The sequence below is a fragment of the Colossoma macropomum genome, unplaced genomic scaffold, assembly GCF_904425465.1.
Source record: "Colossoma macropomum unplaced genomic scaffold, Colossoma_macropomum, whole genome shotgun sequence".
Taxonomy (NCBI): Eukaryota; Metazoa; Chordata; class Actinopteri; order Characiformes; family Serrasalmidae; genus Colossoma; species Colossoma macropomum.
In genome coordinates, this window is record NW_023494790.1 from 22,761,943 (window position 1) to 22,874,666 (window position 112,724).

A 112,724-nucleotide genomic window follows, 5' to 3' on the forward strand; every position below is an offset into this window, starting at 1 on the left:
AGTCTTTGTGTTTTTGGTACGGTGCTGGAGAGCCTGGCAAGCTTTTAGGCAGTTAAATGTTCAAACATGTCGAATAGGTTTTGAACATGATTGCAGAAAAACTGTGTTTAAGCTATTCACTAAAAAAAACACAATTAGCCTTAAAAGACTGCTGGGAATTAGAGCTAATTTTACCAGTCTTTGCTCACAGCCTCAACTCTCTGACGTGCAAAAGCACATGCGCGTATGCACACACAAACACACACACAGTCGTTATGGGGGTGGTGTCTGTCATAACTGGCATGCCCAAAGGCATCAGCTCCCAATCCCATTAACCCCCTCTGCTTCAGCCAATCCCAACCAAAGCCTGTTGGTATGGAAACGAAAGAGAGAGATGCACGATCAAACCCTTTTTTCCCTTTTTTCCCAGGTTAGAGGCTGATGACGAGAATGAGCCATGGCCTATATAATTTGGTTCCAAAGTGTCTTTGTTCTGTAATGGCTCTGCTTTGTCTGCAATTTTCCTATTTTCCTATTTTAGTCGTCATTCAAATGGTGTCTGTTAGGCTCAATTGGTGGATGGATTGTCCCAAAGAAATCACACACACACACACATACACACACACACACACACACACCCACACACAAACACACACACACACACAATGCTTGTTTTTATACAATGTCATACATTGTATAAAAATGACATTATATGACATTATATCTTATAAGGACATGGACATATACATACACTCACATATACTCACATAGTACTGAGCAAAAGTCAGGGACAATCCATCATTTACAACCATATTACCAAAAAAGTTGGGACGCTGTGCAAAATGCAAATAAAAACAGAAGGCAATTTATGTGCAAATCATTTAAACCCTATATTTCTTTTTTTTTGAAAAACATATACCCATTTTGCATTTGATACCAGCAACATGTTTCAAAAAAGTTGGGACAGGGGCATGTTTACCACTGTGCTGCATCACCTCTTCCTTTAACTACACTCTATAAGTGTTTGGGAGACCAATTGCTATAATTTTGAAAGTGAAATGTTTTCCCACTGTTGCTTGAGGTAGGATTTCAGCTGCTCAACAGTTGAGGGTCTCCTTTGATGTATTTTTTTGTTTTATAATGTGCCAAATGTTTTCAGTGGATGACAGGTCTAGACTCTTTTATCTCTGAGCCGTGCTTTTGTAGCATGTGCAGAATGTGGTTTGGCATTGTCTTGCTGAAATAAGCAAGGCCTCGTCATCTGGATAGCAGCATTTCTTGCTTTAAAATCCATATATATCATTCAGCATTAATGGTGCCTTCACAGATGTGCCTGTCACCCATGCCTTGTAAACTAATGCCCCCACATACTATCACAGATGCTGGCTTTTGAACTGTGCACTGATAACAAGCTGGATGGTCCCTCTCCTCTTTAGCTCGTCCTCAGGACACTTTTCCACTTCGCCTCAGTCCATCTCAAATAAACTCGGGCCCAGAGAAGGCGGTGGCGTTTTTGGATCCTGTTTATATATGGTTTCATTGTTTGCATGATAGAGTTTTAACTTGCATTTGAAAGTCAAATGAACTGTGTTCACAGACAGTGTTTTCGTAATATTGGTGTTCAGCTTTGTCCCTTACATATAGAGATTTCTCCAGATTCTCTAAATCTTTTAATGATATTATGTACTATAGATGATGAAATTGATTTGATTTGATTGATGAAGTTCTTTGCTATTTTATATATATTTATTCTTGAATTGTTGCACTATTTCTTGCACAGAGTGGTGAACCCCTCCCAATCTGTACGTCTGAAAAGACTCAGTGTCTCTGAGATGCTCTTTTTACACACAATCATGTTACTGACCTGGTGCCAATTAACCTAATTAGTTTTTTTGGCATTACACAACTTCACCAGTCTTTTGTTGCCCCATTCCAACTTTTTTCAAATGTGCTGCTGGCATCAAATTCAAAATGGGTGTCTTTTTCAAAATACAATAAAATTTCTCAGTTTCAACATTTGGTATATTGTCTTTGTACTATTCTCAATTAAATATAGGGTACAAATGATTTGCACATTATTGCATTCTGTTTTTATTTACATTTTGCATGGCATCCCAACTTTTTTGGTAATGGGGTTGTATTTAATTTACAGCCAAATTGACCATGTAGGAGTTATTAATTTATAGCTTCCATTCTTGTTTTCTTGCTTTCAGATGCTATAAGAAATCTGCAGGGATATTTTTTGTTCAGTCTTAGAAGTTGGTTGCATTTTCTGCTTCTCACAATCATTCAGTGATATTGAGATCTGGACTTTGAGGTGGTCAGTCCATTGTTCTGAGAACATCAGAAGCTTCTTTGTTAGATTTGCAAATGTTCTTTTTTGTCCATTTTATTTTCTCAGTAACAGCTTCTTGACCACTACACATCATTTCAGACCCGTAGTGTTGAGTCATCTTCTCACAGTGAAAGGATGGACAGAAACACCTGTGGATTTTTTCAGATCTGGAGAAAGAGTGGAGCTTGATTTTCTCTCAAAGATGAAAGCTTTAAGCTCTGTTTATCTGATGGTGACAGTTTTTGTGGTCTATCACATCTTGCAAAGTTGTTATGAGTCCCATATTCTCTGTATCTTTTAATAATTCCAGTTCCATGAAAATTTTCTAAGCCTAACCCTAAACCTAAACTTGAACCTTTTTTAATGTAATTGTAAGACTGTAAATATTGTGAAAACTGAAAAAGCGTTTCACAAAGTCAGGATAATTAGTGTTTCTAAAAATATGTTAACCTTGTTTTCCACTAGTTTTCCTCAAATAAAATGCACAAAAATAAACACACACAGACTTAAACATACACAATACTGTAAATATATATTCACAAGTGTATGAGAAAGATTGGGCACCCCTGGTCAAATTACACATTTTGTTGACGTGAAAAGAATTTAACACTACCTCTGCATGGAGCAAACTTATATATTATTTATATTAATATTTTAATGCAATTCTATTATGTATTTGATAAAATTAACATATTGTAAAAAAATCAAATACAAAATCTAAACATTTTCTGCTTATGGTCTTCACTGTGTGAGATGCCATTAAGAAATGGAAGTTAAAAGAACTGCTGAATTCAAGACAAGACTGGAAAGACCCAGAAAATTCTCTGATAAGACGGTTCATGGGCTGGTCAAGCATGTGAAGCAAAATCCCGACATCAAGCACCAACAGAAAGATTTGAATGGTACAGGAAGAGTGATGCACCCGCCCACTGTGCAGTGTTGTTGGACAAGCCTCATGGAAGGTAACCTTAACTGTTATCTAAGCACAAATGTCAGTATCTGAAGTACGCAAAACAACATATAGATAAGCCAGAGGACATTTGGAGAAAAAAGGAGACGCATTTCAATAAAACTGCCAACTGTTAAGCATGGGTTGGATCTATTATGCTTTGGGATTGTGTAGAAGCAAACGAAAGGAAATGAGGAAGAAAAGACTATTAAATATCAACCAATACTGAAAGCTATTGCCCCACAGTCAGTGAAGAAACTGAAGATGAAAAGATGCTGGATATTACAAGTACACAATGATCCAAAAAATGCATCAAAATCAACCTTCAACTATTTTAAAAAACATACAATTACTGTTTTGGAATGTCCTTCACCATCCATATGCTCTTAAAAAAGATGGTTCTTCAAGGGCTCTTCAGTGAAGGGTTAAAGGGTTCTTTAAGCATACAAATAAAACATAAAATGGTTCTTAAGATTGATGGAGAATGTGTTGCATATGGTTATATATAGAATCTTTTTCAAAACCTTTTCAGCAACATGTGTAAATTGACCAAGAGGTGCCCAAAACATTGGCATACAACTGTATGTCTCCATTTAGAGACCAAAATGATATATCCCAATATGTTATACACTGCCTAACCAGGTTTTATAAAGTCTTGGAACTTTTCCCTAAGCTTTAGCTTTAGTGTCATTCACGTTATTAGAAACCACAGATGTTTTTACAGCATGAATGCAGTGCAATAAATGTGCTGCTTTAGAAGAGTGTAGGCTAATGTTTGTGGCTTCTTTTGCAATCAGCGTGCTGCGCGATGTGTGAAGTGTTATGTGTGAAGTTTGTATTGCAGCTTCCGTTATCCTCATCTATCCCCAGAGCCTGGAAGCAGAAGAGAAGCAGATCGTTTATCGCTTGCAGCCGCGGGCGCTCTGAATGCTGTTGTGAGATAGTGTTTGAAGTGGGGCGTGGAGTCGAAGACACAGGCGGCCTCATCTAAGGCTGTTCCGCTCTAATTGAAGATCTCTCCGCCGGCATCATCAGCACTAATGTCATTAACTAATCACGTTGTCCAAAATGAAGATGGAGTGCACAGAGCTTAAGAATGAAAACATAAGAAAATATAGAGCCTCAGCCTCAGCAGCCCTATAGAGTTTTGGAATTCATTACTTTATGCAGGCTAATTAGTCTGCTTATTGAAAAGTTTTTCTTAATTGCTTAAACACGATTGTGGAAAGTTTATCCTTTTTTCAACATTCATGCAGAAGCTTAACGGTAGCACAGTGTGTAAGCATTCTAATTGCTTACATATGAAACTCATTTGTCAGGGGAATCTAATGCAAATCTTTCTGCACTGTTGCCTGCAGCTGATGTGTACTTGCACTCAAGTAAATAGTTCTAACAACAAAATGCATCCTCAGCTAAAGCTTAGGGAAAGGTTTCAGGGATTTATAAATATGGTACAGGAGTCTGCAGCAAATTGGGTGAGGCTGTTTTGGAAAACAAGTGAAGACTTTTTATGTTTACAATATCCTGTGTGTGTATCTGATGATAAAAGATTATATAAAATGACTCTGGAGAACGACCAGCCTTGAAACTCACCCTATTTAACAATATATCCCCTACTCACCACCTGATGGGATTTTTTTGGGTACAGTTGTAGGCATTGTGGTGAAGTAGCCCATGATTTAATAATATCATATGACATATTGTTTTAATAACAATATTCAGCACTTGTCTGTTTTAACCATGAGTGCGTTTACATGCAATAATCGGATTTCTGCAGTTATCTGATTATTCAAACGGTCATGTAAACAGCATACTCTGATTTCTTAGTTCGGAGTAAGGTCTAGAAATTTGAAAAAAAGGCTGGATTGTAGATCAGTAATCAGATTTCTCAGTGCATGTAAACTCTTACTCTGATTTCTTTCGGATTTCTCAGTCTGCACATGTGCGAAACAGACTGTGTTACCGGAAATAAGCAAGCAGTGTTACCACAGAATGGCAACAGAACACTTTTGGAGTGACACTGAAACCGACTACATGCTTGACAAAATGAAGGATTTAACTATTCTTCATCTTCTAGATGATGTATGTTCATATTTTCAGGTAAAGTGGTGCGATGCTTAAGTTTGAGTTTTACGTTACGTTTACGTCACGTCTTCCTCTGTGAGTTCATTGACTGGTTGCAAAGCAGAAATCCAATTATTACCTGACTCATGTAGACCAGGAGTTTCACATTATCTGATCACTCAAGTGCATGTAAACACATTGATCAGATTTAATGTGTTTTTATTTTATTTCTATTCTACATTGTTTAAATTCTTAACATGAATTATATTTGCATTTTCTCATTTGTAAAGCACTTGGAATGACTGCAGTGTCTGAAAGGTGCTATATAAATAAACTGGCCTTGCCCATATGTGATAAAGATGCATGTGGGTTTCAGTGATTGAGAAGAACTGTCAGATGGAAGGGGCTTTTTTGGCTTGAATATGGATATCAATAATATATGTGATTTACATGTGCATTTTTATTTTATACACTGTTTAAAACATAAAGATAGAGAATGACGTCGTAGAATGTATCAATGCAATGCAGCTCCATTTGTCAAAGGTCAGAGCATTAAAAGGGTCTTTTTCCTGAACAAAAATGCCTGAAAGGAGAACTTTTTTTTTTTACTTATGTTTCATTAGCTACGCTGGAAAAGAAAAGCAATTCTGTCCACTGGAAATGAGTCTGTTTTCTAACAGGCTGTCACAATTTGCAACCCTGTAGCCTGAGCTTTGGTGTCCATTTATTCATGCCCAAATAATTTAATAATTGCTGTTGGTAAGTAAATGATTGTTATCTATTAATCAACTCTGCAAAAGAAAAATAGCCAACATCAGTGCTAATTGGTGCAGTCTATGTAGGCTATGTGAGGGTGTAATGAGAGTGTGCTACTACTGTAGTGTTAAAAAAAAGGTGATACATTTCACCTTGAATATTAGGTGCCAGATTCTGAATACATCCAAATAATCCTGCCAAAGTCCCTTCATTTTCTGACACAAGTATGGACTAGTCATTAATCTACTGCCTAAATATAAGAAACAGCTCCTATTTAAGCATAATCCATCTAACCTAAGAAATCTGATTCATAGTCCATCTAACCTATGAAGTCTGATTCTGGGTGGCTGAATAGGCTCTTATTTATGCTTTTCCAGCAAGAATTACACCTGACTCTCCATACTCATCTCTGCTGCTGTCACTGTGCTTGCAACTGAGGATGGGCAGCAATATAAATTCATGATGTCAGGGAGCTTAAACAACAGAGCATCAGAGGGAAGGGCATCAGAGGGGGGTTGTTGCAGTAGATAAAAAAGATACATTACTGATTTGGATCATGTGTCTACTGTGTGACTGTGTAATATACTCACAACAGCTGGCCGTACAAGTTGTGAAAGTCCACAAATTACTGTGCTGTCTCATATAGTGATGAATAAGGCTGTCACAGTCAAGCACACATCGCCATCTAGTGGTCGATTAGAGTAGTTACTTTTCACTGCCCTCATCAAGGTTATCTAGATTTAAGTAAAGAGAAGCAGCTCAGTTTTCGCACAGCCAACCAACACAACCGATTCAGCCCAGAAGAACGGAATCTTTACTCAAAGACTCAATTCAGTTCGGATAACGAAAAAGGTAACGGACGTTTACAACAGTTCATACTGTTACGGCGTACATGTAGACCTAGTACATTTGGTCGTGTTGGTCACAAATTTCATACTGTATACAAAAACATAAAATCACACCTCTGCTCTGGTCTTTGTTGTTGAGCTACTTTAAGCTCCGGATGTCCCGCCCCTTAAACATGACGCAATATGATCGACGTGGCATTCAACCCGTATGAAGTCTGTTTCGCACTTGATTGACAGGCGTGTTGGCGAATGGAAGCGCGAGAAAAAATAGCCATGGCGACAGTGCCCTGTCTGCTGATTTGCAACCCGCCGAAACGGCGTCGGGGAAGAAGGAGAGCTTCGATCGGTTCGCCATGGACTGGTCTAGGATCAGTACGGTTTAAATACGACTCTAACCATAGAGCGGTAAGTAAGAATACTGTCAGCAACTCGCATCGGATTCAAGGTTAGCTTTATAAATCGTGAGCAGCCGACTCAGAGGAGGTTTGGACGTGTTGGTGGTGCGAAAACGAGCCATATCACATTTCAAACATGACGGTTGCCCGCCGAGGCTTTGGCCTGGCCCGGCTACTGTTCACGAAAACAAGTGGATTATCCTTCCTCTTAAAGTCTGCCCTTACACATGGGCTTCGCCGAGGAGGGTTGTTGTACTAGCAAAAATGTCTCGCCACGCTTTACCTTTCATTCAAGTGGCAATAACATCCGTAGCCTACCCTTTTCCCTCATATGGAACTGACTAGAAGAAGAAGCACCTGGGTTTTAGCACAAAGTCCACTAAGCTAGCTTAGCTCTGTTGTTAGCCTACGACAAAGTTCACTTCCACGCGGTGGCGGTGCGTGATGTGAAGAGGGCGCATGAACTGCTTTCTCAGGGTATTAAGCTCACTTACTGGCTTTTTACTTCATTTATAAGGCAATAATTTATACCTTAACTGCCATGGCACGAAGTCACTACTTAATTATAAGTTACATAACTTTAAGGAAAGGTGAAATAATGAAGGTAAACTAATGTAAGGCGCTGTACTTGTTGCAGTTAATGTTTTGTTTCATATTTCTACAGTTACTGGCTCAGTACTTCTGTGAGGAAGCTGCGACTGTTTTGAAAGTACTGCAAACGCTAACTCAGAAAAGTGAATGATTTACACGAAGAAAGAAGAAAGGATTAAAACTATATAAGTAAAAGTTATTAATCTCAGAAAAGACTGTGGAGATGGATCCGTCTTCTGGGATGCACATGTCCACTGTACCCCCAAACAATGAAGTGGTCCATGTGGCTGTTGGGAATCCCATTATCGCCATGTATCAAACTCCACCTCAGCCCCCAAACATTGCGCAGATCATTACACAGCATGTCATACCGCAAGATGTCTCCTGTCAAGCTGTACCGCATACGGTTCCATCGCAAGTTCAGATATCATCGCAAGCCCAGGCTCTACTGCATGGCCACGGCCCAGCCCGTCAGCCTCAAAGCCATGGTCTGCCTCAGAGTCTTGGGCAGTCTCAAAGCCATGGGCAAACACAAAGCCATGGTCAGTCACAGAGCCATGTGCAGCCCCAAACCCATGTGCAGTCACAAAGCCATGGGCCGTCTCAAGGCCACGGGCAACTACAAAGCCATGGTCCTTCACAAGTCGACATTCCAACGCAAGGCCACTCGGAGAGCCAGAGTGTACCAGCCTCTCAGGATGGCGCCAGATCATCATTGCAAGTTCCCTTTGCAGAGGTTGCCTCCCTTCTGGATCCTAACATGAAGAGCTCAAAGGCCCGGAAGTACCAAATCCATTATGAGGAAGTTAAACGGAGGCTTGAGCCACCTGAAAAGATGTCTCTCAGGTCTCTTGCTGCCTACACTAGAGTGAGTCGAGGCCCAGCCAGTAAAAAAACCCTCCTGGAATCACTGAATGTTTTTGGCCTGTCACCAAGCACCAACACAGCGGTATCCAGCTCTTTCTCCAAACTCACTGAGGGTAAGGTTCAGCCCTACACATCCATGAGATAATCTGAAAAAGCTTTTAGAGAAATGTACTGATTCAGGTTGTTAATTTTGATAGTCACCAATATCTTTCAAACTTCTTGCCTTGTTGGCTTTGCCTGGAGTGTATTTTTTCTTTTTTTTTTTTCAGGTGACACAGCAGCACTGTGTAAAGATATGAAGGACTTTGCCTTACAGTATGTGGATTATGAAAACATGGCAAAACAGTTACTGCCTGAGACAAACCAGGTGCAACACTGGTCAAAAATAATTGAAACAAGGTAATGTTATATGCTAGAAAGTGTGAAATGTACTTTGCAGTCTTCTTTATTATGCAGTTTATATATATATATATATATATATAAAAATTTATTTATTTATTTTCTCCCCCCAGGAACTATCTGGAAGAGATGCGGAAAGTTTTCAAAGACCCAGCAAACAGTCACTTGTTTTCCAATGTCACACATGGCCTCGGCAATGGCATGATGGACGTAGCACTTGACATTATTGATGATGTCATTGATCGGCAGATCCGCATCCTGTCCGGGAACACAGATCCCAAACCCGAGCCGCCAATGAGGAGGATCCGGAAGCGCACCCGTAAACCTAAGGCCACCACAGAGGATGGCAAACCCAAAGAGAAGGGCAAAAGAGGCAGGAAGAAAGGCAAGCAGATGCGATTAGATCCTGCTGTTCCACAGGTTCCGCAGTCCACAGACATAGAGAGCAGTGTCCTGACCCTGGTGTCTGTGGGATACGAGACCATATCGAGTGGCCTCGGTGCCACCAACGCAGGCCTGGCATAATCTGAGCCTGAGGGACGCTGAGAGTGCAGTTTCTTTTAAAGCACGTTTTAGTTTTGTATTGTTAGATTTATCATTTCCTTTAAATGTTGACTCTAAAACGATGTTTTGTTTTTGAACCATGTCAGCTGTAGAAAAAAATAATCAGTCTTTTAACAATTCAGTTGGCAGAGAGAGTGTTTTTTTTTTTTCCAACAAGGACAGTTCAGTTAAAAAAATCTTGTCATATCTTACGTTTGTTTCATTTTTGCTTTTGTTTTAAGTGAAGATCAAATGTATACATTACTGTGGCAAAGTCTTAGGCAGCCAGGAAATTTATTTAGAATGATTTAACTTGACAGTCTGTGTGTTTATCCAGTAACAGACTAAATGCCATTACAATAAGTACAAACATAAGTAAATCGTAGCAAGATTATTTATGATTTTCTTAAAAAAGAAGTTATTAATATCTTAGTTCGAAGAAAGCAAGTTTGGTTCCTGATTTCTCAGTGCAATCCAGACATTGCATTGATTTGTTATGTTTCATCAGCAGCTCACCTGCTTTAATTATTATTATTATTATTATTATTATTATTATTGTAATAAATATTTACTGCTCAAACGAATAACTTTACAAATAATTTTCTCTGATGCCTAAGACTTTTGCACACTACTGTTCATGCAGCATATATAAGGTAGAAATACATCAGAACAAATGTTTTTAAGCAGCACAGATCAGTGAAGGTGAATCATGAAACCAATGCATATTGTTACTTTCGATTCTGGTTTGTAATAGCAGAGCAATGTAAGTTGAATAATGCCATATCTTTTACGTAGGATGACAAATTTTTCCAATGAAGTTATATAATATTTATATATTTTCTCGTTTGATTGTATACGTGTGGTGTACTGAGTAACTAGTGAATGGTTGTAGGCTGTATTTGAAAGTACTTCAGATTGCTCATTTGTGTGTATTAAAAATGTACATTTTTTACTGATTTGTTTTACTGTCCTCTCTCATTTGTTATGTTAATATCATTATGTATTCGTTTTAATTGTCTATTATCAGTTTAATTCATCATAGTGAATTGAATTACTGATTTGCTGCTCTATACATTTTTTTAAGCATTTTTTACACAAGGCATCAAATTTCTCCCAAAATAGCTTTACTGCTAATGGCTTATCTTCCAGTGAATCCACAGTTTTACCAATTTACATGTAACAAGCATATTTTTTATAATAAATAAATAAAATAATACACTTTAGTGATACTGCACATTTTATACATTGCAAAAAACATGAATGTAAATTGATGTTTTTTTTTTTGTATTTCACTTCTGTATATTAATTATACTGTTTAATTTATATATTTTAATTACTTTTAGTCTTGTCCCTAGAGCCTTTGTTGTGTATTGCATGACACAGTGTTACCCAGAGGCTACCTATCATGCAAGGAGCTTTAGGGAGATTTAGGATTTGGAGTGCATTAGTGTAGATCTGAGAGGGAGGGAGGGGTCAGGGATTGAAGGAAACAGATGGAGGAACACAGCTAAAACAGAGAGGAAAACAAGAAAAGCAAAGAGAGACACTCTTTCATAGTTGTTCTCAGGGCAAGCTTGTTACTGGGAGAATTGGTAATCATGTCAGGAAGAACGGAGATCAAGATAACTGGAAAAGTAGCATAAAGTGTAGAGAGGCAGAATGTGGCCTGGAGAGCGGGAGAGTCTGGGTGTTCTGTGAAATGCAGATCACACCCCACGTTGAGATTCATACTCTACCTCACACACACACATGGACAGGAGGACAGCCAGTCGCCACCTGCCCAGCCCAGCAAAGGGTGAGTAGCAATATATGAAAAGCACCTAAATGAGCTCTGAGCTCATTCATCTGAAGAGTTGAAAAACTGCTGTAACGTATTTGGTAACTACTGTGAAACTAAAATGTTAGTTATGTATTTATGAGAATGAGGAATTGAACTGTGGGCCCACATATGGACCTTGGACGTTTAAAAGGGTTAGACATAATCTCTCAACAAGACTTCAGCAGCTTCATATTTATTCATCTTTATTTGTTGTATTTTGAAATTCATATAACCAGTATATCAGACCAGATTATAATCAGTTATATTCAGTAGTTCTAAGGCTGTCTGTTTTTTAATAAACAAAAAAATCTGCATAATCAGATTATTAAGATGTAAACTAAGTCATTCTAGTGGTTTGATGTGAAATGCTGTTTTATACTCTATTCTCCATTTAATCAAGTCAGAATTGTTCATAGTGGTGGTGATAGGAACCACACATCTGAAGCATTAAGTACATGTAAGGCAGAGAGATATGTGCAGGGTATAAGTATGGCAAAATATTACTTAAAGAAAGCTTATAATTATGGTTTTACCACTATTTTACCATTATTAACATAATATATAAACCTCAGCAGACACGTAAAGATTCACTGGTTGTTTTGGATAGTGCATAAAACAGCTATATTTGCATTGTTGACATCACAAACCCTGGTTCCTATCACCACTATTGTAAAAAAGGATATGTTTCTTTACCGAATTATGCAGAAATCAGTAGAATTCCCAATGAATGTCAAAGGCCTTAACCCCTTAAAATCCCAGGCTTATTACATACCAAGGCTTAATACACAGTAACTACAGGGAGTTCAATACAAACTAGCTGAGCTATTCTTACGATAGAAGTGTGTAACAGAACTTTGGCCTGGCCATGTAAGGGGTTAAGTTTTATTACAGACTTCTATAACCTAAGAAAAGCTCCATTAGTTTGCATTGAAGTCCCTGTAGTTGATGAGTAATAAGCCTTAGTATGTAACAAGCCTGGAATGTTAAGGGGTTAACGAGTCCCATGCTACATTGCTTTCTGATCCATACATAAATGCATGTCTTTACATGTCAGTTAGCAGTACTGTTGAGTCGGTGTTGGTTTCTCTTTTCAGACTCATTTGGTGCTGCTTTAGATGCCATCAGTGTGACCACAGAGCTTGTAGAGGAGGAACTGAAACCTCACCTGGACACGCTGCTGACTGTTGCCGTGGAGAGGAGTGAGCAACATAGACACAAATAACCTCTTTCGTGCGTTATTAACCACTATATTAAATGGGAAATGAGCTTATTTATGGACTGTAATGTAAAGCTACTATTCATAGTTTCTCTGCACAAAAATGACACGTCATTAACTATACTGGGTGCGCAGTGGCTACAGAAAAGGTTAAGGTGAATGCCTGACCTTTGTGGATTTGAAAATCCACAGCGACATGCTAATCCGCATTTGTGTCTGTTCAAGCCATTCACTGACAGGGCTGATTAGCCAGTCTTCCTTCAAACTCTTACTCTACTCTCAAGCACCCAGGCAGCCAGCTGTGAGGGACCGTGTGTAAACATAACCAAAATTATGACTTTGTTCAGTTTAAGTAAGATAAGACTAGTTCGACTGGTTTGAGATTGTCATCACTGTCATTTCAAAACTGTGTATTTCCATAATGCTAACAGGTGAATGGAGAAATGTTATTAATTGTCAGTTCAATGTGTTTTTATTTCAAGCCATTTTGGGCCGTCAGACTTTATCAAAAGAAACGTGTGCATTACTGCAGAAACTGTAATGTGAAGTAAAGTCATGTGTATATAACTTGATAATCCCTGAAGATTTTCTGTGTGTGTGTGTATGTGTGTGGTGTGTTTGCGTGCTTCTCCATCAGAACGAGGCCTAGCCGAGCAGGTGGTAGAGAGTGGCATTCTGCCTGTTCTGGCTCAGGCTCTGAGGAGGAAGAGCTCTCTCACTGTACACACAGCCAGATTGGTAGCTGAACTCGCAAGAGAGGGTAAGCAGAGTTCAGCTGTTTCAGATAGGTGTATATATGACCTGCAATCTGAAACATATAGTGACACACACTGAGTTTCTAGTTTATTAGGTACGCCTACCTACACTCATTGCTCATTTTTTCAGCTACCTCCGCCAACCATAAAGGTGCACTTTGTTGATTTATAACTACTGACCGTAGCTCATCTATTGTTGCACAATTCTTTGGCAACTTGTACCTTGTCCATCAATGTAGAGGGACCAGCAAGGGACTGGCAGTATTCATTTCTATTTGGGTGGTGGCCCAATGAGTGAAGGTACAAGATACAGTACTGTGCAAATGTCAAAACGGCCATTAAGTACAATTTATTTACATTTCAGCCTCAGGAAACAAAAGCAGAAGACATATCTTTGACAGAGTATGACACAGAAGCCTCAACAACTGAATGTAATATAAGAATTTGCAGTATTTAGTGTGTCTACCCTTTGCAGGGATATTTTTCATCACCTCCAAAGTTCAGTCTTAGAAGTTATGCTTCTCACAATCCAAGTAATCCCAAACACATTCAGTCATGCTTAAGTCTGAGCTCTGGGGTAGCTAGTCTTGCATGGCTGCACAGTTGTTATAAGTCTAATTTTCTCTCCATCTTTTAATAAGTTTTGAACTCCAGTTTTGGAAACTCCTGTCAGCGGTTTGACCACTAAACTAATCACTGATACTTCAAAATGTCTTAACGTCTAATTATTCACTTATTCTGTGGTGTTTGTTCATAGCTATAGTGAGAGACAGCTGCTTTGAGACTGGCATCATATCTGCTCTTCTGACACTGCTGCTCAGTAAGGACCAGGATCTGCTGCTGCATGTTAGCCGAGCTATCGGGAGAATCTGCTACGACAGCAGTGAGTCCACTTCATTTTCTCCTGACCACATAACAAAAACAAAGCCAACATGTAATTCACTCTTTCGAAAGGCAAGATGATGTCTCACACAATTAGCATGAAATACAAAGTCAGAAGAATGACTGTAAGAAACTATCTATATATTTTTGTGTAACTTTATATAAGCAATTTTATCTATATGTACATCTTTGCATTATAATATGACCAGATGTTATCAGCGTGCTTCATTCAGTTATATTTTATCAATGTACTACATGATTAAGGACTTAAAAATATGTAATATTGGGGGACTTTATACACCTCTAGCCAACACATGGTGTTAAGCATGACCTTAGTCTCATATGGAGCTGTTCCTGAATGTCCTATTTTGTCAATGCTGAATTCACTATTTAGAAGGACTGTCTGGATACTTTTGGATGTATAGTGCCTTTAAGGTGCATCATGTTCAGATGATGCAAAACAGCTTTCTTTAATTCAACATGATTTTCAAAACTATTCTCTTTACTACCGATACAAAGGTCTTTTATATCTTGCGACCTTTTGAGTAGAGATAAGTGAAACTTATTGCTTATATGTTTGAAAGAATATCAGCTATATTTCAGCTCCACTCTAGTCAAAGCAACAAACATAATGAGGCTATTTAAGTTTATTACTGTGAGCCCAGCCCAACAGTCACTCTAGACTCTCAGTGTGGGTTTGTCAGTCTCCGGATGCAATCTATGCCACCGATCAAAGTTCTGATTATTGCATTCTTTACGTTGTAGATCTTCAGATAACCCTTTTGAGCAATGTTTGTTTTATGTGCAGATTTGCAGCAGGAGAGGCTGCTGAGGCTGGGAGCTGTCCCACGGCTGGTGGCTGTGCTGCTGCAACACTGTGAGAATGAGGCCCTGCTCAGCTCCTGCCTGCTGACTCTGTGTAACCTGGCTGATATGGGCGAACAGGACGACTCCAAGTTTGTGTGGGAGAAGGGTGGGCATTTTGAGGAGGGAGAGCAAGTGTTCCACGGCACACCCCAGCACTCCTTTGGTTTTGTGTCAGCAGTGACGGTGGTCCGACTGAACCAGTGGCCTCAGGGACAGTACTCAGTGAGCGTGGAAGTGCTTCAGAGATGCTCCACTCTGTTTTGGGGGGCACATAATGGACGTCAGACTGGCTGGCGCTTGCCAAGCTTCACACACTTGGGCTGCTGTCCCAAATTCTACAAGGTTATTAAGTACTCAGTGAGGAACATTCCTAAGAACAGGGGTCTGAAGACAGCAGTGTTTCACACATTCTTGTGAGGATAGATAGTCATCTCAGAATGAACCTTAAATAATTAAAAAAAAAAGGTTCATTTCAACAGCTGATGCAGTGTTGAATGTGGATGGATGGAAGCATCATGACCCTAAATGTCTACTGTGCTCAGAACGTAAGAAAGTACAGTACTGTGCAAAAGTCAGAGACCACCCTTCATTTATTAAATTATCAGTCAAAATGGCCATTAAGTACAGGTTATTCAGTTTTCAGGGTAAAAAAAGCATGTATTGTAATGTAAGTTAATGTAAAGGTATTGTATTTTAAATAATTTTGGAGCATTCATCTTACACAATGTGAATGAAAGCTGCTGTCCTTAAATGATGTAGAAATGTTTTCTTTGGACAGTGACAGTGACATAGTGATATATTTAACAGAAATTTACACAGGAGCCTCAACAACTAAACATGATGTCAGATTTTTCAGTAATAAACAGGTCCATTTGTTGCCTTTATTACAGCTTCCAGTATTTTCAGGAGACTTGTTTTCAGTTTTCCAAGTAAATCTGCAGGGATATTTTTCCTCACCTCCAGAGTCCAGACATAGTAGTTGGTTGCTTTTTCTACTTCTCAAAATGGAAGGATAGACAGAACACCTGTGGAGATCTAAAGGAAAGATGTAAGCTTTAAGTACTGTTTATTTGATGTCAACAGTTTTGGTGGTCTACCAGGTCTTGCACGTTTCTTAGGAGTCTCATTTTCTCTTTTTCTTTTAATATTTTAAAATTATTTATATTATATATAACTGCTGGGATAGACTCCAGCTCCCACCACGACCCAGAAGGATAAGCGGCTTAGAAGATGTGTATGTGTGTGTATTATATATAATATTTATTCTTCATTTTTGGAAACTCTCGTTTTTTCAGTTGTTTTCCTTTGACTTTCCCCTTCCTTATCCTCAGAAATATCTCCTGAAAATAAATAACTTGTACTTAAATTAAATTAAATAACTATATATAAGATTATATTTTTATACATAAAAATTGCACAGTACTGTATATTGTCACTCTCATAATACAACCTTATATTTCTGAAATGGTAACTTTACAGGAAAAGGAAAAAACGTCTTAACTTTAATGTGGTTAATGGAACAAGATTTTATTCCTAGATTGTTTCTGTTGGTCAATTTATCATGAAATGTTCGCACAACATAAAGGGCAGCTGGTGTTTTCAAATGGTGTAAAAAACACCACTAAAAAAGTTAATGAGATGTTGATATGACAACAACAGTATTGTTGCTGTTCACATCATAACCTTGTATCTCCAACCTGCTAACTTTACAGGATAAGGAAAACATTCTTAACATCGAATGGAACACGAACAGGTCATTTGGTAGCATTTCGGTTGGTCCATTCATCATGAAATTATAACACATTGTATTGAGCAGCTGACATTTTCAGATTCTGTAAAAAAAAAAATGGCTTTGTTCCAACAGCAACAATATGTTTGTAAACACAAAGTCGAAGGAGTTGACATGGTAATTGTTCCCAAGTCTGTCAGACCCAAGTGTCCAGTCAGATTAAGTCTGTCTTAGCTTTGCACTGAACATTAGAGGAGATAGAGGCAGAGGTGCAGTCTGCTAGCTTTGCAACACTTAAGTATCTAAGAGGCCTTACTGTACTGGATTCCATAATCAACAGCAGACCACAGAGGCTTAAACAAACCCAGTGTTTCGGATTCAGAGCAGCTATCTCACCCAGACCAGGATAAGCAACCTGCTGGACTAACGAAGCTAACACCTGGCTGTTTATAAAAAGGACACTAGTGAGTGAATACGGTGCTCACAGAGCCTTATGCTCATGTACGCAGGTGTGACGGACACATTAAACAATACCCATAATACATGATCCAACACAGAAACATGTCCAGCCAGATGTCTTTATGCAGCGTGTTATAAGCAGTGTTTCCCACATTGTAACATGCCAGAATTTACCAACAGGCTTTGTTAATTTTGAATTTGACAATGTACTACACGATTACGAAAATAATACATGCAGTTTCTGTGTGATTCTACCACTGTGACCTTTCATTTTTTGTTTAGTATGTTTAGTATGTACAAATCTGACTATGAATATCAAGGATTCACATCAGAATCATATTGGGATCAGACAGGTGTTTAGGCTTGAGGAGCAGAACATTTAGGCAGCGCTAGGCCACTGCTCTAAAATATCTGCATTTTATTAATTTATTGCATGTGTAACCCTCTGCAAACATGTTACATCTCTCAGGTAGTCCCAGATTCTACATTTTATAATAACATTTTATGTTAATGTTAATAATGTTAATAAATTGGCATCGGCAGAAAGGTACATGAAAATATCAGATATCAGCTTCAGCCCATAATTCCCATATTGGTGCATCCCTAATGAATGTCATGATCAAGATGGCCATGTTTTCTGGACTTTATAGCCTTAATCATGCATAAAGGCAGTTTTTCCACACATAGCTCAATCATAGTGGTTACTTGCTACAAACTCTGTGAAACATTTAAAGTGCATCACATGCAGATGATGCTTTCATTAAGGAAACAGCAGCTTAAGCAGCTTTTTTTTGCGGAAATAATGTCCTCTTTCTCCTGAAATGCAGCTTTTTGAAGATGAACAGGCATTGTGTTTGAATTGTGTTGTTCAGCTTGAACTCTGAATGGCGTTTGCTGCTCCAAGCCCATGCCACTGCTTGACCAATTCCTGTGACTTATTGACCATTTCATTCCAGTGCTCCAGCTCTCTGCCTCTGGCATACATGAATGGCCCAATGACCACCAGACCCAGTGACTCTGTAGACAGGTAGAAATGATTAAATACATTGAAGCAAAGCAAGTGTAGTTCTAACGTCATATACTGTGGTACCTTTGTATGTTTCTGTATATACTGTCACTCTGTCATAAAACATTATATAGAAATGGTAGCTTCTCAGGAGAAGGAAAATGTTTGTAACTTTAATATATACAGTCATATACAAAAGTTTGGGCACCCCTGGTCCCCTCTGTAGAGGAGAAAATAAGTACACATCTTCTACAGAGAGTACATTTTATGCACAGTTACTGTTTATCTGCTGAATTTTGAACATATTTGGAAATTAAAATAACATTAAATAACATTAAACACTATATGTTATATAGATATATTTTAGGTTTTGTTTTTTCCCAATATGTTAAACTCAGTCAATAAATAGAAATTGAGCACTAACATTTACAGAAAAAATACCATATTTGAGTGTGTACATTTGACCAATGGTATTCATACTTTTGCATAGTAATTTTGGTCCCCAAATGTTCACACAATGTAAAGGGCAGCTTGCATTTTCAAATAAATAAATAAATAAATAAATAAATAAATATAGAGTTAGAAGGTTTTAGAATTGATACGATTTTTTCTATACTCTGATGTAACGTGAAATCACTCCTTACTTGATGCTGTGATGCTAGTGGTGAGCCTACACTCAGCAGGCTCTTCTGTGGCTGGCTGCTGGAGCTCCAGACTCAGACAAGTAGCGTCCAGCTGCCGAGGATGGAGCCTGAAGGTCAGCTTCTCATTAAAGGTGGGCTCACTGCCTCGGGCTACCGAAGTCCACTTCATCTTCACAACCTGCGTGTGTATCTGCAAAGAGACCTGCACACAGACACCTGTCCAACCCACAGAGTGAGACTTTATACCACACCGCTCGACCATATCACATTTCACCTTTAGCTAGAGTTAATGCTTTATACAAATATATATTACAAATACATTATATATAAACCTCACCAGTGTTGCTGGAACACTGGAATCCACGAGCTCTAAGCACAACCACAGTGAGGCGCTGAAGAGACTGGTTGTAGTTTAGAGACACTTGGATATCGCCATGCTTTGAGAGGGGCTGACAGAAGTGGAAGAGAGGTTACATTTTAAAGAATCCATATCCTAATTTTTTATTGTATTTATTTTGTTTCTTTGAGGTCCGATTATTACATACCAAAAAAGTTCATTTTCACATGACCATTTTCAGCCTTCCTTTACCCTTTACAGTTAAACAGGCTGTTTTTATTACAGTGCTTTTAAAAATGATATATGCAAATGGCTTCTGTTATGATTGGCTAGAGTATTGCACCACATTCAAAAAGCAGTCCAGACTGAAACACTCTTAACTTTAGTGTGAATGAGCATGTCTATAGTTTTGTGACATCACAAAAAACATTAAAAATCTGCCATTTTGCAGCTTATTTTCCATATATGGACTGGATGAATTTGAGAGTGAAAAGTAAGTTTTGAAGCTCTAACAATATTTACACCAAATATTTTAATAAAAATGAAAAATCAATTTCCATGATATGGGCCTTTTAAAACAATGGCAACAGCTATGACTCAATACAATCCACAGCTACACTGTCCTTCACAACTTCATTTTTAAAAGGGAAGGTTTGCATAATTACATGGTTAAAATGTAAACAAAGTTAGATGTGCAGCTACAGAAACCGAGTTAGAATTATTCACAGTGGTGGTGATAGGAAGCAGACGGATGAAGATTTTAATGCCTCTAAAAGCTGCCTCACAGCTTTTGAAATAGTTACGAATGTGCTGCCTGATGCCTGAGACATTTTTTTATGATAGTTTTTCAAAGATTTCCGGCCTAAAGCACATTTTTTAAAAACCATCATACACAATATTCTAAGAAAGCTTACTTTTCAGATTAACCCATATCAACATTACATCTAAAAACTCAGAAGACATGTGTTGGTTCACTGGTCGTTTTGGATAATGCATAATATGGCTACATTGGCATTCTTTGTGAGCCCTGGTTCCAATATTGTGAAGAAATAAGTGTCAGTAAGTTTCTCTGCTATGAAGTATTTCACATCAAACCACTCTGAATGACTGTGTTTAGATTCAACTATGCAACCTGAAAAGATTGAACTATGCAGAAGTTTTGAAAAATAAGTGGAATTCCACTTTAATAAATGTCTTCTTTGTCATTTTGCAGTAATTCAATAGATAAAACAGAAAGCTGTTCAGATGTTTTTATTTTATTTGCAGAAAAGCTACAAAACTAATGAAATAACTCACAAAAGTGCTACCTTGGGAACAGTAATATACCCCACATATTTCTCTCCTTGCTGTGATAGTAGCACTCATCAGAAAACTATTTAGCTGTTTAAACCACATTTGATTTTCAATATGTGCATACAGTGCCCCCTTCCCTGTTTTTTCTATTTTTTGCATATTTGTCACATTTGAAAGTTTCAGATTATTAAACCACTTTTAATATTAGACAAAGACAACCCAACTAAAGGAAAAATGCTATTCAGCCCTACCTAGGCCTATTTGAAAAAGGTATTGCCTCCTTAGTTACCAAATCATCCAGTTAACCAAATTCATTGAACTATTGGGTTCAATTTCACTATCCACACTCGGGCATGATTACTGCCAGACCTGCTAAATCTAAACATCACTTAAATAGAACCTGTCTGATAATGTGAAACAGGCTAGAAGGTCTCTAAAAGCAGCACATGATGCCACGTTCTGAAGAGATTCAAATACAGATGCAAAGTCATTGAAATCTACAAGTCTGGAAAGGGTTACAAAGCCATTGCTAAGGCTCTGGGACTCCAGCAAACCACAGTGAGAGCCATTATCCACAAATGGAGAAAATTTGGAACAATGGTGAACCTTCCTAGCAGTGGCCAGCCTACCAAAATTTCACCAAGCGCTAATCAACGATTTATCTAGGAGGTCACATAAGAACCCAGATGAACATGTAAAGAACTACAGACCTCACTTGCCTCACTTGCATCACTGCTGACAAAAAAAAAACAAAAAAAAACACAAAGGCTCATCTCGCATTTGCCAAAAAAACATCTAGCTGACCCCTAAGACTTTTGGGATAATATTCTGTGGACTGATAAGTCAAAGGTGGAACATTTTGGAAGACATGGGTCCTGTTACATCTGGCTTAAAGCTGACACTGCATTCCACCATAAGAACATCATACCAACAATCAAACATGGTGGTGGTAGTGTGATGGTCTGGGACCGCTTTGCTTCAGCAAGACCTGGACAACTTGTCATATTTGAAGGAAACATGAATTCTGCTCTCAAAAAAAAAAAACTGAAGGAGAATGTCTGCCCATTAGTTTGTGACCTAAAGCTCAAGCACAGTTGGGTTATGCAGCAGAACAATGGTCCAAAGCACACAAGAAAATCCACCTCTGAATGGCTCAAAAGAAACAATATTAAGGTTCTGGAGTAGCCGAGTCAAAGTCCTGACTTGAATCCCATCGAGATGTTGTGGCGAGACATTAAACCGGCAGTTCATGCTCGAAAACCCTGCAATGTAGTCAAATTAAAACAATTCTCCAAAGAAGAGTGGACCACATTTCCTCCACAGCAATGTAAAAGACACAGACCAAGTTATCGCAAACGTTTGACTGTAGCTGTTACTGCCAAGAGTGGCTCAACCATTTATTAGGCTTAGGGGGGCAATTACTTTTTCCACATGGATGATATAAGTTTTCAATACATCTTTATCTTCAATAAATAGAATGATCATTTAAAATCTGCTTTTTGTGTTTATTCATGTTTTTTTTTTATCTTATGCTAAAATTAGTTGGATGATCTAAAACATTTAAATTTGCAAAATAGAAGAAATCATGTGAGGGGCAAACACTTTTTCACAGCACTTTAGGTGCTTTTAACAAAAGTTTTAAAAAAGAAAAGTGTCAAATCACTAATCGGACAAAACCTGCTCTTCACAGCAAAACAATTTAATGAATATGAAGCTGGGTGTTGCAAAATAAACCCAAAGTATTAGGAAAGTAGCTGTTTTATGTTAACAACACATTTTTTTCTTTAAATCAATGAAAGGTAACAGTGAAAATCAAGCATTATTCAAAAATATTCAAATTAAGGTGTTTCCAGGGAACATAATGGTACAGTAAATTAGGCCCTTTACATATTTCTATATAAGATCAGATACTGGATAGAATGTCTAATAGGACTTTATGAGGCTGCTTGTGTACCTGATCACTGTCAGTCTCCAGGTCCCTCCACAGCACTTTGCCTGCTGCCTCTCTGAGCTCAGAGGGTCTGAGAGGGAAGAGAACATGGCCCAGCATGTGGTGCTTCTTCAAACGGTCTACACTGTACACACTCATGCTCAGCGTACACTGTCCCACACTGTTATTAGACACCTGCAGAGAGCAAGCTGGACTCAACCCTCACTCACACAGTATCATAACCACAGTAGCATGAATTGAAATAAATTAAGACATTCATTATTTATACAAGTAGATATTAAAAATGTGAGGAGCTATGATTCAGTGTGTCCATTTCCATGATTCATAACAATTTAACTTGGATCTAATCTTTTGCTCTTTCTGTACTGGTGGAAAATCACCACATACACAGTTTTCTTCATGTCCCAATGTAGTTGATCAATCAGTTCGCTTCTTAGGTTTTGCGCTGAGGCTACAAGGCTAATGTAGCTAACAAATACAGTTCATGCCTACCTCAAACCACACTTTTAAGTAATTTCAAATAGACTTACTCATTTGGTTTCTGTCACTGCATGACATACTGTTTATTTAATTTATTGACAAAATGACGCAATAGTAGCTTGAATTTTGCCCATACCTTTGTTCAACATCATAAAACTCATAAGCAAGTCTATTTAGAATATTTAATAACTAAATGCAGTTTGATGCAATGTTATACTTGTGGCTATACACTTTAATTACTTTTTAGGTACATTAGCCTTGTAGCTCCAGTGCAAAACTAAATAAGAAAACTCAGACACCAAACATGGCTTAGCAGTCAACTACGACTGAGGTGCAAAGGGAAACTATGTGACTTTGATTCTTTGCCCAATTATCACTTTAGATAAACTGAAAACGTAGAGGTTTTTACAATAAAGTGTCCTCATCTTCTAGTATACCTGAAACACAAAGCTGTCATTAAACTGGGGCTGGCTGCCTTTGCATCGGGCCTTGGCCTGGCGATGACGTCGGTCGTCAGGCGGCAGGAGCTGCAGTTTGACCAGTGTGGTGTTGCTCTGGAAGGGGGCAGGCAGGTTAGCAGCTCGGAGCAGAGAGACCACCAGCTGCTCTTTGTCCTGATGATACAGCACAGCGAAACACAGACGCACGTTGGAGCCGCCCGGCTCTGCCCACTCACTGGGCTCCTCAGGCAGCCGGTACAGGTCAGGCCTCAGATTGCCCAGAGGAAACCAGCCTCCACAAGAGGAGTGCCAAGAGAGTGAGAGATAAATGAGAACAGTGAGGAATCAGTGCAGTTGAACTCAGTTCAGAAAGCTTTAGAAGCATGACCTTGTCTAATCACAGTATTGTCAAAGCACCTTTGAAACAAAAAGAACACTTTCACAGATTTTAGAAGTGTCAGCTTCAATCACAAAACAAAAACAGGCTTTGAATGAGCAAAGAACAAGTAAGTACAGCAATTTAGAGGAATCAAAATAAAAATGAATGACATGGATTAAAATGGAATGACATGGAATAAAATGAATGAATGACAGAAAGTGAATAACACAATCTCACACCAGTTCTCAGCCCTCATCCATTAACCTACTGCCTATAGTCAGAGAGCCGCGCTGGGTGTTGAGGTGCTGCTGCTGCTCCCATTGTACCTCTTCCTCCCTCCCTTCACTTGCTTCAGCGTGGGATGAACTCTTGAAGCGTGGTGGCAGAAAGAAGGGGACTTCTGCCAAGCTGTGATGCATGACAGCAAAGTTGCAATTACATAAATTATATAGTGGTTAAAAATGTAACAACAACAACAGCAATAATAATAATAATAATAATAATAATAATAATAATAAAGCATAGTTTGTCCTGAATAAATAAATAAATGAAAAATGATGATGATGAATCAAATAGAATTTAGCAAAACCAAAAAGATATACTTAAAGATACTTTTGAAAATGTACATTAAAATTATATGATAGAAGACTGTGCTGTAAAGTGATCTGGAACTCATGCATTCTCCTTTCATAATGTGACATATTTCTGAGTGGAACGCAGTATCAGGTAGGTTCTCTGAGCTAGCTGAGCATTCTGCCTGATGACAGGTGGGGCTTGTGGTAGGGGGAGGTGAAACATGATATTATTGGTAGATTGTTTTCCCCCCACCCACTGGTGCATGCTGAAATAATTGAAACTCAGAATAATTTCTCGACGCAGGCAAAGTCATTACACTTCAACTCAAAGAAAACTAGAAAACAAGAATTATATGACATAATGAATTGTGGTTAGTATGACCATGAACATGAAACAAGGTAAAAAAAAAAAAAAGGTCAGTTTTGATTTCAGATTGATCAGAAATCAGATACGCACCCATAGCTTCCATGTGAAGTTTGGAGAACAGGAGTGCATGGAGGAATAGTGGGGTTTGTGCAGATCAGTTGTTGGTATTGTCTCTGGCTCTGTCTCTTCTTCCACAGGAGATAGACAGTCAGAGCAATCAGCAAAAGAAACAGAAGCACAGCAGACAGACCACTGGCCAGTGCTACCAAAGGATCTAAGGGGGACGAGATGATTGATACTTATATCCAATCACTCCTATTCTTCTCTTTCATTGTGCAGCACTTTGTACTTAACTTCAAAAGATTTAAACATTTAATACGCTATTTGGAATCTATTTTGTCCCACAGTCAACCGTATTTACTTCATAGAAGCTCATATTCTAGTTTTGACAGAGAAACATTCCAGTATTATACAAAACAAAACGGTACTATGAAAATGCAGGAAAACTGTCACTAAATTGTCACTAAATCCTTGATTTAGACTGTATTGCGCTTTAGACTGATGTCACTTTTCTCTGGGTTAGATAAAGCATGAAATAGATCCAAAAGATGGTGAAGAAATGTACAAGAGTAGTAAACAGATCCAGTACATTAAACAGCTCATAATAATGAAGTATCTGGTGTTTAGCTGAAGCGAGCTTATAGATCCGCAAAGCACAGCTGCTTTGATCACAGATGGTCATTTAGAATGTGCGTCCTCCACTAATAGCTGCTGCTTGTTTTAATAGACTAGCGCCATCGTCCCAGAACAATGTGGACAGACATCTGTGAAGCATTGCTAAAGTCTTTTGCAATGTATAAGGCCCTTGCCAAGTATACAGCTATATTCATGGCATTTGTTCACTAAATAGGGGAGATTGAAGAAAAATACAGTGTATTTATATATATATATATATATATATATATATATATATATATATATATATATACATACATACATTATATATATATATATATATATATATAAGCTACAGTTCTACTGTTCAAATAGCCTTATGTAGATTACCTCATAGCTGGCTAGCTAATTAAAAACCATGACTCATGTTAGTGTTTATAGTTCATAAGGTTCACATTGAGATTGTGTGATTGTGCCATTGTATTTATGATCTATTTCTGAGATAGATAAGCATTGTCAATCTGCAAAGCTTTACTTACCTGCCATGGATGGCCACAGCCAACTCCTAGATTCCCATTTGTAGTTTTAATCTCTTGCTGTGGTTATAAGTCATGATATTGTCCTGTTCTACTGCTACTTCCACATGTTTCCTCAGCAGCTCTCTGTCTTTTTATCCCAGCAGAAAAGTCTGCTGCCTCCACCTAATCACCACAATGTTCCTGAAGCTGTTCAGTCTGGTTAATCAACACCACAAAATGACCCAAACTCACACACATGTCTAGAAACCACATTTCAGGCCAGTTGACATTTTTTGTGCATGTTCATCTTAACTCAGATAAGGAACAAGGACAAATTATGAACTTTATTGTTAATCTATTGCTCTTATTTTATAAGTTCTTTATTGTGCTTTCACCCACAAGGCTTGATAATGCTTGCCATTAGCTTTGACTCAAAATGAAGAGTGGCTTTAGAGCAAAACTGGCAACAAGAACATTTCGTTAAATTAATTGCATGAGATGACATTTTTAATAAATAGTTATACCCACCAGATGAGTGATCATAACTGAATTAATCTTCTGTGGAAGATTTTTATGCAAGGTTACCTTATATTGTAAACATATATGATTATAAAGCCGTCCCTCATCTAGCCTTCCAATAATGTAATATCATTGCCCACTAGATCAAAACGGGCATTGTATGTTTACGCACTGATTACAATGTTACAATGTCTCAGTGATAGCAAGACCCCTATTCAGGGTTTAATTATTACAAACAGTATAACACTGTTACTGCTGCTATGATATCCTGCTATATCCAGTCTCTTGCGTTCGCTGGAGTTAATGATCAACTCTGGTACACCAGGATAGCAGGAGAAGTCTTATCAGCATTTTAATCAGTTAGCACGTCTGGTGTTCCCACACCACATTTCATGCCACAAAATGGTTTCCACCTGCTTAAACCTTAAAACTTTTATTTAAGTTTGTAATACACTAGTAATACCATAGTAATACATTTGTAACAGAATATTTTACTGAATGTATATGTTGCTATAATATCATTTCAAATTCCCAGCATCAATGTGATTTCTACAGTAAAATATCCATACCACAAACAGCAATAAGATCAGTGCTAATAATTTTAACATCCCTCACTGCATCTTTTCAGGCAGTTTAAGTGAGTTCATTAGAGTTTTTGAGAGCTTTTATAGAAAGTGGAGATAATAGCTTTGATTTTATTGACAAGCATACATTGCAGACTATTTTATCATATTTCATAGACCACACAGTGTGAATGCACATATGTGTGCAGTGAAAGGAGTTTATTAAGAGAACATACAGGGCCTAATGCTGACTCTTTGGCATTTATGATATGGATCATAATGTTTTTCCTGACAGCCACCATTATCTTCTCCAAACCTGTTTTCTGAAGGTGCTGTTTTCATTGTTCCCACGGCAACCTTAAAAAAATGTCATGATGAAAATTCATTGGGCTCCCATTGAGCATGGCTGTTTCTATAGCAACCAGAAGAGAGATTGGTTGAGATTGGATGAGTAAGAGACAGGCGCTGTGCATGTCTGTGGATGTGAGAAAAAGGAAGGAGGAAAAAGCAAAATGTAAAAGGAGAAAAAAGTGCATTACTAAGAGAATTGCATTAGAAAAAAGAGTGAGGTAGACATTATATTGCAAAAGAACTACCTGTGGTGTCTGGAACTGGGTTCTTTCTGACAAGAAAGACCAGAGAGGAAAAAAGAGGGGAAAAGAAAGCGATAGACTGGTATCAGTTGTTTGGGCAGGGAGGTGGGGAGCTGTGTGATTTGCTTTGAGATGTCTCCAGTATTCCCCTAGGTCCAGCACTGTCCACAATGTGCCCGGGGCATACGGCACTCCCTCCTATGCCCGCCCCCTCTGATCACCCCTCCCACCCCCACCCCCCTCCTCTCTCCACTGGGGATTTGTCTCTCCCAGGCAGAGCCTCTGGTTTGTAATCAGATGACAGGAGCGGATAATCCGACGCTACACTCGCTCCGTTTTGTTCACTTCTTCAGAAAGTGAGCGCGAGGAGAAGGAGGAGGAAAGAAGAAGAGAGGAGAAGAGAGGAGAGCACAGGTGAGGGGGAGCAGGGGAAAGAATGACTGAGGTGGGAGCTTTCCGGGCAGTTGGAGAGGAGAAGGGAAGTGGGAGGTATGTACGTATGTATATGTGCGTATGGTTGTTGACTTACCTGTGGATGTGAGGGACACTGCAGCTGTGTAATGCAAGGGCTTCCCTACGTAGTGGAAGTACATGGAGATTAGACACTGACTTCAGACTTACTAAAGGAGGAGACAGCAAAAGAGAATGTAAGGAACAAGGCTTTTTGTGTAGTAACAACTGCAAGATCAAAAGGCTGGTTGGGGAAATGTTTCTTTGTTATGTTCTTTCCATGATCAGATAACATGGCATATGTGTATGCATGTGAGTGGGTGTATATTCAGACTGTGACTAGGACAGGTGTAAGGTTTCGGTCACTTGTAGGGTCAGATAGTGGGTGTGGGTGTTGGTGCAGGTAGAAGGTGAGTTGATATGGAACACCTAGCATACTATTTTTAGATGGAGCATGGAGCTGGAGGACAACTGTCTTGTTTTCCCATCAAGGCCTTGGCGAGATAATGTGTCATCATGTCTACTACTGGAGTTTCAGCCATATTGCTAGCTTTCATGTTTTCAAATTAGCCTCCCAAATACCTTATAATAACTAGATTTATAGAATACATACTGATAAAGTTAGTATGTTTATTTAGTCATGACTGATTGTAAATTTCTAGTGATGTCAATATGGACTGTAGTGTCTCATTGATTTGCATTCATTGTGTGATTCATGATTAAAATTACATGCTTGAAACTTTGCAACAATGAATGAATCTTGTTCAAAAACCTCAGTGGTAGCATCTAACAGTATGAAGTCACCAGTGAAACAACATGTTCCTTTGATTCTGAGGTGCTAATACATATTGCGACTGCAATCTAAATACTAAGGCTAGCAGGCTTAGCATGTGTTTGTGTGTACTGTATCTAATGAACATCACAGCAAGAGCAGCATTAAAAAGTGTCAAACATCTCTCACTGACAAAGACTTGTTAATGCTAAATCTGTGCAAGACAGATGCAGCTAGTGCCTGAGCTTGTTTAGAAGCTATCACAGGAAAAAACTGAAAGGGAGCTAATTTGCTAATATGTTGCATTTAACGTGATTTTATGAGGTTCTTGGCTAAAAATGCTTTAAAAAATACTGTATCTGGACACGCTTGTACGTTTATGCTTGCTGCACTTTTGAACAACATTAGCATATGGATTCAAAACTAACAATCAGTAGCTCAGAATACAGCAATACTGTATTCACTCCCTGCTTGTTATCTGTCTAGTGTGTGTGGAGCTGTATTCTGGGTGGGAGCCAGTAATGTGTATGTGTGCTGACAGTAGAAAGTGACACACCAGCAGGGGTCCCAAAATCATCTCCTAAATCTGCTCAAGTGACTGAAGTGTGATATAAACACAGCAAGCCTAGTCATGCATTTGCTAAGAACTGAATCTGCTTAAAATACTATAGACTGAATATATGCCTTCTATAGCTGCATTACTTTATAACTTTATTACTTTAACTACAAGAATCAATTAGATTAATATTTTCAGATGTGAATTCTATAATTTCCCTACCTTTTGTCAGAAGGGGCATCACATTCTATCCACTGTCCAGAGTGCCTGAGAGTGACCACCATTCTGTGGGACCCACAAGATCATGTGCTCTTAAGTGAAGTTGGCAAATGGCATGTTGTAGCTAATAACCTTAAGGCTCAGCTTGGTCTTACCCTGCTGTAATCTGATCAATCAGAAAGCGCATGGATAACTGACCAGGTCTTTGTCCAGCTCTCTTCTTTGTTCTACTGATACATCAAAAATCTCAATAAACATTTAACTGTAAATACAGTACCTTTCTAAAGCATCAGTAAGATCATGTGGTAGCTAAATCGGATGTGAAAGGTACTATTATTTATTTTTCTATCTGGTTCTTCAGCCCAGCATGAGGGTAACGGAGGGGACTGACCACAGTGAAAACATGGAAAAGGTCTGCTAAGGTCTAGACTCTAATTAAGGAGTGGCCATTCGAGTGCCCTGGGCTTTGCTGGTGCTTTTTTCTGAACATTATTTTTTTCTGTGACAAGTTACAATATATCTTTTTCTTTTCTATAGGCCTTTCATAATGGCTGAGGGAAAGCGCCCTGTATCTGAAATCTACGCTACTGGCAACCATCTTGGTTCTGCTGGAGCAGAGATGGAGGATGATCATGAGCCTCCCATTATCTCCTTATCCAAGAGTTTCACAGACATGGCAAGTGGACCTCCTCAGAGAATGGAGCTAGCCTGGTGCTGGCAGGATATCCGCAAGAGTGCCAGCAGTTCAGTGTGCCCTCAGAGGCCTGCCAGCATGGGTGGACCAGTCAGTGGCATCCCAGTTTCTTTAGAGTTTGAGCAAGGTAGTGCATGTAGTGGCAACAGCACTCCAGAGACAGTCATCTGGCATGGAGGGACCACACGGCCCTGGAGCATCACAGAGGATTCACCTGCAAGAAGGACACCAACACAAGAGCTTCTTCTGGGACGACAGCGAGCCTACACGAGTGAAAGGTGCACTCCGTGTTCCCCGTCCGTGCACAGGAACTTAAGGATGGAGTGTTTGGAGGGCATGGAGACATGCTGTCAAGGTAGAGTGACTGGGGAGAACCTGAAAGCTTGCAACTGTTCCAGGATGGTCTGTGGTGTAGTGTCTCCTGCTCTGGGCAGGTCATGTCTGAGAAGTGCGCACAGCCTTGTGCAGCAAGGAGTGGATGCAGACGTTTGCACCTTCAAAGGTGAGGGCCATGGTTTACCTGGAGCCAATACTTGCAGGTCTGCCTGTGTTAGCAATGCACTGAACACTGGCTCTGTGAGGAATTCTTGTGCTGTTGTACCCTGTGCTGGACATCTGATATCTCTGCCAGCCTGTGGAGGAAGTCCTTGTCCAGGACAGCGGTCACTACTCCATTCAAATTTGCTTGGTTTCCCACCACTGGTGTCTTCAGTTAGCGAGACAGGATTAAACAATCGGGCTGCAGGTCACTGCTGCAGACCTGAATTAGGTGGGAAAAACTCCCCTACCATTAGACTAGAGCACTCCAGCCAATCTGGGTATTGCCCTCAGACAGTGAGGGATGCCTTCACCATGACATCGGAGCATGATTTCAGAGAAGTTGGGGTGCAAACCATGTCTACTGATTCCCTTGTTTCGCCTCTGTCAAATATGTTCCCTGATATCAGCCTGACTGATGGTCCTGGTTCAGACACATCAGATGTAGGACCCAGGTCCCCAGTGAAGGAGGTGGAGTGGGACGCAGAGGGAATGACATGGGAAGTGTACGGGGCATCTTTGGACCCGGAGGAGCTTGGCTTGGCAATCCAGCGGCACCTGGAGCTGCAAATCAAAGAGACTGCAGCCGCTGCTGCTGAGAAGAAATCTGCGGAAAACAATTGTACGTCTACGCAACAGAGTAAGAGACAGAGGAAGAGTGGACGTGTGGGGCGATCACTGCGCAGTACAGCATGCTGCTCTCGCTCCAATACTGTGGAAGATTGAAGAGACAAAAAACTTACAAGTATAGTTGACCTCCAATACCTGTAAAAGGCCTTTTTTTACCTCCCAAGCGCTTCTCTTGCTGCCATGATAAATGCTGCCTAATCAGCCAGCAAGGTCAGAGTCTATTAAAAAAAAAACAAGCAGAATCTATAGTTTGCAATCTGGCTCAACTGCCTAGCCAAGAACATTTGATGAAAGGAATAGCTGAGAAATTTAAGGGCATTGGTGTCCTTCTTGAAGGTAAGAGTTAAACCCTGATTCTGGACTCTTGGACACTCAGGGACAACTTCAGGCAATACATGGAACTAACACACATACACATGCACTGTGCCAAATCCAGACTGAAAAAGACTATTTGAATGTTGGTAGTGGATAACACAGAAGTTCAGGCCATTTTGCAAACTCTCAACAAGCTCTTGACAAAGTTATATATATATATATATATATATATATATATCCAGTGTGCCATTGTTCAAGAGGAATTTCAGCAGTTTACATTTACAATGCCACAAACAAAGCACTGCTACACAAAATATTAATTTGGACTGGGTATTTTTTAAGTTGGACATAGCAGAACAAACAAGGTTATCGCTGCCATCATTCTTCATAGGAAAACTGCTAAGAAAGTATAAAATTTCCTTCATAACTCTGGCTCACAGCTCACTGTATACTGTAAATGCTTCAGATCTGACCTCTCATAAGGTCACACCCATTTAACTCCTATTGTGGAACTCAACATTAGTTGTACTTTATGTCAGATACATGCTGTGTAAGATGGTGATAATATTTTGGAAACAGTCATCTAAGTTCAAGGTATCCTTTAGAAAAAAAAAGAATTACTTTACTGGTAAGGTTATGGAAAGAACAAAGATGTTATAGCTTACTTCCTGAGAAACACAAAAATATTAATTAATCACTGTACCAAGCACTGACCCCTCATACAAATTTCACTGCACACTTTCAAAAATGTCTGTATTCTTTTCAGGGACATCACAGTAGTATGGAACTGTTCAGTATATAAATAACATTTTAAGGGTTATAGTCAGTAACTTCTGTAGGAAGCATATTCACAAGTAATTCTTTTCTGAATGAATATTTAACATTTTTCACCACAGGCCTATATATTTTATCCAGCATTGCACTTAAACATTACTATGGGATCAAACCTGGCTTCCTTTTACAGTTCAGCTGCACTCTACTTAATGAGCAAACTGCAGCGTAAGCAGAACCACTCAATAATATCATAGTTATACAACTATGTTTCCAAAAATGTTGGGACGCTGTGCAGAATGGAAATAAAAATGGAATGCAATGATGTGCAAACCCTATTTAAACCATATAGTTAAACCCTATATTTATTTGAAAATAGTACAAAGACAACATATCAAATGTCGAAACTGAGAAATTTTATTGTTTTTTGAAAAATATATGCCTATTTTGAACTATTTTGATACCAGCAACACATTTAAAAAAAAGTTGGGACAGCGGCATGTTTACCACCGTATTGCATCACCTCTGCTTTTAACAACACTCTGTAAGCATTTGGGAACTGAGGAGACCAATTGCTGTAGTTCTGAAAGTGAATTTTTTTCCCATTCTGGCTTGATACAGGATTTCAGCTGCTCAACAGTTCAGGGTCTCTTTTTTCATATATTTTGTTTCAGAATGCAGCAAATGTTTTCAGTGGGTGACAGATCTAGACTGCAGGCAGGTCCATTCAGAACCCAGACTTTTTTACTGCTGTTGTAACACATGCAGAATGTGGTTTGACATTGTCTTGCTGAAATAAGTAAGGCCTTCCCTGAAAAAGACGTCATCTGGATCGCAACATAAGTTGCTCCAAAACCTAGATATATATATTTGTATAATAGTTTCTTCTTTGCATGGTAGAGCATTTGTGGATGCAGTGATGAACGATGTTACTAGACAATAATTTTTGGAAGTGTTCCTGAGCCCATGCAGAGATTTCCAATACAGAATCATGTCTTTTTTAATGCAGTGCTGCCTGAGGGCCTGAAGATCAAAGCCATCCAGTGTTGGCTTTTGGCCTTGTCCCTTGCATACAGAGATTTCTCTCGATTCTCTGAATCCTTTAATAATATTATGTTTTTTTATCTTAAATGATGAAATCCCCAAGTTTTCCTCCAAATCCCAAATACCCAAAGAATTTTTTTTTCCCAGACAGAAAATAATGAAAGACTCAGCCTCTCTGAGACGCTCTTTTTACCCCCAATCATGTTACTGACCTGTTGCCAGTTAAACTAATTAGTTGTGAGATGTTCCACCAGATGTTTTTTTTTTAGTTTAACACAACTTTACCAGTCTTTTGTTGACCCATCCCAACTTTTTTAAAAATAATTTGCTGGAATAAAATTGAAAATTGGCATATATATAAAAAACAACAATTAAATTTAGAATGTAAAAGCACCACTTCTGCATACCAAGAAAGTCCTGAATAGTTTATAAACATAGAAGTCTTTTGTTATCTGCCTATTTAGTTTCATTTAAATATAGCTAAAAGTATTTGTATTACCAACTGTTTATGTATGTTATCTTTGTACAAACAATAATTATCGAATAATTTTCCCTACTTTGATACCTAGAACTTACAGGACTGTAAAAAGAAGCATTAGCTCAGGATCACGTATGATTCTACATATTACTGATGTAATCAGTTGAAAATAGACTATGTAAAGGGGAATTTACTAACTGAGATATAGGCAAGTCATTCAGAGTGGTTTACCATGAAATGGTTCATTGAAGACAAACTTGCAGACTCTGATTTCTTTGCATTACGGTGGTAATATTTAATATATATATATTTATTTATATGTATATATATAAACACACACACACACATATATATATATATATATATATATATATATATATATATATTAAGCCAAAAACTTATTCCAGAACTTCTAGTACACCATATCTCAGACAAGAGGCAACATATTCACAACTATCATCAGAAAATTTCATGTGAAACCACTCCAAATGACTTTGCTTACATCTCAAAATCAGTGGAATTCCCTTTTAAAGACTACATAATGAAAAGGTCATTGAAGAGACTTACTGTATTTCTGTGAGTGAATGTGTATTTTGCCAGTTCTGGTTAAATCTCCAGGCTGTTTTCACAGCTTTGTTCTTTTGCCAAAGCAAACTCATACCTTTTTAGACCACAGCATTGTGATTGAGTGTTAATAGATACTAATAAATATATGACCATATAGGGCATAAAGGTTTTATTGTGAGATTTCTAATAAAAACAAACATAATATATATTAGTGTACTGGAAAGCTTCATGATATCTTGTGTCTTAATAATGTATGGGCAACAATAAATTATTTCATTAACTAAGATTCTAGTCTTTTGTTCTGAATATATTAAATATGGGCAGGGTTTGGATGTAACAGAATACAAGTATTGTGAATACATTTTTACAATACAGAAATTCAGTATCTGTATTCAATCCAAGTTACAATTTGGAAAAAGGAGTATTCAGAAAATAGTGACCTTTAACATTTTTAGGAGAATACTTTTAGAATACTTACCCTCTAATAAAATGTATAATATTCAAAAGAAACACCAAAAATGTGTATTCAACTATTAAATATGGCATATAGCAAACATGCTTGTTAGACGAATTTTAAAGAGGACCTCAGTTAACGGCTTCTTTACAAGCAATGAAGTTCCTACTAAAGCCTGAGTAGACTGATAAATCTGGAGATGATCAGTTATTAATCTCAATGTTACTGAGCTCTTTTGAGGGATGATCAAACTAACAATCTCCTCAGTAGTGGAAATATTGGAAATATTGGAAAATTATACGTTTAGCATCAGTGTTGTACTGTACCTGCTCAGGGAATTGTGGGAGCAACAATTGGCTGATGCAGGTGGTGAGAGAAAGAAAAAAGTTTTTGGAAAGTGAGTTTTTCAAAGTGAATATTTTGTAAAACATATTAACACAATGATTATATGAAAAAACTGCAAACACATAACAGTAAGGAACAGTGTGAATTAAGTAAAAAAAATACATTTCCATGTGCGTTACCAAATATATTGTAAAAGTATTGTGAATGCTTTCTGAATACACTACTTTCTGATGTATTGTAATGGAATACCTTACTGATTACGTTTAGGAGAGTGCATTCAGCATTCAGTCATCACTACTTTTTTGCCCAACCCTGAATAAGGCATTATTTTTTTACCTGCTGCTGGGAGACATTTTGAAAGAGCATGTTTGTTTATCTGTGAACCGCACAGAAAGAGGGAGAGGGAGTGAGAGAGAGAAATGAGAGAGAGTCCTGCTAAACTTGGTGAACTGCGCTCTGGTGAAATGCCCTGGACATTTCCACAGCCTTTGAGCTTTTGGATGATCAGGCACATTCTCTGGTATTGAGCACCTCATCTCACTGCTTTTCTGTTGTGCTTGTTGTTCCATGTCTCACTGTTTAGGGTGAACACAACAACTGAGCATAAACACAGACATGGCACGCACACTTACAAGACAACAATGCTCAGCAGTGTGAATTAGCACTAAGAACAGAGTCTATCTAATCTCTAATCAAAGTCTATAGAAATATATATACTGTGCACCAGTATACTGTTGAAATAGGTAATCCTAGCATGGCACCACCCACAGCCTAGTAGACAGCCTTGTTATTTTTTTTTCTATACTGACATAAAGCCTGAACCACATGGTCTATTCTTTGTTATCTCTCTCACGCCATCTGCTGGTGGTACACAAGAGCAGCACCTCTTCTTTAAAGCCCCATTCAGGTAATGTATGGGACCATGGCTGCCCAGTAGCAGAGATTAACAACAAAAAGAGTGGTAAACATCTATTTTAGTGAGTGTGGTTATACTGTAATTGTTCAGAAAGTTCTATTGTAGTATTGCAAACTGACTTGTCCAGTCGCAGCGCTTCCGGATTGAGGAATCATTCAGTCTTAAATACTTTGGATCAAACACTGGATTATACCAAAAAGTCAATAGCAGTTCAAGAATTGTGAAATTAGAGTAAAAGCAAATATGATTTCAGTGTAGCTGGTCTTTCTTCAGATTGAATTGTTTGCTATGATTTGGCCCAAGTTTTAATAAGTGCAATCTTTTCTCAAACTTAAAGCTTAATTATACATCTTACAATGATATTTGTGCTATAATAATTTGAGGAAACTAACTTCTTGTTAAATAACTAGAAGGACTAAGTAGGTAAAGGTAAATCCCTAATTTGGCCTTGTGCGGTAGCTCAAGGTCATCTGGAGGTTAGCAGGTCTTCGAATCCAAACAGTGAGTGGCATGGCGTGACTGGCAGGAGGAAGGGTAGTGTTGTTTTGCACTATAGTGATGGAGGATGAGTTGGAAAGTGCTGATGGAACTCTCACCCTGCTCTGGGGGCCAGCCTGTTCTGAAACCCCCTACCCGCCCCACCAGAACAATCCAGGAGCAGGGGAGGGCATTGTGGAGACCCTTTGTCCAGGGAGGGAGGGGTGTAGCTGGGACAAAGGCTGGCCTCAGCTCTGGGCATACTATAAATGGCAGTTCTCCAGAGCGGCGGCACTGTAAACTGTGGATCATGGCAGTTAGGAGCCCCTTGTTACCCCTGTTGCTGCTGCTGCTGGGCCTGACACTGGAGACGGCCTACACCCACGCCTTCACCCCCAGCCGCCTCCAGCAGCACAAAGTGCTGCACCTGGGTGAGAGTCACCAAGGGTTTCTTCTAGTCTTTTATATTTCTCTCTCAATGCTTGGATTTGAAACATTTATAAGTCCTGCGTGGATTATGATTTAAAGACTTGATTTAACTCAAATTAGGCATGACAATTAGCTTGTTTGTCACCTGTTATATCAAGGAACTGTGCAATGCATGAACCTTAACATCTGGAGCTGTGCACAGCCTTTCAAATGAAATGAAACTGCTTTTTGATCTGTTGTTTTGTTATTTTACCCACTTCAGGCTTATTTTTTAGTTATTAATTTTAGGCTTATTAATCAGTAATTACTATGGATTGTTCAGTAACTGCTGTCAAATTAATATGTAATGTTTGTAGTTCATCATGTAAATGTAGAATCGAAGAGTAGAAGAGTTTTTCCAAATAATTTTGAACAATTTTTCACCAATTCATTCGCCATGAAACTTTCACACTTTGTAAAAAAGTGTAAAGGAAGGAAGTCAAAAGGAAGTTTAAGGATTTAGTGCATTGAATTGCATGCAAATTAATTCAAATTCAAATTAATCCTGAAAAATGTCATACTGTAATCCAGCTGTACACTTAATATTAATAACATAAGATGCTGTTTCTCACTCTCTCAATGCATTTTCTGTTATAAGTGAAAAATGCTTTGTATTGTCCTCAGACTGGCCCAAAGACTGTGGCCTGGCTCACTTTAAACCAAACACAGCAGAGCGCATCGTTTCAGGCAATGAGGCCAGACCCCACTCCTGGCCATGGCAGGTCTCACTGCAGGTAAATAGTTTTTGAGAGTTTTGAATCTGAATACCACAATATAATCAGACAATGCTGTAAAGTGAGAAGTCTACACTTTCTCACTCTTTGTAGGTTCGTCCTAGAGGCAGCAAGCATTACGTTCACGTTTGTGGAGGGACTCTGATCCACAAGAACTGGGTGCTCACTGCAGCGCACTGCTTCCAGAAGTAAGCCTAACACATATTAAAATGTCTCTTAGCCCCTTGAACTGTGGGCTTATTATTCTTATTATTTTGACCTTAAAACTTGTTATTCAGCAACTGCTATGAATTAGTCGGTAACGACTATTAAACAATTAAGCAAAGGATGTATTTATGACTGTAGAACTGTGGAAATATGGGCCTATATACACTGCAAACAATCGCTGTGATTGTACAGTAATTTCTAATACACTTCACATTAACATACTGTATATTTAAGTATGTAAGTAAGTATATTACATTTCGCTATAAATTCTGGAAGCTACAGTTTACTGCATACTATATTGTACAGCGCTGTGTGTAATTTTTTTGAGTAAGTAGCGCATGTGCAAGTTGCAAGTGTTGTTGCACTCAAATTTAAACATTGTACCACTTCTAAAAAGTATTAATCCCAATTAGTGGAACAATTTAACAGTAAAAAATACTATTTTGATGTTATGGCAGGGCTCAGCTTTATTTAACATGTGAGTTTTAATTTTATTCATTTGTTCTGAAGGCTACAGATACTAAAGACAGTAGGCACAGGGGAGGTGCCTCAGCCTTTGAATCCAAGGGCGTCTTTGGGCATTGCTGGCTTTATATATGACATTACAGCCCCAAACTAAACAACTTTTGTGCATTTTGTATTTCATAAGGCCCTTTACAGATGTTTGTGTTCATTCAGTTACCTGATGGACTACAACTTCCGTAACTGAACTTAACTTGTTTCACTGCTCATATGAGGAGATGGTTTGCGCAAATGAGAAATATCATTTGATATTGCACACAGCATGTATGACAACTGTGATCTTTTTTGTATTCACACAAGATTAATTTCTCCTAGCACATGCAACAATGTTGTTGCATTGCATAGCTGTACAGTAATAAGTACACAAATAAGAGTTCTCTAGAATTTCTAGAAAGTAAAAGGGAAAACATTTCAAATTCTACATAACTTTAACACTAAATATGTAAGAATGCATGAAAAGAAGATTTAATGTATTTATTAGACATTAGACGAATAACTATGAAGTATGCCTATATGCGTATGCCATTGATGGCGTAAACAAAAGAAGTGGAGTTAATAAGTAGGTTGGGTAGCCCCCACAAGTCACCATCAGTGTTGCCTGTGATGCCTGGGTAAAGAGCCTAGATATTTCCATCATTGAGCAAACATCACCTGTAGTTGTGTACAGTATAGTATTAGAAACAGAATCAACTTTCACAGCAATTACTATAGTTTGTTGTAATTCCAGTTACAGTCATATGCAAAAGATTCACATGGTAAAATTGGATTTTTTGATTTTATGAGTAAAAATAAGTTGACACATCCCTAAGGAGGACAAATTCAACTATAGCACTTTTCTGCTCATTTTAGTACACAGTTAAATTTTTTTGCTGAGTTTAGCACATTGAAATATAAAATATAAACATAATTGTTTCATAATTTTTGCACAGGCCACATTTTATGTTGTATTTTTCCCCAATATGTTAAATTCAGCAAATAAACAGTAATTTGTACCAAAAACATAATTTGACCAGGGCACCCAAATTTTCCAAGTGACTGTATATGTGTAGTTTACTGTAGATTTACACTTTATGTACTGTGTGTTTAGCTGTAAATACATGTCCATCATTATTGTAGATATACAGGAACATACCGTTTGTTTACAATAGTCTGTGATTTTAATGCTGTAAAATGACAGCAAAATGTCTTACAGGGAAGCACTGTGTATTTACAGTACTTTATGGACAATGGCTGTCAGACACTTACTGCAGATTTTACTGCAGAGATTACAGGCGCCTTTGCAGTTTAAGGGTTAATGCATCCTGAAATAGATAAAACATGAGGTAGGGACCAATAAAAGAATATAAAAGAAAAACAAATTTTAAAAAATCCCCCATTTGTTTATCCATTATATCACTACTTGAAAGCTCTGTCCTGAATGACCATGACTGACATTTTCCTGTATTGCTATTTTTAAATATCATATGGTCTGTTCTTATTGTCTGTACCACACTATGTAGGGGGAAAGCTGAGGATGCAGGAAGCTGGCGTATTGTGTTGGGGAAGCACCAGCTGAAGCGTTCAGAAACAGCTGAGCGTATTTTCCCCGTAAAGAGGATCTACAGACATGAGCATTTTCGCTACCCTGCACACAGCGAGCTGGACTACGACATTGCCCTGGTTAAAGCTGGCACGGATATTCTGCCCAGCAACTTCATCCGCTACGCCTGCCTGCCGCGCAAGCAGACCAGCCTGAAGCCAGGCCATTACTGCTGGGTGACAGGCTGGGGCGACACGCGAGGTAAACAGTTAACCATCCTCTGGATTAGAGCTCTGATTCACACCTGTCATTCAGCTGTCCAGCAAATGAGGTTATGATACACTCATGTTTATCAGTACTGCTGAATGTGAACAGAAACACTCCATTGACAGTAATGTTACAAAGAGGCTTTGATGTAGAGAATGCTGCAGATCACTCCCCTGTTAACAACAGGAGGGGCTCCATCCATTCAGGGGTTTTAACATAAGGTTGTCCTTTCTCATATGTATCTCAGGTGGGAAAGAGAATGTGTCGTTGGCTGAGGCACTGAACCAAGCCCGCCTGCCCATCATCGACTATAAAACATGCAGACAGAAGAAGTTCTGGGGTGACCGCGTGAGGGACTCCATGATCTGTGCTGGATTCAGAGACACAGAGGGAACTCCTGCTGCCTGCCAGGTAAAGCAGTCAGAGGCATCCATGCAAATAGTAGTTTAGGAGAGATTCTCAATATCTGGAAGATTTAAAGTTATGGTAAATTAGTTTTATATCAGAGTAGAAACTGAGGTCTCACTTTCTAAATCACTTCCAATTCAGACAAGTGAAATAGTCCTGTAAAAGAAAAAGAAAGTAATTCTATAGCAGCCAGTATGTATGATTTCAGCATAACTGAATTAATCTCTCTCTCTCTCTCTCTCTCTCTCTCTCTATATATATATATATATATATATATATATATATATATACACATACACACACATCAAAAGAAGAGTCTTTAATTACAATTTTATAGCAAAAGTGAGGTAAAAATAATTGTGCTTGATCTTCAAAGCACCTCATGGAACTGGCTTGTAACTCACCCACTCACTCACATTTAGCAGGTGGAAATTCTCCACAAGGGGGTGCCAAGAGTAGTGAGAGTAGTGCTTTACATAAATATTTTGTGTCCTTGTTAAGTAATTAAGGTACAATTGCCCCTATATGCATCAAATATGCACAGAAACAAGTACAGATTTGTCCGCCCTCAATGTCGTACAAATTACTCTGTGCCTGATTCCGAAAACTGTGGAACAGCAATGAAACAAGCAGTGATTTGAGAGCATTTGATAAATCAGCTTAAGAGCATAGAAACAACATGCAAAAGTACCTTATTTACATATGATTTGCACTGGGTATGCCCCCATTTTCCCTCATATCATCACTACCAGAAAAAAACTCAGTTTTTTCCAGTTTTCATTTTTCTACATCATTAGTATGGAGAGGAATTCATGCTGAATTCAAAAGCAGACACTACAGTGATAACATGTGAAATGCAATGCGCAGACTTTTCTGTATAGGAACACATGCCAAAAAGAAAAAAAAAACTCTATTAAATTTTCACTTCACTGTAACTCTACTGAAAAACAATACATGAGATTTTGCATTTCAAAAACAAAATACTGAACTGTGTAGTGATTGCATAGGGTGACTATTTTTATAAAATATAATATTGCAGTATATGACCTTTACTGTACTAGGTAAGCTATGTTTTGTATTTAGGTTGTTATTTACTGTATCTGTTGTATAAAGTAAAAGCCTTTAAGTGGAACATATACTCGCAACATTTGTTTATATCAGTATATAAAAAAAAAAAGTACATCCACTGTAGTACAGGGACTGCTATGTGCAGTTATCATCTTTACTGTCATCATTTATATCACAGTTATCATTATTTTTAGTTTTTACTGCTATTGCCTATATTATTGATTTATTATTGAAAATAATTTTGATTATTTATTGGCAAAAATTAGGAATCATGTTCAAATTTACACACACCTCTGCCAGACATGAGTTTGATCTTACAGCAAAGATGAAATAAATTAATAACAAAAAACTGTGTGAAATTTGCATGCACTCACTGAATGATCAGATTTGATCATACACAACTTTGATGAAGAAAGGCCATTGTCTTCACAGATACTTATCATACATTTTCAGGTTGAATGCAGAGAATTTAGAGGACTGTATAGGGAAGCACACTTTCGTTTTACATCAACATACACCAAGAAGTGTGTGAACAGGCATGCAAGTACAGGAATAAAGTTCTCCCTGTACATCCCAAAAATAATAATACATCCCACAAAGCCACATAAAAAATGAGACTTACTCTTATGCCTTTTCTCATACAGGGTGATTCAGGTGGTCCTCTGTTGTGCCAGCTGGGCCGGGACCGCTGGGAGGTGCATGGTGTGGTGAGTTTCGGCCCTATTGGCTGCACAGTGGAGAACAAGCCCAGCGTCTTCACTCGCACTGCTGCCTATATCCCCTGGATTGAGGCCACCCGCATCAGGGACTTCTTCCTGCACTGATCTCCCTGACTTCAGTGACCTCTACGTCCATCTCCATGGGGAGAACACTGACGGTGTGACCCTCCAGGCCTGGGTCTAATTTCACACACATACGCTCTTTTGTCTGTACTCTGTGTACTGAGCACTAGTAGAGCACTCATCACCACCAGCCACCAATGTTAGGACAGTTTGCACTGCAGTATGGGTCACTTCAATGCTATGCTTGTAAGATTGCGCTGCTCTTTAATGGAAAGAATATAAGACACCCAGTCCTTAACTGCTTCCTTCAAGCCACGTTAGCCTACACCTCATGCTTGGCTAGCCCAGAGCTGTCTTATGTCTTATAAAAATACAAAAACATCAATTCTGGTGTTGTTCTCTATTCTCAACAACAGGTTTGGATTTAGCCTGAGACAGCTGACTACTGGCATTGTTGTTTCTATGGTGTCTGGCTTGCAAAGCTGGTCTCACATGCATGGTTCTGCATGAAGGGCAGAGTTTGCCTGACAAGAGCCTGAATGCACTGGAAGCATGTCTCAAATATGGTAACAGAAAGAAAAAAAAAAACAGAAATCACTCGTCTGGAGCACTGCCAGGAGAGAAGATGCTTTACACATCAACACTGGGTCTCAGTACTGTTCAGTTTTGATGGTGGTCCAGCCCTTCCATCTGCACAGGGTATTTACAGAGAGATGCTAATATCAGCACCGCAATACAAAACATATAAGATACCCCCTACTTTTCTGTATATATAGACTCATCAAAACTGGGGCAAAGACTTCATTTTAACATTTTAACATGGTACTGAGAATACAATTTTAAACCAGACTGATGCAATTAAAGGAATGCTAATGGAAAAAATATGTATTTTTTTTTTACTGTAAACACTGGATGCATCTGTGACATCACATCTACAAATAAACAGATCATTGAAATACCAAAGTTTTGTTCAAGCAGAAATTCACCACTGTTTAAATACATCTTGGCTGTGGTTCACATATTCCATGAAACTATGCTGGTTTAATAAAACACCATAACATGGCACTTCAGTAGGTAAATCATGTTTTACCAACACTAAATGAAAGCAAAGTGTTCTTGCCCCAGAGACCAAAGCTCTTAAGCTTCCACAGAAATTCGTGACTCACTTCTTCAAATGCCAACACAGATTACCTCGCCAGCTGTTCTTCAGCATGAGTCGATAAACTGAAGTAATACTTAGACAAATATGATGCCTAAAAAACAATGGAGTGTAATGGAGTATTTCAACCAAGCTTTTAGTAAGAACTGTCTACTAACACAACAAGAGTTTCAAAAGTTAACCTTGCACTTTAATTTAAATACAGAGCTGATTAAATCAGCTTATGATAGGACATATAAAGGTACATTTAAATTCTGCCAAGACTTGTTTCTGAACACTTGTATGAGACTGATATGCCCACTCGCCAAATGTCTTGGTGCATACGACTGCAAGGGCAAAATGTTTACAGTTTGCCAACAATGTAAAAATATTGGATGAAGCATATTGCTGTTACACAGGGGCAATGGCCATTGTATGAATGACACTGCAGGGTATCCTTCATGATTGAAAGATATACATTCTTTAAATCTGGCTAAACAGTAGAACAGAACAACACATTTAAGGCAGTTGACTTCTGCCTTTTTGATAAACATAACACAATTTAAAAAGAAGTCTGAAACAAATGTATTGGTCCAAGGATTCCAAAATGTTGGGCCAACTGTAAGTGGGACAGTTGAGGACAGGTTTAGAGTCTATGTATAATGTCCATGGTTTGAGCTCTGAGTCCTCTTTAATAACGTGAGGGAGCTGTGCCTTTAAGGTGATCCCAGTTGTTATACAGGGCATACAACCCTGACAAAGCTAACCCAACAAGGCCTCCTCTGGCAACTCCTTTTAGTCCACCTGACATCAAACATACAAAACAGGAGATTAAGTCAGGAAATCACATTCAAAACACTGACTGTTTGTTCTACAGATCACTGTTATAAACACACTCAAGCTGACTCATACTCACTTGTGGATTTATACATCATCCCTGTTAATGTCCCAGCAGCTATTGTGTTAAGATCATCCTCTGCTCCTCTGGCCTTCTCAATAGCTACCCCAAACACACTATATAATAGAGCTGCGGAGAGAAGGCAGATATTATTTCAGTGGATTTATTTACTGCATCGAAACAGAATAGACAGAACATTATTATTGTGTAGCTTTTTTATATTCTTATAAAAAAACAAACATGCTACGGCTCTCATTCCACAAAAGACCGGTATTAGAAGTTTCTAATGGTTTCTTAACAACTTATGAACTGTTCGAAAAGGGCACTGTCACAAATACTCGATTTAAAAATGCTAATTGAATTTACACTCTCAATGGATTAACTTAGTAATTAATTCACAACTTGTATGATAAACAGAGTATTGGCAGGTCACTATGATGCCACTTTAAGTAGTCTGAAGATTCTCCAATATCTGTATTTAAGTTGTGCAGGTTTAGTTTTATTAAACTCCATGTGGGAAGTGAATGCATACTATTTCTGGCATGTCACTAACATTAAAACGCTAATGGAAATTAGCATTATCATAGTGATTGCACTCAAGTTACTTATAAAGTAAACATTTTATAATAAAACATTGCTATATAATGATACTCAGGTGTGAGAAGTACATGAAATGGCTGACTCAAAGTAGCATTACAGATTTCTAAATGGCAATAAAAAAATCTTTAAAAAGCTTAGAAAGCTCCAATTTGAATTTGCTGATACTTTAAAAAATACTCTGCATAGCATAAAATAATAATAGCATAAAAACAAACAATTGCCAGATCACTCAATTACTAATATAATCAACAGTAACAGCCCTATTCTTATATGCTGCTGTGCATTACTTACCAACTGATCCTAGTGTATTAGCCCATGACGCACCCTGCCGTGTGACCATGTTTAATATCCTGGAAGAAAATACAGCAAGATTTTATTATTGACTATTAATACAGCAAGATCTTATAACTGACAAAATGAAAATAGGTGCCATACATTTGAATTACGGCTACTTTAAAATAAGTCGGTTTCACTTAGTGTTTCTCAGCAACATATTTTTCACAGAAAACACACTTACTGTACGTTTCTGGGTTTGGACCATGCCATGTCTCTGGTCTCCTTCAGGCCCATACGAAGCCCATTCAGTGTTCCAAAAGCAGCACCTACAAGGCATTAAACACATGCCTTCAATCAAAAGTCTTAGGAGTAGACATTAAACCTTTGCATCCCCAGGCTTATGACATTCTAAGGCTTATTATTCAGTAAGTACATGAAAAACAATGTAAAATGACTGAGATATTCTTAATGTACACAAAGGAGAAATAGAAGCCTGGACCCGATGGAAAACCTGGTTATTTAAACGGTTAATGAAAAGGGAGGAAAAAAAAAAAAACACACACAAGAAAAGCCATCCTTACCCGTCATACAGGACCCTCCAATGGTGAAGAAGGCCAGTTCAAAGCGGCCACGGGTTTTGTTTGCTCCAGTCGGCAATATGAATTCATCTGAGTCCTAAACGATATTACAGACAACACATAAATTAACACACTATGTATTTCATATCATAAACAGGCATTTTACATTACAGCAACTACTTTTAAATGCCCGCGTACGCTTGATTATGCAATGTTCAGTGTTAAGTGTTGTACATTTCTTGTAGGGGTGTAACATATTTCACATCCTACAAGAACACACATTTTCAGGGTTGACAATGAATAAAGAATCTTCTGAATAGACGTCAGCGAAGCAATTTAAAATATTCATACACAAATCTCGAAGTTTATTTTTCCCAGTTTAAGATACTGTATTGACACTGTTGCCCTTGCTGTCTTAGGATGTTAGGAAACAATCTTAAAATCCAGATTTACCTGCACCAAGTACCGGGGGTCAACATTGAGGTAGGGTGAGAGAGGACTCATTCCAGTCACTATGGAGAAAAGGCAGAGCACAGAGCTGACTACACACTTAACACATCAGTACAAGGCCCTGTAAGCTGAAGGCCACCATGACTCTTAGTAGTTAACCTTAGTAGTTAAAGTGAAGGTGGCCAGTGATCAAGCCAACCCTGAGGTACTTACGCGGAACCCCGGCCAGCTCCGTGTTTGAATACTCCGGGGCTCCACCGCCGAAAAGACCCCCAAATCCGGCTTTATAAGCGCCTGAACCTGCCGTGTTGTTGTCCATGATTTCTCCGATGAGGGGAGGCTGCTGCTAACCGAGGCTAAAGGTAGGCTAGCTGCCGGAGAGGAAACTGCTGGCTTCTCACGAGCCCTGGAGTCAAGACCTTTTGCTGACGACTCAGTACAGAGTCTCCTCCTTGTTTATATCGAATAAAGGACAGAACGAAATCCTCAGCACCGGACTGAACTAGTGTGCGTCTTCCTGTCGCCGGTCAGGAGTGAGAACATCTCTGACCTCCACCATGCGCTGCTGCCGGAAAACTAAAGGACGGTGCTTACGTAATACTGTCGTGAAGTCAGTTGGGTAACTTACTCGTGTTAACGTTTTCAACGAAAACCAGTGATTTTAAATCATGACCTTTACATATATGTGTATAATATTTAGCTAAGATATAAATAATGAAATAAAGGTTTTAGGAGGGCACAGAATTGTTCATTCATCCATCTACTCACCCACTGTATGTGCTTGATTAGAGATGCAAGGAGGCTTGACAAAAACAACAAATCATTGCTGGACTGGGTTGCACCAGGTTTGCGCAGGTTTATACTTAAGTTCGGGCGTAAAGTCTTTACTTAAGTTAACACTAGTTAGATTCCAACCGTCCTTTTTACTAAATTTGGTTGCTCCGCACATCCGCAAGTCGTGTCTTAACTAGTAATAACTAACTAGCGCGTAAGTTACGTCTCTTTAACATGACGATAACATGTTCAGAACCAATCAGTAAACCCGCTGCCATGGAAACGCAGCGGCAGTTGGCTCTGACATTTTCAATGGAAAAAATATCCAGCATGGAAGAGAACCATGTGTACAAGTTATACTGAATAAAACTAATTGTCTACAGCCATTGTCTGTTTATTCTTTGATATTTCCCTGAGAAAACCAGATATGCAGCTTTTTAAACGACGGTTTCTGGATAACCGGCACAACAGCAGCCTCGGAGTTAAAACCAGGCTGATGATTAGAGCTGTAAATATCACAGTGTATAGCCTTTAGAGCTTTTCGCTTAGAAAAAGTCATGACTTTGGCCTTTTTTTGTGCTTTCTACATGGTTTCTGGTGGTTTCCCCAAAACTTACACCTGCTCACGCGCGTCCTGAAACTGTGTAAAACGAACGCTGAACCTCGTTACCTAACCGAGCCCTCTAGCGATGAGCTGCGCTCGCTTTCCATTTTTCCCGGGCTATGGAGGCTCTTATTTGCAGCGCCCTGACTCTGTTGGGCTGTTATCCGGACTCAGGCTGCGTCGTACTTGGAGCGGCCACCGCTGCCGCGGGACTGTGCTACTTCTATTCCAGATTTGGAGATCTGGATGACGCTAACAGAGCGAAGGTAATGTTAGTTAGCGAGTGTTTACATTATGACAGATCAGTCTAATTAAAAAAAACAAAAACAAAAAAAGTAAAAGTACTTTTAAAGATGCAAAAAATGTTCATTAATTTCATTTTAACCGTTTACTAGCTAGCTAGCTAACTTCCAACAGATAGCTACCCGGTGGTGGCTTACTGAGTTTGTTAGCTAGCTAGCTAGCTTGTTAGATTTTATTAAAGTTAGTGTAGATGTTAATAAAGACATGTCTAGAGATAGATACGCTGATAACCGTTACCCCTGAAAGCATTTAGCTAATTACTTGTCAATGAGACTGCTAACGACAATGTTCCCCCAAATTACCCTACTATGCTACAAAAGCAGGCTGACACATTAGATTCTCCTATTTAGATACACACTGTGAATGAATAGTAACCAAGTAACGTATTTCTTATGCTGAATTCATATTACACATAGCAGTTCTGCTGCACCTTTCAGTGCACTAGCACAGTTTTCATAGTAAACACACCTGTATCATTTCTATGAACATGGGAGTCACCAATTAAAACTCTAACAAACAAAATACACCTCACTAGTGTAAACACAGGTCACCCATGTACACCTAACTCCTTAAAAAAGAACAATGAGTAAATTAATCACAAAATTGTTACTGTTTGACAAAAATAGCTCAACTTTTTCATCAGGCAACTTTGTGGCACTGCCTATCCAAACAATTGTTGAGAATTTTAGTAACATGTATATTATATATTATACTATACTAATATTATATATTATACTTTTTCAATATATTCAAAGTTTTGGAAAAACAAGGAAAAAAAAAAACAAATTTCTGTCATAAATATCAGATTTATCCACAAGTTAAATACAACCCTGTTTCCAAAAAAGTTGGGATGCTATGCAAAATATAAATAAAACAGAATGCATTGACGAGCAAATCATTTAAACCCTATATTTAATTTAAAATATTACATCATACCAAATGTTGAAGCTGAGAATGTTTAGTGTTCTTTTTAAATATATGCCCATTCTGAATTTGATGCAAGCAAAATGTTGGGGTGGGGTCATGTTTACCACTGTGTTTTATCGCCTCTTCTTTTAACAACACCCTGTAACATTTGGGAACTGAAGAGTTGAAAGTGAAATGATTTCCCATTCTTGTTTGATACAGGTTTTCAGCTGTTCAACAGTTCAGGTTCTCCTTTGTAATTGTTTTTTTTTTCAATTCATTATGCACCAAATATTTTTAATGGGTGACAGGTCTGGACTGCAGGCAGGCCAGTTTAACACCCAGACTCTTTTATCTTAGAGCCATTCTATTGTAATACATGCAGAATGTGGTTTGACATTGTCTTGCTAAAATAAGCAAAACCTTCCCTGAAAAATATGTTGTCTGGTTGGCAGCATATGTTTCTCCAAAACATGTATATATCGTTCAGCATTAATGGTGCCTTCACAGATGTGCAAGTCACCCATGCCATGTGTACTAATGCACCCCCATACCATCACAGATGCTGGCATTTAAACTGTGTGCTAATAACAAGCCGGCTCTTCTCTATAGCCCAGAGGATGCGACACCCATGATTTTCATAAAGAATTTCACATTTTGATTAGTCGGAGCACAGGACATTTTTCCACTTTGCCGAAGATCATGGCAATCCAATACTGGTTTTCAGCCTTGTCCTTTGCATACAGAGATTTGCTGTGATATTAAGTACCATAGATGATGAAATCCCCAAGTTCTTTACAATTTTATGTTGAGAAACATTATTCTTGAATTGCTGCACTATTTGCTGCTCTCTAAGCAGTTTTATACCCAGTCATATCACTGACCTCTTGCCAATTAACTAACTAGTTGTTCCACCAGCCATTTTTCTTTCTACACAATTTTACCAGTGTTTTGTTGCCCTGTCCCAACTTTTTAAAAACATGTTCCTGGCATACAATTCAAAATGTGGATATATTTTTCAAAAAACAATAATTTCTCAAATTCAACATTTGATATATGTACCAATTTCAATTAAATCTAAGGTTCAAATGATTTGCACATCATTGCATTCTGTTTATACACTCCAGGCAGAACTTCTTCCACACACACACACACACACACACACACACACACACACACATACACACACACAATAGAAGGTTATTTAGTGTTGTATTAAGTTATTTTGATTATTTATAAACATTTATATACAAAATGACCAAAATGTACACCTTGTGTAAAATCTATACTTGGTATCTACACTCACTGTCCATTGTATTAGGTCCAGCTACCTTAAAGGTCCACTGTATGGGTGTACAATTACAGACTGTAGCCCGCCTGCTGCTGCACAGTTTATCAGCCCTGCTCTACCCCATTCATCATCTGTCAGTTTCTGACTACAGGATCACTGCTGTTCAGATATTATTTGGGTGTAACACCAATGTTTGTGTAAAAGAAGTAAAGAAGTTCTACTTGGTCTGCGTATTTATGGCTTGCATGTGTGTGTTTGTGTATGTGTATGTGTGTTTGTGCTCATGCATGCATGTGCATATGTTTTTGTATGTGTGTGTGTGAAGGAAAGACAAATAAAGGAGAATTTCAGGGAAACTGGATGTGCTGGATTCTGCTAGTCAGCACATACTCTGTGTGTGTGTGTGTGTAAAGTGGTAATTAAATGTTGATGGTGATTTGTTGAGATATTGGCCTATTCTGTCACTTCATGAAAAACTAACAAACCTGCGAAAAGCCAATTTTTTGCCTCCTGACTCTAAAAACAAAATATTCTCCACCCAGTGTTTCAGCTGTCCACCTGCAACACTAGAAAAGAAAATTATGTTGTAGAAACTTTCCACTTAATTTGCTACCGTTTTGTTGAAATTTTATGTTCACTCATGCACATTAAATATTACAGGAGTGGACACACTGTGCTAAATAATTCCCAAAAATGAGGTTTTTAAGCAAAAAAGATTTTTTGGGGGCTGGTATGGTACAGACGCTCCTCTACACCCAAGACGATAGGTGTCAGTATAGACAGATAAAGGTCTAAGAAAGCTCTCATAGCGGCTATTTCATAAAGCAAAGAAGAGTTTTTGGAGAAACTCGCTTATTGCTCGTTCAATGTATGACACAATATTACAGTGTATTGTAGTGTGTGACACAATATAACAATATACTACAGTTATTTCACAGTTTACAGTACACTAAAAATAGCTTTTTTTTTTACTTCATTCAGGTTTTACCTCGTTATGGTTTTGAAGAGACAGGCGAACGAAACGTAAAGTTACAACACGAGAAATGTATGGAAAACTGATCGGGCACAATAACAGAACAAGTGCAAAGCAGTTTTTGGCGAACATGTCGTCTCTGTGCCTTTTAGCACACTTCAACACCACGTCTGGATGTCTAGGCTAACGGTCCTGCTTTTCTGTAGCAGCACTCATATCAAATAATATATTATACGGATTAATAAATTTTTTTGTATATAGATAATCGTCTCTGCTTGTTCCCTCATAACTGAGAGAAGTGCTCTCTGAAATAAACGTCTTTAAGAAAGAACTTTGTAGAATTTAGACAGGCATCCAGAGACACGTGCAAAATAAGACGACGTGTAAGGTAATGTAGCGTTTTTTAATGAAATATTACTTATTAATATTCTGTATTTTATTCGCTAAAGGATGAAAAAACTAGACAGTCTGGGAAGGTTATACGCTAGATGGCAGTCAAGGGCTAACTGAAAGTTTGGTAGCGTCCTATAAATTTGCATTTTTGCAAGTTTATTAACGCGGAGAAACAGCTACGTGCGTTTAAACGTGTGCAAATGCGTACATTACTAAACTCATTGGGCCAGTAGTTTTTTGACCATACAGTACAGTTTTGCCACCTCCGTGTAGGCTGGTCTGTGTCCTCTGGAATCATAAGCGGTAAACCCTGGCAGTTTAGCACTGTGGGAGGAAGGTCTGTTCGAATTCAGTCACTATAGCTGTTTTTCCCCTTGTGCTTTCTTTCTCTTTCTTTTCCACCCCTTGAGGTGGAGCAATAACGTTTGCCATTGTTGTCATTCTGTGAGCTCAGACTTCCTGGCATCCACACTAAATTATCCAGGGCTTTCTGTGGGAGCAGAAACGGCTCACTGTTCCCCAACAAAAAGGCCATTCACAGCCAGTGGATGGCCTCCCATAGGCAGCCCACAGAGCTGAAGAGACACTAAAGCAGCAGAATAGAGACTGAGGGCTCCCTGTGGAAAATGGCCGCAGTGGGAAATGAGTGTGATGTCATCATAATGAATCTCTCAGTATGTCTCTTTTTATCTCCAGTGTCTCTCTCATTCTGTGTTGCTGTGTTTTACTTCAGCTACTTGTTTTTTTCTGAGATTTTTCTTCATTCCAGAACTCAAACACTACATGTACAAATAGGCGCACACACACACACACACACACACACCAGTAGTACCCCAAAGGACTGTGTTACCATGGAGACATGAAAGCTGTGCAGTGCCTCTGTTCTTTAAACTGGTTTGGACAAGATGAGAGGAGGGCGTAAGGGCCTTTTTACAAAGCTTCTCCGAAATCTTTCAGATAAGGATTTAAAAACGTTCACACGTTTTCAAGCTTTCTGAATCACAGTAACACACAAGGCTCAGCGTTAACTCTGGTGGGAAAGATATGGAAACAAAATGAACAACAAAAAAGTTGTTTTATATAAAAAACGTGAGTTGAACAACAGATATAACTAATTTGATTACACAGCAGGGCAGGAGCAGAGCTCACAAACTTCTCCAGTTCTTGGTTTCTTGGGGTGCTGAAGTTGAACATTCAATTCTAATGTTCTTAATTATATCTACTTACATTTATTTACTGGTTAGATACGTGTAAAGTAGTGCTGTAAATGTTCGTCACTACCTACTGTTGATGTTCATTTGCTTGGTGACTTAAAAGCTATAATACCTACTGGCTTTTTTAATGAGTCTTCTTCATGAGATGAAAAGTGATAAGATAAAAACACTTTAAACACTTATATGAGGCATCTACCATGCATTTATATAAGTTGTTTTATTTAAGTGAGAGTTAGACAATCCTTGATCCACTTGCCTCATCTCATTTATACTCTCCTCAGGGCTAGTGGCCAATGCTGTTGATGCTATTGGATGCTGGCTGCCAGACTCTCCTCTCCCACCAGGTTTGGGCAGTGTCCAGGCATGAGGAGCCAGAGTGGGGGGTCAGACTGGAGCCAGAGCCGAGGCCCCATCCCCCGAGAGCGAGCAGGAAGGGCTGGGAGCGTCCAGAGGAGGAGAGGAAGAGGAGTGGAGGAGGAGACAGGGGAATGGGACATAAAGCAGAGCTCTAAGGCATCCTGCTGCTCCAAGCCATCTCCATTTGTGTAAGTGTGGATATATGTGTGAATGAATCTGTGAACACTGAATGCTGATCATTTTTCTCACTGTTTTCCGGTTATATTCAGAAATATGGATGGCTAAGGGTGTATTACTTCAGTGATAACCACTGGCAATTTCTGATTTATTGTTATATTTTTTACTTAATTTGTTTAATATGCAGGGATATTTTTTCACTCTTACAAAGAGTTAAAAGTTGTTTACATTTTCTGCTGCTCACAATCCAAATAATCCAAACACATACAATGATGTTGAGGTCTGGACTCTGGGGTGGTCAGTCCATTGTTCTGAGAACAGCATCAACCTCTTTGTTTGATTTGCAAATTTTCATCTTTTTGGTTTATTTCCTTTTCTCAATAATGGCTTCTTGACAGATTCATATAGTTCTCAGACACATAGTGTTCTCATAGTGGAAGGATGGACAAAAATACCTTTGAATTTTTTTTAGATCTGAAGCAAGAGGAGTTTGATTTTATCCTCTCTCTCAGAGGAAGTACTGTTAAGTACTGTTTATCTAATGGTGACAGTTTCTGGTGGTCTACCAAGTCTTGCATGGTTGTTAGGTGTCCAGTTTTCTCTGTATCTTTTAATAATTTTTTTATCATTTTTTCCAGTTTTGGAAACTTCTGTTTTTTAATTTATTTTCTTTTGGCTTTCCCTTTCTTTATGCAAGTGGGTTATCGTATATCTAATATCTCACTTTTAAAGCCTATTATTATTGTTATTAATAATAATATTAACATGTGCATTCCTTTATAGGCATACATCCAGCAAACTTTGTGCCACTGCCATTCATTGGTGCCACTCAGATCTTGAGACCACAACAGTTGGACAAAGTGAGTAAATAGTGATGGTTTCCTCTTTTACAAAAACTTGGATGGATGGAAGAGTGTGTGTGTGTGTGTGTGTGTGTGTGGAAACAGCTGTCTCACGCAGCAGAGGGGAAGTGTTCCTCGAAGTCTCCTGTGTTCCATGCGAGCCCCCAGGAGAACATTCCACACCCACTCCACATCCTCCTGCTGGACATGCCTTCTTTGTGCTCATTGTTTCAAATCATGTGCAGTTTGTTCAGACACAGTAAACCACACAAGTATTGACACTCCTCCTATCCCCTGATAGCAAAACAATGCACCACTCAAACATGAAGCATGTATGCTCCTCTAATTCGAAAAAAATATGAAATATTATAGTGATCAGATTTATACAATTTTCACCTTAACCCAAATACTGTTAATCAGCCAAGACACGTTTGGTGTCTGAAGTGTACTTCTTTAGGTTTTCACTGGAGAACAAGACTAATGTTGCTAACAACTAATCAAACGTAATCTACACCAAATAGCAATGTGGATGCCTAACATCACAGACTTGTATCAAACCATGCTGAGTTGCTAAGCAATCTCAAATAGACTTATGTGTACTTACGTGGTTTCTGACACTATATGACATAAATCTATGATATGCACAAAAGAATGTCACATAGTTTTATACTAATGCTGTTTGCTATCTGGTGTCGACCAGAGGAGGATGGGTTCCCCTTTTGAGTCTTGGTTCCTCTCAAGGTTTCTTCCTCTTGCTCTTGGGGAGTTTTTCCTTGCCACTGTCGCCATTGGCTTGCTCATGGGGGCTTGGACCCGGATTTTTCTGTAAAGTTGCTTTGTGACAACACCTGTTGTAAAAAGTGCTATATAAATAAACTTTGACTTGACTTGACTAGTTAAAACCGTAGTAGCAACCTTCTAAAAATCTGAATGTTGACTAGATTTTTGTCCATTTTCACAGATAACATTGTCATACACAGGGCTTGATTGAAAAACAAGTGAAGAAATCATCCCCTCTTGTAAACTGCCACACCCTTTCCAGCCCTTTTGGATTAATGTTGTTAAGTGATACGATTGCTTATCAGTACTGAATTAAGATGTGTATTGTACATAGTTAAATTCCATCCATAGTTGAGGTTTACGCGCCAAGTTGTCTTGAATGTATCTGGAGTACCTCCGGTTCCACCCAGTTGTTTATACCCTCCTTTCCCTTTGATTTGTTTTACAATTTGACCACTGTTCGTGTTGCTGACTTATATTGTCAGCTCCAATGGGAATAACAATAAAAAAGAAAACTTAAGACACAATGTGTCTTGGCTGATCCACTACATTTTGGGTTAGGGGAAAACTGCAACTGTGTAAATGGCTTTATTAAGTTACAGTTCTTAATGGTTAGCCTCTACAGTATGATAATATATTGAAGGTACATCTCCATGTTGTTCATGCAAACTTCAAGCAAGTGAAAAGAAGGCCCATGTGAAGCATAGAGACATGAAGATGTTCTCTGTCAGCTAGCCATCTTAGATCATTAGACAGGGAAGGAAAGAAGGAAGAGGAAGGAGGGAAGGTCCGGCTTCTATTTTTATGAAGTGTGTCGGGGCAGAGGCTCCTGAGTTTGTTTGTGGGTATGAAGGTCACAGAGGCTGCTGGAGTCATCCAGGCGGAAGTGTGTGAGTGTCTGTCGACACGGCACACTCTCCAAGGGCTCTTTATAGGGATTGTGCAGAGTTCATCTTTCCACCCAAACCTTCAGCTAGACCCATTATCCAGTCATTAAACTACCCTACAGTATTATGCATCATTAGATTGGGTGTGTATATGCCTGTGTGGATCTGACATGGTGAGTTGGAGATGGTCTCTGACAGAACTATAGAGTTAAAGTGGTGGGAGGCGGCGTAGGATAGAGACTGAACAAGGGCAGAAGAAACTGAGCTTTTAATTGTAGGTTACAGAGCTGGTGAAAGGGCGGAAGAAAAGGCAGAGAGAATGATTTCCTTACATGGCAGCTAGCAATTTGGTCTAGACAGGATTAATTTGCCACACAGCGTGGCATTTAGTGCAGTTTTCTTTCTGTAGGAGCAAATTAATCACACTTTTTCTTTTGTCCCTTTCCTTTTTTGCTTGTCATTGTCTGTAAATATATATCATACTTTTAATCTTTTGTACCTTTTTCCCCCTCACAGGCACCCCAGCGCCCCCCACACACACACCAAAAAAGAGTGCATCACCATCCTGTGTATGTGTGCTACTCTCTGAAAGTTCACACACGCAAGCAAGCCCCAGCGGTGCAGCACTGTGGTGCTTTGGTCTTGTGAGAGCCACAAGAGCTTGGTGAGAATAATCTTATCAGCTGAGAACAGACCACCACTAACTTCAACTCACAAACAAAAATGTGCTCACACAAACACAGAGAAAGCTGAGAGGATTATTAGGAATCTTTTTAAACAGTCTTGCATTTTCCTTTCTAGACTTTGAACCTGAAGATAAAATTCAAAATGGTTGTGGCTCCACCAAAAAGAGTGAGAGAGAGATTGGAACTGAGGGAAAATAAAGCTGATTTCTGTATTTTGATGAGTATTCACTATAGGAAAGTATTAGAATCTTCACTTCTCAAGCTATAATTACTTGCAGTTGCTGTCAGACCAAAACCTTGAAACTCCTTTTTTTAAAAAACATTTTTTATTATTTTTTCTTTACACCATTCAGATTTCATGAAGAATGTACCAATAGATATGCCTAAAATTTCTTGGTGGTGAAAGTCTTGGTACATTAACTTAATATAAGTTTTTCTTTTTCCTCAGTTTTTTGACATACAAGGTTTTGTTCCAACGATGATGAAATGTTAGTGTGCAAGACACACTGAGTACAGATTGAAAACCCTTTAGTTTGTGGGTGTGGTATTACACTGCCCTGAAGTGTTCTGAATGTCTGAATGCGTGTGAAAACATTTGCATTCCCTCTTCCCATCTCTTCTTCCAAAATCTGGTTTTGTTCACATCTGCACTCCAGTGGACCTAGGAGACACTGGCTGGTGTAAACAGTGGATATTCTTTTAGTGTGTATCTCTAACTATGGCTTTCCAAAGCTACTCAACAGATGGTAATGATAGAAAACAAGCATACACAGGACACGTGGTGAGAAAGAGAAAGGAAAAAAGGGCAAAAGTGTGCAGTGTGGTTGTGAGCATCTTTTTTTTTTAAAGCTCAAGCACACTATTTTATCTTTCCAATGTAATTATGCTTTTCTTTAACTAATTTCTTCCTGATGTGCAATTGAGTACAATGTTTTGCAGGCTATAACAGCTAATACAGCAGTCATACAGTCACACAGTGTAAGATACGTTCAGACTGAAACTACTAATTGAGCGTATGCCTGCTGTAGCCCTGGCTAAGATTAGTATGCAGAGTGTATTGGCACATAAAAGCACAAGAGAAGGAGCGACAAAGTTAGTTTCTTTTAAAACTATGATTTTTAATATTCTGCTATTGCTTTTCAGTACAGAGTTTAGTCCAGCATCCTTTAAAATGTCAGTTCAACACTTTTGCTTAATTTCACACATTTTTTTAAAGATTCAAAGCAGACAAAAATTACTGATAAAGATGTTAATGTAAAGATATATTTAAAATGTTAGTACAAGAGGCAAGAAAAGATTAATCTGATTATATAAACTAAAATGGTTAATAGCTCACACTTTACATGGAAAGGCACAGAAGTCAAGCAACACTGAAACTCAAAAGACAAACCAAATGTCCCAGCAAACTACATTTTACAGTAAATAGGGGTTGCATCAATGGCTGAAAATATGCTGGGTGTAAAATTATAATGTTCCATAGCTCAAAATGATCATAACCCTATTGGCATGTTTACTCACTGAAAGTATCGTCAATATACACAAAGATCATGATCAGCTGACTGAAAAAAACCAAAACTCTCAAATATCAATTTTTGTAATAAGGCATAGAGTTCATATCAGAAAACATGATTTAATGTTATTTCATACATACAAAATATGATAGAAAAATACATTATAAAGTTGTTACAATGGTTATAAATAGGACCATATGTTTCCAATGGAAAAAAATCAAGATTGCTTAAAAAAGGGAGCTGCAGTTCATAGGCGTTTATCATATCAAAGACACGAAATTTCACAGGCGTTCACACACGTACACAGAATACAGACAGACAGACACACACACACATACAAACACAATAATACTGCTGATAAAAGTAAAGAAACTAAACATTAAACTGAAGGAAACACTCTATTACCCAGCACTCCAGTTCTTGAAGTTAATTGAGAAGTTGAGAAACTTGTTGGGTTAAAAAAAAAAAAAAAAACTTTAATGCAGCCTCTCAATGCATTTGCATGATATTTTCTTCTGGTGATTTCAACGAGTCAAAAAAAAAAAGAAAAGATACATAACACTATTAGAATCCCTAGGACTTCAAAAACTATTGCATATATGGCACTACATACAAATGTATCGGCAAAGAGATACTTCCTCCGACAATCCAGTTATAACAACAAAACAAGCAAACCGATTCTTCCTAGTTAATCGGGTTACAAATTATATAACTAAAGTGTTCTAGATTGTTTTTCTTCTCAAATTGTTTGAGATTGAAGTTTCCACGTTAATTCTTGGCCTTGGCTCTGTAATTTGGAAGACCTACTGAAGAAACCTTGATTCAGTTAGCTTGGCAAACATAAATCAATTGCATAGTGTGTTTTAGTTTTGAGATGCCATTTTATCAAGTATTATTTCACAGTTCACTTCTTAATAGCGGAAAACTGAGGGAAAAAACCCTTCACCCTTCACCAATGCTGAATATAATTTACTACAAACAGGCCTAATGTGGACTGCTGAATCCAACTTGCTTTGCTAATTCATGCAAAAATAGTGACCAAATGACATCCAAGAAATAGTTTCAACAAGTGACTGTTATGGGAAGCTAAGTCTTAACGGCTGTGTTGACATGGCCTTGGTAGTTGTGTGGCAGAAGATCCAAACAGTTATCACACCTCTAGTCTAGACACATTATTGAAAACCAAAGTGAGCATCACAAAGTAACTAATACAACTGTAGGTTAACACATGGCAGAAGTGTGTTGATTAGGAATAAAGGCAAAGCGTACATTTTAAACATTAGAACAAAAAAAAATCTGAATGTGTTCTGCATGTATTTGCATGCCTCCCATTTTTACTAAGATGTGGGGGGACTTACACGTTATACCTGATATGCTGTCATAAACACTGATGGATATTCGTACTCAATGATCATATGTAAAATAAGGCACTTTGAAAGTTTTTGATTTAAAAAAAAAGAAAAGACGCTGTTTTGGTCTCTAAAATCTCTCCATCGTTGTAAAGAAATAAATGTTTTTTTCTTTGTTCATCACATTTTCACAATACTGTAGTTCCATACAAAAAGAATCTATTGTGAAAAATATAGTAATTTCCCTTGCAGCACCCTCATATCAAAAATGTATTAATTAGTGTTCAGTGTCTTTACACTTATTCTTATCACTGGATGCACTTCAGTATCTTTGCGAACAAGAAGCTGATAGGCAAGCATGGCTTTAACTCCCCCGCCCCCCCATGTACATTTTGCCTCGAAGTTATCTTCAAAAAAACATTTGCATTTTCTTTCTCCCTCACGAGCATGCCGATCTACATGAACACCCACATCACACAATCACACTGAAGTCATTGCTTCATTCCAGGGTGGTCCCCACAACAGTTTAGCCAATGTGACAGTTAATGCTCAATCTCTAATGTTTGTTAGGAGAACTGTCTGCAAGAGTGAGAGCTGGTGAGTGTGTGCACGTGAATGAGTGAGGGAGAGTGGTAATGGAATTGAAGGGTTTGTTCCAGACCATATTATTGCTGTATGACGCTTCAGTGCAGATTGTGGAGACTAGATCACCTGACCATGGAGGTCCTCAGTTTGTGGAAGTGGGCAGTTGTTGATTTCAGGGGGTGTTGGGTGGCGTAGTGTGGCCGTCACTGCTTCTGCGCTGTGTTAAGCGAATTAAAGCTGCTTCCGGGCTCACCAGCAGGCCGCGAGTACAGACAAGCGAAGGACGAGAGCCAGAGAACTGGTCAGCAGACAGGCAATGGTCAGGTCATCATTGGGTGAAGAGTTGAGAGCTCATAGGGTCATTGGTTAGTTGCCGGTGGCGGCTGGGTGGTTAGAAAACAAACAAACAGACAGGTACAAAGAAAGGGAAAAATAAAACAAAAAAAGACATAGGAGGACACAAAAGAAAAAAGATAGAGAAGGAGATTAGTTTCAGCTAGTGACGGTTGGATGACAACATGACATTACTAATCAGAGCTACTGTCAGAGAAACTGCTCAACATCTACATTAACACTGCAAAATCATGAAGGCCTCATGATTTCACATAAGAGCCCAACTCCCAGGTGAAAATGGTTAAAGAAGCAGAGAGGCAAATCAATTACAGAATTCAAATTAAACTAACACCACTTAATGGTTAGTAGCAGTCAACAAAAAATCTGATGATTCGATGTGATAGGTAGTCTTGATTAAACAGGGTAAATGAATGGCTCGTTCTCTGACTGCTATTAAGCATTACAGTGCTTGTTCAGTCCAAAGCAACAAAGCTGCTAGTGATAATGGGTTTGAATTCATGAGTAGTTAAAGAGATGTGATTGTAGAAAATTGAGAGATATAAAAAGATACCATCTATTTCTGCAGAATAAAAAAAAGTGTTCATTTTTTTGACTCAGTCAAACTTTATTGTCTTTAAAATTTGTCTATTTACAATAATATGAAAACACAATGCTAACGAAACAGAATAACACTAAAACAACTACTGAAGTCAGGGCTAGAGTAAAGAAGAGGAAACAATACACAAGACTACTATTTACCAAAACTAATAAATTCTTAGGATAGAGAAAAAGATAAAAAATGACAATGATTCTGTAATAAATTTTCTATGATGTATCTGAAAGTGTATCCCCATCATTTTCAGAAACATGGTTTTTGTCAATTTCCTCTAGCACATATTCCCTATTCCTTCACATATACAATATAGTCTTAATTTCATAAATGTTCGATGCTTTATAGTTAGACATATTGTTTTCATAAACTTAAAAAAAAAGACCACACAAGTAAATACTATGTTCTTTTCACACAAGACAATGGAAAAAATGACAAGAGCAAAAACGTTTACAATAAAACAAAACATAGAAAATGGAATATTTCTTCAGTTCATCTGTTCATATTGTGCCAACAGACAAGGTGTGAGTTTCCCAAAAACATTTTAACGTTTTAACATTTAGTATAAATTGTCCCGAGACTTTTGACAAATGAATATGATCGTATAGATCTAATGCTTGGAGGAAACTCACACCTTGCCAAGTTAGGAACCACCCTGTCCTAAGTCCATCACAGACCGTTCACACCTAACCTTTCATGAGGTTTTATCGTTTTGTCTTTTTCTGACATTTTTTGCTTGGCGATTTAAAAGATTCAGTGCAAACTATTTGTGCTGTATTTTTTATGAGGAGGTATTTTTTGCATGGGGAGTAATTGAGAGTTCATAAGCACTTCTAATGGTTGCTGAAATGAGATGATTATCAGCTGCATTTGAAAAGCAATTATGCTCAGATTAACTTCTTATGAAGACTCTCCTCCTCAAACAAGTCATACCCTTCATAATTTTGTCAAATCACTCCCATGTGACACTGACCAAGCCCTTTATTTTACATGCAGAGGCCTTGAAAGAAAGAGAGTACTACTTTCCTAATATGAGGTTTCAGCTCTGATAGAATCTGTGTGTGATGAGCCAATAGGATTTCATACTGCTAATGCTTGCTGAAGTTGATCTATTGCGTTACTTTTTATCAACTGGGCTCAGAGGTCATGGGCAGTAGGCCAGATGAGGCAATTTGACTTTCTGTGCAATTTCACAATTGTTTCTCATTAATCTGGTCAGTTTTGTTTGTCGGTTATGTGTTAAGATCTTACGGTGCTAATTTCAATTTTATATCGAATCAGTAGGATTTCACATTTACCATAGGAATCATTGCTATTATATGTACAGATTTGGCACACTCAATGTTGTTCAATATGACTAATATAGTGTAGTTTCATTAATGTGTTGTAGTTTCATGAGCCATCTCTGTAAGGTGGTTCTTTAATTTCCCTTATGGATATGGTTTATTTTTACTTAAGGCATAATACAAAATAAAAAATCATCCTGGCCCAAACTTAAAGAAAGTAGTACTTATGAGTGACAATTAAAATAATAATATATATTATTAGTGAATAATATATATATATATATATAACAGATCATAATACAAGAAGTTCATGAAATGCAATAAAATTATAAATATGTGAAACGAAATAGTTAAGACAATGATGACTGCTAAAGGAGTTCTGAATGTCAAACAATAGGGCTTGAGTCTTCAGTATTAGAAAGACTTTCCATGGATGAAAGGCTGTATCAAAGCTCTGAACAGCTTCTAACATGCTGTGCAAGCCTGGTGTAACATCGCATAAGATGCAATACTGGGTTTACTAAATACAGTACTGGAAAAGTTGTTGCGTGGAATCCAACATTGCATTAAATTTGTTACACTCTTTTGTAATTAAGTTGGTCTTCAAATATCAGCAGACTTGTTCTTGTAAACATGATCAATAAAATAAATCTCCTTTATAAATTAATCTGAAAAAGTAGAATAGAATTTTATGAACAAGGAAAAAAAAAACTGAGGAAGTTTCTCAAATGCCAAATAACTGGCTGAATGGAATAGAGTAGGCGCGAATGTACATTAGAGTCAAAACAATTAACAGCTAAAGACAGTGAGAGTGTGGACTTGACATCAACAAAATGAGGAAAAGAAACAGAGAAGCTAATAACTTTGCTCCATCACCCTTCATGGACTGGGATAATGTTATCCCACGGTCATCAGTATAATGGAGCTCAAGTGAACAGTTCATTTAACTTTCAACAACCCAAACAACTCTTTCTGTGACTTGAACTCAAAACATGCAGTGTGATAAACCCATTCCGGATGTAACAAATTACACTAAGCATGATCAAACCTACATAACAGTGTCATTAAGCTGTATTCCACAGTCCTCCTTTATGCTTATGTTTAAGACACGAGTTGGCCTAAGTGCTAACACCTGTTGTATTTCTGTTTTTGTAAGGGTTATAATAATCTTAATGGCAGCTTAGTGACATTTTTATGTAGGTGTTATATGGCCTAAATATAAAGTGTTACTGGTTTACACCATGTCCAGTGCTTCCCCAACTCGTGCACATGTTCAGAAATACTTGATCCAAACACACATCAGCACACACACACACACACACAATATTGCAGTTTCTAGATCAATACATCTGTCATACATGTAGTGTTGTGTAGGTATGTGATCTCTGTGTGACGTCTAAAAAATTGTCACTTTGTGGTGTGTGATAAAACTGAAAATGTAACCTTTATTAGAGACACACACACACACATACACACACACACACACACACAGTATTGCTTGAACACCGGGGCTAAACTAACCTCTTTCTGCGGTCACTACCCTTTGGTAAGGATGGACGCGCATATCCTGCCTTCGTACTTTAGTAGTCACTGCACCTGCTCAGAGTGCAACATTACCAATAGAACAGAAATCAACATCATGATAATTAATCATTAAAACACATCAAAACAACAGTTTCATCTTCACATAAAGGAAAAAAAAAGACAAACATTTAACACAACAAGCTTGTAAGACCCAATAACTCATATGAAACGATGAGAATGGTTTCTATTAGAAGCTCAAAAGCTGTTTTCAAAGTGCAGCAATCTGCCATTACAAATTGTATATACATCTGTAATTTCAAGGAGGTGACATAAGACCACAAGTGTTTATTTGCTCTGCTTATCTGAACCACGCCAACAGAGCCCTTTAAATCCTCCCACTAATCAGTCATAACATACAAAATGCTTTTAATAAGATGGATACATTTCAGGCAGATCCCTGTAGACAGATTTATGTTAGCCCACTGTGAGTGCTTCATTCAACTCATTATTCCAATTCATAACACAAAGTCAGCTATAATACTGATCGTTCTCTGAGGAAACTCAGAGTTGAGGCAAGCACAGGGATTGCACCTGACATGGGCTCGAACTGTAGGCTGCAATATTATTCAAAGAACACTGAGAGTGATAAATTTAGTTAATCTTCAGTATTCTACGCATCAGTTTTAATTTGTAAGTCAAAGATGAACCAATGAAATAGAAAAAGTCTGGAAGTTAAGACCAGTGTAAACATCAGTAGTAACAATATTTTATATTTGTTTGTTCTTTAGCTAACACACTGTTAGGGGTCCTTGTTGTTTAATGTTCACTTGTTCTGTGACAGCTACAAAAACAAAGCATGTTAACACTTGTGATGGATGCAGACTGTCCACGAACATTACTAGCCCTTTGTTGGGAAAGCCATACCTAAAAAAATGAGAGTGCTGAAATTAGTCTATTTGGTACCTGAAAAAAATCAAGTCAACAAAAGCAGCTGCCTCCACAAGATTTCTTTTTCAATGTCAAAAGCCTGTATAAGTGCATGACAAAAAACAATACATTTCCAAAAGTATTCAGACACATCTTCTAATTAGTAAACTCAGCTACTCTAAATTGAGCTGGTTGCTGACAAATCTGCCATTAGAATGGGATGCAAATGTGCCTAAGGTCACCAAGCCCATGTGTATAAAGCCCCCCAGCATTAGGCTGTGGAGCATTGGATCTGTGTTCTCTGGAGTGATGGAGAACTCTGAAATATTTTTATTGGAGTGCTGTTTGTTTTTCAGACCTAATCATCCAACATCAGAGTACTTGATCTTGTTCATTCTCTTCTGACTGAATGCAATCAAATTATCACAGTTTTGTTTTAAATATCTAGTGTAAAACCTTCCGAGAAGAGTAGAGGCTGTTACTGCAGCAAACGGAGGACAAACTCCCTATAGATATTCTTGATTTCAGAAGAAACATAGGCATGTGTCTGCAAACCTTTGGACACGTAGTGTTTTTCACGCACTACCAGTCAAAAGGCTAAAATCAATGTTGTCAGTAATGTAAAACATAAACATTTTAAAAATTGAATGCAGATAAAATGTATGAAATGAAAATTTTAAAACTTAAAACTTCATAAATTTCAATGAATTAGCAGGATCATAGAAAGCTTTAAAAATGAAATAAAACTGATCCAGATTAATGCAGCTGTAGATTAATTATAATAGAATAATTAATAGAATAATAGAAAGTAAAATGGTGATCTTGAGGCTAACTTGACAAAATTACTGTAAATAGATAATAATGTATTTTAGTGTATTAGTTATTACTATTACTAATTTAATAGCTTATGTAGTTCCTGAAATACTGAATAAAACATCTAATAGTACCCTTAGTGTATAGTATATAATATTTTAATTTGCACTGTATAAGCTACCATTGTATGTAAATGACAAATTATTAATATCATAAGTGACTCCAAACTTTCAAACAATAGTGTACGTACAATTTAGCAATACTGTTTTCCCTACAAAACACACCTGTATAGTTAAACCTACTCACCTAATACACCACTGGAGTCGATGGGATACTCAAGGATGGAGGTGGCAGGGGCCAGGGTGTAGGGGTACTCGTATGGGGTGTAGATAATGCCTGACTCAGGGGTCTGAGGCACCAGGGTGGCGGCGGGGTGAGGGGTGCCCGTGGGCATGATGGCGGAGGTTTGGATCTGTCGGATGAGGGGCATGAGGGTGGGGGCAGCAGGGGCAGGAGCACGAAGGGCGGCGGTAGGCATCACAGGGGAGGGGCCGGTGATGATGCGGGGAGCCTGGGCAGTGGCGGCCAGAGAGAACGCCAGGGCTGCTATGGGGGGAAACAGGAGCCACACACACAAGAGAACACATGTACAAGGAGATGTCAAAGGAGGAAGGACAATGAATAAATAACGAACACCTTACCTCATCTTGCCTTGTCGAAAAAAGGCAAATACAGAGAGACATAAAGCAGTGCTCTATGCACACAAAATACTACCATTGTCAGTCAAATGCTCTGAAATCTTCATAAGCATCTAAGAAGATGAACACTGTAGTATCCCATGTCTAACACCCTAATCTAGCTGGATTAGTTTTACCTGGGCAGATACTATAAATTAAGCGATTTCCAACAAGATCAGTAATTTTTAACTAGAATAAATCTGTAGTGTTTAGTATGATGCTATAATGTCTGGACAAGTTTTACATAATTATTTCAAAGTGAATGACCTTCTGAAACTAGCAGAATCTTGAGGTACCTCAGTAATAATGTTTTAATCAACCTCATGGTAATAACAAAACCTGCTAACAGACATGGCTTTGTGTGTTACTGTTATTGAGAACAGTGTCTGTTGCTTAACAATGTGCATTGTGGTAATCTGTGATAATTTGGGAGAACCGCTGTGGGGAAAATGCTTGATCCTGTCAAATAAAGCATTCCTTGCAAAATTTTCCTACACAACCTTCTCTGGTACAACTAATCCAGCTCCACCAGTGCTCATGACAGGAAAAAAACAGAGAAATAGAGGTCAGTCTAGACAGGCTGGCTGTACTGTGGATGAGTTATAAAGAGGGTTGTTCTTACGTGACTTGACATTGGCATCTCGGTACGTGCCGTTGAGGATGGCCAGCTCCATCAGCTGCATCTTTTTCAAGCTGTCTTCACCCTCAGCCTGCCAACACACACACACACACACCAACACACTCGTTAATTTTTACTACATACAAAAATAAATTCTAAATAAACCAACATACATCATAATGTGATAACTGCAAAAAGCAATCATGGCAGGGGCCTCTGGAAAAAAAACGAACAGGGATGGTACTTTCAAATGGTCACAGTTTAATGTTCTTTCAAACAAGGCAGAAACAGGCGTTCAGCAAAAGGCATGAACTATTTACTTTTAGCACAGTGTGTCAAATACTTTAAAGGTTAAGTTCAGCTGTCTGTTTTCTGAAAACTCAAATCTGCGTGTTGCAGTGGTGCTGGGTCTTAGCAGTGTTAGGCTTGTGGTGTGTAGACAGGCTAGGGTTTCATACTTGCTAACATACTGAGTATGAATTACTTCAGCACTGTCCAAACAAGCCAGTCCCAATGAAAACGCAGAGTACAGGGGTTAAAGAAACAGATCGTGTTTCCCTCAGCAGTCTGCAATCAGCACCTTCTCTCTCACTTTCTCTTGCTCCTCTCTTTCTGCTGCTTCGCTCTATGCCACTCAGTCTTTCTCTCTCTCCTTTTTTTCCTCAGTCTGTTTTCTCTCTCTCTGCTCTTTCACTCTGATCATTCCTGTCTCTCACGCTCCTTTCGGTCCAAATCCTTTTCTCTCTGTTTCTCAATATGTAGTGCAAATGATGAACCAGTGTTTCCTCAATAGTTAAGTTTCTATCTGCTTTCTGCACAAATTTCAAGAAATAAAATGAAACTGCTTTAAAAAAGTTTGCAACGTTTGCTGCCCAGCAGCTTCTTTCCTTCAAACTGACTTTTAGCGATAAAAAAAATGCTTGTTAAATATTGTTACTATTGATGTAATGACATCATTTCCTGCCAACAAATTATTGTCATATAAGATTTGGTTTCTGGATTGGAAAAAGTTCTCTAAGCTCTAATTTCATGGATGTCATATTTTTTTTTACCTTTGGCTTCCCTGACTTCCCCATAACCTGCTATTTAGGAAATCTTATTAGTTTTATTTTATATTTGAATTTTTTTCCCATCTGAACCATTTCGTAAGATCATGTGTCTCTGCCATAAAAAGCTGTCTGCAGATTTTCCTTTTAGAAAGGCAGCAGCATTTTCTGAACATCTCTCTCTGCAAGTGTCTTCTCCAAGAAATGTTTCCAAAGTAGGTTTTCGCAACATTTTAGGTATCAACAAACCATTTATCCACTACAGTTGAACTGTTCACCTTCTTAAAGTATTACCAATAGTTTGTTTCCATAGCCTACGTCGACAAATTCTGAAGTACTGAAATATTTTTCATAAAAATCCTTTGCATGGAAATTAAAAAAATAACATATGTGAACATCTCATATCCAATGGGCCAATATTAATGGTCCAAAATTATTTAGCACAAAATCTTGTTAGATTAACATACAGTCGTATGCAAAAGTTTGAACGTCCCCCTAAGCTAAAATAAGTTAACCTATCCTCCTCAGGGAAAAAACTTATAAATATAACATTTTTCTGCTAATTATAGTGAAAAATTACTGTATATTTGCTGAGTTTAACATATTGGAAAAAAAGAAAAAAGAAACATATTGGAAAAAGAAAAAGCCAAATTTTATGTTTTATTTTCAACAATATGGTAAATAAACAGTAGTTGTGCATTAAAAAGTGCAGAAACTTTATTTTCACTTCATTTTCACAAATCAGTAAAACATGATTTAACCAGGGGTATGTGATGAAGACAAACCACAGGGCGTCAAAACATTTGCATATGACAGTATAATGAAGTTAAGAACATTTTCTTTTTTCTGTGAAGTTACCATTTTGTTTTATTACAGCAGTGACAATATACAAAATACTTGCCATCAGCAAACTGTATGTTAGTAGTAGTAGTTCTCGTTACCCTTTTAAATGAAACTGACCATGACAGCACTGGCTACTCAGTAAAGGCCATGTACAGATGCTTTGCTGTGGAGCTGAATCACTAAGCTGGGATTTTTATGTGCTGCTGGATATTGCAGTGCGGAGTTCAGGCCAGGTCAGGGTCCGCTGGAGCAGACAGCCCACAGAATGATCTAAACTATGTCAGCAAGCACAGAGGCGAAAGAAAAGCAGAGCCATTCAGAGAGGGATCAGTCTGTGTGTGCGTGTGTGTGTGTATGAATATGCCCTTTGCCTACACTGCTGATTTCTGCTTGTCAAATGGCCTCAAGCCATGATATGGGCCAGCATGGGCAGTGATGAGAGAATTCCGTTAAGTCTAAAGTGCAGCTTATGCGTGACTGTGAGCTCAACAACATAATAATGGCCCACCTAGAAGATTTTCACCCTTTTGAACTGAACCATTTAAGCAAAAGACATTTCAAAGATATTTGTCACACCACACTCTACTAGAGGATGGCGTGGTCACCCACACAGACAGCCTGCAAAAATAGACAGCTGGTTATTTTTAGTTGTTTGTGGAATCCACTCCTATCCTGTTAGTCTTGGGTGGAGGTGGTGGAAGTGCATTGTTAAACAGGACTGTGTGTGTCTGTGAGTGTGTCTATGTCTGTGTGTGTGTGTGTGTGTGTGTGTGTGTGTGTGTATTTACTTTTTTATTTTTTTTAGCATAAACTAATCTCTTAAAAGCAAACATGGAGGCGTAAGGGGAAAGAAGCAGCAGTGGGGCACAAACAGGACAGCAGCTGTCAAGTAAACAATTTTGATCACAAAGTAGCGAGACACTTGAATTTATTCTCTGTTCAAAGTGAATAAGACACTCTTCCTTTTGACTTTGGGTGGACATTTATTGGTAGATGATATGTTTTTCAGCAAAAGCAGGGAAAATTATTATCAATCCGATATTACAGCAAACAACTACAACTGATAACTTGTCTCCCTGTTTGTCTCGCATATTTATGCTGATGTACATACAGTCATATACAAACATTTGGGTGCCTCTATTAAAATGACATTTTGTTCATTTTCTAATTGAAAATAAAATTATCTATAGAGAAGACACTTCTGCACATTTTAATGCACAATTACTGCTTATTTGCTGAATGTAACATACTGGGAAAAAATAAAACAAAGTTATGGCACATTCATATTTTATTTTTTTCCCAATATGTTAACTATGTTAAAAAATTAACTAAAACTTTGCAGAAAAAAATTGTCTTGTTCCCTGTAGATGATGTGTTAACTTACTTTCACTTAGAAAATCAACAAAATGTCATCTGATTGGGGGCGTTCAAACTTTTGTTTAAGACTGTATAGTCACTGTAGTCATTAAAGTTTTGACAAAATGTTACTGCAGATGTAATCTAATGCACAAGAGATGGAAAAGATGAGGGTGGATTATTTACCACCACACAAAAACTTAAAGCTGCATCAAAAAGTGCATCCATTGTTCACCTTTTTTTAGAATTATTCTCAATGACCCCTTTTACTCTATTATAATCAGTGGATCTAACTCTGCTCCTGCGGGAAAAAAATACTTTGACATAAACAAAGCATTGGTCTTTACATGAATAGTTCTTTAAAGACCAAAAGCGGTTCTTCTTTGGCATCACTCCAAGGACTCCTTTTTGGCACTTCATTTACACGAGTGAAACATGCATAACATTAAAACAACGCTGAATAGCAATAGACTATTTTACTATGAGTCATATGCCATTTTTATTTGTTTCTGCTTTATTACAATATACCTATAAAGTATCCTTAATCTATTTAAAAATATTGAATTGAATAAGACCTTTTTGCCATTTTGACTTAAAATATCTGATCTTTGGAAACTCAAATGTCACTGGATGTATCTTCGGTAAGGATTTCTCATATAGAGAACACGAGCAGCACCATGTTTATCTGTAGCCAGCACTTCCTCATGTCAACAGTGCTAAACTTTAGAGAGAGCTTAGCCTCCATTCAGAACTAACGTGTCACAGAAAGGGCACAACTGTCAATCACGGATCAGCGGATACCCGTGAGCGTTTCCATGGCAGCAGCATTTGGAGTGTGTTCCCCCTCTCCCTGCCACGATAAAGCCCCATTTCCAGCCAGAATTACGCAGACTGTTCAAACGTTCCTTTCTTTTTTATTCTATTCATCGCCAGCACTTAAAACTGCACTTCTTTCCTGCAGTGAAGACTGCCACTGACTTCCAAGGTCTTCTCCTCTCCACCGCCATTTGTGTGTAACTTCAGACAAACATGTAAAGCTTTCCCTGCACAGAAAACTGGAATTTAGAGTAGCCCCTAGTTCATACACTAGGGTGCATAGTTCTGCATATTTTCTTTTTGTCTTTAGACCTTGGTGGATTTCCACTGGCATCTCCTGCTAACCTGCTGTCACTTCATTAAGACCTGCAGCTTCATTACCATTCAGCTCTGAGCCTGACAGCAACACGGAGGCTTCTGAAGGCCCCAGTGGGGGCCCAGAGTCTCGACCTCTCTGTCTCGTGCCCCTCATTAAATTTTTAAGCACAGGTAATTAAGCCCATTAAAAACTGCCCATGCTGCTCACCTTTGCACATTAGAAACTTGCTTGTGCGCATGGCAGCTTTTCCCTTCAGTGCCAGTCCTTCTGTTTTCTGTACCATGCTCCCTTCTTTCTCTAAGGACACAGTATAGCTAGCGTGGAAATGGCAGCCATGCTGAAGACAGCTATTCCGATTGAGTTAGCTCCCTCTGAGTAAATACATTTATCAGTGCCTATGCAGCACTTCTTTAACCGAAACCCGTGAGTCTTGTTTGTTGAAGCAAATCAATGTGTTTTTGCCACTCAACACATTTTTTACTCTGTGTACCGATAAGTAGACGCAAAGTCAGGGGTAGAAAGGTAAGAGAGTAGATATGTGACTCACTGCAGGGACCAGCAGCTTCTTCACCTCCTCCACAGCTCTCTTCAGTTTGATCTCTGCACGGTTCTGTGAGTCCTCCACTGTGATGAGCACATGCAGGTCCTCGTTCAGGTGCTCCCAGTTTGGCTTACCTCGATTCTGCTCCTCCTGCACACACAAGAGGGTGGAAATTCAGCATGTGTGAGAACACAACAGACCTTATTTGTTTTAAGCCTTTAAATTGCAGGCTTATAATTCAATGATTAATCTTTAGGATTATTACTAATGTATTACATTACAATTTAGTTTCTATAGATTAAGTAATAATAGACTGAGGAATTGAAGTGTGGGTCGAGATATAGGGTTTAAGGACTTAAACCTCAGAAACAGCTATGAATTTGTATCTATGCCTGATTCAAACTTGGATAAAGTTTGTATGAAGTTGCATTTACCCAGAAGATGATCATGACAGATCAGTACTGGGTTACAGTGTGTAACACTCAGCAGTGTACAATATGCTGGGTAGCAAGAAGTAACCTGCTCACACCTTTGGCTGTATTCACAAATTAATATCAGGGTACCTGTGCACCCCCTAAAATCAGCTGGCTGTAGGTTCACTTCAGGGTTCTGACTTCCAACTGCACGGTTGAGCCTGTTTCCATAGAAAGTATGCTTTCAGGCCGGAGTGTTGAGCCTTATCGAATGTACTGTCTCCAGCTGGGTTTTTCATCACATCGGCTTGTGTTTATGACTTAGATCCACAGGACAATCAATTACTATAAACCCACTAGCCCTTCATCTGAGGGCTTGACTGTGAGATGACATGGCAAAGTGGAGAAGTTTTAGTAAGAGCATGAAAAGGCATATGAGGTCAAGTTCCAGCCAGCGCCATGTATAGATGTCAGTGCTAGATCGCAGTAGGGAGGCAATGTTTTTGCTAATTACTGGCTGCCACCTACTCACAAACGAGCAATTACTTGATCAAATATATGCACCCAATAACAAGATACAGTCTAATGCTCCTGGGAGCTAGTTACACGATAAAGCAAGTGCTACTTTGAAGTGTAGAAAGAATTTTCCAGTGAGTGAAGTCAAAACAAGACTGTGCCATAGAGGTTTCGCATTGGCCTACATGTGGTGAGCATATGGATTTGTTCATGCCTGAGTATTAGGAATAGCTGGCACGCACAGGGGTTGTGCTCTTTACACCCTCAACCAAGAAGAAATATGACAAGTCTGTCTCTGTTGGACAGTAGCAGCCATAAATTACAGTAAATCACCCTGTTTAAGATAGTAACATTATTCTAACAAAGTGCAGATCAAAACGAATATAGACACCAGCAACTTTGTTTTACTTCTTATGTTGCAGACCCCGACAGCACAAGCAAATTGTCAGGTACAGAAACACACTTAGCCATGTCGAAAAGATCTATCTAGATTCTATCTCAAGGCCCTACGTAGACATCTCTTTCACTTGGGAATACAAACAGCGTTCTGGTGCAAATTTATATCTGTAAAGATTCACACCTTCCTGTGCGTTTATCCCAGGGACTGTGACTATAAATCTAATTTGGGTGAAAATAAGAGTACGTGGATCCAGACGGCGCCTCCATTTGATGCCTGGCTTGTTCATTCCTGGCTACAGCACTCATCTACAAACCCCTCCACATTCCTTCTTTGCCTCTTTCATTAATTCGCTCTTTTCTTTTACTGCAATGACAACTTGCCCAGTAATTCACAACTCATAACTGGAGGATACTGTGTTCTAAAAGATACAGACTTTGTGGAATGTCCACATGTGCATACAGAAGCAGCATGCAGTGAAGTGATTCTGACAAGTCATCATGACAACAGCATCCGCAGCCTTGATCAGGAGAAGCTCCCTGGTGGCTACTGTTGGAAAAGGCTGATGTCAGCTTTGGAGAAGCAGTGTTTATTGGCACTGTTAAAATCCTCTTTAAATATTTCTCAGACATGCAACAGCAAACACGGCTCCAAACACAGACCCGCCAGAGTGCGTTTCCATCTCGTCCAATTAAATGCCCTCTATTACTGTGTCCGCCGAGGGCTCGGGCAAAATTTGTGGCGGTGCAGCTTGTGTAACACTGCAGAACATGGCAGTGTGCCTGGGGGATCTCAGCTCATTGTGTTTCATTAATTCCCCATCACTCTGAATTAGCAACACTGCACAGCAAAGAATCTCATCTGCCACACTGCTACTCAGTATTCTTTTGAATATGCTTCTATTTGTCATTCTGCTGCAACCACAGGCAGCAGAATCTGTGATGTTAGGAACAAGTGAATGTTTCAGCTCCTAGAATACCAGATTCCTTCACTACAAAACTGAGTCTTTGGCAGACAAATACTTTTCAAAGTTGGTTATTGCTACACGTTGGTAAAGTTTACACAAATGCTAAACTTGAAATTGAACTAAATTTAACCCAATTTAACGAAATCTCGAACTAGCAGGGGAGAACCCAACTCAGTTTTATGCAGATTATCTATACCTCTCTAAAGGCAGTTTATAAGGTCCCTTAGAGGCAATGGAGACTTCAGGTGAATAAACTTAAATTGCTATTGAGGGCAAAAACATTTTAAACTTTACTGAAAATTTATTTTCAGTCTTATTTGGTATTATTTGGCATTTATACACTAACACTTTTAGGACAAAATCAGCTTTCATGAGAGTGTAACTCTTCAGCAGAATAATTTGTTCCGCTCTTGATTTTGCTGGTAAGTTGAATTGGGTGTGGCAACACACTGAGGCTGTCCTTTAATCTAAAAACATGGACTAAACAGTCTAGGGAGCGACATATATTGAAGAAGTGAAGCAACCCTCTTGCTCAGCTCTAAAAAGCAGAGAGTGTTTTCCCCCCATGTCTCTCTCTTTCTCTAATGGCACTCATTTTCATTTTAATGCGAGTCATTTTTCCTCTATGTCAGGCACCCTTGGAGGCAGGCAGAATGTCTGTCTCAGTCCCAGAGTGGTGCAAGCCAAGCAGACTCCAACAGAAACTCCATTAGAATAGAGGCTGCTTGGATTTTCTCCTTTGCCATTTGGCATGCATTAGTTATGCACTGGTGCAAAAAATATGGCTTTCTTTAAAGAAAAATAAAACTTTGCTGCATAAATAAAGCAGGGATCTACACACAACTGTCCATATTAGATATAAAGTCTCAGGGAGATGATGAATAATTAGATGTAAAATGGCTTTAGAAGAAACAAAAGAAAGAAAGTAAAGAAAGAAACGCACCTTCTTCTTGTCTCTCATGGAGCCCTTTCCCCGCACCATGATCTTGCAGCCTGTTTCAGCCTCCAGCTGTTTGGCAGTGAGCCCACGAGGCCCGAGGATTCTCCCCACAAAGTTGAACTGCACACCATGAAGAGAGAGGAAAATACAGGACTTAATTCACTACAACACATCTGCATGTCACACACGTATTACACACTTCCACATCACACAGCTCTCGCTGTTGCAGCAGTTCAGCATCCTTGCTGTGTGGTATAATGCGAGGAAAACACCTGCCACAGGCTGGAGGGAGACGTTGATATAAGTGAATGATGCGTTTCTGTCAGCACATGCCTGTGTTTTGTACTTTGTAAAGCACTGGCTATATAAATGTCAGCAAGTCTGAAAAAGGTCATGCACCACTTGTAAGTGGATGTAACACAGTGTTATTGATGGACAATGTATTTGCTACTGTGTGTAAGTGTATCAAAAGAGCCACAGGTAGCCCTATAAACACATCTACAAAAATGAAAACATAAACAGAACATTGAGAGACCCAGAACCAGGGTCTCACACATGGAAGATTTGGAAAGCTCTAATGTAAACTAAAGCATGGTAATATAATTGTATAATTCAATCAAAGAGACTTTGCAAACTCCAGAGGAATGTGAGGAATGCTCAGTCCCCTTTTATTTAGTGGGAGACATCCAGAGCCCAAAGACCCTTTGGAATGTACCATTTGCCAACAGCCATGACTCCACCTCATTCCCACCAGTAAGGTGAACACATACACGAGGGTTCACCAATTTGGCAAAAATATGTAATTGCGATTTTTCTCATGAATACTGTGATTTTAATGCAAATTTTATATAAATCTACATGCATTTTTTCTACAAGAAAAGCAGCACAATTTTTCTGAGCTTGAAGCTTAAATGCTGAATGTAGTGTGTCAGACTGACAGTTTAAAAGCTTGTGTCATTTGAAAATTGCATTCTTTCATAATTGCAATTTAGATATTAAAAACAATTCATCGTTTAGCCCTCACACACACACACACACACACTTGATTTTATATGTCAGTGTGACTACTGTATTGATATAAATATTGATACTGATAGAATATTGCTTTACTGCATTGTATAGATTTTGTCTTCCACTTCTAATTTACACACCGTACAAGTATTTTTCCAAACGTGTAGTTGCCACTGTGTCACAGCTGATGCGCTAACACAACACCTCTGCTATTGAACACACTCAATTGGCAACATTCCTCATGTCTCTGAGAGAATGACATGAGGGCATGACTGTGAAGAAAGAGAGCATTCATTTCACACCTAACTCATTTCCCAGCTCACTCTGAATTACAGGAAATAGATATCTGTGCTGAGCAACATGTTCTCTTCATAGTGAACCTCTTCATATTGAAATGAACAGCAGGTGACCTTTTCCACAAATAAAGCTAACTTGCCTTTCCGCTATTTACGCACTCACTTTCAACGTTAATGAGGAACACATTTTAATTCAAATGAGATCATTTGACCTACAGCACATATCGACTTTATTTGCAACTGCATCGTTTGCATTTCCTGACCCCATTAATAAGAAATATTATATAATAACATCAGTTTTACATTGCATAGAAAAGGAGAAAAGATCAGGCATGTGTGGAAGAAAGGGTAATGCATGTAATGCAAAAGTTATGCTAAGGTCCACAACGGAGAGTAGTATGAAAGTGACAACACTAAGACAGCTAGTTTCAAGAATAGCTTTTTTTCTTTTGTGATAAGATTTCTAAACATTGTTAGAATGCACTGATGAAATTAGGTGCAATTTCTCACAGTTTTCCTATATATATGTTGCAAGTTATGTATTGTATTATATACCGTTTATTGTATGTATGTGTTACATTGTATGTATTTGTATTGTGCTACTACAGAGTTGAATTACATCTTGGTGCACTGGAAACAATTACCACTGACATCATGTGGCAATAAAATAATGAATCAAATCAATGAAAATGTAATACAAGGAAAAAGTAGCAGAAGGGTATCTGCAAGAGCAAATAGTCCAAACATCATGGATGACACATCAGTATAAAGTAAAAACACAGGATCGTGGATGAACAATACAGAGCATCAGCTCTTATACTTTGAGCACGAAGGGTTCAAGAGACTCCTACAGTAATGAATACAAACAATAACTAGCATAACTGTTTTCAACAGAAACTTTGTATTGCTGAAAAGTAAATTTAAAGGATTAGAAAACAAATTTCTTAGCATTCTTTTAATGAAAAAAAGATTTTATATCAAATAATTTTAGATCATTTCTATCATGAAATGTTCACACAATGTTACAAGGTTTTCTTATGACAGTGATAACTAATCATGTTAGGCCACAAAGTACAAAAAGGGCCCTATTTTTTTTTTAATAAAATAGCTGCATTTTGCCTGGTTTTCACCACACACTTGCCAAAGGCTTACAAATGACCTAGCGAGAAAAAAAGAACACATATCACTGTGACAGTAAACAGAGCTAAGAGTGTTGACTGACACGCTAACCGCTGTTTCCTGGGAGCGAACAGTAGGGCTCAGAGCAGGGATTTGTAAGAGGGAATATAGAGGGTTTGAGCGATCACCCTGGTCACCAAAGTTAAAGCAGTTATTTGTGCCCTGACGTGATTTAGTGGGTTGCATCTCCAATAGCGGTGGGGCCAGGAATAATACATTGTGTTTTTTGGCGGTTGCAGGCTGGCGGCTAGGCCGCTCTCTGAGCATTTAACCTTATCTGTCACGAGGGCTGAGTGATAAGCCAAGCAGCTGCCTTTCTCTCTCAGGGTCACAATGCATTCTCTTCCTTTTAAAGCCCATCTCCTCTATGCCTGATCACAGCTGCTGCGGCCATGGAGCCTCTCTGTGCTGTATATTTAGAGCTGAGCTCATCGCACTACTGTGTGTTCATGGCAAAAGGGCACTTTGCGTCTCAGTGATATTGTTGTTCAGTGTTTTGTGCTTTTAATCACTCTAGTATATTATAACTATTATTTTAATAGTTTACACTGTACAATTTAACAGTGTGCATTAATGTGCATCCATTACTTTGGGTCATATCGTCACTGTCTTACCAAAACCTCTTAACTCCATCTGCTTTGGTTTATACTGTGTGAATATTTCATGATGAACAAACCGATAGAAATGGTCTAAAATTATATGGAATAAAATGTTTTCTTTCTCCAGTAAAAGTTACCATTTTGTTAAGACAGCAACAATATGATCATTACATTATAGAGACTGTCGCAGTTCAAGTGTGGCTGAATCACAAACAAACAAACATGCTCAGAGAATATTAATGAAAAGCAAATAACTATACACATAATTGAATTCTTCACATCAGGACCTTGTTTTCTCTCTTGCACTGTTTACTGGTTTTGCAAAATTCATCTGAATTGTGCAGCTTTCAATTAACAACAACAAAGCATCGAACAAATCTCATTACCGCCCAACAGAGAGAAAAGGAGGAGGAGGAGAGAAAGAGGGAGGGGGAGAGAGAGGGAGTAATCCAGAGGCAGGGGCAGCAGTCTAACAAAAATCACTCGCAATGATTTTATCACAAAGTGAGAGAAAGAACGCAAGCCAAATGGAAAAATAATCAGACGCTGAACGTAAACACTTCTCATCTCTGCTTCTCTCATCTCTCTCTTGCTCCCTTTTCCTTCAAAGCTCTCGTTTGTTTTCATTTCCATGGAGGACAGGTGCTGGAGTGGCAGTAATAACTTTCTAGATCGTTCTTCTTTAATTAGCCGGGCCAGCGAGGACGCAGAAGCTGGAGCTCTACGTGCCTCTCTGACATGGGCTCTGAGGCACTCTTGCAGCATGTGACCCCGCTGCTGGCGAGGTATTGTGGGAGGCCTGTCAGATTTTTGTGGGATTATCAGAACACTGATTGTGTTTCAGGAGGGAAAAGTCACACTCTAAACAAGCACAGTGATTAATGATTGCTTTGGCAATCAGGATTTGTATTTTTTCATTTGATCTACAACAGGACCGGGCCAAAAAAAAACAGATAAAAATAGACCTGAATGAATGGGGTTAATAATAAATACAAATATATGCCCCCCTGCGGAATGTCCTGATTTGTTGTTCCAAACTTTACAAATTTGTTACTTTACAAAGTTTGTGAGCCCAATAACTCAGTAACAATGTGATGTTCCATGTAAACTGTCAAAGTGTACTAGGGCGCAGTATACTAGATCCCAGAAAACAAACCCTGAGGAGGCACTAATGTGTACACATCAATCACATTCAGCACATGATTCATTTGTTCATGAGCTGTATCTTCAGCTATTGTCTGTTTGCTGGTCTGTATTTTGAGCTTTCCCTCTTTTGGTATGTCTAGATATTTAAAGTACTTTATCCATTATCTAAAACTTAGAGAAGTGTGATGACATCAGAATCTTTTAAGAAAAAAATATTGGACTCATCCAGATATTTTGATAAGGCTGACATTTCAAACCAATATCTGATGACATTTATTGTACTCTGGATGAGCAGAACATTAATCCAACTCTGCACTATTGTGCTAAAATATCTGCATTTTACTGATTTTACTGCATTTGCAACTGCATTTGTGGATCTTGTCAGAATTTCTACGGTTTATAAAAGTTTATGTATTGGCATCAGAGGATATGTACATGAAAAATACTGGATATCTGTATTGGCTATGATCAAGACCTTCCTACCGAACTTCAGCTGGTTTTTGCAGGTTGAAGGAAACTAAACATTCAAAACTGTTTTGTAAATGTGTCAGAATGGTGTAAAATTCTTTAACCATAATCAAGCTAAATAGTGAACTAGTGTGAATTTTAAATTCTGCCTGCAGAACCTTCATACTGATAGCCACTGAGGAGAGGACAATAATAGCTAAACTACAGATAAGAGATGGTCCTCAGAAGCTTCTGTTACATTTGTCATTTAGTAACCCCTAACCTCACTATCACCTTAATCAGTGCTTACTAAGAACAGACATTAGGAACTATTCCTCTCTTTGCTAAAAGTGAAATGTAAAATGTATGTAAAACATATGGCAGGCTTAGAATATGGAGGTTATTTTTCTTAAAAGCACTAAATCTGTGATTGAAAAAGTTTTTGTCCCTGAATACTTGTCTGTAGGATAGAAAAGACCTGAGTAGATAGATAAAAGTGAAGGGAACGCTTAGCAAAGACATTTTATACAGTTTCTATCTGCTGCACTAATTGCTGACAAGACTACACACACACTCTCACACAATAATGAAAGAACAACAAGAAGCTGCAAGGGAGTGTTTTAAGCAATATTTACAATGTAACTATTTTCTTTTGCTTATTGCTGTACAGGCAGGAATAAATTAATTGGATCAATCAGCTTCAGGCCAATATCTCCCAATAAGAAGAATTAGAGTGAGCGAATTAAAGGACTTACAAGAAAATGCCAGCCTCAAGTTACAACTACAACTATTCACTCTCAGAAATACCACATTGTACAGATGCGTATCATTATCAGGCTGATATGAACAGAAAATGCTGGATTGGATGTTCAAAGGGAAAAAAAGAATAATTAAGATCCAATCCTGTAACAAATCTAGCATGAAACATCACAAATTCAAGTCATACCATTAGCTGTGTAGTTGTTCATGTGTGTAGTACAACATTTGAGCATGATAGCCTACTTTTAGATGCTCACCTTAAAAATACCGCTTTTCAAATGTACTAGTTTTTAAAAAAGAAATATCAGATCTGTATAGGTATTGGCCCCTACTTAAGGTTTCAATATAGGTATCAGAAAAGAAAAAGTGATATCAAGTTTCAGTTTTTCATGACTTTTCAGGACATAGGCTGGACTTTTCAAAGGTTGATTCTTTCAGTTGATTTTAGTTAAACTGATTTTGTGAACAACAATGATTCCATAATCAGTTAATAAATTAGCAAAACACTTAAAAATTAATATGCATACATTTGTGGGCTGTACATTTACATTTTCAAACTGCTAAGTAACAAAAAAAAAAAACCCTCGACAATAAATGATCCAGCTCCCAGATCTGCATGCAGCCTCCTCCGCAAAGCCTGTCAGCACAGAATCATCTGTTTCACACACAGCCAAAACTCATCTGACAGATATTTGACATTTGAAGTTATCTGTACTTGTAGACTTTAAAACAGATTATAGATGCATATGTTTTCAAACATATTAAATTGTTTCTTATTGATTTGTTGATAACCATGGCAAACCAGGGATCTAACCATGTTAGTGACTGCAATTTAAAAATCACAACAAAAACATGTTAAAATGTTACAAACATTGGTTACGACACATCCACTAACCTACTGCAGTGTAGATCGATCCAAGAAATATTGGGACATGCTTTAAATAAATCAATGAAAACACATCAGCTTTCCGTGACAAATATCTATTTCAAGCTCCATGTAATTCCTGAAGAGAAATTCTACACAGAAGAAGCACACACGTAAAAGTTCATAGGACTGGTGATGAAATTCCACTTACATCTGGATATTCTTTTACAGGCACGTAGAGTTTCTCCTGGAGCTGAGCAATAGGCCCCACGGCGTCTGGCAGCTCTGATGTCCTTTTGTCTGTACTGCCGTTGAGTGTGTCATTGTACATGTCCTTCCGTACCCGGCCAATCTCTGCCAAACAGAGCCATAAAAAAGCCAATTACGCAAAGGCACTGAGAGAAATGAACTTGTAAGAGCAAAGAGGCAGAGAAAGAACTCACAAGAGATTTCAAGCCAAAGTCAGAGCTTCAGGTAAAAGATCAAACTGGGTTAAATCTCCATGAGGGTTATGTAGGCCAACTCACTGAGCGCTTACTTAAGGCACAGAGCGTTCTCACATGAACCACGATTTACATTTCACTCATAGTTATGAAGTTCAAAGTTACTGAAAGAATAAGCTAATTCTCTAGATCTGGTCAAACTGGAAAGAAGGCCTATATGATGCACAGTTTATTGCAGATAGTCTGATATTTTTAGACTTTCAAAACAACAAGAAACCTTCCTTTTTAGTATAATTTAACTGGGGTCTGCTCAAAACAGAACAAATCCTGCACAAGCAAAACATGTTATCTACTTTGCATCTATCAGCATCAGAAAATGTTACTCCTGCTAATTATGACTGTGTTACTTTTGATAAGAGCTACTTCTGAATTCAGACAACTCCCTGAGGGCAAGTGAGCCAAACCAGTCATGCAAATGCAACCTATCAGAAGTATTCGCACAAAATCAATCAGACACCAACCCTCTGAATGCTCTCTGCTCAAATGCATGCAATTCATCAGAGACCAGCTCAAAAGACAAAGACAATGATCAGTATTTAACAAAAGCTCTTTGTAGACTGTGGAACAAAAGAGATGCCATATTAGAACGGATTTGTGACGACGTATAATAAGGTTTGAAAAGACTACATCAAAGACCAGGCTAGACTAGCCGATTAATGTAATCTTAATGTAACCCTGAGTCGGGTCAGTCATTGCCTGAGGGGCTCCCATCAGATTCTCCCAGCTGGAGTAAATCTGAGGCCTGAGCAAACTTACAGCAATAGGATACACCATGAGATATTACATGAGCACTAATCTGACCCTCTTCTTCAGACCCTTCTGCCTCCACAGGGGTGATCAAGAGAGGCTGCACAGTGTAGGTTTCTATAAGCTCCTCACGTTAGCCAGCAAGGCCATGCAGGTGTACTTCTACATAAATCAGCACATGCACAAATAGTTTATTAGCATTAATTAAAGATGGCACCTACGTGATACCCAGTATCGGTATGGTAGCAATACTTGCAGAAATTCGGGCTCGGATATCATAGAAAAAGGACTGAATCCAATCCAAAGGAACTGAGCTTGAAAATTCTTGCAGTGCAACATAGTATAACGTGAAGTAGATCATATGTTAATATCATAACAGCTGCTACAAGTTAACCTAAGAATGAGTAGCTAGTTAAATATTCTACTAGAATTAAAATTGCTTTATTTTAAAAAGTCAAATTTTGCACACATTTACACTGTCTTACTCCGTACCGTTTCACTCAGGAATATTTGTGTTTTGTTTCTGTATTTTTAATGGGTTTAACCGGTGGGCAACATGACAATGATGTATTGTTATCGTGATAAATAACCCTGCAAAGAGCATAATGAGGACATCTGTTTTTAAGGAATGCAACTACAAATTTCATTTTAAAGACAGCATAATTAGTCATGGTGTACTGACTTTAGTGCTGTGCTGTATGTGAAACATTGAATAAAAATAACCGTAGTATTTTTTAAATGTGGCACCACTAGTGCATTCTTTCCATTCCAGCTGAACAAATTTCAGAAACTATACGTTGTGATGCATACTGTGTATAGTGAAATTTCATTTTTTGCTATACTGCCCACCTCTAGTTTTACTGAATACAAAAAAGAAAGACATCATGTTATGTGAATGTGTAAAAATAAATGTAACAAATACCACAAAGAAAAAAAGGACCCAAAAAGAGGTCTACCAGGGTTATTTAAAAAATCATTTAAACTGATATCAGCATCACCCTAACCAAGGTTTCAGTTATCTGAAAAGTGGTAGAGTGCTATCTCTAGTATTAATGTTGATAGACATAATATTGCCATTCAATTCTATATTTTTGATGTAGGGTAACAGCAAAGAGGAACAACAAAAATGTAGACAGATAGTGACAAGATTCATAGGCAACTGCGTACTCTATATGCACACTGTACCAAGAAAACCATACATTAAAATGTCCTTAAAGTAAAAATGCTATATTCTAGGAAGAATTAAAAAACACCATAATTATGTAACACTTTAGCAGTGCAAAAGTATTACGTAAGTTCTTCCATTTTGTGGTATTGTGCAGAAGAGGTCTGCAGTGGACCATTATATACATTTTTAGAAGGTGATCAAGCTGCCACTCAAAGGTTTATATTTAGTGTTGCTCAACTAAAAATTCCAACAGCCTCAATGTTCCAAACTAAGCAGCTTTTAGCTTGACTAATGTACGGAAACACACACATACATTCCAACACAACTCCCCACACAGAAATTATTGTCTGTGGCATCTCATGAGGTGTAAAAGCCTTTGTCCTCAGCAGAATGAAGGTGAAATAATTGTCACGTCCACTTGAGCTGTCATTACTGCAACCTTCAGTGGCTCTAAAAACAAACATTACAGACTGCTGGTCAGCACGGCAAAAGCCATTACGCGTAGTCCTCCCTGTTGCAGACCATCATTAGAGAGAGAGAGAGAGAGAGAGAGAGAGAGAGAGAGAGAGAGACAGAGAGAGAGAGACTTCTCAATTACAGTTTGTGTTTGTTTACTGCCATTTCAGTCCACCAGCCCAACGCTCCATCATGATACAGTGGCTCTGGTATGCTATCATGTAATGTCTACATCATTAAGGCATAAGCCAAAAGGCATAAATATCACCTCCACAATCCAAAGTGGCGTCCGGTGCTTTAAAAATATAGACTTACTGATGAACTCCTCAATTACTCTAATCTTATAATAAGGCATTGTAATCGTATGGATAATTACATGCTGCCATGTTTTGCACCTTTACATCAAAGATGTGCAAATACTAATGAGTGGATACATGCCTATTAAAGTACTTATGTAATCTTTTATAGTACTGTTCAATGTTTGCCTAATCAGCATTTAGACATGTATTTGGTAATATATACAAAAAACATTCAGCAACCTGGCAAAACAAGCCACTCATTTAAAAGGCCAACAAAGGACCTGCACAGAACACAAAACTGGTATGACCAGACAACTTACTTCAGAGTGTGGAAGACCTGCACCACAACTCATAACTGATTTACAAGTTATGGCAGTCTATTGAAGAAACTTATAGCTTTACTTTATGACATATGTTTATAATTTCATAATTAGTTATATCAGATATACCATATATCTAATACAGTTACTAAGTGTGTATGGGTCTTGAACCCCTAACACAGCACCTGAGCAGCTTCCGCTGCTCCTATGCTTGCTATGGGCTGAAGTTGATATGTATGTATTATGTACGTAATGTCCACTGAGGCACCCAATGTGATTCTCCTTCACTATAAAACTGCATAAATAAATTGTAATCTTTTGTATAAAGTCAAAGGCAACAGTGCTTTGGTGAAAACCAGAATGGGAGACACAAAAAGTCAAGAGCTCTGAAAGGAAAAATAACTTATTTATGCATTACGGAAGTGGAATCTGAAATCTTAAATTCCATTATCAGTATCCAAATGACTGAAAGTCAGAGATCTTAGCTGGCAGAGAAGTGAGTATGATTTAATGCGAGATGTCGGACAGTTTCCGTTGTCTGGCAGTGGAGAAAAATTTCCACTGCCAGATTGGACTGACAACCGTCATGACTATGAGGCATTCTGGGCGAAGACAAAGAGGTCACTAAACCCCACACCACCCTGTACTAGGTGCTACTGCATACGTTACAGAGAGAGATAGACAAACAATGTCAGCATATAATGCAGAGAGATATATGGAGAAAACGAATGACTCATGACCCACACCGAAGTATTTCTCCTGCAACCACATAGCTAATTATAAGTATGCCCTGAGTTATAGAGCTGCCGTTAAATTCTTGTCATATTGACATGGTTGCTCTGAGAAACTGTCACAAGCTGTGATATAGGAGCCTGTGGCACAGTGCTGCCAGACAGGCTCAAAGCCCCAGTCTGAAAGTATGAATACTTTGGAACAATGCAGAGCCATCTCCATCTCCGCTACACAAACCATCTGGGCTGAAACTTTGAAACTGGAAAAAAGGAGTGATACAGAGATAAGAGAGTTTGTTCGTAAATAATTTCTACTGTTGAAGTTACAGGGAACAAGCAGAAAAACCATCCGAGCATAGATGTAATGGGTGTGGTGACACATTAGAATGCCCAGTATGGCCACTGCATTTAAAAAAAAACAAAAACATAAAACGAGTATTCACAAAGAGGGAGCTAATGTATGCTAAAGAAAGGTAAAATGGAAGATGGAAAGGTTCCTGGAGGGATGAAAGAGCAGGCCTCAAACAGGGAAACCATCTGGGTACTCTTCTACTGCCAAGAAAGCGCACCCTCTTAACTCTCACACTTTTGGAACCCACCCAGAACTCCACGCCCAAGACAAGGCCAGAAAATATAATGCTATTTACGTTTTCACATCCACCAATGACCAAGGTATTGGTTAACTTGGCAGGAAAAATGGATCTGCCTTTTGTCTGAAAGGAGCAACTCCTTTTTTACAAACAAACAAAGCTCTCCTGGTTGCCTTCCAGGGGCTCTGCTCTGTTCATATCTCTCCACCACATTACCTAGCTGCGCTTTCTGCCATCAAGAGGATGTGCCTGCTGATAGCCAAGCTGTGCTCTGAGCGTGAGCTGAGGCTCTGTGCTAGTGACTCGTGCGAGATCACCATATGTGATGTGATTGGAAGAGGCAGCAATGAACGTACAGCTATGATGATGTATGGGATTGTGGGTAGATGACAGGGATTCCCTTTAGGCAGAGCAGCTACAAGGAAAGACAGGCTGGAACAGTAAGCCTCTGTCAGGCCTTTAGCAAGGTGGCATTTAGTGGGGGGAGATAAATGTTGAGTATTTACAGAGACAAGCACTCCCATCTGTGGAAGAGAGAGACACAAAGACTAGTGCGATGATGTGATCAAAGAGACAAGACTGACACGCTGGCTTATCAGAACAGCAATCTTATCAGACAGATCAGCCATGACGAGATAAGGATAATGCAGTTTTTAACAACACAACAGGCAAACTACAGGCTTCAAGGATGACATCATAGCTGTGGCATCATGGGCCCTGGAAGTTTAGAACTGACATCTGCCACTGACTGGCGACATTGCTTCATTCTGTGAGGACATTGCAAAAGACACCTGAAAACAATCTTATTTGCCTTGTATTATAATAACACTGCACTAAGTGAGGTCTGACTCAGGTGCGTCTCTTCCAATCTCTACTGCGCTACCTTAACCTCACCCTCATGTATCAAGGTCATGTCAGGCCAGGGTCAACAGTTTTAGATGGTCTGAGACATGTAAGAGGCACTTTTAGCACCTAGAGCTTTCAGGAAAATCTGGGCCATTTAGAAATAAAAAACTTGGCTCAGAGTGGATGTTTTGTCTCCTTTTTAATATTCCCTATATGAAAAGCTCAATAGGACAGTGACAGTTCATAATCTAGTGCAAATATCATGTAAAAAGTCTTCAAAACGTTTGAATTACCAGGCCACATACCAAATGGATTCACATTGCACTTGGCTATTCAACAGCATTTATTTTTGAATGTTAATAAATTATAATGATATTAATAATAAGTATGTACTCAGTTTTTGGTCAAACTAAAATTCTTGGGCTAAGGTAAAAAAAACATTGTTATTATCTATACTCCACTACTAATACAGATATACAGTAATGTGCAACAGTCACCTAAGCACATTGATTAAAACCGTTTATTTTGTTTTGCCAGTGATGGCACCATATATCTTTATAAAAGTTGCAAACAAACATAAATACAGTCAAAAGTAACAAGAATTTCATATTTTGAAAAATATATATATAGATATCTTGTGAGCCAGTCTGAAGAACAAAGCTTGGTTCCAGATTTCTCTTGGACACCCCCAGCCATCACATAGATTTGCTAAATTCCATCACCAGAACAACAGATTTAACTGAATAAAGTACTGATTAGCCAAACCAGGTATTAGATGATAACTACAATTAATACTAAGCTGCTATGAGGACAGGTTTGAAAATGGTTAAACAAACACACTGACCTACATAAATTCACTACTTATTGTATTAATGTGATGAATTTATTCTACTTTTGCGCATTAAAGTTCAGAACATTTTTTTCCTCTCCTGTAAAGTGTTACAATAGCGACAACATATTCACTGATTTCTCTGACTGCACCTCGTCTCTGTATGAGGGAGGCTAATTGGTTGGTGTGCCTTCATCGCTCCCTACATTCTCCTGCGTCTTCAAGCCTCTCGCGCTCTCTCTCTCTCAGGCTGTGTCACAGGACCTGGCTAAGAAGGTAATGGCTTAATGCAATTCAAATCAAAGAGCATTCATGTCACATGTGCTAACAGACCAAAAGGTCAGAAAAAGTCTCTGGGAGTGAATGAGACACACACAGAACAAGCTCACTTAAATATGCACCCACACGGCCCCCCATTTCATTACTCTTTTAATACACCCTGGTTGACTTGCCCTCGCCTTTCCCTGTGGGAGAATCCCTGTTGCAATCTTAACGGCTGTTTCATTACTTTATGAAGTGAGAGTGAAGCTTGTTAGATGACCCCTTGGAGGGCCCAGGGATTGAGTCAACATAAATGTAGAGTTCAGCAGCAGAGCTTGCCCAGAAGTCTTTGTGATCTAATTTTCAAAATGGTGAAAAATGGTGAAAAAAGCTCCATATAAGCAGGGAGTAACCACAAAAAAAATATCAGCATTGGAGAGATTAGATTTGGGTGCTAATTAAAACCAATATTTGATGACAGACTTGTAGTATTTTGGAAGCTTTTTTGCAATCCTATAGAAAAAAATACTGTAATTTTTTTTATTGTAATGCTAATCTGGGGGATTCTAGTCCCAGTTTCTACATTTTATTAAATGTTTATGTATTACATGTACATGTACGTTTATGCAGCTGTAATAGCATCAGCAGAGATGTACATGTAAAATATCAAATATTGGCACTGGTGCACAATTGGTCACCCATGCTAATTTAAATTTTAATTGTTTAAACATCTGCGGTTTCCCTGTCCTGCAAATGACCACTCTTGTGACAGTGGGAGTGGGATCTGTCACAAGAGTGATCAGGGGAAGTGGACGAAGGCATGCTGACAGCAATAAAACAGGGCCATGGTTCACTGGAACTGACTCTTCCCACCCATGTACAGTTCTCTGCGTCCCCCTTCCTCTCTCTCTCTGGCACATCCAGCACCTCTAATAGTAATAGTGTGCTGATAGATGAATTATGGGATCTGTCACCAACTCTGTGTGTGTATCCTCACGGTGATCATATGATGTGTTCGAGCCAGAGGGTGGGGTCTTGGTCAGTCATGTCAGACTAGGTACAGACTGGGTTACCAAAGAAATACAGACACCTGATAGAGCACTGCTTAACCGAGGGGACATGTCAGGACAATCAAAGGTCAAAACATTAGAGACAGGCTCACATTTCACTTTGTTTATCAGAGGCCATTCAGAAATAGATTACAAGCAGTCCCAAAATAGATTAGAAGTGCTCCCAGGTCCAGTGACTGAAGAAGGACCTGCTGCTTTGAGTAAAAGCAATACCCTGAGCTTTCAAATGATATCAGCATGATCTAGACCAGTGCTTCGAACACTAACCTACACTTCAGTGGCTGCTTAAGTATCAGCATATATTTCCAAGGTTTCTAAGCAAGGCAGCTAAGACTAGTCTTTAAAAATAATACGGGTGCATGTGTAAACACACCCTGGCACTGATCTAAAATTAGACAACTCTCATCACAGCCTCGGAGAGTTCATGAACGCTGTGAACTATAGGAAAAAAGTAATTTGAGAAATACACTGATACTTATAAGGTTGCTTTTCATTTCATATTTATACGAATTGCTTTGGAAAACTTCAGACATGTCAGCCTTTCAGCTGCAGCAATGGCTAGAGCGTGCTGAGGCACACTGTGAGGGAGTGAATTCATATCCTATGTGAAACTCACTGGGGCAATAAGAAGTTAAAATAGTAACAAGAAACTAATCACATCACCTGTTGCAGAGGAAGAGTTAGCATAGCAGAACAGAATCTGCATTCTTCATGTCTATATAAATGAGTCATGTAAATAGCCTTATTTATGTTATAAAAATACAAGGCAGTGTCTGCACAGACTCATAGATGGGCTGGAAGGGGGTGTATAGGCTGAAATTGGATCAACAAGTGCTAATTACATGCAGAAGAACTTGGTCAGATACAGATCTCATTTGATTGTGAGTAGGCAATGTTAATATGTTGTATTTTATTTGTGATGTTTGTATGGGTTTATATACCAAAAGCTGGTTATGTAAAAATGCTTTGACATTTTCCAACTTCTATTTATCTCTTACATTTAAAACAGGCTGTTTTTGTTACTGTGCCTTTAAGACTAATATATGTGAATGACCTTTGTTCTGAATGGCTGCCCTGTATTGTGTCTTACTGAAAGAGCAGTACAGGCTGAAACACTCCTTATAACTTCAGCATGAATGAGAGGGGCTAAACTGCTGTAGGCTTAATAGGCAGATCTATGAAAAAACTGAATTCAAAACAGGCTGATTTTGCAGCTTCATTTCTATATATGAACTCTGGACTAAGGAGTGAAACTTTAACAGTGCTTATATATTATATCAAACACCTCTATGTAAAAAATGTGAGGACATTTTCCATGATATGGGCCCTTTAGCAAAAAGATTATTGTCTGTATGTGAACTAAAATGTCTAAACAATACACCAATACCATCCATAATTAATCTCACCAAACTCTGTCAACAATTTTGTTTTATATTAAGCATTTGGCTCTGAAATTTCTTGAGTCTGTCCAGATGTCAGCTAGTTGTGTTGAAACTAATGCTAATAGTGAGGCCTTCTGGGGGTGCTTGGTCAGCATGCAGCCCTGAGGCCCTCCATGTTATCTGAATCAGACAGATAAGGCAGGGCTTCCATGCACAGGTTTGACATGGCTCTGGATTCTGTCCCAGATATTTGGTTCCCCACTGGCTTAATTACTCAGATAATTCAATTAGCTGCATAAAGGCAGAATGTGTGTTCCTACGAGAGAACACAAATACATGCACACAAAACACACAGTCTATGCACAAGGGACATTCTTTCTGCCCTGAACTGCCAAATAATCAACAATGACAAATGTAAAACATCTACAAAAGCATTATTCCTACTCAGCTTCTTTATTCAACAGAATGATATAGATCTGCCCAATGCTGGTAAGTCTATGCTTGGTCTTCAGAGCAATATAAAGACTATTCTTTATAGCAAGACACTATAAATTCTAAGAGCTACAACAGAATGTCAAAAGTATATTTTTCCAAAAATAACTTTAAATTTATGTTACATGAAAAGCTAGTAATGTATATGGACCTTAAAGGTATAAAACTGAATGCACAAATGGAAAAACATTTAAACTAACAAAAAAGAGAATCCTAAGACACAAAATGTTGACTCAAATAACAGCATGCGAAGTCCTAAGTTGCCTTTGGTTACAAGCCTTGTGTGTGAGTGAAGAACAGGTTCAAGAATGCTGCTCTGTTTGCTTATTTACAGACCACTTTAAATTCACTTTACACTTTAAATTCACCCCTAAAGAGCTTCGTCTCATTTCATCCTCCAGTTCCCTCTGCTCAGTGTTGCAAGCAGCCTAAAACTAGACTCAAATACGGGAAGTGAAAACACAAGCTTAGTAAAGTTATTTGTGACACACACAGTTTTATCTGACCACTTCAGTATGGCACAATCTGTGAGGTGGTAAAAAATAGTCAGCCTGTCTGAATAGACTCCAACCCTTCTGACCAACCCTGAAAACATACATCAGCCAAAACTCCATTCTCTCTAGGCATACAGAGGTACTGTTTATGAGACATTAACTTCAGCAATGAACTGAGAAGGAGCTAAGCCAGGGCCAGGAGCTATGTATGTTCAGCACGTGCAAGAAAGGGAAATGGACAGATCTACTCTTAAACGTTTAGTCTCCTCAGCACTGACTAAAACGGTAAAGCTGCATTCAGGCAAAGTAATGTGACAATGACTTTTAAAGGGCCCAAATCACTGAAAACTAATGTTTTAAATAAGATTCTGACTTAATATGTAAACATTGTAAAAAATGTATGATCATGATCCCAGTCTGTACAGTCAATATACAGAAATCAACCTGCAAAAAGCATCACATTTTGGACTAATTGCTTATGTGATGTCACAAAAACCAGTGCCAATACATTCACATATACAGTGGCCCCATAAAGTATTTGGACGTTTGTGCCATCCCTAAAAATGTATTATGGTCATTGTGGTTTGAAACAAAATGTCAAAGCAACTTACATTTATTATAAACAGACCGTTCTGAGACTTTAATTTTCTTTCTGCCAAAGTATTCTTTCAAAATGTAGCTGGTGTGTTCCAGATCACTGTCATCTGAGCATTTTATCAGCAGACTTCTGCAGGTTTGCATCCAAAATGTCTTTGTATAGTTCTGAGTTCATGAAGCAAATCAATGAACACAAGCTCACCAACCCCATTGTAAGAAAACAAGCCCCAGACTTCGACGTTTCCACCTCTTGTGCTTTACAGTTCTCTTAACGGATGCAATTCCACACAAATAGTCCACCATCAGTTCGATGTTGTGCTAAAAAGTAGTTTTATAAAGGAACCAAAAGAACTTTACCAATGGTTAAATTGTCCAAATACTTTTGTAAACTGTATCTGTCTATTCAGCCTACAGCCGTTTAGCCCACCCATTCACACTGAAGTTATAACAAGTGTTTTAACCCAGACTACTTTTTGATGAGGCACAATACATGACAGCCCACCCAGACAGAGGCCATGTACATATATCAGGCTTAAAGGCAAAGTAGCAAAAACAAGGCATAAAGAAAAGTTGAAAATGGTCATGTAAAAATGAAAGATGGCTATTTGGTATATGAACCCACACCACTGTTATGAATAAAGTACAAGAAAAATGTAGAATATGGGCTCTTTGAACTATTCACATTCATGCAGTCTGCATGTAAAATCTGGGTGATCTACATTCCCATGCTTAAAGTTGGCCAAGTACACTTAACTCACAAAAATAACACACAGCCACAATATGAGACCACCAACTTTTGAACTAGCCTAACATCTTCCTCTCCGAGCTCCCCCTTTTCTCCGTAGAGCTGTAGGGGTGATGTGAGGGGCCCACAAGCTCCACGCCCTTCATCTGAACTGACTAGAGCCCCCTGGCGACTGGTAGGGCGCAGGCGCAGAAGTTTCTGGTTGGAAGCTCTAAAACGCTCCCAAACAGCAACACCGCCCTCACACATTCTTCACATACTGCCATCGCAGGGAGCTCCTCATCGTAGCCAGCATGGGCCACCTTGATTTACACCCTCGGAGGATTAGTAAAAGAAGACTTAAGTCGGTTCCCCCTGTTCTAGCCGTAGTGGTGTTTTTACTGAGCTACCAAAAACTGCCGTTACTTAAATCAGGCCAAAGTTTACAAGGCAGTTCTGGGGAGTTGCCTCTTGTGATCTGAGAAAATGGATCTAACACGCCCGCATCCAGCACGATGTGTGTGAGATGGGGGCCTCTGCTAAATTATTCAGGGCAGTGAAAAAGAAGAAAGTAGTTAAAGCACCTCGACAAAATGATGGGGGGAAAAAGTAAAAAACCCACAGCGAACATCAGCTGGAGTTACCAAAGTTTCACACAAATGTGCTCGTATTACACGAAGAAAGTTGCAGTGCATTATTTGAGGCTGAGGCCACAGAAAAGCGTTTACCTTCGTCCAGTAGCCGCTCTAGGTGGTTGAAAATCCCGCAGAAGTTGGGCAGGCTGCTCATCAGCTTCTTGTCGTTCATGAGCTGCATCAGATAGTCAGGAGTGGGCTTGGGCTTCTCCTTCGTTTCCATTTCCCCCACCATATTTAAAAGACTACCTAAAAACCTCGAAAAGCAGATGTGAGGAGGGAGAATAGCACAGCTTGGCCACTAATTCCCTCAGTTATTTCAGAGCTCTCTCTCTCTCTGTGAGTGCGTGTGTCTCTCTCTCCGTCTCTCCACAGCAGTGCGGTCGGTCAAACTCCTGCTTCCAGTCAACGAGGGCTTCTTTCCTCAGAAACACTCTCGCCGCACTGATTTATGAACCACCATCTGCTGATTAGGCTTCAAACGAACACGCGCTGTTGTGAATTACAATGAGAGCAAGGAAATAAATCTCTTACTTCGTCGGCGAAGGTCAAAAAAACTCCGCTAACTGTCGGAACTCCGGCATGCCCGCTGAGCTTGGTTTAGTTTCGCCCTCACTAACGCCGAGTCCAGTCCATTCGAGACCACCAGCGTGCGCGCGAGGTCTGTATAGGCTCAGTGTGTGAGAAGCGCCGATAGAGATACTGAGGCTGAACTTCTGCCTCTCTCTCCCTCTCTCTCCCTCTCTCTCTCTCGGATGGCTCGCGCTCCGCCACAGTGCTGCTGCTGCTCTGCGATAGTCACATGACCACAGCACATAGTGAAGCTCTGCACAGGCATGAGAGAATGGGAGGAGAAAACTTCTACACCGTCTCTCTCTCTCCCTATCTCTCTCTCTCTCTCGTGACTTGTGTTTTGTTTTTGCTGACTTTTTGTACTGTTTTGTGAGGAAACAGTAAACGGAGGATTAGAGAAGCTACAGACTGGTGCATTAACAAGCTTCTAAACTTGTGAACTCTGTTGAGGAGCTTTAATAATATTTTAGATACTTTAACATGATGAAATGAAATGAAAACCAATGTAATGTCGTCCAGCTCTAAAGTGAAGGAGAAAGGAAACGAAAGCCGAACACAGTGTAAGGGTTTGTGTCCACATTTCGTTCACGTCTTATTCCGTATTTTTTTTTTTCAGATGTCATGGAGTGAGAGGCTCTCATTCAGGAAAATGTTCCACCTCAGTGCTGCATTTGGATCAGATTTGCCCCCATGCAGGTTTCTTTCCAAGGCAGCTAAAGTAAACTCCAGGACAACAGCTGATCCTAGAACAGCAAGGATGGGCCGCTTCCATCACCACAGCAAATCCGTATTCATAAAGCGGGATCCGCCTCTTTGACCTTGTGAACCTGCTGCTTTTGTGGCGGGGGACCACTGGCTGAGGGGAGGACCTCCATGCAGTTGGTGCATGCCAGCATTCAAGGGCACAGCAGATCGGTCTTTGCTGTGTCCCTGATCAAACGTTCAAACGTTCTCCAACAAGCGCCAAACGTTTTGGTTGGTGTGCCATACCCGGGTGAGATTGTTGGGGTGTTCTGGAATGTCCTTCCACAATTTACACTGTTCTAGAATGTTCTTCCACATTCACATCGTTCCAGAAGGTTTTGTAATGTTCTTACTCATTTACAGTGTTCTAAAGTCCTTTAAAGTCCTTTAGGAGAACTAAGTGACATTGTTTCAGTTCACAAGCAAAGAAAGACACTACCATCACAGTATAGTCACAAGGCACCAAAAGAAACTGATTTCTCAGTGGTTACAATATTTGTTATAGGATGATCTCCTCTTGCTCTCATGCGCGCACACACGGAGGAAGTCAGTTGGGCGCTAATTTGCTGGGCTGTGGAGATGAAAACGGGGATGGTGTTAGGCTGGGCATCAGAGGATCGGAATGCGGGCTATTTAACACAAGCATTAGACAATCCCCCGAGCCCCCACCACCACCACAGCACAACCGCTAAATAAATAGAGAAGTAATTAACAGAGCAGTGAGAAGACTGGCCACGTTTCATTACTGCTGCTGCTTCTGAGAGAGACAGACAGACAGACAGACAGCCACACAGACAGTTTACAGTGAGCAAGACAATAGCAGTGCAAAGTGATGGCATAAAAGATGTGTAAATGTGAAAGAAAAAGATGTTTGTTTAGTGGACTTCACTCTGACAGAGATTATCAGAGACTTGAAAAGGCACAAAAGAAGACCAATATCTATGAGTCATTGAGCTGTGTTCCCTATTCATGCGCTTCATGCTCTGCAATTACAGTAAGCTGACAAGCTGAAGTGACAGCGATTAGCAAATGAATAGACTCACATCCTTCCTTCCCTTCTTCCCTCCTTCCTGCTTTCCTTCAGTTCTCCTCTGTAGCTCTGAAGGCGCTGCAAAATCGTCATGTTATAAACACCACTGCTGAATTAACACTGTATTGCAGTGTTATATCTAAGCCCAGATAGGCCTAAATGACCACTAAAAATTCATTCAATACTGTAGGTTTTAATTTAACACAGCATTTTTGCTGTGTGCAATAAATCGCTCAAAATTTGACCTTTGGTACATCTCAACACTGAAAATATATTGAATATGATATTACAGCAACACAATTATTGCCAGAAGTAAATAAACTCAAATGCAAAATTTGCAAATTCCATGCATCACTTTTTCAGTGAATTTAACCAAACTACTCTGCATGTTTGCTACAAAGATATATTCATGAAGTCATCTGCCAAGAAATGACATTAACTCTTATAAATCACTCCAGTAAGACAGATGTTACATGTATGAGGCACTTAAATATCTACAGACTCATATAAAATACCACATCTTTGGCAAATTTTACACTATTGCCAGTGAAGAATGAGCTTACTTGATCAATCATGCACTGAGATTTTAAAACTCAACAGTTTCTTTGCAGCATGCCAAACTGAACAATGGCCACTTAAGTAGATTGCTTTGATTTAATTACTCTCCATATGGAAGGGCCTTGAGATAAGCAGTGATGAGAAGGATGGTGAGGTGGGACCCTCTGCATGCTTCTTCCTGCATGAGGTGCTAAAACAGATGGCAGCACTAACAGGCAAACACACATGCCTGTGAGAAACGTCCCCACCTGCTTCTGCATTTCAGCTTCATCTGTACACAAGCTGTTATCTGCTCACCACCCTGCAGTGCGAACATGTATACTTATGTGTAATGATTGTGTTTGCATGCATGCTCATGCACGTAACTGTGCATCACAGTGTGTTTGTGTGCGCGCGTGTGTGTGTGTGCACGCTTGTGGGTGTTGGACAAGGATATTCTTCTCATACTTGTTCATCATGAGGCCTAAGTAAGTTCGTCACGCTCAGTGCTCATGCCAAGTCCTGAAGGACTTAATTGTTTCTCCTTCTAAGCCATTAATATTATGCTTCTGTATTAGGCCTTATTGTCACTGTCCAATGATAAATAAATAAATACATAAATAAATAAATAAATAAATAAATAAATAAATAAATCAGTAACATACACACAGCTGCTGTGTGCAATGATGTGGAAAAATAAACAAAAAAATGGAGATACATGTTTTTTTTCTTGGACAGCGATGCTATGTGACAGGCTATAAAACAGAAATTGAAATATAATTTAGAAATCCAGGCATCAACATGATATGTTTGTGCTGGGAAAGTGAAGACATGTTTTGCACTTGCTGAATTAACACAAACAATTGATTTTCTTAGCAGACAAATACATTTAAAAACAAAATCATTCTTATTTTCCAAGTTGTCTCTTTTAAGAATCATGAGATGTAAAGAACAGCATGGCTCATACTGTTTCACAACCCCCCTCCCAATACTAATATGTGTATATTAAAACCCCAAAAGATGGAAGGATATATGGATGGATGGATGGATGGATGGATAGATGGATGGATGGATAGATAGATAGACAGATAGATAGATAGATAGATACATAGATAGATAGATAGATAGATAGATAGACAGTGAAGTAAATGTGCTATGAGGCCTGCTCCAATGAGCTGGAATGACCTCAGTTGTAGATGCAGCTGGGCATCATCTGTCACTCAGGAAAACAACACACTACAGGTGGTCTTCTCTCCAGGCTATCACGATGTATGGGGCAGTTTGTGCTTTAAAAAAATTCCATCGACTGAAAAAAATCATTTTCCACAAAAAAGGAACAGAATTGTTTGCCACGACACAGTCATCTGTGACAAATAGTAACCTTTACAGATAGTGCTGGACTTTCACCTGAACCCCCAGAATGATTGCCATGGAATGTGTGGTCTTATATAAAGAACAATATAGATGATTCATTTGTCACTTGTCCACCAAACAGGCACAGATTATTTTCTGTAGACATTTTTATTGATGGAGCAAACAATACTGTTATAATGTTGTATTTTTTCACCTTTGCAAACCTTCAAATACTGTCAATACTCTCAGTTCTTAATGAACAAGACACTGAAATTGATCTATGCTGTATTTGTTCTGTGAGCCTGAAGCTTAGATTTACTTTGTGCTTTGACATTGCCTAGAAACCTAAAGCGCCCATGTTTTGAGTTATGAGTTACTTAAGACACAATGGCAGAAACAACTACAGCAACAGCATTAATACAAATTGTGAAGCAAAACAAAAAGTCATATCTAGACACAACAAATAAAAACATCTAGACATAAACTCAATGTGGAGTGATACAGAACAATAAAACACTATTCTGATGTCTCTGTTCATCTCATAAAATCCTCTCCACTCCTCTCTCACCCGTTTTAGCTCTCTATCTCACCCTCTTTACCTCTCTTTCTCTGTCTCTCTCTCCCTCTCTCTATCTCTCTCCCTCTCCCTATCTCTGCACAGAATCATTGGTATTCACTAATAAAGACCGCAGAGACATAATGCAGGAGACGTAGCCCCGTTACAGAAATAGATTTATTGCTAATCCATTATGCATAGTGGGTAATGTAACATATCTGATGCACTGGCTCACAGCGGGAGAAGAGAGAATTTAAGTGCATTGAACATTAGGCTGTGAGGCAGGGTGAAGAGAAGAAGCCATGGGCTTCTCAACACGCCACCCTGGAATAGACACACCATCATGCCCTGCAACTATATCCCCACACAGTCCACTTACTTTCTTCTCTCTCGGACAAAAACCAGAAGGTCGTGAAAGGCAAGAGTGCCCCAGAGTGATTCCCTGAATGAGCCAGTTCATTAAATGCTAATAAGCTAGAATGATCTTACAATATATGGCTGTGGTGGACCATGTATACTGGTGCAAGTGTGATACTCAGGTCAAAAGGATGTGTAATATATGCCTTTTATAGGTCTTTAGCAGGCCCAGATTATCAAATTATAAGCCTCTGGGCACAAAAGTTTAGTGGGTCCCTACCTCCCACATTGGTAGCACTGCTATGAACACATATTTTTCCCAATCAAGATAGAACAATTACGCACATATTAACAAGAGCACAGGTTAACATAAACCCAACACAAACCCAATATAACACTTCCCTATAAAGCATGCATCCGCTCTCGACAAGCAAAAAGCCAATCAAGATGACAAATTATAATCGGACATCTAAAACGTACATAATAACGATGGAAGAAAGCAGCAAACTTAGTGGCACTATGGGCATTGACATTTTTTCATTTGTATCTTACCTCTGATGACTTAATGCATGAAAATACACAGTTCAAAGATCACTACCAACAAGGGTGATGCAACTTTTTCTCACTGTCTCGCTGTTACAGGCCACACAAGCATGTCTTTTGAATATATGGAGCCTTAAAATTCAAAGTACAGTTACGTGAATGTTAACTCATTGCTAAAACATGAGAGCTTGCCAAATTAATGGTGGATAGTTGAATAGTGCCTAAGCAGTGATTGGAGGACAAAATGAAACAGGATTATAATCAGCCATAACACAATGATAAATTTGAAATGAGTCATTTTTTTCAATGTGCTGCTAGTAAAGTTCCCACAGCAGTTTAAATGTTCTCATAATTGCTCGCTGGGGCTCTCTAGTTATCCAGGCCTGGTCTTCATGGTCTTTTACCAAATTAGCATATAGTGGATATTATATGTTGGATAGTAGACAACATGATGGCTTAATCTATTGTCAACATATATACTAAATGGCTTTGCTCTAACTATTCTAAATGCATTCCAGGGTTTTTATTTCCCTGGAACATTTTTGGGTTCAGTTGATCTAATGTTTTTGGCATTAAATAACAATGATCTATGCATTTATTTTAACCTGTAATAAGTTGTTTAAAATACATGATTAAAGTGCTCAGAGAGTGCTCAGGCAGTACATTTGGATTTATAATGAGTTTTGTTTTTAAATAAAAAAACTGTGTTCAAAATATGCTGTTTTCATGTCGAGTGTTAGTCCATAGGAAGAGCATAATTTTAGCGAGATCCCTGCATTTTAGAGCAGGAAGTAAGACTGCATCCCTGGCCCTCATGGCCACATGGTGAGCAGTTAGATCCCATTGTTTTAAAGTAAATGTGTTCCAAAGTCTGAAAATCTGTAACATTAATAACAGTCACTACCGAAACTCATGTTTTCTGCAATTAAGCAAACTTTTTTGTGTTTAAATGAAAAATATTATAATTTTATGTTTGTACAACTGTTCAGAGCTGTGTGTTACTGATGTACTGGCTAGCATTTTTGAGTTATGTAAACTTATGGACAGTGTTATGGTTGTTTTGATAGTAGTATGTTTACTAATTTATCTTAGTAAAAGAGTATAGGGTCACTCAAAGCAAAAGGATTTAATGTCAGTTAAAAGTCAGAAATGTGTTTTGAACTCTAACTTTGAACAAATTTGGTCAGTCTTATCATGTTGACATTTGCTTCAGCTTCGCTCCACATTCAAACTCATGAATAAATTCTGATGATTCATAACACATAATTGCATCATTTTGCTATTGCAGTGACTAAACTGGTTGGTAAATAAATGTGCATAAAAGTAATGAACTTGCCATCCATCATTCAAATGCTTTGAAATTATGACAGTCTGAAATGGCAAAATGATACAAAACTACTCTCAAGCTTTTTAACGTCTCCACATCCAGTCATTTCTAAACATTCTTAGCTTTATGAGGCACTTTAGGATCCAGTTTTTTTGTGGCCATATCTTGATTTGATTGAATAATAAAACTGTGTCTAAACAGCATTAAAATAAGTAGTCTTGAATGGATATTAACTGTCCTGACTCATTCCATGTTGAAGTTTATTGCTCATTTACACTGGCTTTATGAGAGGGAGCCTCTACTGAAGTGTTGCCAAAGCCTTAACAATTACTGGTGATTTATTGGAACAGGGGGAGTTCAATATGTTCTCGTTGACACTTTGGCCACTGAGAGAGGGTTGGACAGAGGCTCTATACTTAGCTGTTTATAAACCCCCCAACATCAGCACCTCACCTCTGCCGCATGTCACACATGTCCCAAGGTCCCAGTGCCCTTGCCACAAACCCCAAATGAGAGACAGATGGCTGTTAATAGGGGGCTGGGAGAATGTGACAGCACCCCAATATATTCATCAGGGACAGGTGATCGTTCGGTTTTTCCACTAGTTGATCCAAATACAGCTAAAATTGATTTGCAAGAGTTAAGATCATCTAAAGACTTTTAGCTGGCATTTGTGTAACTACATATACCAGAGAAACAGATACTACAAAATGAGTTACTTTTGATTTACTGCATTATATGCAATTACGTTTAATGGTAGTTATTATTATTATTATTATTAATAATAATAATAATAATAATAATAATATTATTTAAGCTTCCCACATTCTTCATTTTTCTTGTATTTTGTTTTTCTCTGACGTCTACCCGCAATGTGTATGTGGTTTCATGTGCTAATTCTAATTCTAATACAATATTTTTTCCAATTTTCATCTTTCCAGTTCTGTTGATCCCTTACAATCAGGCCAGGATCATCAGGTTATAAATGCCAGGCCACAAATGTTTGTTAAGCCCCACCTGGATATTTTTTTTTGGGGTTCAGAGAATTTTTTTGTTGTTGTTTTTGTAATAATGTATTTGATTGTTCCCATCAAGCTGCATAACCTGGGGCTTGAGGCATACAAAAACAAAATCAGGTTGTTTAAGTGGTTCTAGAAGCAACACCAACAAGCAAACTAAATAACTAAAATCATGAAGCACCTTAAGCTAAAGCGTACTCACACAGCAGACGGGGAAAATGTTTATAGACCATTTATGTCTTACCTTTGATGACTTTATGCATGGAAATAGGCAGTTCGCAGATCATTGCCAACAACAGTGCAACTTTTTCTCAAGCTGATAGTTTTTAAATTGTGTTTGGTTTTAGAGATCCTATGAGCAGATAGTGGGAAAGCTGCTAAGCAGTATCTGGAGGGGAAAATTAAGCCAACATTCAGCAAAGACGTGTAGAGCATCATAATTGCTGCAGTAACAACACTCCTTACCTCTTTGACATGAATGAAAGTTCATATGTAAATATGTTCATGATTGTGACACCACAATAATGGTAAATTCAAATTGGACTTTTTTTGCATCTTAGTTTCCATATATGGACTATATAACACCTATATACATTTTTAAATGTTTACATATCATATCAAACTGTTTTATGTCAAAAAGCAAGGAAATGTGCTTTGCATAATATGTGACCTTTAACTAATTTTTCCAGTTAACATGTATGTAGCTCTTCCATAGTACAGAACTTGTGTTTCACAGTGTACAGTGTCTTTCAATATCTTCATGTAATCAGTCCGGTTAGAGCCAAGGTTTAAATATCTGTGGCAGCACTTTAGCAAAGTGCATTAATGAACTGCATTAACACTCTCATGGGATGACACCGCCACCACAGCCTACACAGTGATCTGGCACAGCACATGATCCTCCCTAAACTCTGTACCCAGTTACTCTCTCATGCAAGACCTGCATATTCCCCATCTAGTTGCCAAGAACTATTGCAACAGACTCATATGTTGTCTGTAAATCTGTAATGATGCAGAGTTTTTGAAGTCACTTGAATCTTCGCGTTGTGTTAATCTGTGGTTCTGCTAATAGAAAAGTGGAATCACAGTGACAAAAAGAGTAATGACTTTGACATAATTTCACTTTGCATAGCCTAGAGACCATGCACTGCTAATTTTGAAGAATTTATTCAGTATGACACAACTAATGTGTCTTTTCTCCCAGAAGCATGAAAGAGACTCATAAGATCACGTCAAAGCATTTCAAAGAGCCTGACATATTCTGTCATAGATTATCCAATGGTGTAGGTGTTTAGGCTATGCTAATGTCATTAATGGCATGTGACATGCAGCTTGGTCATGGACACAAGCACGTCACTCCTCCTATTTCTGCAGTCACACCAAGAAAGCAACTCAAATTATCTACATTCTCCAGGCTGCTATTGGTCTGGCTTGACAAATGAAAGTGTCTGAAATTTAGGCAATCTGTCTAATATTTCTGTTCATGAGTAACTTTTATATAAAGTGATCCTCTCTGGGGAAATGATTCTACTGCACTGGCTGATCCTTTTCCTTCTAATTACTTAAAATCACTAACTAGAAAGAATCTTACAACAATCCCATAATGAAATTATTACATAGACTGCCTGGGTTAAAGATGCTTCCACTTGCTAAGATATTATTTTTGCAATGCATCAAAATCACCAGTGACAAAGTGACTCTCACATTTGGCTATGGCAGTACGAGCTGATGCAGTGTTGTCCTGGTGATTTTATAGTGTAGTTTTGGCGAAACTGATCCTCTAATGGGGGGAATTTGAGGACAGCATGTCCAGGGCCGCCAGAACCATGGTGGCAAACGGGCATTTGACCCAACACTTTTCGACGCCCCACTGCTTTTTAAGTAAAAACCTCCTCTTTGGTCTCCGTAATTTGGCCCACTTTAGCCCTTCCAGTCCACTATCAGATCCAAAGGAAAGAGATACAGTATCACTAAAGACCAAACTGGTCTTTCAAAAATGACCTGGGTATGAAAACAGCCTGATGTTCTTTAGAGATGTTAGCTAAAAAATACTGCTATCTGAGGCTGCTGCTACTGAAGCAGGATGAAAACAAACACTGTCCACTGTTCATAGTCAGGTTCAGAGGTGGGGAGATTTGCCTAAATCAGTAGTCAAGTAAAAAGTCAAAGTATTGATACTTGCATGAAATAATTATGTAAAAGTAAAATGACCTTCACCAAAACAACTTGAATGGAAATACAAAAGTAGCAGGTCGTCAGTCTACTTAAGTACTCAGTACTGCAGTGAAACTTCTGAGTACATACAGCATTTATTAGCATAAGAACTGAAGATTGTGTGAAACTGTTCTTATCTTTTTGGGATTCTTTTGGTCTAAAATACAAAGCTCCAAAGTCAGAGAAATTAAACACAAAAAAGGAATTAGTATCTAACTATGAATGACTAAAATGTAACAGAGTAAAAAGATTCCTTTACTCACTAATATACTTAAGTACAGGTAAAAGTAATATGATCTGAAAATATGCAGGAGAGCAAAAATTCATTAATATTTTACATGTAAATGTAACTAGTTACTACCCACCTCTGAATAGGTTTATAAAGACGTGTTATTAGCATGACATGAAAGGCAATTTTAGTCAGTGGCCTAATTGCATTTTGTCACTCAGTCAGCCTTTTTTTTTCTTTTGAAACAAGATGTTTTGCCCCACCACTTTTGGAGGTGTGGCGCCACCCCGGGTGTGTATTAAACACCCAGACTTGTATGCAAATACTGTTAAAGTTTAAAAATATAATGTTGATATCCCAGTTTAAATTTTCCATATCTGAAAAGTAAACTGCGAAATGTAGTAAATAGCCCCTTTAAATGTGCATATTGTTAATACATTGTGTAGTGGTGTAGTTAATACACTAAGCCCTCAAACTAAGTGGATTAAGGAGACTTTCTCTTTGGGAAGTAGTACACTTTTACCAGCCAGTTCAGGCTTATTTTTCCACTAAGCTAAATAAAACCAAAATCTGACTAAATTAGCTTAATCAAAGCAAGTCAGAGACAAAGCAAAACTAAATATCTAGTAAACACAACTGAACATTTAGTTGAATGTAATAGATGTTGTAAAATCTAACCCTAAACCTAAACTCAACTTCCACTCAAAACTTAAATCTAGTAAGGGGAAACACAAAAGCATTAACAGATTTTGTTTCATCACATAATATGAAAGTAGGAACGTGATTGATTCAGATAACACAATTCTAAAGCAAATTGCAGCAATTAATACGTAATAAGACGTAATAGAGTTTTTTATACCAAACATTACAAATTCCAGTGCACACATGAGTGAACTTTTAAATAAGGCCAGATATTTAGAGATAAGATTGTTGCTGTTAAAACAAAACTTTGTAAGCTTCAATAGAAAATGTCTGCAGCTCTTTACATTGTATGTACTTTGATTCGGAGTGGACTAGTACAAATGGTCCACGATGATTGGGAATAAAATCTTGATTTTGCTTCATAACTGAATAAAATGGTACCTTAACTAAGTGCTAACGTCAAGGCTCACAGTGCTTTCCTGCAATTGTCCTTTACAGGTGTGAAGCTTGTTCTTCAAAATTGAACGTGTAAGGTTGAACCACTCCAATCCTGCATGTGTGTGCACTCAAAAAAATTAATTGTTGTGTAGATTTAACTCAGTTATGCCACACATTTCCATGAAATTAAATTGAGAAGAGTCAGTATACATAGACTCCAACATAAAGTTCAGTTGTTGATGGAGCAATATTGAAGCCTTTCGGTGCAATTTATTTCATTGATTTCACTGATTAACTGAAAGGTACTGTCCATTTTACATAAACCAGTTACTTAAAGAGAACACAATTCATTTATTTAATGTGGGCATATTATCAATTTGTTAGTAAAACAGCCCTGTTGGTTCATTCTTTTGAGTATGCACTGTTGACATTGCCAGCAAGACGCTGCTGTCAATCACTGTGTGATGAGACACCCACACAGTTCTAAGCAGGCAGCAGCTTAGAATTTTTGGAGCATTTATCCACTATTAATTTGTATTTCATTTACATGTTTTGACTATAACACTGGTAAACCATTTCCCATTTGCTACAAAAAAATTAAACATTTGAGACCATGTTAACAAAGGCTTTAATGTGATCCTATGAGACTTTGTAAAGATTTCGCCCTTGGCCTGTAGACTGAGACTTAGCAAGATATTCTGGTATGTTGCATTGTCTCCAGGGTTATCCACTTTGAAACAACAGAGCTGAAACATATGGGCATTCTCAGAATCACAAGACTAATCCAAGGCTCAGTGCAGTTTTGGCTCGAGCTGCCTCTCTGCGGAGGGGTGTTACACATTACACACACTCGTTGAAGGAAATATCTCTAGGTTCCAATACGTCATGGCCATCTGCTAGAGTCAGATTCTCTCATGCTACAGTACTGAGCTCACTGGACTTTACAAGCACAGCTAATACACATCATGACACAGTGTACTCATATATTAGCCTACTCGGGTGCACAGCATGGCCTGTTTTAGTGTGCAGTGAAATGCAAGTGATAAGTGATAAGCAGCAAATGAAAATCACTTCAAATCATTTTTAAAGGCCCAAATTGCAGGGTTAAATGCATTTGAATTGCTACTAAATAATTACAGAGAGAAAAAGAAATCCTGGCAACAGTGATAATTATTATGGCTCATTATCAACAGAGTTTCAGAGCTAATATGGTCTAAGGCCACAAGCCATTTTGATGGCTGTGGCACCAGCTAAAACCTTATAATCATGAAAAGAAGTGACTGATGCTTTTAAGTGCTGTGGTTTAAATGCTGTCATGTGATAAGCTTTTACATATTGAGGTCATGTTTGGAAGACATTCTACATATGGGTGTAAAAGGAAATAGACTGCACTGGGAGCGGTGGTTCAGATAATTAATAAAACATGGAGGAAGAGATGGAACGAGTGATAGTTTATACAGACTAAAAATGCAGAAAAAGCCCATGTTTTATTGAAAAATGAAGGTTATTCCTTTTCTTAACATGTGCCTATGTCTCCCTGTTCTTCCATGTCCTTGCAGCTACTGACTCATGCATCTAATCATGCATTGTGACTGATGAGGGAAAGTTTCTTAAGAGTGGTTCTACTGAGCACTGTCGTTGATGCAAATCTCCCAACATTCTTAAAGTCTGACAGGGATCATTGATAGCTCATGTATCTTCAAAGAGGAAGGAAAAGAGTTGGTGAAAATATTCAAACAGTCATTTTTTTTTTACGCTGTATGGCATTTTCACTTTGTAAGGGGTTCATTGTTGGTGACTCAGAATTAATACTCAACCTTTAGAAGAATGAGTCACAGAAAACAGACTCTTTTCCAAAGAGCAAATGTCACAGCCCACAGTAATCAAACTTGGCTAGTTTGTGATTCAGGCGTTTGGCTCTGTCTGAGTGTCATATTGAGGCTCTTCTGTTCCAGTGCTTGTTATTGGATACTGTGCACACTCCCTCATTCTTATTAAGAATGCTTTCATTTCATTTAATTGTGGAAATGCAGTACTATGAAACATTCACTGTACAAACTTCACTTTGAAATTACAATGAATTACTGGTTGCATTACTTTCATAGTAATTTACTGTACCATATTAACAGTAAATAACAGTAAAACAGCAACTGTACACTTTGATTCCACAATCAGCTGGACCACATGATTACTGTGATGTAGCTAAATTCTGTTATATTTGCAGAAATAAGCCTTAATATGGTAATGTCCTGTATTTTTACTTAACAACCGTAAAAGTAATGCAACTCAGTAGCCAGTATTTTATTGTAAATTTACACTGGAAAAAAAGTTATTTTACCAGACCTATACATATGCTAATAAAAAATACATCAATGATCATGTTTATTACATATGGATATTTATTTGATTCATCATATTTTGCACTGTATATGCAAAGAATATCTCATTTTTAAAGAGCCAAATACATATTTTACAGACATTTGAACTTTTTAGTTATTTTCAAAAACATAATTAAAAACTTGTGGCTAACTTATCTGGCTATGCCAATAAACAATAACATTTTTGTCATTACCTCATTGTCCCAGCATTTAAACAAACAAACAAACAAAAAAATCTTTAAAAATCTTAAAACACCAAAACCTGAATAGCCAGAATACAACCACTTTAAAAGTTTAATTAAAATCTTTACTGAACATGAAGACTGAAATATTATAAAATATGTCAAAATGTAAGATGGTGATTTGTTCAGAATTTTAAATATTTTGGGAACAATGAGAAATTTTGACATAGAAAAAATTCTTGTTAAATAATGAGCAGTAATTATCTATTTATAGTTATTTTTTATTTAAATAACTACAGGCACTTATTCATTGCTTTGGTCACTGCTTTTTGAATATAAGGATTTATTTTATTATAAGTTCATTCTCGATAGTTTTCACAATTATTATATATAATTTTTACAGCTTCCTACAAATGGTTTGTAACCTTTAGTACAGGAGTGTCCAGTCTTATCTGCAAAGGGCTGCTGTGGCTGCTTTTCATTACATTCATGCAGAGGCACACATGATCCGTTGTTTGAAGACTGAGACCAGATGATTAAAAAAAGTGTAGTCAGGTGTGCTCCTGTTTGTTTGGAATGAAAACCCTGTGGCCTTTTGTGGATAAGATTGGACACCCCTGCTATAGAATATAAGCATTACATTAAAATCATTTTATAAATGTTTCTGCAGCAAAATGTGTTATATATTGTTAAAAACGTTGATTCCAAACTTTTGAACTGTACTGTACATTAATACTTACATGCAAGTAATTTTGGATAATTTATTGGTTCTTTCATCAATAAATACTCAAACTATGTACATATATTATTACACACACACTACACATTGTCATCACAGAGGAGAGTTTATATGAACACTGTAATATCTTAGGCCGGTTTGTGGGAAGGCTCCCTGTGCAGTATGAACACGCTGTAGGGTTCCCTTCTAGCAGAACTGCTTCCACTTCTCTCAAAAAAGTCTTGGAAAAGAAATGATCGCCTGCAGGCAAAATACTACAAAAATGTAGGTCATGTAATGTATATACCTACAGTTTGAAGGCTGTTTTCACAAAGCGAGATACGGTATTATTTTATCATACAAACAACAAAAATGCAACCCTAAACACACTTTATGTTTTAATGCATACTTACTCATTCAACACTTTCTAAGCCTCAGTAATTGCATGCAGCTATTACTGATAAGATTGTTCTATGCTGCGAGACCCTAGTGTTCTTCTAACATATACATGCCCATGTTTGTTGCATGACTTTATTTGTTCACTGTCCAGCCTTTGTCCAGCCCAACTGTGTCTCAGTGTGTACTTCTTTTGTGTGAGCCAGGACAAATATGCAGCGATGTGAATATTCATCATCCTCCCCCAGAGCTGGCTTCACAGCGCACACGGCTGGTGTGTGAACAATCGATCCAAGTGTCCATTGACCAGCTATGGACAACGGCGGTCTTATGTGGCTGCTGGGCGTATGGGTGTACAAGGGGTTTAGGGGTAGCAACGGGGTTCGTCACGACCAGCTGGTATGGAGGGTATCTCTGGGTGGAGGAGGGCCCATTGTTCTTCTGCTGTTCCAACAATGGTACATTTGAGAAGGCCACTCTGTCTCTGAGGGACAAGGCACACTCTGAGCACGGTGAGGGAAGGTCAGAGAAACAGACACTGCATGTGATTCAGGCCTCCTGACCACAATGGACTGCTGTTGATACTTGCTTTGGCTTTCTTTTGGCTTTCTGTCATCACTTTGCCTTGGTATGTTTCCAGTATTTGTCTTTTTGGCCCTCAGCCAAGAAGAGCGGGCCATCATGCAATACCATGTCTGGGGTTCATCTTAAAGGACTGTGTAAACTTATTCAAACTTTTGAAACTGGAAGTGGTTATGAAACAGCTTTTGCTGAAGAATATCATCACTATCACTTTTTTTTTAACATCACTATGAAACACTAGCTGACCTTCACACTGTGTGAACATTCCGTGATGAATGGACCAAAAGATACAATTCGGAATGACTTGTAATAAAATCTTGTTAAGGGATTTGTTTGGCAAAAGCTAAAGTACACAATATTCCACTTAACACAGATGTAGTCGATCAATCACGTCATGTTTTCACTTGTGTAGTTTAGCACTGGTGCTACAAGGCTACACGTTGCTAACAAACACTAGAAGTCAAATCCTTTCTGCAAATACATCCCCAAAACTTCTTTCAAACTGCATCCAGGTCTTCACTAAGGTCTTGCAGACTTGTCAACGTATCCACTTGAATTTTTCTCTCATCACATTCTGCGGCACTAGATCTCTCTGCTTGCTGCTGGTGGCATTTCATATGCATAAGAAATGAAGGAAGCCTAGTGAACATGTCTGGGGCTGTAAACAATCTTATAAACTGTTTGCTGATACACAATACCTTACAATGAGACTAAACAGACTTGAGCTTTTTACGCTTTTATAATTTTCACAGTGCATAAGTCGTTCACACAGGCTAAAAAGTTAGCTTGTTCAAACTCACAACCAAGTAACCTACGAGCTCCATATGATTTAGCTAAATTTTGTTTTCCTGCTTGAATCATGTAAACTACATCCAAATAAACATGTTCCCTCTAAATCTTCACTGTCAACAGTTCTGTGTAAAAACAACAAAATCATTGTTGCCCCTCTCTACTTTCTGAGAGAGAAGTTTGCTCTTTGTGATGAAGACGTGTCTATGCACTAAAATTTGCAGAACTTTTTCACCATGCGGTGAGGCAGATTTCGCTGCACTGCAACCCATCATGCTCCACGCAGTGCAGCAGAGAAATTTTTTCATGCCCATATTAGCAATGTCAGGTAGCAATATCTTAGCTGGATTTCTCTATGGTAAGAATGAGTGGGATTTTCAAAAATCACTGCTGTCACACTCTGTGGTGCACAAAAAAACACCAAACCTGACGTTTTGTCATACATATGTTTTTGGACTCAATGTCACTGGATCTTCTGAATTACAAGATTGTTAAAAAGATGAAATATCAACATTGCTACGTCTGTGCTAATAGCAAGCTACTATTCAAATGACACAGTGAAATGATGTTGCATGAAAGTAAGTCTACTATTAAACTTGAGGACTATTACATAATAACACCAGCTACTCCTAATGTACTTTACTACTGTCATAACAACTTCATTACCACACTTAACAAAGCTTGCTGTTTTTTTGTTTTTTTTTGGAGGTGGGTATTTTTGTGTATTTGCCCATCTTATGATGTGAATTCAGTGTGCAGTAGTGCAGCTAAATTCATATTTTTGCTCCTTGACCCCTTGTGATTTTCAAAAATCCCATTTATTTTTGCCATAGAGAAATCTGGCTTAGACTCGGCCATGATGCTGACTATAGAATGACAACGCAACTTCAATACACATGCAGACACACACACAGACTCACTCACTTGTTCTGCTGTGTAGCTCTGCACAAGCTCAACAGTGTTCCATACTAATAAGACACAATGGAGGTCTACAGTAGAGCAGACAGATCAATATTTCCCATTAGCACTCTCTAGCTGCAGGCCGGGGGCCTTGTGTTTTTATTTTCGTCAAACTACTTCTCCCTCCTCACCCGCATACCTCTCCACTCTTAGAGCGATCAGAGGGAAACTTCAGGAAATTGATTTTCAGATAAATATGTTGCCTTTTTGTTGCCTGAGATTGCCCGTCGAATGTGAATGCAGTGGAGCTGAAAAGGCCTGTCATTAGACTTCACTGTCAATGGAGTAAAACACCCACACTGGTACACGTGTGCACACAATCATATATGTATATACACCCTTTAACATTGTATGATCATTTCTTGATGGACCAATAGAAATGGCTCAAAATTACTTGAAATACAATCTTTTTATAGTGACATAAAGTACTGTGCAAAGTCAGCCACCATCCTTTGTTCATTAAATTTCCAGTCAAATTAGCCAGAAAGGAAAAGTGATTGATTTTTAGTGCCAGGATAGAAAGCAGATAAATATTTAACAGAAACCTACACAGACGTCTCAACAACTAAAAATAAATCACACTTTCAGTATTTAATAGAGTTTCTCATAATCCAACTAATCCCAAACACATGCTTCTTTTATGTCTATTTCCTTTTCTTAATAAGGGCAGCTGCACACCCTTTCAGACTCATGGTGATGAGTTGTCTTCTCACAGTGGAAGGATGGACAAAAACACCTGTGGATTTTTTCAGATCTGAAGATGGAGCTTGATTTTCTCCTCTCTCTCAAAAATGAAAGCATTAAGTATTGTTAATCTTATGGTGACTGTTTTGATGGTCTGCCAGGTCTTGCATGGTTGTTAGGAGTCCCATTTTCACTTCTTTTTTTGACTTTCCGCTTTCTAATGCAAGTGGATTATATTATATCAAATCTCTTCAGAAATATCTCCTGTAAAATGAATAACTTGAAAAGAATGGCCATTCTGACATGACAAAAATGAATGAAGTATAGCTCTCTGACTTCTACACAATACTGTACGTTCAAGACTTTGCTTCTGCTGTAAAGTTAACACTTCGGAGATTTTGTTACGAGCCTTTGTTACAACAGGGATGATATGAATATCCGCCAGCTTTCTTAAGAAGG

The 112,724-nt window shown here is 38.4% G+C and overlaps 7 protein-coding genes and 1 long non-coding RNA gene across 16 annotated transcripts; 5 read left to right on the top strand and 3 right to left on the bottom strand.

The window, feature by feature from the left end:
- The first annotated feature begins 6,812 nt into the window (after positions 1-6,812).
- Positions 6,813-10,682, top strand: si:ch73-127m5.2 (uncharacterized protein LOC561202 homolog). Of its 3 annotated transcripts, XM_036572576.1 has the most exons (5): positions 6,817-6,935; positions 7,169-7,336; positions 7,991-8,897; positions 9,054-9,183; positions 9,297-10,682. In XM_036572576.1, exons 3-5 carry the CDS (start codon positions 8,141-8,143, stop codon positions 9,706-9,708), a joined length of 1,299 nt encoding a protein of 432 aa, XP_036428469.1. In that variant the 5' UTR covers positions 6,817-6,935; positions 7,169-7,336; positions 7,991-8,140; the 3' UTR covers positions 9,709-10,682. The 3 variants fall into 3 exon arrangements, with proteins under 3 accessions (XP_036428470.1, XP_036428469.1, XP_036428471.1); XM_036572577.1 differs by lacking the exon at positions 7,169-7,336 and having other exon boundaries at positions 6,813-6,935; XM_036572578.1 differs by lacking the exons at positions 6,817-6,935; positions 7,169-7,336 and adding an exon at positions 7,344-7,803.
- Positions 10,683-11,206: 524 nt separating this feature from the next.
- si:dkey-21e13.3 (uncharacterized protein LOC100150043 homolog) lies at positions 11,207-15,682 on the top strand. Its single transcript, XM_036571714.1, has 5 exons — positions 11,207-11,521; positions 12,640-12,744; positions 13,399-13,521; positions 14,274-14,399; positions 15,207-15,682. Exons 1-5 carry the CDS (start codon positions 11,476-11,478, stop codon positions 15,680-15,682), a joined length of 876 nt encoding a protein of 291 aa, XP_036427607.1. The 5' UTR covers positions 11,207-11,475.
- Positions 15,683-16,775: 1,093 nt separating this feature from the next.
- Positions 16,776-26,366, bottom strand: syt15 (synaptotagmin XV). The gene is made up of 8 exons (XM_036572579.1): positions 26,140-26,366; positions 25,016-25,199; positions 24,252-24,391; positions 23,602-23,897; positions 22,688-22,858; positions 19,441-19,552; positions 19,104-19,319; positions 16,776-18,470 (listed from the first exon to the last, which is right to left on the bottom strand). The coding sequence occupies exons 1-8, from the start codon at positions 26,144-26,146 to the stop codon at positions 18,322-18,324; spliced, it is 1,275 nt and encodes a 424-aa protein (XP_036428472.1). The 5' UTR covers positions 26,147-26,366; the 3' UTR covers positions 16,776-18,321.
- Positions 26,367-28,056: 1,690 nt separating this feature from the next.
- LOC118809356 lies at positions 28,057-31,897 on the top strand. Of its 2 annotated transcripts, none has more exons than XM_036572580.1 (2): positions 28,057-28,282; positions 30,328-31,897. In XM_036572580.1, the coding sequence occupies exons 1-2, from the start codon at positions 28,230-28,232 to the stop codon at positions 31,745-31,747; spliced, it is 1,473 nt and encodes a 490-aa protein (XP_036428473.1). In that variant the 5' UTR covers positions 28,057-28,229; the 3' UTR covers positions 31,748-31,897. The 2 variants fall into 2 exon arrangements, with proteins under 2 accessions (XP_036428473.1, XP_036428474.1); XM_036572581.1 differs by having other exon boundaries at positions 28,057-28,207.
- Positions 31,898-37,328: 5,431 nt separating this feature from the next.
- Positions 37,329-43,035, top strand: zgc:112285 (uncharacterized protein LOC561476 homolog). The gene is made up of 6 exons (XM_036572582.1): positions 37,329-37,449; positions 38,111-38,220; positions 38,314-38,408; positions 40,449-40,729; positions 40,983-41,146; positions 42,856-43,035. Exons 1-6 carry the CDS (start codon positions 37,329-37,331, stop codon positions 43,033-43,035), a joined length of 951 nt encoding a protein of 316 aa, XP_036428475.1.
- Positions 43,036-44,320: 1,285 nt separating this feature from the next.
- Positions 44,321-47,883, bottom strand: timm23a (translocase of inner mitochondrial membrane 23 homolog a (yeast)). The gene is made up of 7 exons (XM_036572583.1): positions 47,147-47,883; positions 46,937-46,995; positions 46,487-46,580; positions 46,147-46,231; positions 45,921-45,979; positions 45,048-45,158; positions 44,321-44,935 (listed from the first exon to the last, which is right to left on the bottom strand). The coding sequence occupies exons 1-7, from the start codon at positions 47,250-47,252 to the stop codon at positions 44,823-44,825; spliced, it is 627 nt and encodes a 208-aa protein (XP_036428476.1). The 5' UTR covers positions 47,253-47,883; the 3' UTR covers positions 44,321-44,822.
- A 5,967-nt stretch (positions 47,884-53,850) lies between these two features.
- On the top strand, positions 53,851-57,120 carry LOC118808839. Its single transcript, XR_005007312.1, has 3 exons — positions 53,851-53,936; positions 54,709-54,785; positions 56,951-57,120. It is a non-coding gene; the product is annotated as an uncharacterized LOC118808839 (long non-coding RNA).
- Positions 57,121-58,217: 1,097 nt separating this feature from the next.
- qki2 (QKI, KH domain containing, RNA binding 2) lies at positions 58,218-94,826 on the bottom strand. 6 transcript variants are annotated; one of them, XR_005007360.1, is made up of 9 exons: positions 94,108-94,825; positions 82,082-82,224; positions 75,572-75,688; positions 72,342-72,485; positions 67,418-67,505; positions 66,365-66,664; positions 64,316-64,390; positions 59,803-60,948; positions 58,218-59,717 (listed from the first exon to the last, which is right to left on the bottom strand). XR_005007360.1 is itself a non-coding variant. In XM_036572586.1 (8 exons), exons 1-8 carry the CDS (start codon positions 94,247-94,249, stop codon positions 60,932-60,934), a joined length of 1,023 nt encoding a protein of 340 aa, XP_036428479.1. In that variant the 5' UTR covers positions 94,250-94,826; the 3' UTR covers positions 58,218-60,931. The 6 variants fall into 6 exon arrangements, 3 of the variants coding, with proteins under 3 accessions (XP_036428479.1, XP_036428478.1, XP_036428480.1); XR_005007362.1 differs by having other exon boundaries at positions 58,218-60,948; positions 64,316-65,242; positions 66,365-66,661; XR_005007361.1 differs by having other exon boundaries at positions 58,218-60,948; positions 64,316-65,242; positions 94,108-94,824.
- Between the last annotated feature and the right edge of the window lie 17,898 nt (positions 94,827-112,724).

Bases quoted from the DNA above. Each gene is read 5' to 3' on its own strand.
- si:ch73-127m5.2 (XM_036572577.1), top strand. From the start codon at position 8,141: ATGGATCCGTCTTCTGGGATGCACATGTCCACTGTACCCCCAAACAAT. The intron at 8,898-9,053 runs GTAAGGTTCAGC...TTTTTTTTTCAG, and splicing joins TTTCTCCAAACTCACTGAGG to GTGACACAGCAGCACTGTGT. The intron at 9,184-9,296 runs GTAATGTTATAT...TTCTCCCCCCAG, and splicing joins TCAAAAATAATTGAAACAAG to GAACTATCTGGAAGAGATGC.
- si:dkey-21e13.3 (XM_036571714.1), top strand. From the start codon at position 11,476: ATGGACAGGAGGACAGCCAGTCGCCACCTGCCCAGCCCAGCAAAGG. The intron at 13,522-14,273 runs GTAAGCAGAGTT...GTTTGTTCATAG, and splicing joins AGCTGAACTCGCAAGAGAGG to CTATAGTGAGAGACAGCTGC. The intron at 14,400-15,206 runs GTGAGTCCACTT...TTTTATGTGCAG, and splicing joins GAGAATCTGCTACGACAGCA to ATTTGCAGCAGGAGAGGCTG.
- syt15 (XM_036572579.1), bottom strand. The intron at 24,392-25,015 runs GTGCGTATCTGA...CATGCATCACAG, and splicing joins ACTTCACATGGAAGCTATGG to CTTGGCAGAAGTCCCCTTCT. The intron at 19,320-19,440 runs GTGAGGTTTATA...TGGGTTGGACAG, and splicing joins CCAGTGTTCCAGCAACACTG to GTGTCTGTGTGCAGGTCTCT.
- LOC118809356 (XM_036572580.1), top strand. From the start codon at position 28,230: ATGACTGAGGTGGGAGCTTTCCGGGCAGTTGGAGAGGAGAAGGGAAGT. The intron at 28,283-30,327 runs GTATGTACGTAT...TCTTTTCTATAG, and splicing joins GAGGAGAAGGGAAGTGGGAG to GCCTTTCATAATGGCTGAGG.
- zgc:112285 (XM_036572582.1), top strand. From the start codon at position 37,329: ATGGCAGTTAGGAGCCCCTTGTTACCCCTGTTGCTGCTGCTGCTGGGC. The intron at 38,221-38,313 runs GTAAATAGTTTT...CACTCTTTGTAG, and splicing joins CATGGCAGGTCTCACTGCAG to GTTCGTCCTAGAGGCAGCAA. The intron at 38,409-40,448 runs GTAAGCCTAACA...CACACTATGTAG, and splicing joins GCAGCGCACTGCTTCCAGAA to GGGGAAAGCTGAGGATGCAG.
- timm23a (XM_036572583.1), bottom strand. From the start codon at position 47,252: ATGGACAACAACACGGCAGGTTCAGGCGCTTATAAAGCCGGATTTGGG. The intron at 45,159-45,920 runs GTAAGTAATGCA...TTCTCTCCGCAG, and splicing joins TAATACACTAGGATCAGTTG to CTCTATTATATAGTGTGTTT. The intron at 44,936-45,047 runs GTGAGTATGAGT...GTTTGATGTCAG, and splicing joins GATGATGTATAAATCCACAA to GTGGACTAAAAGGAGTTGCC.
- qki2 (XM_036572585.1), bottom strand. From the start codon at position 94,249: ATGGTGGGGGAAATGGAAACGAAGGAGAAGCCCAAGCCCACTCCTGAC. The intron at 82,225-94,107 runs GTAAACGCTTTT...TCTGTTTGGCAG, and splicing joins AGAGCGGCTACTGGACGAAG to AGATTGGCCGGGTACGGAAG. The intron at 75,689-82,081 runs GTAAGTGGAATT...CATGGTGTGCAG, and splicing joins CTGTAAAAGAATATCCAGAT to TTCAACTTTGTGGGGAGAAT.